General features: G+C 45.1%; 4 protein-coding genes across 10 annotated transcripts; 2 read left to right on the top strand and 2 right to left on the bottom strand.

The window, feature by feature from the left end:
* Nucleotides 1-34,137: 34,137 nt before the first annotated feature.
* On the bottom strand, nt 34,138-42,308 carry CHCHD4 (coiled-coil-helix-coiled-coil-helix domain containing 4). Its single transcript, XM_022562559.3, has 3 exons — nt 42,126-42,308; nt 35,996-36,094; nt 34,138-35,185 (listed from the first exon to the last, which is right to left on the bottom strand). The coding sequence occupies exons 1-3, from the start codon at nt 42,145-42,147 to the stop codon at nt 34,920-34,922; spliced, it is 387 nt and encodes a 128-aa protein (XP_022418267.1). The 5' UTR covers nt 42,148-42,308; the 3' UTR covers nt 34,138-34,919.
* A 165-nt stretch (nt 42,309-42,473) lies between these two features.
* Nucleotides 42,474-77,856, top strand: TMEM43 (transmembrane protein 43). Of its 4 annotated transcripts, none has more exons than XM_030759426.2 (14): nt 42,475-42,667; nt 54,569-54,718; nt 55,488-55,622; nt 56,206-56,300; nt 57,089-57,138; nt 57,393-57,462; nt 58,184-58,254; nt 59,239-59,360; nt 59,624-59,698; nt 60,185-60,286; nt 61,651-61,768; nt 64,473-64,723; nt 66,896-74,689; nt 74,773-77,856. In XM_030759426.2, the coding sequence occupies exons 1-12, from the start codon at nt 42,656-42,658 to the stop codon at nt 64,673-64,675; spliced, it is 1,203 nt and encodes a 400-aa protein (XP_030615286.1). In that variant the 5' UTR covers nt 42,475-42,655; the 3' UTR covers nt 64,676-64,723; nt 66,896-74,689; nt 74,773-77,856. The 4 variants fall into 4 exon arrangements, with proteins under 4 accessions (XP_089775916.1, XP_089775917.1, XP_030615286.1 ...); XM_089919789.1 differs by having other exon boundaries at nt 66,896-75,184; nt 77,281-77,856; XM_089919790.1 differs by lacking the exons at nt 64,473-64,723; nt 74,773-77,856 and having other exon boundaries at nt 42,474-42,667; nt 66,896-66,907; nt 67,613-68,973.
* XPC (XPC complex subunit, DNA damage recognition and repair factor) lies at nt 67,417-102,901 on the bottom strand. Of its 4 annotated transcripts, XM_022562606.2 has the most exons (16): nt 102,725-102,900; nt 95,655-95,850; nt 93,568-93,686; nt 91,180-91,303; nt 90,180-90,264; nt 88,498-88,655; nt 88,101-88,221; nt 77,538-77,627; nt 75,817-76,713; nt 74,450-74,610; nt 71,634-71,715; nt 70,529-70,663; nt 70,247-70,416; nt 69,386-69,479; nt 68,803-68,892; nt 67,417-68,065 (listed from the first exon to the last, which is right to left on the bottom strand). In XM_022562606.2, exons 1-16 carry the CDS (start codon nt 102,870-102,872, stop codon nt 67,856-67,858), a joined length of 2,880 nt encoding a protein of 959 aa, XP_022418314.1. In that variant the 5' UTR covers nt 102,873-102,900; the 3' UTR covers nt 67,417-67,855. The 4 variants fall into 4 exon arrangements, 2 of the variants coding, with proteins under 2 accessions (XP_022418314.1, XP_089775913.1); XR_016394771.1 differs by having other exon boundaries at nt 68,032-68,065; nt 68,803-69,479; nt 102,725-102,901; XR_016394772.1 differs by lacking the exon at nt 102,725-102,900 and adding an exon at nt 100,698-102,184 and having other exon boundaries at nt 68,032-68,065; nt 68,803-69,479.
* A 244-nt stretch (nt 102,902-103,145) lies between these two features.
* Nucleotides 103,146-112,925, top strand: LSM3 (LSM3 homolog, U6 small nuclear RNA and mRNA degradation associated). Its single transcript, XM_022562547.3, has 4 exons — nt 103,146-103,234; nt 105,448-105,558; nt 107,786-107,881; nt 112,520-112,925. The coding sequence occupies exons 1-4, from the start codon at nt 103,214-103,216 to the stop codon at nt 112,598-112,600; spliced, it is 309 nt and encodes a 102-aa protein (XP_022418255.1). The 5' UTR covers nt 103,146-103,213; the 3' UTR covers nt 112,601-112,925.
* The last annotated feature ends 30,123 nt before the right edge of the window (nt 112,926-143,048 follow it).

Raw genomic sequence — 143,048 nt, 5'->3', positions numbered from 1 at the left:
CCCCCTAGGGACAGCTCATTCTCCAGATTTTACTTTTTAAAGGTTTTTGGTTAGCTTGTTTTTTACCCTGTTATCACCATCTCAGCTAGCTCAATTGCTGCTGATTTTTTTTGACAGATGCACCTGGAGAAAATGCTTTTCACAGTGGGTGATTCTGAGTAAGGTAAAATAAGAGAAGGCCCTTGAGTGGGGTTATCTCGGGAACTTCCAGACAGGTGAAATAATAACAGTTCTCTTGGAACGGGGCTTTGAATGTGTTCCAGCCCAGTCCTTCCCCTTCAGTGGCTGCTGGACTGTAGATTTTCACCCTGATTGCTGGCTCTTGATTTTCAAAGATACCCACAGGTGGAGTAAAGGGAGTATAAATAGAGCTATTTATTTATTTATTTGTTTTTATTTTTGGCTGCGTTGGGTCTTCGTTGCTGCGCGCGGGCTTTCTCTAGTTGCTGCGAGTGGGGGCTACTCTGTTGCGGTGTACGGGCTTCTCATTGCGGTGGCTTCTCTTGTTGCAAAGCACAGCCTCTAGGCGTGTGGGCTTCAGTAGTTGTGGCACACAAGCTCAGTAGTTGTGGCTCGCGGGCTCTAGAGCGCAGGCTCAGTAGTTGTGGCTCACGGGCTTAGTTGCTCCGTGACGTGTGGGATCTTCCCGGACCAGGGCTCGAACCCATGTCTCCTGCATTGGCAGGTGTATTCTTTTGTTTTGCGGTACGCGGGCCTCTCCCTGTTGTGGCCTCTCCCGTTGCGGAGCACAGGCTCCGGACGCGCAGGCTCAGCGGCCATGGCTCACGGGCCCAGCCGCTCCGCGGCATGTGGGATCTTCCCGAACCGGGGCACGAACCCGTGTCCCCTGCATCGGCAGGCGGACTCTCAACCACGGCGCCACCAGGGAAGCCCTGGCAGGTGTATTCTTAACCACTGCGCCACCAGGGAAGCCCTAGAGCAATTTAAATGCCACAGAGCTGGCTGTTCTTACCTTTCTTGAATAAATGCTCTCCTGATTGTTACAAGCCTTGTTAATGTCAAGAGTTCTGAAAGAGTTGATTTTGACTGTTTTTGCTGGTGTTGGCATCACTTTTATGAAGCAGCGTATGTTGGGGGCACTTACTGTGCCATCCCCCTGATGTCTTCCTGGCTCCTTAGTTTCTAGCAGCTCTCCAATCTGTGCATTTTCTCTTTTGCTCTTTTCTGCTTACTTCTTGTGTGTACTTTATGGGTTTTCTGCATAATATAAGTTCATTTGTGAAGTAATTCATATGTTCTCCTCCCCAAATTGTCCAAAAATTTTTTGTACCGATTGTCTTTTGTCAGGTATTTTTTCAGATAGGGAAGGGATTATTTGCACTTGAGCTTTCTTTGGTTCTGGAAAAGTAGACATGAAACCAGACTGTCATACACACAACAGGACACTTCTGACCAAGGATACACCTAGGTAGATTATAAGAATATTCACAAAGAATAGTTATTTGTGTTATTTATTTAAAAAGGAGATCTCAACCAGTTACATTCATTTTCAGTAAAGCATTGCCTGTGGTGGAGGAAGGAAACGAATGTAGTGAAATTGGAAGCCAATTTCATGTAAGCTCAGAGTTTATTCCTCTAAGAAAAATATCCCACAGTTTTTTGAGGGCATTTCTAATGTAGTTTAGGCAAAGTTGAGAGAAACTGTGCTAGCGTGAACTCCCATGGACATAATGAGTGAGGGAAAGTATTCTACAATAGCTGAACATGGGCAGCAGGAAAACTTTTGGGATGTAATCAGTGTGGGAAAACCTTCAGTCATAACAAACCTCGTAAGACCTCAAGAGATTAATAGTGGAAAGAATCCTATAAGTGTAATAAATGTAGGGAGGCCTTCACCCATTTTTGCCCCCCCCCCCCGCTTGCTTCAGGTAATCACCAATCTGTTCTCTGTATCTGTAAGCTGAGGTCTTGGTTTCTGTTTGTTTGTTTTGTTGTTCTTTTTTTTTTAGATTCCACATACAAGTGAGATCATATAGTAATTTTTAAAATTAATTAATTTTTTATTTTTGGCTGCATTGGGTCTTCATTGCTGCGCACGGGCTTTCTCTAGTTGCAGCGAGCGGGGGCCACTCTTCGTTGCGGTGTGCGGGCTTCTCATTGCCGTGGCTTCTCTTGTTGCGGAGCATGGGCTCTAGGCGCGCAGGCTTCAGTAGTTGTGGGACACGGGCTCAGTAGTTGTGGCTCGCAGGCTCTAGAGTGCAGATTCAGAAGTTGTGGCGCACGGGCTTAGTTGCTCCACGGCATGTGGGATCTTCCTGGACAAGGGCTCGAACCCGTGTCCCCTGCATTGGCAGGAGGATTCTCAACCGCTGCACCACCAGGGAAGCCCAAGATCATATAGTATTTTTATAGTCCTTCTCTGTCTTATTTCACTTAGCATAATGTTGTCAACGTCCATCCATGTCACAAATGACAAGACTTCGTTCCTTTTTGTGGCTGAATAATATTTCATTATATATATATTTCATATATATATATCACATTTTAAAAATCCATTCATCCATTGATGGATACAGGTTTTTTCCATATCTTGGCTATTGTAAATAATGCTGCAGTGGACAGAGGGGTACAGATGTCTTTTCAAATTAGTGTTTTTGTTTTCTTTGGATGAATACCCAGAAGTGGAATTGCTGGATCATCTGGTAGTTCTATTTTTAATTTTTTGAGGAACCTCCATACTGTTTTTCATAGTGGCTGCACCAATTTACACTGCTCTTACTAATGTAATAAATTCATCAGAATGTGTGAAAGTTCCTAAGTTCCTTACCATGCAAGAACTCATACACGTGAATAAAAAATACGTGAGACACACGTAGGTGGAAAACCAATCTGGGAAAATCATCTGGAAATGAAACCTCTTTGTACATCACTAAATTTTTCTTGAAAGCAAACCCAATTGTTTTATTAATTTGGAAAATGTGAAACTCATATAAACATATTCAAAAATTGATATTATTTGATACCAAACTAAAGATAAAAACTTATAAGACCATAAGTTTTCAGTATGAGTTTGTAATTTTTTCCGTGTTAAATAATTCAGGTAGCAGAGTAAAAATTCCATACATTCGAATGGAATAGGAATATAATAGGATATAACTAACAGCTACTATTTTCTTAATATCTTACTTTTCTTTTAAACAACAAATTAAGAAAGACATTTTTATGAGGGTCATGCACCACATATTATCAAATCAGAATTGCTACAAATTATAAAATGTAACACTATTTTATGTACCACTAAGACTTTTTAAAAAAACTTCCCAATTAAACTATGTCATTTCAATGATTATAAAATGTATCATGATACAAAGATGTTGAGATATGGGTCATAAGTGCATTGTAGAGTCTCCCACCTACATGGTAATTCAGTAATATTTCATTAGGTATAGAGAGAAGGAGCATTGAATTTGAGCCCTAATTCACAAAATGAAGTCTTTCTCCCTCTACCAAAAATCTTGTGCTGAAATCGTGAATTGGACTTCTTTCTGTGATTTTGTGCTTTTCATTAAATCCATTTTTGAAGTCTGACCTGATAACAAATGTCTAATATTTTCAACATCTGTATGGTATAGGTTTGGTATCTGTTGATGATGTTTATCCCTTAAAATTGGTCACATTTTCCTGATTCTTTGTATATTGAGTTATTTTTAATTATATTTAAACTTTTTGAATGTTATGTTCTCAGTCCTGTTCCCTACCTCTTTTTTTTTTTTTTTTTTTTTTTTTCTGTTCCCTACCTCTTGAGGTTTTGTTTTGCTGTAGAAAGCAATCAGCCTGGTTTGGTTCAGCCTGTGTGTCTAGTTCAGCTTCTGTGTGTTGGATCAAACAGCTCTGTTGCTTCGGGTGTGAGCCATATGTGTTCAGAGATTAGGCTGAGACACCTGCAGGGACATAGATGGATTAGGACCCCTTTGCAGGTTTTCCCCTCTGGAATTCCCTCCCACACTCTCTGGCCCTCAAAGGCACCTCTTCTGTATCCTCCGGCCAGATGGATATGGTTTCTGTTACTACTGCCAGGCCAATTCATGGGTGAAAAAAATCCATGAGAGAAAAGAAATGGAAACCTTGTCCTCATACATATATATCTGGTTTATTATTAAAGTCTTTAGATCTTTGCTTATGTTTTAATTCCCATATTTATTTCTTTAATGTTTTTCACGCTTATCTTACATATGTGGTAATTACAGGATCTGGACTTTTGGAGTTCTTTCCTCTTTAATTTCAACGGAAATTTGATTTTTCAATGTATTGAAAATTTAGATTTTTCACTCATATATAGCTGATTTTACTCTGGAGAATATTTTACGAATGGATTGTTATTTGCTTCTTTCTTGCTCTTGAGGACTAACAACTAGAGAACGTATATTCTTTATCACACACATTTGTTAATTTGAAGTCCAAACTAACAAGAAGGAAAACTTTCCTCACTATCAGATCCATATGAAAATTCTAGAAGTAAAATGAAAAATTAAAAAATTGAAATGAAAATACAATGGAAAAGTTTCAATTCTGCTATGGCAAAACCCATTGCTCTTGCCAATTACACATAAAATCTTTGGGCAAAATATAAAAGACAGCTATCTGAGGGCTCTGAAAAGTAAACAAAAGCAGGCCAGTTGTGGAGGGAGCCCATTGGAGATGCATCCTGCATGAGGTGGGTTTCCCGTTTCTTTTCTCTCTTGAAGTAATAACAGAAACCATGTTGTTCTGGCAAAGAGGGAAAAAGAGAAGGGGCCTCTGAGAGTCAGAAGGGAATTCTGAATCATGAGGATAAGCCTTGAGGACAGTGTGCTCAGTGAAATCAGCCAGTCACAAAATGACAAATACTGAATGATTCCTCTTATATGAGGTCCTAATGTAGTGAGATTCATAGAGACAGAAGGTAGGTGGTGGTTGCCAGGGGCTGGAGGAGAGGATTGGGGAGTTGTGTTTAACGGGGACAGAGCTTCAATTATTTAAAGTGCAAAGAGTTCTGGAGCTGCATGGTGCTTATGGTTGCCCAACAGTGTGAATGTACTTAATGCCTCTATGCTGTACCTTTTAAAATGGTGGAGATGTTAAATTTTTTTTTATGTGTTGTATCCCAGTCTTTAAAAAGTAAATGCTTTGACTCTATGTCTATATTACCTGACATTAAAAAGAGACTTCTTGTGCTCATTCTTTACATGGCATCTCTCTCACTCTGTATGTAAAGTGTTCTGGGACTTCCCTGGCAGTCCAGTGGTTGGGACTTCGCCTTCCAGTGTAGGGGGTGCAGGTTCGATCTCTGGTCGGGAAGCTGAGATCCCACATGCCTCACGGCAAAAAAAACAAGACATAAAACATAAGCAATATTGTAACAAATTAAATAAAGACTTTAAAATTGGTCCACATAAAAAAAAAACCCTTTAAATAAAATAATCTGTTCCTATTTTAGCATACATATAATATGGACTTTCAAAAATCATTCTCCATCTTTGCATGAATTTGGATGCTTTAGATTATTAACATTTTATATACTTATGGATACAGTTGGATTGAGATCTATCATTTTCTTACGTGTTTTCTATTTGTCTCCTCTGGGGTTTTTTGGGGTTTTTTTGTTTTTTTTTTTGCGGTACGCGGGCCTCTCACTGTTGTGGCCTCTCCCGTTGCAGAGCACAGGCTCCAGACGCGCAGGCCCAGCGGCCCTGGCTCACGGGCCCGGCCGCTCCGCGGCATGTGGGATCCTCCCAGACCGGGGCATGAACCCGCGTCCCCTGCATCGGCAGGCGGACTCTCAACCACTGCGCCACCAGGGAAGCCCCATGCATTCACTTCTTAAAGGACCTTTGTGTTGTTTCAATTGTTGTCTACCCATGAATGCACAAGTCTTTTTTGTGGATGTGTTTCCATTTTTCTGGGGTAGATACATATGTGGAATTGCTGAGCAAAAGGGTAGCTGTATGTTTGACTCAATAAGAAACTGCCACAACCTTCCAAAGTCATTGTATCATTTTACACTCCCACCAGCGATATGTAAGACTTCTAGCAGATTAACATCCTTGCCACATTTTTGTTGTTTGGTCTGTAATTTCATATATTCTACTGAATGTGTAATAGGGTATTATTATCTTACCTTGTTTCTGATCTTAGGAGGAAGACGTCTAGTTTCTCACCTTTAAGTATGATGTTAGAGGTGCATGTTTTGTAGCTGTTCTTTACTATGATGAGGAAGTCCCCCTGTAGTGTTAGTTTGTTTTTTGTTTTTATGATGAATGGGTGTTGAGTTTTGTCAAATGATTTTTCTGCATCTATTGATATAATTATATGATGTTTTCTTTTTCCCTGTTGATATGATGGGTTATGTTCATTGATTTTCAAATGTTGAGCCACCTTTACACACCTGGAACGAATCCCACTTGGTCCTGCTGTTTATATCTTTTTATGCATTGTTGGATTTGATTTGCTAATATTTTGTTGAGGATTTTTGTATCGATATTCTATAAGAGATATTGTTCTGTAGTTTTCCTTTCTTGTAATGTCTTCATCTGGTTTTGATATTAGGGTAATTCTGCCTCTTGGAATGAGTTAGAAAGTTTTCCCTCTGCTTTTATTTTCTGGGAGATATTGTAAAGAATTGGTATAATTTCTTTCTTAAATGTTTAGTAGAATTCACCAGTGAAACCATCTGGGCTTGTTGCTTCTTTTTTGTGGAACATTTTAATTATTGATTTAATGTCTTTAATAGATGTAGGCCCATTCAGATTATCTGTTCCTCTTTGTGTGAGTATTGATAGTTTGTGTCTTTTAAGGAATTAGTCCATTTTATGTACGTTATCAAATTTATGGGTTTAGGGTTATTCATAATATTCTTTTATTATGCTTTGCATGTCCGTAGGATCAGTAGTGTTTACTTCTCTTTCATTTCTGGTAAGAGTTTTATCAATTCGAAGAACCAGACTTTGGTTTTATTAATTTTCTCTATTGATTTTGTGTTTCATTGATTTAAGTTTTTATTTTTATTATTTTTTTATTTCTGCTTACCTTAGATTTAATTTGATCTTTGTTTTCTAATTTCCTAAAGTGGAAGCTTAGATTATCTATTTTAGATATTTCTTCTTTTCCAATATATGCACTGAATGTTGTAAATTTCCCTGTAGGCTCTGATTTCAGTACATACCACAATTTTTGACAAGTTGTATTTTCATTTTTAGTTAGTTCTAAATAGTTATAATTTTCCTGAGATTTATGTTTGACCCATGTGTTATTTAGAGGTATATTGTTAATCTCCAAGTATTTGGGAATTTTCTAACTTTTTGCTGTTGGAAAAAGTTTAATTCCATTGGCGCTCTGGAGCATATATTGTATGATTTCTCTTGTTGAAAATTCGTTGAGATGTGTTACTTGGCCCAGGATGTGGTCTATTTTAGTAAATGTTCCATGTGAACTTGAGAAGAATATAATTCTGCCCTTGTTGGATAAAGTAGTCTATAGATATCAATTAGATCTAGATGAATGGCTGGTGAGTTCAGCTGTGTTCTGACTCATTTTCTACCTGCTGGATTTGCACATTAGTGATTGAGGGGGATTGAAGTCTCCAATTATAATCGTGGATGGATCAGTTTCTCCTTGCAGTTCTGTCAGTTTTGGATCATGTATATTGATGCTCCGTTACTAGGCACATATATATCAAAGATCTTTATGTCCTCTTGGAGTGTTTTATAACTCTCAGTCAAGTCAAGGTGATTAATGTGTCTTTCAAAACTTTGCTCTCTTTACTGTTTTTTGCTTGTTTGTTTGATCATTCTATCATTTGGGGACTTTTAAAATCTATGATCGTGGATTTGTCAATTTCTTCCCTTTATATTGTCATTTTCTTCCCTTTGAATTGTCATTTTTTCTATATGTGTTCTAAAGTTCTGTAAGTAGTTGTACACACAGTTAGTATTACTATGTCCTCTTGAATAATTTTAACCTTTTGTTATTATGAAATACCCCCATTTTATCTGTTATCAGAATAGACATCCCAGATGTATTATGCTTACTATTTGTAAAGTGTTTCTTTTCTATCTTGCAACTAATCTTTAAAGGACTACCACTCATTGCGTTTTGATGCAGTTTCAAAAGCAATGTACACTATAATGAAAAGGCTGTGAAAATACTCCTCCATTTCCCAATTACATATCCATGTGAGATCAGATTTTCTCCATATGCTTTAGCCATGATACTATTTCACAAATATTGCATAGAGTGATATATATAGGAATCCAGCTCTTTTCTCTTAAGTCAGACATTAAAGAGCATTTTAAAAATGTGAAGCATTAAAATAAAGACTATTAGAAGAGACAAAGAAGGACACTACATAATGATCAAGGGATCGATCCAAGAAGAAGATATAACAATTGTAAATATTTATGCACCCAACGTAGGAGCACCTCAATACATAAGGCAAATACTAACAGCCATAAAAGGGGAAATCGACAGTAACACATTTATAGTAGGGAACTTTAACACCCCACTTTCACCAATGGACAGATCATCCAAAATGAAAATAAATAAGGAAACACAAGCTTTAAATGATACATTAAACAAGAGGGACTTAATTGATATTTATAGGACATTCCATCCAAAAACAACAGAATACACATTTTTCTCAAGTGCTCATGGAACATTCTCCAGGATAGGTCATATCTTGGGTCACAAATCAAGCCTTGGTAAATTTAATAAAATTGAAATTGTATCAAGTATCTTTTCCAACCACAGCGCTATGAGACTAGATATCAGCTACAGGAAAAGATTTGTAAAAAATACAAACACATGGAGGCTAAACAATACACTACTTAATAAAGAAGTGATCACTGAAGAAATCAAAGAGGAAATCAAAAAATACCTAGAAACAAATGACAGTGGAGACACGATGACCCAAAACCTATGGGATGCAGCAAAAGCAGTTCTAAGAGGGAAGTTTATAGCAATACAATCCTACCTTAAGAACAGGAAACATCTCAAATAAACAACCTAACCTTGCACCTAAGGCAATTAGAGAAAGAAGAACAAAAACCCCCAAAGTTAGCAGAAGGAAAGAAATCATAAAGATCAGATCAGAAATAAATGAAAAAGAAATGAAGGAAACGATAGCAAAGATCAATAAAACTAAAAGCTGGTTCTTTGAGAAGATAAACAAAATTGATAAACCATTAGCCAGACTCATCAAGAAAAAAAGGGAGAAGACTCAAATCAATAGAATTAGAAATGAAAAAGGAGAAGTAACAACTGACACTGCAGAAATACAAAAGATCATGAGAGATTACTACAAGCAACTCTATGCCAATAAAATGGACAACCTGGAAGAAATGGACAAATTCTTAGAAATGCACAACCTGCCAAGACTGAATCAGGGAGAAAGAGAAAATATGAACAGATCAATCACAAGCACTGAAATTGAAACTGTGATTAAAAATCTTCCAACAAACAAAAGCTCAGTACCAGATGGCTTCACAGGCAAATTCTATCAAACATTTAGAGAAGAGCTAACACCTATCCTTCTCAAACTCTTCCAAAATATACCAGAGGGAGGAACACTCCCAAACTCATTCTACGAGTCCACCATCACCTTGATACCAAAACCAGACAAGGATGTCACAAAGAAAGAAAACTACAGGCCAATATCACTGATGAACACAGATGCAAAAATCCTCAACAAAATACTAGCAAACAGAATCCAACAGCACATTAAAAGGATCATACACCATGATCAAGTGGGGTTTATTCCAGGAATGCAAGGATTCTTCAGTATACGCAAATCAATCAACGTGATACACCATATCAACAAATTGAAGGAGAAAAACCATATGATCATCTCAATAGACGCAGAGAAAGCTTTCGACAAAATTCAACACCCATTTATGATAAAAACCCTGCAGAATGTAGGCATAGAGGGAACTTTCCTCAACATAATAAAGGCCATATATGACAAACCCACAGCCAACATCGTCCTCAATGGTGAAAAACTGAAAGCATTTCCACTAAGATCAGGAACAAGACAAGGTTGCCCACTCTCACCACTCCTATTCAACATAGTTTTGGAAGTTTTAGCCACAGCAGTCAGAGAAGAAAAGGAAATAAAAGGAATCCAAATCAGAAAAGAAGAAGTAAAGCTGTCACTGTTTGCAGATGACATGATACTCTACATAGAGAATCCTAAAGATGTTACCAGAAAACTACTAGAGCTAATCAATGAATTTGGTAAAGTAGCAGGATACAAAATTAATGCACAGAAATCTCTGGCATTCCTATACACTAATGATGAAAAATCTGAAAGTGAAATCAAGAAAACACTCCCATTTACCATTGCAACAAAAAGAATAAAATATCTAGGAATAAACCTACCTAAGGAGACAAAAGACCTGTATGCAGAAAATTATAAGACACTGATGAAAGAAATTAAAGATGATACAAATAGATGGAGAGATATACCATGTTCTTGGATTGGAAGAATCAACATTGTGAAAATGACTCTACTACCCAAAGCAATCTACAGATTCAATGCACTCCCTATCAAACTACCACTGGCATTTTTCGCAGAACTAGAATGAAAAATTTCACAATTTGTATGGAAACACAAAAGACCCCGAATAGCCAAAACAATCTTGAGAACGAAAAACGGAGCTGGAGGAATCAGGCTCCCTGACTTCAGACTATACTACAAAGCTACAGTAATCAAGACAGTATGGTACTGACACAAAAACAGAAATATAGATCAATGGAACAGGATAGAAAGCCCAGAGATAAACCCACACACATATGGTCACCTTATCTTTGATAAAGGAGGCAGGAATGTACAGTGGAGAAAGGACAGCCTCTTCAATAAGTGGTGCTGGGAAAACTGGACAGCTACATGTAAAAGTATGAGATTAGATCACTCCCTAACACCATACACAAAAATAAGCTCAAAATGGATTAAAATAAGCTCAAAATGGATTAAAGACCTAAATGTAAGGCCAGAAACTATCAAACTCTTAGAAGAAAACATAGGCAGAACACTCTATGACATAAATCACAGCAAGATCCTTTTTCACCCACCTCCTAGAGAAATGGAAATAAAACCAAAAATAAACAAATGGGACCTAATGAAACTTCAAAGCTTTTGCACAGCAAAGGAAACCATAAACAAGACCAAAAGACAACCCTCAGGGGCTTCCTTGGTGGCACAGTGGTTGAGAGTCCGCCTGCCGATGCAGGGGACACGGGTTTGTGCCCCGGTTCGGGCAGATCCCACATGCCGCGGAGCGGCTAGGCCCGTGAGCCATGGCCACTGAGCCTGCGCATCCAGAGCCTGTGCTCTGCAACGGGAGAGGCCACAACAGTGAGAGGCCCGCATACCCCCCCCCAAAAAAAAAAGACAACCCTCAGAATGGGAGAAAATATTTGCAAATGAAGCAACTGACAAAGGATTAATCTCCAAAATTTACAAGCAGCTCATGCAGCTCAATAACAAAAAAACAAACAACCCAATCCAAAAATGGGCAGAAGACCTAAATAGACATTTCTCCAAAGAAGATATACAGATTGCCAACAAACACATGAAAGAATGCTCAACATCATTAATCATTAGAGAAAGGCAGATCTAAACTACAATGAGATATCATCTCACACCAGTCAGAATGGCCATCATCAAAAAATCTAGAAACAATAAATGCTGGAGAGGGTGTGGGGAAAAGGGAACACTCTTGCTCTGCTGGTGGGAATGTGAATTGGTACAGCTACTATGGAGAACAGTATGGAGGTTCCTTAAAAAACTACAAATAGAACTACCATATGACCCAGCAATCCCACTACTGGGCATATACCCTGAGAAAACCATAATTCAAAAAGAGTCATGTACCAAAATGTTCATTGCAGCTCTATTTACAATAGCCAGGAGATGGAAACAACCTAAGTGTCCATCATCGGATGAATGGATAAAGAAGATGTGGCACATATATACAATGGAATATTACTCAGCCATAAAAAGAAACGAAATTGAGCTATTTGTAATGAGGTGGATAGACCTAGAGTCTGTCATACAGAGTGAAGTAAGTCAGAAAGAGAAAGACAAATACCGTATCCTAACACATATATATGGAATCTAAGAAAAAAAGTGTCATGAAGAACCTAGGGGTAAGACAGGAATAAAGACACAGACCTACTGGAGAATGGACTTGAGGATATGGGGAGGTGGAGGGGTAAGCTGTGACAAAGCGAGGGAGTGGCATGGACATATATACACTACCAAACGTAAGGTAGATAGCTAGTGGGAGGCAGCCGCATAGCACAGGGAGATCAGCTCGGTGCTTTGTGACCACCTAGAGGGGTGGGATAGGGAGGGTGGGAGGGAGGGAGATGCAAGAGGGAAGAGATATGGGAACATATGTATATGTATAACTGATTCACTTTGTTATAAAGCAGAAACTAACACACCATTGTAAAGCAATTATACTCCAATAAAGATGTAAGAAAAAAAAATTACTCAGGAAAGACAGAACCAGGAAAATGTGACCAATACTAAGGTATAATAAATACATAGAAGCCAAACCTAGACTCCAAGAAGCTGTTATAAGTTATAAATATAACATATGTTATATATTTATTTATATTGTAAATATTTATATATTTCTAATATAGAATGTAAATGTGATCCATAAGTCAAGAAAAATACTCTAAAAATGAATGAAAAGATAGGATATCTCAGTAGAGAAATAGAAATTATAAAAAAACAACCAAATGGAAAATTTAGAACTGAAATATTTTACAACCAAATTAAAATCTTCCTTGATAGTCTCAATAGTGAATGGAGATGACAGAGAAAATCATCAACAAACTTGATGAAAGACCAATAGAGAAAAAGAGAAAATGGACTGAAAGAAATGGACAGAGCTTCGAGGTCCTAGCAGACAATATCTAAAGGTCTAAGGTGTATGTAATTGGTGTTATGATAATAGAGAAGGAAAAGGGAAAAATATTTGGAAAAAAAGAATAGCCAGAACACTACCCAAATGTGACAAGTGACATAGATTTATCAACCTGGAAGCTCAGCAAACCCCAAACAGGGTAAATTCAAAGAAAACCAAGCCTAGATCCATCACAATAAAACTGCTAACGCCCAAAGATGTAAATATCTTGGAAGCATCCAGAGGTAGAGGATACATTAAAAGTGGGAAAACAATGATTGGAATGACCATGGGTTTTTCATCAGTAACAATGGATGTCAGAATGCAGTGAAAATATCTTTAAAGTGCTATAAGGAAACAAAACAAAACAAAAAAACCTGTTAACCCAGAACATTATACGCAGCAAAAGTATCCTCAACTGAAGTAGAACTTAAAGAAGTATTTACAAGCATATCTGCTCTACAAGATATGCTAAATAAAGTACTTCATTCTGAAGGATGAGGGAAACTTGGATCTTTAGGACTTAAAGGATAGCACAGAAATGGTAAATGTATGGGTAACAAGAAAACACTACTTTTATTCCTTCTTAGATTTTCTTTAAAATACACATGACTGTTTAAAGCAAAATTTCTAACACTTGGACTGGGGATTTTCTGTGTGCAAATGTACTACCTATAACAATGATGGTGGTGTAAATGAACCTATATGCTATTAAAAATTTGGTGGTTTATATGAATTGGTACTATTATTAATTCTAGGTAGATCATGAAAAGTTAGATATATACATTAATTTTCCTAGGGTAATAATGAAGTAAATAATTCAAAGACATACCACCAAAATTCCAATTGATAAATTAGAATACTGTTATTATTCAAATAATTCAAAAGCAAGCAGGAAGAGAAGAAGGGGAAGGAGAAGAAGAAGAACTGCAGCAGGAGCAGCAACAACACCCATAGGGGACAAACAGAAACGAAGAAAAATGATAGATCTCAGTCCACCCATGCTAATAATTACATAAAATGTTGATAATCTAGACTGTCAGATTAAAAGGCAAAGATGGACACGGTGGATAAAAAACAAGTCCCTATTATATGTTTTCTAAAATAGGAATATTAAATATGGAGTAAAAGAGATGCACCATTTAAAGAGTAAGCATAAGAAATCTCAGGTTGCTTTTTTTTTTTTTTGCGGTACGCAGGCCTCTCGCTGTTGTGGCCTCTCCCGTTGCGGAGCACAGGCCCCGGACGCACAGGCTCAGCGGCCATAGCTCACGAGACCAGCCGCTCCGCAGCATGTGGGACCCTCCGGGACCGGGGCACAAACCCGTGTCCCCTGCATCAGCAGAAGGACTCGCAACCACTGCACCACCAGGGAAGCCCTCAAGTTGCTATTTTAATACCAGATAAAGTAAACATAAAGATGAAGCATTTACGATAACAAGAGAGATATTTCCCAGTGATAAAGGCAAAACTTTATCAGGAAGGCATAACAAATGTAAACGTGTCTTCACCTATGCATATGACCTCAAATGCATGATGCAAAAATTGAGAGAAATCAAGAGAGATAAATACAGTCATGGTGGGAGATTTTAACACCCCTCTGTCAGAAATTAATAGTAGAAAAATTCAGAAAAGACATAGTAGTTTGAACAACACTATCAATGACCTTGCTCTAATTATCGAATACGGAGACCTACATCCCAAAACTATAGAATATTTTTTTCATGCTCATGGTACACCAAGATAAGTCATATGCTGGGACATAAAACAAGCCTCAGGAAATTTAAGAGAAACAAAACTATACAGAGTTGTTTTCTCTTACCACAAGCAACTTGACTAGAAATCTATAAAAACAATATACCTAGGAAAGAAAGAAAAATAATCTGACAATTATAGAAAAAATTAATGACGCTAAAAGCTGTTTTCCAAGATCAAAAATTACAAATTCTTAGCTACGTTGATCCAACAAAAAAGAAAAAACAAATCACCGGTATTAGGATTTTAAAATGGTTTAACAAAATGAATGGATAAACAAGATGTGGTATATATACAGAATGGAATACCACTCAGCCATTAAAAAAAGTCTGAAAATTTTGCCATTTGCAACAACATGGATGGACTTGGAGAGTATTATGATAATTGAAATAAATCAGAGAAAGAGAAATACTGTATGATATCACTTATATGTGGAACCTAAAAACATACGACAAACTAGTGAATGTAACAAAAAAGAAGCAGACTAACAGATATTGAGAACAAACTAGTGGTTACCAGTGGGGAGAGGGAAGGGGGTAGAAGCCATATAGGGGTAGGGGACTTAGAGGTACAAACTTATGTATAAAATAAGCTACAAGGATATATTGTACAACACAGGTAATATAGCCAATATGTTACAGTAACTATAAATGGTGTATAACCTTTAAAAATTGTGAATCACTATATTGTACACCTGAAACATATAATATTGTACATCAACTATACTTCTTTTAAAACAAATGGGTTTATGGGACTTCCAGTTTCTGGTTCTGCATGTAAGGAGCTTGGAAGTCGCCGCTCCATTCTAACAAATAAATGGCTCAACAGATTGAAAAAGCATTAACTCATCTTGGATCCAATTGAGAAGGGAAGACACAGGGTAAACCACAGCCCCCAAGGTTGGAGAGACAGGCAAATACAGGAAGACGTGGATTAATAAAGCAGAGGCTCACAAGTGGAAATTGCTGCAAGAACCAGTGCCAGGGTAGGAAGACCTGAACTGTAATTAAAGGATTGCTGGAGATTCAGTGTGGACAACTCAGAGAGTTAAAAACTCCAGGGGGACTCAGTCCTTGGTGGTGGTGGTGGAGAGACACTATATTGGGAGATTTACCTTCAGGAGCTCCACTGTATTCCCACAGTTAATATCAAAGAAAAATCCCCTCTGGCTTCCTGGAGGGGGAGAGGGAAATGAACCATTTAAAAATAAACTAGAGCACTCTGTTCTTCTTTACAAACCCTGCCCTCAGAGGAGCCTGGTTAACCCGTGGCTAAACTGGGGTATTATCAGAGCCTAACTGACCCAGGTAAGGGGAATACCCAACTGCAGCTCTCTCTAGCCATTCTGTCCCACCTTAACGGGCAGAAAAAAACTGAGAAACAATTGTGAAGTTCACAGCCCAGAGGCATGGGCCCGCTGAAAGACTGCGACCTAATCATAGAAATAGAGAATGCTTCCCCTCCTCTCATACCTCGCAACCACATTTCTAGTGGAGTCACACATTTGATGACTATAATACAATATTGTTGTCTGTCTTCACCGTACTGTGCATTAGATCCCTAAAGTTTATTTACTACTCATTCTAACTGTGTACCCTTAAACATCTGTCCTGTCCACCCACCCCCGTCTCCTGTTAACCATCATTTTACTGTTTTTATGAGTCTGGCTTTCTTAGATTTCATATATAAGTGGTATCATTCAGTACTCTACCTTCTGACTTATCTCACTTAGCATAATGTGCTTAACACGTCATGCTAAGTGAGATAAGTCAGACAGAAACAAATTGTAAACAAATTTATATAAATAAAAATAAAGATAAAATAAATTTTTAAAGAATATTGGAAAGATCTATCTTATTTGTGTTCAAGGAAATAGAAGGGAATTTGAGCATCTTACTCTGAGAAATATTTGGTACAGAGTGCTTGGTTACAAGATCAGGGAAAGGAAATGTAAAAATAGATGGAAACTGACAATAGAAATTCTTTATTAGGAAGGAAAAGAAAGTGAAATGAACACCTTGAACAAAAAAGCAGGTGAAAGGAAAATGAGGAAACAATAAAGTAAAGCAAGTAATAAACATGAAGGAAATGAAAAAATTAAACAAATACGTTGTCACAAATGGCAGGATGTCCTCCTTTCTCATGTCTGAGTAAAAAATGCTGCAAGAACATGGAGGTGCATATAGCTCTTTGAAATCCTGTTTTCATTTCCTTCGGGTATTTACCTAGAAGTGGAATTGCTAGATCATGTAGTAGCTCTATTTTGAACTTTCTGAGGAAACTCTATATTGTTTCTCATAGTGGTTGAACCAATTTGCATTCCTACCAACTTTGTACAATCTTCCACATCCTTGTCAGCACTTGTTATCTCTTTTCTCCTTGATGATAGCCATTCTAACAGCTGTAAGGTGATATCTCATTGTGATTTTAATTTGCATTTCCCTGATTAGTGATGTCCAGCGTCTTTTCAAGTACTTGTTGGCTGTTTGGATGTCTTTAGAAAAAAAGTCTATTTATTTAGTTCTGTGCATTTTTCAATTGGATTTGTCGTTGTTGTTGTTATGCATTCTTTATATATTTTAAATATTCACTCCTTATCTGTTACAGTCTTCCCTCAGTATCAATGAAAGATTGGTTCCAGGACCCCCCATGGATACCAAAATCCACAGATGTTCAAGTCCCTTATATAAAATGGTGTAGTATTGGGCTTCCCTGGTGGCGCAGTGGTTGAGAGTCCGCCTGCTGATGCAGGGGACACGGGTTCGTGCCCCGGTCCGGGAAGATCCCACATGCCGCGGAGCGGCTGGGCCCGTGAGCCATGGCCGCTGAGCCTGCGTGTCCAGAGCCTGTGCTCCGCAATGGGAGAGGCCACAACAGTGACAGGCCCACGAACTGCAAAAAAAAAAAAATGGTGTAGTATTTGTGTATAACCTACACACATATTCCCATATACTTTAAATCATCTCTAGATTACTTATAATACATCATACAATGTAAATGCCATGTAAGTAGTTGCCAGCATGTGACAAATTCGAGTTTTGTTTTTTGGAACTCTCTGGAATTTTTTCCAAAGATTTTTGATCTGAGGTTGGTTGAACCTGAAGATGCAGAACACACAGATATGGAGGACTGTGTATGGTGTGCAAACATTTTCTCCCATTCTGTAGGCTGCCTTTTCATTTTATTAATTTCATTAATTTTTTTTCTTTTCCTGTGAGGAAGCTTTTAAGTTGAACATAATCCCATTTTTAAAATTTTGCTTCTATTGTTTGTGCTTTTGGTGTCATTTCCAAAAAATTGCCAAGACCAATATTGAGGAGTTTCTTCCCTATGTTTTCTTCTAGACGTTTTACAGTATCAGTCTTACATTTCAGTCTCTGTCCATTTCAAGATAATTTTTGTGAGTGCTGTAAAACAAGGGTCCAATTTCATTGTTCTGCATGTGTTTATCCAGTTTTCCCAAAATCATTTTTTGGAGAGACTATCCTTTCCCCATTGAATGTTCTTGGTTCCCTTGTTGAATATTAGTTGACTGTATTAGCAGGAATTTAATTTAGTTCTGGGCTCTCTATTCTAGGCAATTGATCTGTGTCTTTTTTCCCCAGTACCGAACAGTTTTAATTACTATAGCTTTGAAGTATAGTTTGAAATCAGGAGTGTGTGTGATACCTCTGGCTTTGTTTTTTTTCCCCTCAGGATTGCTTTGGATATTTGAGGTCTTTTGTAGTTCAGTACAGATTTTAGGATTGTTTTTTCTGTGAAGAATGCCATTAAAATTTTGAGGGAAATTGCATTGAATCTACGGATGCTTTTCAATGTTATGGTCATTTTAACAATATTAATTCTTCTGATCCATGAACACAGGATGTCTTTCCATTTGTTTGTATCTTCTATTTCTTTCAACAAAGTAGTGAAAAAAAATGTAGTTTTCAATGTACAGACATTTCACTTCCTTGGTTAAATTCATTCGTAAGTATTTTATTGTTTTTCATGCTACTGGGAATGGGATAATTTTCTTTACTTCTTTTTCAGATATTTCATAGTTAGTGTACAGAAATGCAGCTCATTTCTATATGTTAATTTTATATCCTGCAACTTTTTTGAAATCATTGATTAGTTCCAACAGTTTTTGGTGGAGTCTTGGGATTTTCCATATACAAAATTATATTATCTGCAAATAGCAACAATTTTACTTCTTCCCTTCAGATTTTGATGCCTTTTATTTCTTTGTCTTGCCTAATTGCTCTAGCTAGGACTTCTAGTAGGACATTGAATAAGAGTGGTGAGAGTGGGTATCCTTGTCTTGTTCCTAATTTTAGAGGGAAAGCTTTCAATTTTTCTCCTTTGAGTATATAGTTAGTTGTGAGTTTGTCATAAATGGTCTGTATTATGTTGAGGTATGTTCCTTCTGTATCCAATCTTTGAGGGTTTTTTAAAGTGTATTTATTTATTTATGGCTGAGTTGGGTCTTTGTTGCTGTGCACAGGCTTTCTCTAGTTGCAGCGAGCGGGGGCTACTCTTCATTGCAGTGTGTGGGCTTCTCATTGTGGTGGCTGCTCTTGTTGCAGAGCGTGGGCTCTAGGTGTGCAGGCTTCAGTAGTAGTGGCTCTTGGGCTCTAGAGCGCAGGCTCAGTAGTTGTGGCACACAGGCTTAGTTGCTCCGCAGCATGTGGGATCTTCCCAGACCAGGGCTCGAACCCATGTCCCCTGCATTGGCAGGCAGATTCTTAACCACTGTGCCACCAGGGAAGCCCTCTTTGAGGGTTTTTAATCATGAAAGAAGTTGTATTTTGTCAGGTGCCTTATCTGCATCTATCAAGATGATTATGTGATTTTTATCTTTCATGTTATTAATGTGATATACTACATTTATTAATTTTCATATGTTGAAACATTCTTGCATCCCAGGGATAAATTCCATTTGGTCATGGTGTGTAACACTTTCAATGTAGTCTTCAATTCAGTTTGCTAATATTTTCTGAGAATTTTCGCATCTATATTCATCAGGGATATTGGTTTATAGTTTTTTTTCTTTTGTGTTATTATCTGGCTTTGATATCAGGATATTGCTGGCCTTGTAGAATGAGTTTGAAATTGTTCCCTCCCCCTCAAATTTTCAGAAGTTTTTGAAAAGATTTGGTGTTAATTCCTCTTTAAATGTTTTGTAGAATTAGCCAGTGAAGCCATCTGGTCCTGGGGTTCTTTGTGGGGAGGTTTTTGATTACTGAGTCAATGTCTTTACTCATTATAGATCTGTTCAGATTTTCTGTTTCTTCCTGATTCAGACTTGGTAGGTTGTGTGTTTCTAGAAATTTATCCATTTCCTCTAGGTTATCTAATTTATTGGCATATAATTGTTCATAGTAGTCTCTTATGACCCTATGTATTTCTACAGTATCAGTTGTAATGTCTCCTTTTTCATTTTTGATTTTATTTATTTGAGTCTTCTTTTTTATTTGGTGAGTCTAACTAAAGGTTTTCCAATTTTGTTTATCTTTTCAAAAAACCCACTCTTAGTTTTATTGGTCTTGTCTTTTTTTTCTGGTCTCTATTTCATTTATTTCCTTTATGATCTTTATTATTTCCTTCCTTTTGCTAACTTTGGGCTTAATTTGTTCTTCTTTTTCTATTGTTATAAGATGTGAAGTTAAGTTGTTTATTTGAGGTCTTTCGAATATATCAGTATATGCATTTATTTCTATAAACTTTCATCTCTAAACTGCTTTTGCTGTATCTTGTAAGTTTTGATATGTTGTGTTTCCATTTTCATTTGTTTCAAGATATTTTATTTTTCTCTTGATTTCTTTATTGACCCATTATTTGTTCAGAAGCGTGTTATTCATTTCCACATACTTGTAGATTTTCCAGCTTTTCTCTTGTTGTTGATTTCTAGTTTCATACCCATTGTGGTCAGAAAAGATAGTTGGTATGATTTCAGTCTTAAGTTTGCTAAGATTTATTTTGTGTCCTATCATATGCTCTATCCTGGAGAATGTTTCATGTGTACTTGAAAGGAATGTGTATGCTGCTGCTGTTGGATGGAATACTCTATATATATCTGTGAAGTCCAGTTGGTCTAAAACATGGTTCAATTCCAAGGTTTCCTTGTTGATTTTTTGTATGGATGATTCATCCATTGCTGACAGTAGGATATTGAAGTCCTCTACTGTTATTGTATTGTTGTTTATTTCTCCATCAAATCTGTTAGTATTTGCTTAATATATTTTGGTACTCTAATGTTGGGTGCATATATATTTATGGTTGATATATGTTCTTGATATATTGACCCTTTTATCATGATGTAATGACCTTCTTTGTCTCTTGTTACTACTATCAGTTTGAAGTCTATTTTGTCTGATATTACTATGGCTGTCCCCACTTTCTTTTGGTTCCCACTGGCTAGGATGTCTTCTTCCATTCTCTCACTTTGAGCCTATGTATGTCTTGACAGCTGTAATGAGTCTCCCGTAGACATCATATGGTGGGTTCTTATTTTTCTTATTCATTCAACCACTCCATGCCTTTTGATTGGTGAATTCAATCCATTTACACTTAAAGTGATTATTGGTATGTAAGGACTGACTTTTGCCATCTTATCATTTGACTTCTGGTTGTTTTGTGTCTCCACCATTCCTTTTCTCCTCTGTTTCTGCCTACCTTTGTAATTGGTGGTGTTTCGTGGTGATAGGCTCAGTCTCCCCTTTTTCTATGTTTTGTGAATCCACTCTAGATTTTTGCTTTGTGGTTACCATGAGGCTTACATTAAACTTTTCATTGATAAAACAGTCCCTTTTTTACTGATAGCAGCTTATCTTCATTCACCTATAAAGACTCCACCTTTTTACTCCTCTCCTTTTATTTTTGATGTCACAATTTACCTCTTTTTATGCTGTGAATTTTTAAAATTATAACTGTAATTATTTTCAGTGTTCTTTCTCTTTAAACTTTATACTATAATTAAGTGGTTAACACAGTATTCTAATAGAGTTACTTTCTCTAATACTAACTGTCTATTTTTCACCTTAACCAGCATGTTGTTTACATTCATATGTTTTGTGTCACTAGTTAACGTCTTTTCAAGACGTTAAAAGAGCTCCTTTTAGCATTTCTTGCAAGGCAGGTGTAGAGGTGGTGAACTCCCACAGCTTTTGTTTGTCTGGAAACCCTTTATTTATCCTTCATATCTGAAGGATAACTTTGTGAGATGAAGAAATTACTGATGGCAGTTTTTATCTTTCAACATTTTGAATTTGTCATTGCATTCTCTCGTGAACTGCAGAGCTTCTGCTGAGAAATTTGCTGATAGCCTCATGAGGGTTCCGTTGTAGGTTACTTTCTTTTTTCCCCTGGCTGCCTTTAAGATTCTTTATTTACCATTGATTTTTGACAGTTATACTATGTTATATTATGTCTTGGAGAAGATCTTTCTACATTGAAGTAATAGGGTATTCTGTTGGTTTTGTGGACTTGTATGTACCAGGTTGGGAAGTTCTCAGCTATTATTTCTTTTATATATATATATATTTTTTTTTTTTTTTAAATTTCTTTAGGTAAACTCTCTGCCTCCTTCTCCCTGTCTTCTCCTTTGGTACACCAATTATTCTTATGTTTTATTTTCTGATTGAAACTTTTTCATAAAATTTCTTCACTTTTTAAAAATCTTAGTTCTCTCTCCTCTTCCAACCAAATCATTTCTAAATTCCTATAAGTCACTTATTTTTTCTTCCATCTGTTCTGCATTACCTATGGTCTCTAATATATGCATCGTCTTGATCACTGAATTCTTCAGCTCCAGAATTTCTGCTTGGCTCCTTTTTTAAAATTTCAATCTCTTTAGTAGAGAACTCCTCTACTCATTGATTTTATTCCTGAGTTTATTGAATTCCTTTCTGAGTTTGCTTGTAGCTCAGTGAATTTCTTCATAATAGCTATTTTGAATTCTTTATCAGTTTCATTGCAGTACTCCATGCCTTTGAATTCAATGGTTGGAGAATTATCATTTTCTTTTTCGATGACGTATTACCCTGATTCTTCATAGTGTTTGAGGATATGCACCTCTGCTTTCACATTCGAAGTAGCAAACACTCTCCTTAGGCAAGGATTTGGGCTCTTTTAGCTGTTACAGTTCAACAGGCTGGCAATTAGAAACCTTTCTTTTGTATTTCAGAAGGTGGCACTATAGCTCAAGTTTTTGGTTTCTCTTACTGGCTCTGGCTTTCAGAGCAGTACTACTGACCATGCAAGAAGAGGTGGCAGCAGAGTGAAAGGAGGTGTGGCCTTAGCACCTGGGGCTGTGGGTGCCCTGGCTCTGTTGGGGGATCGAATGGGAGACTCTAGAGGTTCATAGGCAGACCTCCTGCTGAAATCCTGGAGCAGGCAGCAGGAAATGCATTCCTTCAATGCGCTTTGATATTCTTGTCTGCCTCCTTCCCTCTCCTCTCACTCCCCAACCCCCATCCCCGTCACAGAAGTCTCTCCTCAGCAATCCAGGTGCTGTTGTAGAGAAACGGGTCCCTTCAGCTGCAGTGTGTTCAGTCGGGCAGTGAGTCACTCACCGCTTTTGCATCCCACTCCTCTGCCAGGGAGGTCACGGCTGTTCCCGTTACCAGCAAAAAGCGCAGTACCTCACAGTGGCACCCTGGGGAGGGGGACCTGCTTGGTGAGTTCCTCTGTCTTCTCTTCCTCCAAACTCATCTCTATCCTGCTCTGATGGCACACCACTTTCTCCCATCGGGTTGGATGGACCTCCACAGATTCTCTATCTCCCATGAATGGCGCCCTGTGTTACACTCTCCAGGTTTTCCTTTTCTTGGTGTGAAAAGTGGGTGTGGGGCAGGCTCACCAACTCCCGTGGACCCACAGCCCCACTGAAGGCCTGTCTGCCGTGCTGGATGCACAGGTGGTAGAAACTCCTGGATGTCCTGGCGTAATGGGCAGAGGCACTTTGGTTTGGTTATGGACATCCAGTTAGTTGTAAATCGGGGGGAGAGAAAAAAAGGAAAAACTCACACTGCCAGAGATGCTGTTTTTCCTCCACAGCAGTTCCTTTTACCAGGTGCATCTAGTTCAGCTATCAGAGAAAAATTACATGGCATATCAAAACATAATTTGAAGGGACAAATCAAGCATCAGAAGCATACATGGCAGAGATGTTGGAATTAGATTGGGAATTTAAAACAACTACGACTAATATGCTAAGGGCTCTAGTGGATAAAGTAGACAATATGTAAGAACAGATGGGCAATGGAAGCAATAGATGTCAATTATATCCTGTTGATTGAATATTGATGGGTTTAACTGTGTCCCAACTGATTTTCTGCCTGCTGGATCTGTCTACTTCTGATAAGGGGGTGTTGAAGTCTCCAACTATTATGCAGGATTCATCTGTTTCTCCTTGCAGCCCTACCAGTTTTTGCTGCATGTAACTTGATGCTCCATTTTTAGGTATATGGCATTAAGAATTGTTGAGACTTCTTGGAGAAATGATCCCTTTATCATCATGTAATGCCTTCTTTATCCCTGATAACTTTCCTTGCTTTGAAGTTTGCTCTATCTGAAATTAATATAGCTAGTCCTGCTTTCTTTTGATTAGTGTTAGCATGGTATGTTTTTCTCCATCCATTTACTTTTTTTTTTAAATAAGTTTATTTATTTATTTATTTTCGGCTGTGTTGGGTCTTCGTTGCTGTGCGTGGGCCTTCTCTAGTTGCGGTGAGCAGGGGCTACTGTTCATTGCGGTGTGCGGGCGTCTCATTATGGTGGCTTCTCTTGTGGAGCGCGGGCTCTAGGCGCACGGGCTTAGTTGCTCCGCAGCATGTGGGATCTTCCCGGACCGGGGCACGAACCCGTGTCCCCTGCATCGGCAGGCGGACTCTCAACCACTGCGCCACCAGGGAGGCCCCCATTTACTTTTAATCTATATGTGTCTCTGTAATTATAGTAGGTTTCTTGTCAACAACATGTAATTAATTGGGTTTTGTTTTTTGATCCAATCACTGTCGTTTAACTCGTGTATTCAGACTATTAACATTCAAAGTGATTACTGACACTGTTGGATTAATATCTCCTGTATTCGTTACTGTTTTATATTTGTTGCCCTTGTTCTTTGTTTCTGTTTTTGTCTTCCACACTTCTTCTGCCAGTTTTTGGTTTTCATTGAGCATTTTATATGATTCTGTTTTCTCTCCTTTTTTAGCATATCAGTTACACTTCTTTACTTTTTTAATGGTTGCCCTAGAGTTTGCAATATACATTTACAACTAATCCAAGTCTACCTTTTTTTATTGAGGTATAATTGCCATATAACATTATATTAGTTTCAGGTATACAACTAAATGATTTGATATTTGTATCTTTTGTTAAATGATTACCACAATAAGTCCAGTTAACATCCATCACCACACATAGTTATAAAAGTTTTTTCTTGTGATGAGAACTTCTAAGACCTACTGTCTTAGCAGCTTTCAAATATGCAGCACAGAATTATTAGCTAGAGTCACCATGCTGTACCTCACATCCCCAGGACCTGTTTACCTTAAAACTGAAAGTCTGTCCCTTTTGACCCCTTGAGGCATTTTGCCCCCCCTCCACCCCCTGCCTCTGGCAACCACCAATCTGTTTGCCTTATCTATGTGCTTGTGTTTGTGTTTGTTTTTGTTTTAGATTCCACATATAAGTGACATCATACAGTGTTTGTCTTTCTCTGTCTGACTTATTTCACTTAGCATAATGCTCTCAAAGTCCATCCATGTAGTCAAAAATGGCAGCATTTCCTTCTTTTTTATGGATGAATAATATATATATAATATATGTTATATATATATATAATACATATAATATATATAGATTATGGAGATATATGACATTTATTTATCCATTCATCCGTGACTGGACACTTAGGTTGTTTCCATGTCTTGGCTATTGTAAACAATGCTGCAATGAACATGGAGATGCAAATATCCTTTTAAGTTAGTGTTTTCATTTCCTTCAGATAAATACCCAGAAGAGTAATTGCTAGATCATCCAGTAGTTCTACTTTTAATTTTTTGAGGAACCTCTATACTGTTTCCATAGTGGCTGTACCAATTTACCTTCCCACCAACAGTGCACAAAGGTTCCCTTTACTCCACGTCCTTGCCAACGTTTGTTATTTCTTGTCCTTTTGATAATAGCCATTCTAGTAAGTGTGAGATGATATCCCATGGTGGTTTTTTTTTTTAACATCTTTATTGGGGTATAATTGCTTTACAATGGTGTGTTAGTTTCTGCTTTATAACAAAGTGAATCAGTTATACATATACATATGTTCCCATATCTCTTCCCTCTTGCATCTCCCTCCCTCCCACCCTCCCGATCCCACCCCTCCAGGCGGTCACAAAGCACCGAGCTGATCTCCCTGTGCTATGCGGCTGCTTCCCACTAGCTATCTACCTTACGTTTGGTAGTGTACATATGTCCATGCCTCTCTCTCGCTTTGTCACAGCTTACCCTTCCCCCTCCCCATATCCTCAAGTCCGTTCTCTAGTAGGTCTGTGTCTTTATTCCTGTCTTACCCCTAGGTTCTTCATGACATATTTTTTCTTAAATTCCATATATATGTGTTAGCATACGGTATTTGTCTTTCTCTTTCTGACTTACTTCACTCTGTATGACAGACTCTAGGTCTATCCATCTCATTACAAATAGCTCAATTTCGTTTCTTTTTATGGCTGAGTAATATTCCATTATATATATGTGCCACATCTTCTTTATCCATTCATCCGATGATGGACACTTAGGTTGTTTCCATCTCCTGGCTATTGTAAATAGAGCTGCAATGAACATTTTGGTACATGACTCTTTTTGAATTATGGTTTTCTCAGGGTATATGCCCAGTAGTGGGATTGCTGGGTCATATGGTAGTTCTATTTGTAGTTTTTTAAGGAACCTCCATACTGTTCTCCATAGTGGCTGTACCAATTCACATTCCCACCAGCAGTGGAAGAGTGTTCCCTTTTCTCCACACCCTCTCCAGCATTTATTGTTTCTAGATTTTTTGATGATGGTCATTCTGACTGGTGTGAGATGATATCTCATTGTAGTTTAGATTTGCCTTTCTCTAATGATTAATGATGTTGAGCATTCTTTCATGTGTTTGTTGGCAGTCTGTATATCTTCTTTGGAGAAATGTCTATTTAGGTCTTCTGCCCATTTTTTTTTTTTTAAACATCTTTATTGGGGTATAATTTCTTTACAATGGTGTGTTAGTTTCTGCTTTATAACAAAGTGAATTAGTTATACATATACATATGTTCCCATATGTCTTCCCTCTTGCGTCTCCCTCCCTCCCACTCTCCCTATCCCACCCCTCCAGGCTGTCACAAAGCACCGAGCTAATATCCCTGTGCCTTGCGGCTGCTTCCCCCTAGCTATCTACCTTACTACGTTTGTTAGTGTGTATATGTCCATGACTCTCTCTCGCCCTGTCAAAGCTCACCCTTCCCCCTCCCCATATCCTCAAGTCCGTTCTCCAGTAGGTCTGCGTCTTTATTCCTGTCTTACCCCTAGGTTCTTCATGACATTTTTTTTCCCCTTAAATTCCATATATATGTGTTAGCATACGGTATTTGTCTTTTTCTTTCTGACTTACTTCACTCTGTATGACAGACTCTAGGTCTATCCATCTCATTACAAATAGCTCAATTTCATTTCTTTTTAAGGCTGAGTAATATTCCATTGTATATATGTGCCACATCTTCTTTATCCATTCATCCGATGATGGGCGCTTAGGTTGTTTCCATCTCCTGGCTATTGTAAATAGAGCTGCAATGAACATTTTGGTACATGACTCTTTTTGAATTTTGGTTTTCTCAGGGTATATGCCCAGTAGTGGGATTGCTGGGTCATATGGTAGTTCTATTTGTAGTTTTTTAAGGAACCTCCATACTGTTCTCCATAGTGGCTGAACCAATTCACATTCCCACCAGCAGTGCAAGAGTGTTCCCTTTTCTCCACACCCTCTCCAGCATTTATTGTTTCTAGATTTTTTGATGATGGCCATTCTGACTGGTGTGAGATGATATCTCATTGTAGTTTTGATTTGCATTTCTCTAATGATTAATGATGTTGAGCATTCTTTCATGTGTTTGTTGGCATTCTGTATATCTTCTTTGGAGAAATGTCTATTTAGGTCTTCTGCCCACTTTTGGATTGGGTTGTTTGTTTTTTTGTTATTGAGCTGCATGAGCTGCTTGTAAATTTTGGAGACTAACCCTTTGTCATTTGCTTCATTTGCAAATATTTTCTCCCATTCTGAGGGTTGTCTTTTGGTCTTGATTATGGTTTCCTTTGCTGTGCAAAAGCTTTGAAGTTTCATTAGGTCCCATTTGTTTATTTTTGTTTTTATTTCCATTACTCTAGGAGGTGGGTCAGAAAGGATCTTGCTGTGATTTATGTCATAGAGTGTTCTGCCTATGTTTTCCTCTAAGAATTTGATAGTTTCTGGCCTTACATTTAGGTCTTTAATCCATTTTGAGCTTATTTTTGTGTATGGTGTTAGGGAGTGATCTAATCTCATACTTTTACATGTACCTGTCCAGTTTTCCCAGCACCATTTATTGAAGAGGCTGTCCTTTCTCCACTGTACATTCCTGCCACCTTTATCAAAGATAAGGTGTCCATATGTGCGTGGGTTTATCTCTGGGCTTTCTATCCTGTTCCATTGATCTATCTTTCTGTTTTTGTGCCAGTACCATATTGTCTTGATTACTGTAGCTTTGTAGTATAGTCTGAAGTCAGGGAGCCTGATTCCTCCAGCTCCTTTTTTCGTTCTCAAGATTGCTTTGGCTATTCGGGGTCTTTTGTGTTTCCATACAAATTGTGAAATTTTTCATTCTAGTTCTGTGAAAAATACCAGTGGTAGTTTGATAGGGATTGCATTGAATCTGTAGATTGCTTTGGGTAGTAGAGTCATTTTCACAATGTTGATTCTTCCCATCCAAGAACATGGTATATCTCTCCATCTATTTGTATCATCTTTAATTTCTTTCATCAGTGTCTTATAATTTTCTGCATACAGGTCTTTTGTCTCCTTAGGTAGGTTTATTCCTAGATATTTTATTCTTTTTGTTGCAATGGTAAATGGGAGTGTTTTCTTGATTTCACTTTCAGATTTTTCATCATTAGTGTATAGGAATGCCAGAGATTTCTGTGCATTAACTTTGTATCCTGCTACTTTACCAAATTCATTGATTAGCTCTAGTAGTTTTCTGGTAGCATCTTTAGGATTCTCTATGTATAGTATCATGTCATCTGCAAACAGTGACAGCTTTACTTCTTCTTTTCCGATTTGGATTCCTTTTATTTCCTTTTCTTCTCTGATTGCTGTGGCTAAAACTTCCAAAACTATGTTGAATAGGAGTGGTGAGAGTGGGCAACCTTGTCTTGTTCCTGATCTTAGTGGAAATGCTTTAAGTTTTTCACCATTGAGGATGATGTTTGCTGTGGGCTTGTCATATATGGCTTTTATTATGTTGAGGAAAGTTCCCTCTATGCCTACATTCTGCAGGGTTTTTATCATAAATGGGTGTTGAATTTTGTCGAAAGCTTTCTCTGCGTCTATTGAGATGATCATATGGTTTTTCTCCTTCAATTTGTTGATATGGTGTATCACGTTGATTGATTTGCGTATACTGAAGAATCCTTGCATTCCTGGAATAAACCCCACTTGATCATGGTGTATGATCCTTTTAATGTGCTGTTGGATTCTGTTTGCTAGTATTTTGTTGAGGATTTTTGCATCTGTGTTCATCAGTGATATTGGCCTGTAGTTTTCTTTCTTTGTGACATCCTTGTCTGGTTTTGGTATCAAGGTGATGGTGGACTCGTAGAATGAGTTTGGGAGTGTTCCTCCCTCTGGTGTATTTTGGAAGAGTTTGAGAAGGATAGGTGTTAGCTCTTCTCTAAATGTTTGATAGAATTTGCCTGTGAAGCCATCTGGTACTGAGCTTTTGTTTGTTGGAAGATTTTTAATCACAGTTTCAATTTCAGTGCTTGTGATTGATCTGTTCATATTTTCTCTTTCTCCCTGATTCAGTCTTGGCAGGTTGTGCATTTCTAAGAATTTGTCCGTTTCTTCCAGGTTGTCCATTTTACTGGCATAGAGTTGCTTGTAGTAATCTCTCATGATCTTTTGTATTTCTGCCGTGTCAGTTGTTACTTCTCCTTTTTCATTTCTAATTCTATTGATTTGAGTCTTCTCCCTTTTTTTCTTGATGAGTCTGGCTAATGGTTTATCAATTTTGTTTATCTTCTCAAAGAACCAGCTTTTAGTTTTATTGATCTTTGCTATCGTTTCCTTCATTTCTTTTTCATTTATTTCTGATCTGATCTTTATGATTTCTTTCCTTCTGCTAACTTTAGGGGTTTTTTGTTCTTCTTTCTCTAATTGCCTTAGGTGCAAGGTTAGGTTGTTTATTTGAGATGTTTCCTGTTTCTTAAGGTGGGCTTGTATTGCTATAAACTTCCCTCTTAGAACTGCTTTTGCTGCATCCCATAGGTTTTGGGTCATCGTGTCTCCATTGTCATTTGTTTCTAGGTACTTTTTGATTTCCTCTTTGATTTCTTCAGTGATCACTTCTTTATTAAGTAGTGTATTGTTTAGCCTCCATGTGTTTATATTTTTTACAGATCTTTTCCTGTAATTGATATCTAGTCTTATAGTGTTGTGGTCGGAAAAGATACTTGATACAGTTTCAATTTTATTAAATTTACCAAGGCTTGATTTGTGACCCAAGATATGATCTCTCCTGGAGAATGTTCCATGAGCACGTGAGAAAAATGTGTATTCTGTTGTTTTTGGATGTAATGGCCTATAAATATCAATTAAGTCCTTCTTGTTTAATGTATCATTTAAAGCTTGTGTTTCCTTATTTATTTTCATTTTGGATGATCTGTCCATTGGTGAAAGTGGGGTGTTAAAGTCCCCTACTATGAATGTGTTACTGTCGATTTCCCCTTTTATGGCTGTTAGTATTTGCCTTATGTATTGAGGTGCTCCTATGTTGGGTGCATAAATATTTACAATTGTTATAATTGGATTCCTCATTATGTAGTGTCCTTCTTTGTGTATTGTAACAGTCTTTATTTTAAAGTCTATTTGTCTGATATGAGTATTGCTACTCCTGCTTTCTCTTGATTTTCATTCGCATGGAATACATTTTTTTTTTTTTTTTTTGCGGTACGCGGGCTTCCCACTGCTGCGGCTTCCCCCGTTGTGGAGCACAGTCCCTGGACACGCATGCTCAGTGGCCATGGCTCAGCACATGGAATCTTCCTGGACCAGGGCATGAACCCGCGTCCCCTGCATCGGCAGGTGGACTCCCAACCACTGCACCACCAGGGAAGCCCTGGAATACATTTCTCCACGCTCTCACTTCCAGTCTGTATGTGTCCCTAGATCTGAAGTGGGTCTCTTGTGAACAACATATATATGGGTCTTGTTTTTGTATCCATTCAGCCATTCTATGTCTTTTGGTTGGAGCATTTAATCCATTTACATTTGAGCTAATTACCAATATGTGTATTCTTACTGCCATTTTGTTAACTGTTTTGGATTTGTTTTTGTAGGTCTTTTTTCTTCCCTTCCTCTTTTGTTCTCTTCTCCTGTGATTTGACGACTATCTTTAGTGTTGTGTTTGGATTCCTTTTTCTTTTTTGTCTATCTATTGTAGACTTTTGGTTTGCAGTTATCATGAGGTTTTGATATAGCAGTCTCTATATATTCAAGATTAAGTTGATGGTCTCTTCATTTCAAATGCATTTCCAATATCTTACATTTGTACTCTCCTGCTGGTTTTGATATCATATTTGTGTGTGGATGATTTCCTACCTTTACTGTATGTTTGCCTTTACCAGTGAGCTTTCCCATTCGTAATTTTCTTGTTTCTAGTTGTAGGCTTTTCTTTTCTGCCTATAGAAGTTCCTTTAGCATTTGTTGTAAAGCTGATTTGGTGGTGCTGAGTTCTCTTAGCTTTTCCTTGTCTGTAAAGCTTTTGATTTATTCATCAAATTTGAATGAGAGCCTTGCTGGGTAGAGTATTCTTGGTTGTAGGTTTTTACCTTTCATCACTTTAAATATATTGTGCCACTCCCTTCTGGCCTGCAGAGTTTCTGCTGAAAAATCAGCTGATAACAATATGGGGATTCCCTTGTATGTTATTTGTTGCATTTCCCTTCTTGCTTATAATATTTTGTTTGTCTTTAAATTTTGTCCGTTTGATTAATATGTGCCTCAGCATGTTCTTTGGGTTTATCCTGTATGGGTCTCTGTGCTTCCTGGATTTGGGTGACTTTTTCCTTTCCAGGTTAGGTAAGTTTACAGCTATTATCTCTTCAAATATTTTCTCAGGCCCTTTCTCTCTCTATTCTCCTTATGGGACCCTTATAATGTGAATGTTGGTATATTTAATGTTGTCCCAGAGGTCTCTTAAACAGTCCTCATTTCTTTTCATTCTTTCTTTATTCTCTTTCGTGACAGTGATTTCCACCATTCTGTCTTCCAGCTCGCTTCCATTCTTCTGCTTCATTTATTCTGCTATCGATTCCTTCTAGTGTATTTTTTCATTTCAGTTATTTTACTGTTCAACTTTGTTTGTTTTTTATGTCTTCTAGCTCTTTGTTAAACATTTCTTCTATCTTCTCAGTCTGTGCCTCCATTCTTTTTCCATGATTTTGGATCATCTTTACTATCATTACTCTGAATTCTTTTTTGGGTAGGTTGCCTATCTCCACTTCACTTAGTTGTTCTTCTGGGGGGTTATCTTGTTATTTCCTCTGGAACAATATTCCTCTGCTGCCTCTTTTTGTCTCACTTTCTGTGTTTGCGGTCCCACAGGCTTCAGGATTGTAGTTCCTCTTGCTTCTGGTGTCTATCCCCTGGTGGGTGATGCTGGTCTTTGAGGCTTGTGCAGGATCCCTGGTGGGAGGGACTGGTGCCTGCCCACTGGTGGGTGGAGCTGGGTCTTTTGCCTGTGGTCGGCAGGGCCATATCAAGGGGTGTGTTTAGAGGTGGCTCCAGGCTCAGGAAGGCTTTAAGCAGCCTGGCTGCTGATGGGTGGGGCTATGCTCCCACCCTGTTGGTTGTTTGGCCTGAGGCATCCCAGCACTGGAGCGAAAGGGCTGATGGTTGGGGCCAGGTCTCAGTGCCAAAATGGTGACCTCCAGGACAGCTCACGACAATGAGTACACCCCAGAACGTCCGCCACCAGTGTCCTTGTCCCCAAGTGAGTTACAGTGAGCTACAGCTGCCTCCCACCTCCCCAGGAGACCCTCCAAGACCAGCAGGTAGGTCTGGTCCAGGATCCTATGAAGTCACTGCTTTTTCCCCTGGGTCCTGGTGCACACAAGACCTTGTATCCTCTAAGAGTGGCATTTCTGTTACCCCCAGTCCTGTGGAGTTCCTGCGATCAAGCCCCGCTGGCCTTCAAAGCCAAATGCTCTGGGGTCTCCTCCTCCTGATGCCAGACCCCCAGACTGGGGAGCCTGACTTGGGGCTCAGAACTCTCACTCCTGTGGGAGAACCTCTGCAATATAATTATTTTCCAACTTGTGGGTTGCCTACCTGGTGGATATGGGGTTTGATTTTATCACGAATGCGCCCCTCCTACCCTCTCGTTGTGGCTTCTTCTTTGGAAGTAGAATATCTTTTTTAGTAGGTTCTAGTCCTTTTTTGTCTATGATTGTTCAGCAGTTAGTTGTGATTTTGGCATTTTCGTGAGAGGAGGTGAGCTCAGGTCCTTCTACTCTGCCATCCTGTCCTTGCACCTGGAATCTGCTTTTCTGATTCTTCTTGCTTTCTAGTAAATGCTGACCCCTGGCTGGACTGTAGCTTCATACAAGCAGAGGCCAGATAAGTCACCTCCCTGTGTCCCTAGGACATGGACGGTAGAGGTTCCCTGAATGTATCAAATGAATGGGATCCAGGACTAGTCACAGGTGACATCTTGATCAAAACGTTTCCTGAAAAAGTATGTTTATTAAACATGCAAGGCTCTGCCTGCAGCTCAAAGAAGTCCCAAAGCTCCTCCAGGCTGCACGGCTTCCAAAGCTGGTGGCTCCGGCTTCCTGACGCCAGACTTAGAACCGCACTCCTCACCCTGAGCCGGGCCTCCAGGCTTCAGAGAGCCAACAGCTCACTCTCTGGGGTGGAAGGCAGCCTCCTGTGCTCATGCTTCATGTCCCCTGGGCAGTGTGGGCTGGGACTCATTTCTAACAAATACAACACGTTAATGTTGACAGCGACGCCTGTGTGAAGGCATCTGCTCACAGAATCAGTGAGCTCCGTATGGACGCAACACAGAAAATTTTAACAGATTCAAAGTGATCTACCAGTATCTTCAAAGGAGAATTTCAATTGAATTTTTCATAATTTATATTTCCTTATATCATCACAACATTTTTAATTAGGAAAAGCAAATTAAAACCCACTCAAAAATCACGTAAAAATCACGTTTTCCTTTTAATTGACACTGTTTCCTCTCTCAGGTGCTACTTTGGTAATGATTAGGTCCCCACCTCTCAAGAACATTGCATCTGAACAGGCTGAGACAGAGCCAGTGTACAGGCTGAGACAGAGCCAGTGTGAACACAGACCCCAAAGCAGGGCTTTTGGGATAACAAAAAGAGAAAAAAACAGCCTTTCTCTTCACTTACAAAGGGAGTCAGTCACTCAGAGGGTCCAAAGCTCTGTTTTCCAAACGTAGAAAACGTGGAGCTCAATGCAAACTAGAACCCAAAATATATCAGAAGTGAAGCATAGTGCTTCGTCAAATCCTCCAGGTCTGATCATCCCGCCTCTTCTATAAGGAATGCCCCCCTCCAGCATTTTTAAAGGAAGATGTTTGTTTCTATTTCACTTTCCAACTGGGTATAAAATCTACTAAAAGGGATACAATGAATCAGAATAAATCATCTCACTCACAAGACACACCCAGATAAAGATTTTTGGTTGCTGAGATTATTCAGCACATTATTTCAAAATGGCAAAATTCAGGACAATCTGAGAATTCAAAAGTGGCAGCTACATTCGCTGACAGGTTATATGAGACACACATACATACAACCCATGTTTCAGTGTACATGTCAAGGGGCCAAGACCCCTGATCAGCTCAATAAGTTATTTTGTACATTACAGTGCACAGAACAACAGAGGGAGAGACACTTTCTTGGAGAGGTTCATCCTCTCTGAAGGAGGCTGGAGACCAGGGCCCTCATTAGCTAGACCTCTTCTTTGGTTGTGGCAGCCTCAGAGACAGCCGTTTCCTCTAATCGATCCTCCTCCTCCTGGGGATAGAGGTCCGGGTACTTCTGCATGCACTCCTGCATGGCCCGGAACTGGTCTACACAGTCCGACCCCTTGACATCCTCTGTGCTGTAGTGGAAGCAGGAAAAGGCCGCCTTGAACTGTTCCCCACACGGGCCGCTGGCCATGCCCCCCAGGCACGGGCAGTTCCAGTTGATGTCTCCGTTGGGCAGGATCAGTCCTGGGACAGGAAGATGAGCAAGCAAGTGTGAGAGGTGCTGCCTGAGGTTTCAGAAAAAGCAAAACCAAGACCAGCCCTCATAGGCATAACGGTAACATGAACCACTGCCTGGCCGGCACTCACCAGTGGACCTGCTGCTCCCTCGGGATGGGGTTCAAATGCCCGGCACAAACCCAGCATTCCCGGCTCAGTCGGAAAGGTCACCATCAGCGACTCTCTCCGTGTGCAGCACTGCTCTGTGTCCTAAGCCGCCTCCCAGTGCTGTGGCCGTGCCTGTGCTCCAAGAACTACACCGGGAAACCATTTAATCCAAAGCGGAAGTAACCACTTGGATGGTTACTGAGAAGCTTTGAAAGCCCAAACACTGGAAGGAGTCAAGGTGCTGGTCTCCTCCTTTCACACAGATGGTCAGGAGCCCCTGCGCCCCGGACCTTCTCCTCAAGCCCCTCCCGCTCCTCAGCTGCTGTCAGCTCAGCACAGTGTGAGGACTGGTAAAAGCGAGGCTGGAAGATGTCCAAGGCATGGTGGGCAGGAAAAAGCGAGTGACGTGCCAGAGCACTGCGCTCCATTCTTATAAAAATGGAAAACCATTCAAAAAATCAAAAGAAAGAGAGGCGGAAGAAAGAAGAAACTCCTAGGTTCAGCCTGATGGCCAGGGAAGCGCGTGCGAACGAGGGCTGGAAAGCACACAGCCCCTCACACCTGATGGAGATGCACTCAGTGTCCCAGGAGCAGTGGTGGCCAAGGTAGACACCTGGAAACCCAGCCGCGGCCAGGGATGTTGGACTCCCACCCCCGCCCAGCACTCACCGTGCTCCTCGTAAGGATCATTGGGGTCGTCGGCCACCAGCTCCGCGTTGCTTGGAGTTTCATGGTCTTCTTTGGTCACAAATATGATTCGATCCTTCCCTAGTGTTTGGAGAACAGAGGGAGAAATGTTTCACCCAGGAGCTGTGAATCAGCCCTAAACCCAAGCAGCCACGAAAACCTTGTTTGAAGACTGTCCCATTTGAAACCCCGAAGTGAGTTCAGTGGTGCTCCCCAGGCTGGGGACTCGCTCACTGCTGACTCTGGGGGAAGGTCTAGCAGCCGCTCCTGCATCACGTGCCTGTGACCGGACTGGGGAGGAGGAAGATGGCTCCTGCTGGTGCCATGTGCATCCTCGAGTGGGAGACGAGATGCCCCAAGCCATCAAATGCAGCTGTTTTCAGTCCCCAAGTTTGCTGACATCTAACAAACGGGTCTTCTTCCTCTGCTCAGAACTCCCATGAGCTCTGACGGCTCTGTCACTTCCCGTCCCTGTGAGCACCTGGTCCACTTGCTCCAGGCCCCTCAGGACCTGCCAGCAGGTGCCTTCAGATAACATTTCACCAATCGGGCTCCTCCGGAAGAGGCTTGGGAAAAGCACGAGGTTGACAGTAAACACCAGAGAGACGTGCCAGTGAGGACAGCAGAGGGGACAGAGGGAAGGTACTTGGTGTTTACACCCTCCCCACACCTGTACAGGGTCTCCCAGGAGGGGTGACAGTAATGGCAGCTGACCCTCGGCACGCTCAGGACCACGGCCTGCTCAGAACACCTGAGGGTTCTCTCCAACACCTCCCATTCTATCTCAGAGAAGGTGGCTTGTCCCAAGTGGCCTGGGAAAGGATTGGGGCCGGGCAGCCAGGGCATGTTGAAGAACCTGAAGACCTTGGTAATTCTGGCCAGTGTTCAGAACACTTGAAAGCAGCCTGCAAAAGTGCTGCGTGCTAAGCAAAATAAATAAGCTGACACAATTGCTCAGCTCAGCTCTGACAGTTTTGTTTACCAAGGTCTCAGCCGGGCCCAGCCGAATGGGGAGGCCGGTCTCAGGCCAAGGCAAGGCGTCCAAGCCTGCTCAGCACGGGAGGCACCTGTGGGGCTTATGAGGCCCAGAGGCCCAGCCTCACAGAACAGAAGCTGAATCAAGCTCTCTGCACGTCCACACCACTGACGGGCTCCCAAGTGATTGATGCACAACCCCACCCAGAATGTTCCAGGTTCCTCCCACAGGCCGAGTCCTCCCAGGCACCTTTCTGGACATCCCCCAGAGAGATCGGTTATGCTGGATCGAAGGATGTGATACTGTCATTTAGAATAAGAAATATATATTTCACCTTTGACCCCATTCTTAGCACAGAGCTCCTAAAATTTCAGTTTCCCAAGTGATGAGAGCATAAAGATCTCTTTGTTATGTTAATAGGATGACTTGGGGGAGCCTGAGGATGGGGGCTGGTTGCCAGGAGAAACAGCCCTGGGATTAGAGGGTTGGAGCTTTCAGTCCCAACGCACCCCCCCCCCCACCCCGCATCCCACCCTGGGGAAGGGAGAGGAGCTGGAGGCTGAATCAGCTGCCAGAGGCCGATGATTTAATCAATCATGCCTATGTAATGAAGCCTCCGCAAAAGCCCAAGCGGACAGGTGAACACGTGGAGGTTTGGGAAGAGAAGGCATGGAGGCTCCGCCCCTTCCCCACACCTTGCCTTGTGCGTCTCTTCCATCCAGCTGTTCCTGAGTTATATCTGTTAATATAATATTCTATCCTTTTATAATAATCCAGCGATCTAGTAAGTAAACTGTTTCTCTGAGTTCTGTGAGCTGCTCTAGCAAATTAATCCAACGCTAGGAGGAGGTCGTGGGAACCTCTAATCTACAGCCAGTGGTTAAGAAGAACAGATGACAACCTGGACTTGTGACTGGCACCTGCAGTTGGGGCGGCGGAGAGGGGTGTTGCAGACCTGAGCCCTTAAACTGTGGGATCTGACACCATCTCCAGGTAAACAGTGACAGATTGAGCTGAATTGGAGGACATACTGCTGGTGTCAGAGAATTGCTTGATGTGGGGGAAATACCCACACACTGGAACTGGAATCAGAATTGTTAACGGCAGAACATAACTGCATCTTTTACACGCTTGGGCCCTACTCAGTGAGTTTCCCCACCCGTCAGCTCACTTAATCCTTACACCAACACTGTGAGGTGGGTATTACTAATCTCCTTTTTACAGAGAGAGGAAACGGAGGCCCAGAGAAGGTAGGAAACCAGCCCGAAGGCACATAGTACGTGAAGGCAGAGCAGGAACACAAACTCTGGTCTGAAAGATTGCGAGTGTGTCACCCTGTCCACTGCATGTCTGTCCCAGCAGGAATGTCTGAGAGTGCACACAGGACTGACAAAAGGACAGTGCTCACCGATCCCCGAGTCCCAACTGTGAAAAGAGAACTCATCATGACTGCCAACTAGTGGGGTAACCAGCTAGACTGGAAGTCTCATTACATTTCTCTGGAGAAAATATAAAAATGCTTGTTTTCACTTCCAAGATAACCTTAAAAAGTTGATACAAGCATATTCAGAAGGACGTGGATAACCACCTTATGCCCTCTCAGAGTTCCAAGTCAAGATTTTCATGATCACGGCCGATGGGAGAAAAGGCCTGGGGTGGACTTAACTCCCAGCCAAGGAGGGCCAGCGACTTCCTGGTCTCCACAGCAAAGGCTCCTCGGTCAGAGATTGGCCTTGGATGACCTTGGCCATCAGACAGTGGCACAGGGACAGTAACCTCAAGGACCCACCACTGGCACAGAAGCACATTCTCCATGCAAGGGGCAATTCAGTGAAATATCATCTACGAGACTGAATTAATGTTGTAAACTGAATGCTGTGAGAATTCAATCCACTCATCTGTCCAGTTTTAGAGTCACTGAAGCCCACGGGCACATGTTATAAGAGCAGGTTCCTGAGACGTTTACATGACAGTAATAAAAGAAAAATTTAAAAATCAACACAAAAATGTATCTCTCCAATTCAGGAAGCAGGGACCCCTGATGCTGTACTCACTGTAGCAGAATCAACCTTTTAAGCGGCCTAATAAGGGCCCCACCCTCATGACTCGAGCTCCTCTCAAAGGCCCCACCCACTAATACCACTCACCCTGGGGTTTGGATTTCAGCATGTGAATTCTGGGGGGGACACATTCATATCGTAGCAATGGGAAAATAAGGAGCACATTCAGATACCCTCACAGCCTCCCTCTCCCTGACTTCATACCTCCTGCTCAGATGCCATCTTCCTTCATCACTCCCCATCACCCTTAACCTGCTTTTTCTCACCTAACAATTATGTATTTGTTTTTGGTTTTTTTTTGCGGTACGCGGGCCTCTCACTGTTGTGGCCTCTCCCGTTGCGGAGCACAGGCTCCGGACGCGCAGGCTCAGCGGCCATGGCTCACGGACCCAGCCGCTCCGCGGCATGGGGATCTTCCCGGACCGGGGCACGAACCCGTGTCCCCTGCATCGGCAGGCGCACTCTCAACCACTGCGCCACCAGGGAAGCCCCAATTATGTATTTGTTTACCACCTGTCTCCCCCACTGAAATGTCAGCTCCTCAGGGGCAAGGATTTGTCTATTCCATTCAGTGCAGTATCCTCGGAGCCCAGAACAGTGCCCAAGACATAGTGGGTAATCAGTATTTGTTGAAAAAGTGAACGGAGGAATGAACTCTGAATTCAGACATGAAGACCCCCAGACCCAGCAGAGGGCAGAAGACAGAACGGCTATCACTATGAAGTAGGTTAGAGAAAAAAAAAACCTTGGATGGGTGGTCTCATTCCCCCTAGAACATGCGTGGGTCTTTACACAGCAGAATCTCTGGTACATCCAACCCAGAAGGGGCGCCCGCCACCTCCACCATGCCACGAAGGCAGCCCACCTGTGCCCACTGCCATGTGATCAGTGGCTGGCACATCACAGGTACTCAATAAACGTTTGTTGACGCAACAGGAGAGAACACAGTCAGCATTAGAAAAGGAAGAACGATGACAGGAACAGTGTGGCCCTGGGCCAGGGAGCGAGCCTGAGTCCACGCTGCCCAACACCTTGAACGCCCTGCTAAGGCCTTTAACCCCAAGGCTTGGGGGTGGACCCCTGAAGTAAATGTGCACAGGCAAGTGGCTGACTCAGAACAGAGGGCAGCCGTGTGTATGGGTTCACTGGGTAAAGGTGCCGGGGATATGGCCCATCTAATGCTCTCGGTTTGCTGCAAGAACATAGGAAGGAAGATGACAAAAATAAACCAGGTAATTTCAAAGAGTTTAGGATGTGAAAGACACAAAAACCCAGAGAAGATCTCACTGAGGTGACATATGAGCTGAATCTTAAAGGATGAGGAGGTAGCCATGGGAAGAGCTGGAAGAAGGGTGCACCAGCCAAAGGGAAGGGCCAGAGGCCAGTGTGGCTGGTCAGTGATGGGTGGTTAGAGGCTAGCAGGAGCCGGATCAGGCAAGGGGCTCGCTCACATCAGCCTTAATCTGGAAGGAGTTTGGGATCGTTTCTTTAAGTCCCATGGGAAGCATAAAGAATCGGTGGGTAGAAAAACAAGAAGTTGGGGACTTAGGGGACAGTGGCATGGATAAGATAAAAACTAGGGAAGGCCTAAAGTGAGTGCTTTTAATTCTCATCCCCAAACTAAGAGAGCGAGCTTTGATCCAGGAAAACATAGGGATCTAAACACCTGCCTCTGCTTCCCAGAGAAACTGCAACCCCTAGAAACCCTCAAGAATGAGGATTATAGCTTCATTATACCCAAAAGGTTAAAAAAAATTTGCTAAATGAAGAAGTAAATTAGACTTAGAAGAAGGAAATTAAAAACAAAAGACTTGCTGTCTAACAAAGTGGTGAGGGCAGAGGACTTTTGCTCATGGCAAAGTTAAATATCAATCAATGGAAACTACTCATTAGAGACATCAGTGAGTATTATGGCTTTATGACCCAGGGAAGGAAGATTCCAGGAGCAGAATGGGGTACTGGGAAAAGGCTTAGCATTTTAGACTGAGCTGTTCTCCTAACTGAAGCATGACCTTGGGTGGGTCACTTCCATCTCTGGGCTTAAGATTCCCTTAATTAACTGAGGGAGCTGGACTATTCGCTAAAGGATTTCTGGGTGAGTTCCAACTCTCTCTGGAACTTTATAGTCTCAGGTGTCCACCAATCCCCTCACCTGGCACCGAGAAGGTGCTTCATGAATATGCGTGGAATAAATGAAGATCAACTTCTCATTTTACAAGACTGGACACTAGGCCCTGGAGGAGTTGGGTGGCAGCTCAGGGACAGAGCCGGTTAGTGGTTGTGCAGGAAGACCCTTGGACCCGGCTTGGAGACTTCTGAGGTCCCGGGTAGAGGTAACAAGCAGACAGACAGTAGGCGGGCACCAACTTTGTTTTATTTTGTTTTGTTTTCTGCGCAGGGTGTCTTCTGAGCGGAAGGCTCCCTGGAGTCCACTGGGCACCAGACTGGGCAGTTCTGGAATCAGACCGCGGGCCTCCAACCCCAGCTTTGCGACTTGCCGGCCGTGTGGCTTACCCAAGTCACTTCTGGGTCTTGGTTTACTCTCCGGATAAAAGCAGGGCCTGACTTAGGAAGGTCGTCGCGAGATAGGCCACACAAAATTCCTGGACCAGGGTCTGACCCGTCCCAGCGGGCGGCACTCCCACCCGCAGCGCAGCGCCCACCGAGGGGCAACTTTCCGGGACAGTTGAAGGCAGTGCAAACGGGAACACGTGGTGTGTGGTGAGCGCCATAGTAACATTATAATTAGAATCAATAAATTCCCAGTTACCAGCCGCAGGCAGGGCGCTCGCACAGCCCTGACCCCCGGGCCTAGTTTACGAGCTCCCCCATGCGCTGTTCCCTCCGAGGTCCGGGTTCGAGCCTCACGGTGACCTCGGCCGGCCTCGCTCCTACCCGGGCCTCGGTTTTCTCATCTGAAAACCGGGAATAGCGACTCCGCCGCCGGGCCCAACCCGAGGGTCCCGAGGACTGTCCTCCGCGTCTGCAGTGGGGGCGCGGGGGTCCGGCGGGCTGCACAGACCGCGTGTCCCCTGCAGGCCCTCGTAGGCCGTCTCCACGCAGCCCCATCTCCTACCTTCCTGCCGGCAGTAGGCCATGGTGCAGCCCGGCGCTCCGACCTCGCGGCGACTGTGGCGGCGGCCTCACGCCGTGACCTCTCCGCTGCAGGGCTGGCGGCTTGGAGGCCCGCGCGGGCCCGCCCCCTCCAGGCCTGCCCGCCGCGCGCCTGCCTCGGCGCGTCTAGCCCGGCCCTCTCAGCCGGGAACTACATTTCCCAGCAGGCCGCACGCGGCCCGGCCGCTCCCCCAGGCAATAGGAACTACATCTCCCAGAATTGCTTGCAGTGCGCAGGCGCATCAGTGAGGAAGGGAGGTTGCAACTTTTGGAGCGTGCACCCGACCCTGGACTACGTTTCCCAGGAGGCGGCGCGGCGCGGCGCGGCGAGCGAGAGCCGAAAAGCTCGTGTCCGCGGGGCGGTAACTGTGGCGCGTCCCGGGCTCTGGGATTCGGCTGGTTGTTTACCGCTCTCCGGCAGGCGAGAAGCATCGGGACTCCGCGCTGCGGCCGTAAGCACCTCTCGGAGCTGAGCCGAGCGAGGCGGGCGGCATGGCCGCGAACGTGAGTGTCTTCTGGTTCGCCGGCCACACCCAGGGCTCCCCGTCTCCCGGGCCCCTCTCCCCGCGGGCGCGCCGCGGCCCCCTGCCCGGTGAACCCCTCCCTCTCCCGTATCCGGGCCTTCTGGCAGCCGAGTCGTCTGTCCGTTTCTCCCAGCTCGGCCGGACTCCTTGGGGCGCGCGGTGGCGGGGACCGGGCGTCGGGACGTGTGGCTTCGGCTCCCCGCAGCTTCTCCTTTCGTTCCCAGTTCTCGCCTGGGCCCTCGGATTTCTCCCATGTAAGGATCTTGAGGGCTGGACTGGGCCGCAGAGAAGGGGCCAGTCCACTGGGGCGGTGGCGAAGCCGATCCGCGAAGCACTGTCCGGGCGGGCGGTGAGCTCCCCGCCCCAGGGGGGTATGTAAACCCTGGCTGTGATGCTGCAAAGGGGCGTGGGCTGGTTTGGGAGCCGAGGAGTTAGGACGACGGAGAGAAGGGGTCATTTCCCTACGGCCGGGCCGTCTGCCTCCTAGCATGTATTTGGTTGCAGACGCCCTGGCCGAAGGTGGTGCCCCTGGAACGGCTGCTGGCTGCTTTTTCCTGCAGCCAGCCTTATTTCAGGAATCTTTCTATTTAAGCCCAACATTCATTCAACAAACAGAGGGGCACCTCCCGCCAGGGTGCAGGGCATGGGAGGAGCTGGTGATTCACACTCGCCTTCTCTCTGAAAGTGTGTGTGGAGCCAGCTCGCAGCCCTGCCAGCCCAGGCACTCCCTCCCTCCTGCTGTGGTGGAGTGTCCAGCCACTCTCCCCTGGTCTGTTACCTGCTCTTTTCAGGCCCCTCCTCTGTCCCCAAGCGCCCTCTCTGCCTCCCACACCCCCTGAGAAGCCAGGGCTGTGTCTCCCACAGCCTGGATTAGAGTTGTCTGGGAGGCCGAGAAACCTTAAATGGCGCACCTAGAGGTGGTCCGTGAGACGCAGGGTCCGCTGCCGGGAGAGACCCAAGCTGTTAGGACACGGGCCTGCCCCCATACCGCCACCACCATATGTTACAGATGGGGAACTTCCCCGGCAGGGGAAGGCACTTGCCCAGGGTCTCACAGCCAGTTTGGCAGGTCGTGGGAAGGTGTGGGGCAGGTTTTGGAGTCAGGCTGACCTGGGGGAAAATGCAGATTCTTCCTCAGTAGCTGTGTGGCCTTAATCTCTTGGGATTTTTGTTTCCTCATGGGAGCAGTTACTGTGAAGTTTAAGGGAGACTGTATTTAGCATAGTGTCTGGGGCATAGTAGGTACTTAATACGTAAAAAATAAAAGTTTGTCTTCAGTCTTGGTGGGCAGAGACCTTGGATACATTGGGTCCTGACCTTTGCCAAAGAATGGAGACGAATTAGGGTTCCCTCTGCTGCCAAACCTTTGTTGATTCACCCAGCAGTGGGGTGCACATTTACAGGGGCCACCAGACCCCGTGAGGAAGAAAGATCTGAAGATGATGGGGCGGAGCAAGGAGGCCACAGGATTATTAATCACTGTAAAATCTGTCCAGTGATGGAGTTACTGTTACCATCGCCACTTTATAAATGAGTAAACAGGATCAGAGAGGTAGAGCAGCTTACTCAGTGTTACACAGCAAGTGATTTTCAGGGCCTGTATGTTGACCCTTGTTCCTACCACTCACTGCTCATTGATTCGAAGCCTGGAGTAGGGGAGTGGGCAGGGAGGAAATCTCCACAAACATCAATGTTTACTGGGCATTTGGTCCAGAATGTAGGCTGGGTGTGTCAAGCCACTCTGCACGCTCGCCAGCCTGAGGGGCACCTTCTTCTCCTAAGGCCATCTTTGAGCCCCTTATCTTGATGTTGGCTCCTAGCTGTGTGCTGAGGGGAGTGCCAGGAGGAAGCCAGGCCTTCCAGCCACCGACTTGGGGACTGCACTGGCTGTAGCGAGACTGGCTTCTTTTCCTGTCTTGCCTGCCTGCCTGCAGCGAGCTCCCAAGGAGTGAGGAACGCAGTCCAGAGCAGAGTGGTAGGAGAGTGGCCTCCAGTCTGCCCATATTTGAATCCTAAGTTCATCTCTTAGAGGTTGTGTGATCTGGACTGGTGGTATAACTGCTGAGCCTCTGTGTTCCTGCCTGCGAAATGGGGTCGTGATAGCGTCCACCTCTTTGGGCTTGTCCGTGTCTGGCCTGTGATAGACTGGAGTGTTAGTCATTGTCATCATGATGATGGTTGATGGTCACCTACCTGCCTGCAGCAAATTGCTCCACTAATGTTTCCAAATGACCTGGAAAGTCAAGACCATTTCTGAACGCAATGGACATCTGGGCCCTGGCAGGCCTGGACTGGTGGCATTCAGCGACAGTCAGAGAACATGGCACCAGCTTCGTTTAAGCAGAGACTGCCTTGATTCTCCTCTGACTCCCCAGTGCCAGGATGGGCTAGCTTACCCTGCATGCTCATCCGGGAACCGCTTACACCTTTGTGGCTTTTGTCAGCTCAGCCTAGCCCAGCCTTGGTATCAGTGATAGAGAAAGCTGACTGCATTCCTACCAGCCAGCACCGGCATGGGGCTCCCTGTGCCCTGGGCACTGAGCATCCAATAATTATGTCCTCTGGTTCTTACCACAACCCTATGTACTGGATTATTATCCCCATTTTACCCATGAGGAAGTGCCGGGCACAGAGGGGTTAAATCGCTTGCCCAAGGTCTCATAGCTGCTGTGTAGCAGAGCCTGCATTCAAACCCAGCCTTCTGGCTCCAGAGTCCTGCTTTGGATGATGACGCTCTGGGTCAGCAGCGGACACGCTGAACTGTGCTTTATTACTGGCTGGACAATCCTGACCCACTGACTCTGGAGTTTGCAGCCTACCATGACCCACCTAGAGCCGCCTAGCTGCCCTCCTCTCCTCCCCATGCCCTCCACAACCCAGCCAGAGCAGAGAGGCCGCTGTTCCCCCTGCTAGGGGTGCCCTCACCCCAGGGTCCGCCTCTGAGAGCCCACTCAAAATGCCCCCTCCTTCAGGGGGCCTGCTTTGACCCTCCCAGCTGGAAGGGGTCACTCCTTTAACACTGGATCTGCCCCTCTCACCAGGCACTCAGCAAGGCCTGGCACTGTTTGTCACCCTGACTCAATGGCCCCAAAGCCTCTCACCCCTACATTCTTACCCCTGTGAGGCCTGGCACTGCCCTAAGGAAACTCAGCCACTATTCATTGAACTGAATAAGAAATATATCTCTAATAAACTGTTTGTAAAACAATTTGCTAATTTCTTAAAAAACATACATCTTCCCTATGATCCATCAGTTCCACTCCTAGGTATGTACCTAATACCCAGGGGAAATGAAAACACATGTTTTCCTGAAGACTGTGACAAAAATTCAATTAACAGTCAAGTTAAGAGGAAAAAAAGTTAATTCTCTTTGAGCCAAACAGGATTATAACCCAGGAGATAGACTCTCAGAAGCTCTTGAGAACTGTTCCACATGTTAGAAGTCAAAGGCACACACCGCAATGAGAAGCCCATGCACTGCAACGAAGAGTAGCCCCCGCTCGCCGCAACTAGAGAAAGCTCGCACGTCGCAATGAAGACCCATCACAGCCAAAAAAAAAAAAAAAAGTCAGCCTCCTCCCAAGGCTGTGTATACTGACTGAAGTCTCAAGTGCCATCCCCAGTCCACTCCACTTTCCACCCCCGTCATTTTATCCCATTATCCTGTAGTATGTTCTTCGTTGCACTTATCATTATATAAATGTATCTTACATATTTAAAAAAAAAAGAAGTCAAAGGCACAGTCGTGTACATTTTCAAATCAAAGGATCAAACATCAAAATGACATACTGATATTTTCTATGAAGTTCATCAAAGACACGTTGTCCAGTAGGCACATACAAAGGAGCAGTAAATCACCATGACTGCCTGCAGAGCTGGGAAAGAACGCTATTCTTTTGAGAAGTTGCATTGCTTGCATCAGAAGAAAGGGAAAAAAAATAATCTTTACAGTCGAGCAGGTGCTCCTGTCTTTGAGAAGGTCTGGTGAGTGTAATGCAGATGCAGACTGCACGTTAGGGAGGGAGAGAAGAGGCCCAAATGCACACAGAATTTTAGGCTTAAATTTTCATGTCCTGCCTTAAAATATAAATTTCATTTCATCTTTTTCCCCCTTTTGATCATTAATCTTTTGGTAGAATACATTAGGTGATCAAATATTTGGTCCCTCGATGGGGTTGGTGGTTGCTTACCTGCCCTGCATCCTCTCCCTTGATGACAGATCTTAATAGCCTGGTTCTTTCTTTCTTTTTAGAGGGTTAGGCTAGTAAACTGCTTGGCAAGGACTGATGGTCAATTGTCCAATAGGACTTATGCCAGTTTTACCCTGCATATGCATTGTGCATACCTATTATCTTATATAGAACTACAGGTATGATCAATAGTGTCAAATTGTTAGACATTGTTATTTTAGTTGGAGTTTTTTTTTTTTTTTGGCTGTGTTGGGTCTTCGTTGCTGCGCGTGGGCTTTCTCTAGTTGTGGCGAGTGGGGGCTACTCTTGGTTGCGGTGGGCGGGCTTCACATTGTGGTGGCTTCTCATTGCGGAGCACGGGCTCTAGGCGTGCGGGCTTCAGTAGTTGCAGCACGTGGGCTCAGTTGGTGTGGCACGTGTGCCCTAGAGCACAGGCTCAGCAGTTGTGGCGCATGGGTTTAGTTGCTCTGTGGCATGTGGGATCTTCCCAGACCAGGGATTGAACCTGTGTCCCCTGCATTGGCAGGTGGATTCTCAACCACTGCGCCACCAGGGAAGTCCCTGGAGTTTTGAATATACAAGAGGCACAAGAGATTATTACTCTGTAAATGAAATCAATAAAGCCAACGACAATAACAAAGTCACAAGCAGAGCTTTAAGCCATGAATCCACAGAGTTGAGCCATTTCCCTGAGATTTCACCTGGACTAGGAAGGGGATCCTTCAGTACGGAAATTGTGCTTGGTATGTGAGCTGTTAAATGAGTTGTATTAGAGGACTCATCCTATATGGAAACGCAACATTTAGTCTGGGTTACAGCACAAGCTTCTCCTTGCAAGGTGGTGTTAAAAATCAAGAGCTATTCGATTTTGCAACATCACTTTCCCATCGTAGAAACTTCAGAATTGAGTAAATTAATCCTATAGAGTAAACAAAGAGGTGTATGCTGATGGGGAAACATTTTATAGTTATACGTTTTCTAAGGTAGCACTGTTATCTAATACTACATGAGCTACAGATCTTAGGGATGTCTGTTGGGCTGCAGTGCTGCTTGCAGTCTCTTTGGCTGTTTGACCAATGGTGCCTGATAGATTTCTGAGCATATCTCTGTTTACATATATTCCTGCCCTAGGACTCAAGATTCCCAAAAGACTTTGCCACCAGATATCTTGATATCCTGCTAACATGGATATCTTGACTGTCATGGAGAGAGAAAGGAGGTTCATCTGCCTCATTGTATAGACAGTGGGGTAACATAATGCCCAACAAACAAAAAGCCTTTTACCTGCCAGCTGTTAAGACATTTATGTGCCCATCCTTGGGTAGGTGTGTCAATTCCAATACCATAGAAGAAGATAAAACCTAGGGATGCAAGTGTTCCCTCCCAGAGAGCTCTCATGAATAGCCGCATCGATTGGAAGTTTTGCTAACACGGTATTAAACCATGGTCATTCTTGCAGGCTTTCTGAAAGCTGTCTGTATGGTATTTGACATGGGGGAGTTGTGGGCACAAGTTCCTTGTGTTTTTCTCTTCAAGACATTTGTAAGTTAAGTAAGAGATGGAGCTCGGGGTGGGGCGGGGCTGGGGTGTGGGTACTAGCGTAAGTTGTGTCTGGTCCCTAAGGACTGAGGGTAGTGTAGTGTCAGACAAGGCATGGACACATTAGTACATTAGAAAATTTGGACCTGAAAGGTTAGGCCAGAGGGAGGTTGATCTAAGTAAGTGGTAACATTGGGAACATCTGAAAAGTCAATGACAGGAGTTATGAGGGCCTGTGTCGGCCTTGTATTGTCTGAAGAGTTGGATGACAGATCCAGCGATCGGTTAAATTTGCCTCCAGTAGCTATACTCTGCAACAGCTGTAGTAAGGAATTTTCCTTCCATCTTAAACCCTGGGGCAAAAGCATAGCTAGAAGTAAAACAGTAGCTGTCAGTTTTGACAGACATTTGGTAAATAGTACAATTGAACTGGTAGGATGGGTCTTGCAGGCCTGGTCTGGACTCTTGGGGCAGCTGTCTGCTGCTGTTGTCCCCTTGTCCTGGCTTGGTGGTACTCGTCTTAGTTGAAACAGGGTGTTAGAAACGGTTCGAAGTCCATTTAGGTGGAGGGGCCTTTTTAAAATGAGAGGCGTGAATCCATGAATTAATGTCTTTCGGTTTGGCTGAGCATGGATTAGTTAACAATAACAGATAAGGTTCTTCCCCTTGTGGCTGCAAAGAATCATTTATTTGATGTCCTTTCCAATAAACAAAGTCACTAGGTTATAATCCATGATCTGTAGGGTTTTCTGGGAGCTCGCTGTAAAAAGAGTTAGTTACCGATTGTTTTCTAAGTGCCTCAGTGAGACCCTGACAATAATGTAATGTTTCCCTTGAACCACCGTGGAGGCAAGTTTCCAAGAATACTGTTTTCCCCAGAAACCTTTTTCTCAGGCGCACAGTGAGTTAAAGGGGGTGCGTGCTGGAGTGATGGCAGTTGTGCTCCAGACACTAGGTGTTTTTTTTTCAATCAGGCCTAAACCATATATCTGTGGTGGGGTCAGAATTCCCCTTTTTGTGGCCATATTTGTTTCTCTTCTTTAGTGGCAATTTCTTGAGCCTGTAGAAGGAAATCTTTTACTGGGTTAGCAGGGTTAACTGAGAGCAGTGGCCGTTCTGGAGGCTGGATAGGATGAGTGTTTAAAGCTGCCTCATGGGCGGGAGCGTCACCGAGCTGATTTCCTCTAGTTTACGTACTGTCAGATTTGGAATGCCGGGCGTAGGTGAAAACTGAAGATTATTGAAAATTACGGTTTCTATAATTGCTAACCGTATCGGCAGTCGTATAACAACAACTCTGCAACCTGTTTTCCATTTTTTTATTAGGTTTTCCTGAAGAGCTTAAAAACCTCATTGTTTCCGTAACATTCCAAAGTCGTGTGTCACTCCAGAGGCATGGTGACTGTCAGTATAAATATGTGTTAACTGGTCTTTAGCTAGAGTTAAGGCAGTTAATTCAGCTTGTGCTGACTTTGTTCCTGGTAAGTAAAAGTTTTCGATTATGTCTGCTGTGGGCGTTACTGCATATCCAGCTCGGTAATGTCCGTGCTCATCCCTTAAGTAGGACCATCTATAAATTAAATTAGATCAGCATTACCGATACGGGCTTCCTGGAAGCAAGAAGATAATTGGTTAACAAAACGCAGTCATGGTTGTTTTCTTCCTGTGGTGCTGGAAGCAGAGTTGCAGGGTTAAGGTTATTACATGGAACCAAGGTAGCATAAAGCAACGATACTTCATAGGAAGCTAGCTGGATTATAGAATAGTGCTGAGGGTGGCGAGAGTTTAGAAGAAAGTCACCCGAGTGTGGGACATAAATAGTTAAAGGAGACCCCATTACTATTTCTTCAGTGGCTTTATGTGAGAGCCGTGGCTGAAATAGCCCTCGTACAAGGAGGAGGTCCTTTTGCTACCGAGTCTAATTTAATTTGGGAGCATAACAGCAAGTCATCTACAAACATTTCTGTAAAAGCATCAGTTATTGTATAGGCATAACTGTGTATAAGTGACAGAAGACTTAAAAGCATGGTTAAAGACCTGATTACAGTGTGGTTATCAAGGAAATGTGGCTATTTCTGTGGCATACAACATTTTAAGATACTGTAAATCATGACTGACAACATACCAGGGCATTTCAAATGTTAGGAACTTCATATAATTTCTAGAATGTTTATAGTAATATATTTAGCCATATAATACAGCCTAACAAGATTTATCATTACTCATTTGACAATGTTTCCCATGTAATTTAACATACCAAATGAGCCTAATTAGTTTAAATATTTCTCTTTGAGCTGTTTAGGGGCCTTCTGAAGCTTCCCAAAGGTAGCTGGAGGCCAAAAGAACATTTAGAATTTGATTTGAGGAAGTTTGTGAACGATATCAAGAGGTTTTAAATGTTTGGCTAAGTAGAATCATAAGTCACTGGGAAACAATATTTATTCACTTAACCAAAGTGCTAGTAAAAGATTTCAAAAGCAAATACAGAAAGTTACAGAAGATTACTTAAGAGGTAAAGAAACTTTACAGTCTGTTATCAAAAGCAGATCAATACTTCAAGAGAACTTTGTCCTCTTAACAGAAAAAAACAAACTCTAGTTTTCACCATTTCACCTTTAATATTAAATTTCATTCATTTAATTAAATTCAGTCTGATCTTACTAAGTCCTGGCCATGCATAAAACTCTTTTCTCAGGGTTCCCTTTTTAAAATTAATTTTTAGAAATGTATGCCACTTTATATTGTCTTCCAACAAAGCACAGAATATATTTACTAATAGTCTCAAACATGTTTAATCTCTCTGTAATAAGAGATCAAAGTAGGTAAACATAGACTTCTTTAGCAATTAATGTTTCAGTATTTCTTATTAAGAAAATGATCTAGACATTCAGTGAATTCCATCATTTGACTTAATTTAGCAGAACGCTGAAGTTTCAAGTCACCAAAAATCTGGAGAAACTGTTTTTAGGCAGACATACCATAAAACAAAATTATTCTTAAAGAGTTCACCCCAAAACTTATTTATTACTTATGAAAATATTATCATACCAAGTTAATTTTCTTGTTGACAAATTTTATAACAGAGATAACATGAGCTTATTAACTTTCAGTAAACCTAGGTACAGTTAAAGTATTACACTTAACGTTTGACTCTAAAGACATGTCTATTAATTAAACCATCAATTCTGACTCATTTTCATTCATTAAAGATTAAGCCTAGATTATGTGATCCTTTAAAAATTCGGGCTAGTGTAATTACATTTAGAAATATTTGATTTGTATGCATTTACTTTTAAGTCAATTAAGTAAACCTCTTTTACCAATTAATGTTGATAATACCATTTGGAGTTAGAGACGGATCATACATACATGCAGACATGCACATATCCAGCCAGACACGGACAGAAGTCTCCTGGTTTTCCTGCTTGAGTTTCACAATGGCCTCCTCTTTGCACACACTGTGCGCCCCCCACCCCCGCGCCCCCCTTTTTTTCCCACAGTTTTAGAGTCTATTAAGCCAAGGTTGTAGACTCAGGCGATGTGGGCTGTGTTTACATTTCAGGGACATGATAAGAGTTGTAATTTCAGGCTTTCTCCTAGGAATACTTTTGTTCTCTCAGGGTCAGAGTTTTGAAAAGATGTTTTATCAAGCCAGCTTTCTCTACAGTGTTGGAATGTTAGAAGAGCTCCATCCTGGCCATTAAAGAGTTAAGATAAGTGTTTGCAAAAGCATGATAAGTGTTTGCAAAAGCATCGGTTCTTCATGAAGCCAGCCAGAGTGGCTGCCCATCAGGGGGCTGTTTGGCCTTTGAGCACGGTTTCCCATTATTAATTTGGCAGCCGAATTCAGATAGGATCTGAACAACTTTCTGAGGGCGGTGTGATGGATCGAATGTGTGTCTGTCTCCCTAAGGGCTTCCCCTTGGGTCAGCTTGACTCTCACGCGTCTTGGCTTCTCCCTCCGACAGTCTAAAACCACCGTGGATGCTCAGAGCGCAGGGTGATCAGCCTTTATGATGCGCACCTGGCGAGCAGAACTTACTCAGTGGTTGTGGTGGGACTCCCTGTGCGACCGATGCATGTTAAGAGACTTGATCCTCAGACACTTCCCCCAGTCGCCTGAGAACGGCTGGTGGCTGGAAGGAGCAAGTGTCCCTTTACTTCGGAGCTGAACATGCTCAGTCTCTCATTTCACTAGCAGTTTGTTCAGACCGTATATACATAATCTTTCCAATTTAAGTCAGTTTTTAAAAGAGACCAGTGAACCCCGTTCACTCCAAAGCTCCTCCGAGGTCCCTGCCTAGGATATGTTCCAGTACCCCCTTAGGACTCCAAGTCCCAAGAAAAACAGCTCAAGTAAAACTCAGGATGTCATTTAAAGCAGTGCTGTCCAGGCACCAGGAGAACCCACCAAAGTGCCTGAGGAATACGGAGGAGTGGAGCTCCAAGGGCCTGTGCTGGTACCAAGCACCCGTTCGGGGTGGACTCCAGGTGTCCTCTGCTGTCTGTCTCTGATATCCCGCCACCTACGCCAAGCAGATGTCCACGAAAATTCAACTAACAACCAAGTGACAAAGAAAAAAGGGCATTTTATTTGAGCCAAACAGGGTTATGACCCAGGACTTCTGAGACCCAGACTCTCAGAAGCTCTGAGAACTGTTTCGCCTGCTAGAGGTCGAAGGCATAGTCATGTACATTTTTGGGACAAAGGATGGTAAATGAAAATGACATACTGATCTACATAAAGTTCACCAAGGATACATAGTCCAAGTAGGTATGTGTACAAAGCGAGCAGCAAGTCATCATGACCCCCTGCAGGGCTGGGAAAGAACGCTGTTGTTTTAAGAAGTTACATTGCTAGCATCAGAAGAAAGGGAAAAAAAAAGGGCTTTATGGTCAAGCAGGCGCTCCTGTCTTTGAGAAGGTCTGGTGAGTGTAATGCAGATGCAGACTGCATGTTAGGGAGGAAGAGAAGAGGCCCAAATGGACACAGAATTTTATGTTTAAATTTTCGTGTCCTGCCTTAAAATATAAACGTTATTTCACCAACTTGTACATGAGTGTTCACAGAAGCGTTGTTCATAATAGCTAGGAACTGGAAACAACCAGGGTATCCATCTACTGGTGAGTGAATCAACAGAAGTGATATGCTCGTGGGTAGAATTCTACTTGGCCATAAAAAGAAACAAATTACTGATACCGTGACATAGATGACCCTCAAAAGCGTTACGCTGAGTTAAAGAATCTGGACAGAAGGAGTTGATGCTGTGTGGTGATTCCATTCATACCAGGTTCTAGAAGACGCAAAACTAATCCGTAGTGATACGGATTCAAATCGTTGTTACCTCTGGGCGGTGGGGAGAGGGAGTAGTGTCAGGAAAGGGGCACAAGGAGCCTTCTGGGTGATAGACATGTTCTGTGTCTTGACACATGGGGTATGCACTTGTCAAAACCAAACACTTGGTATGTGCATTTTTTTTTTTTTTTTTTTTTTTTGCGGTACGCGGGCCTCTCACTGCCGTGGCCTCTCCCGTTGCGGAGCGCAGGCTCCGGACGCACAGGCTCCGCGGCCATGGCTCACGGGCCCAGCCGCTCCGCGGCATGTGGGATCTTCCCGGACCAGGGCACGAGCCCGTGTCCCCTGCATTGGTAGGCGGACTCTCAACCTCTGTGCCACCAGGGAAGCCTGGTCTGTGCATTTTTAACATATAGAATTAAAACTCAATAAAAACAGTATAAATAGGACTTCCTGGTGGCCCAGTGGTTAAGAATCTACCTGCCAGTGCAGGGGACATGGGTTCGAGCCCTGGTCCAGGAAGATCCCACATGCCGTGGAGCAACTAAGCCGGTGCGCCACAACTAGTGAGCCTGTGCTCTACAGCCCGCAAGCCACAACTACTGAGACCACGAGCCACAACTACTGAAGCCCGCGCACCTAGAGCCCATGCTCCGCAACAAGAGAAGCCACTGCAATGAGAAGCCTGCGCACCACAACAAAGAGTAGCCCCCACTTGCCACAACTAGAGAAGGCCTGCGCACAGTAACGAAGACCCAACGCAGCCAAAAAAAAAAAGTCTAAATAAATAGCAAAATTCAGTTTATTTTTTGAAAACCAATTTTCTTTCTTTTTTTTTTTTTATGTCTTTTTTCAGTATTCCAGTACGAGTAACAGGAAAGAACATGTCAGAATTACAACCAAGTCCCAGCCAGGCTTCCTGGAGCGGCTGAGTGAGACCTCGGGTGGAATGTTTGTGGGGCTCATGACCTTCCTGCTCTCCTTCTACTTAATTTTTACCAATGAGGTACGATGTTCGGGGTCCCTCTGTGCAGATTGAGGGTCCCTGCAGTATCAGGGAGCAAAGACTGTGAATTCGGAGGCTGGATATGGTAATAAGGGTCTAGATTTTATGGGGGCAGGAGCTGAATTAATCAGAGTTCTTTCTTTTGTGACCCACCTCACGACTGATGTAAGCAGGAGGGGGAATGGATCTGTTCACACACCTGCAATCCTGGGTAGCATCAGTTTCAGGCATGGTTGCATCCAGGCGTTCATGCTGGGTCACTAGGAATCTCCATTTCTCCATCTCTTGCCCATTTTTCTCTGTTGTGGATGTTTCTCTGGCAGTCTCTTCCTTTGTGGTGGCAAAGGTGGCCCCGTAACTCCAGGGTCACATCCAAGCAGCTTAGCAACCCCAGGGAAAAGAGGAACCATCTCTTTCTAAATCAGTTTAGCAGAAGTCGCAGGGGGATCCCTCAGTGGCCTCAGTCCTCTCTCTGAACCGCTGCCTGTGGCCGGTGGACACAGGATGTGACTGCCGAGGCCTGGGTCACATGATTTGAACAGGTGTGCGATCGCCCCAAGTGAAGCAGGAGGGAAGGGGCGGAGAAGGCAGAGGAAGATGGGGGAGGGGTGCAGGGCAGAAGATGCAGCAGCTCTTCCTGGCGCGGGCGGTGCTGAGCTGGGTGCCGGGTGGCCTTCGTGGGAGAGCGCGCGTCCTGGGCTCCTCTTGCCCAAGGCAGAGGGCGCAGCTGTGCCCAGTGGTTGAAATCCTCACTGGCCGCTGTGCACAGGGCCGCACGGTGAAGATGGCGACCTTGCTGGCTGAGGGACTCTCGCTCGTGGTGACCCCCGACAGCATCCACAGTGTGGCTCCGGAGAATGAGGGGAGGCTGGTGCACATCCCTGGGGCCCTGCGGACGTCTAAGGTAGGCTTGGCGGTGGTTGCTGACCCGCGGAGGCCGGGACACGTCGCAGGACATTGTCTGGTGGAGGATTTGAAAGCATGGGCCTTGGAGACGGGGACACCTGGTGTGACTCCCGCTGTATCTCTCAGCAGCCGTGTGGACCCATCTTTCCTGAGTCCCAGTGTCTTCCTCTGTCAAATGGGGAGAATAATTGTAACAGACCAGGGCCCGGTTCTGAAGATTGGGTGGGATTCAGTAGCTACCCTCCCGGCACAGACTCTGGCCCGAAGCAAGAGCCTCACAAAGAGGCGCTTTAACAGTGATGATGGATTTGTGTGTCTGGTGCCAGGTCTTCTGTCTGAATACCCGACACGCTGCGTGGCTACCGCGCACTTGGGCCGAGCAGCCTGAGCTGTGCACGCGGCTTGTGTCACAGGCTTGCAGGTTCAGCACTCGGGACGGGCAGCTTCCCTCGTCTCCCCATGCGAGCAGCCGCGGAGTTCTCTGTGCTCTTCTGCCCTCTGGACCTGTTTCTCCTCCAGCCCAGCTTCCCCCGAGCTGGGCATTCTTGTCCTTTATTTTTCTTGTTTGATTCTATCTGAAGCTCTTGTCTGATCCAAACTACGGGGTCTACCTCCCGGCTGTGAAGCTGCGGCGGCACGTGGAGATGTACCAATGGGTGGAAACCGAGGAGTCCAGGTGAGGGGCCAGCGGGTGAAGAGTTGACTGGGGCTGAAGGAGGCGTGGGGATTAGGGTGACGTGCAGGTGGCGCTCACTTTGACATTTCTGAAATTTAAAGTATAAAATCTTCCTATCAGAGAAATGTCGAGTTATCCCCCAATTACTGGCTGATGGTCTTGTTTGGAGGTGGCAGGAATCTCCTGCAGAGGGGCTAGGAGGAGAAAGTGGGCTTGGTTAGCTCCCTTCCGGGGAAGTTGTCTAGGGCTGCCCCAGCTTAGGCTCAGACGGACCTGTGCCAAGTTGTGTCCCATCTTCTCTTCCATGGTGTGCGGGGCGGTGGGGGGTGGGGGTGGGGGTCCTGGGTCATGTGCTATCGGATCTAACAGGAGCCCCAGGCAGGCTCTCATCGACCACACGTACTAAGACTGAGGGTGGAGAGGGGACTCGGGGAGCCCAGGTGGCTCAGTCTGGGGCAGGGCAGCCTCAGGGGCCTCCACAGGGCTGTCGCAGAGCAGAGGGTGCAGGCAGATCGCTGAGCCCACGGGGCAGGGCTGGGACACAAGCTAGGGGAGGCCGGTTTCAGCTCAGGATGAGAAAGCTCTTTTCTCTAGTGAGCGCCTTTGAGGCCTGGAGCTGGCTGTTTGCCAGGGAGCACCCTGTTTCTGGGCTGGTGTGGACCAAGCCTGCTCCATCTGGGGAGTCTGACCTGGGAGCCCCGAGGTTGCTTCCAGCCGGAGATGCTTAGAGATGGGGATGCCTCGGGAGTGATGGGCTGACTCTGGTGCTGCCTGTGCTTTCCCTGCAGGGAATACACCGAGGACGGGCAGGTGAAGACAGAGAGGAGGTACTCCTACAGTGAGTACCGGGCCCCAGGCCTGCGGGCGGACAGAGCACCTCCCTGCACACCTGTGGGCTCTGTCCTCACCAAGCATCAGGCTCCTTGGGTGCTGGTCCTCAGAGCCCTGCTCTCCCATCCATCCAGCGAGGCTCCAGTAGCCACCCCTTTGGCTCCCGAGTGGTCGCAGGCTTGGATAAGAGGACGTGCGGCCAGTGGGCCTCAAACCTGAGGTTTACCGTGGTTTCTGCATTTTTCCCTCTGCCTGAAACAGACACTGAATGGAGATCGGAAATCGTCAACAGCAGAAACTTTGACCGAGAGATTGGCCACAAAAACCCCAGGTGAGAGCTAGGTCCCCAGGCCTGAGCGTAGCCTTGTCAGCCACTAGCAGGTGCCCAGCCTCAGCCTCCTCAACTGAGTAATGGAATTGAGTTGCTTCTGTCTCGTGAGCTGATGAAAATGTGGGACAGGTTTCCGAGGCCAGGTCCTGTGCTGGGCACCAGGAACAGAGGTGAGACCTGACACCCCTGGCCCCAGGCGACCTCCCCTCAAACAGGTCACGGGTGTAAGGCCGGACTGAGTGCCTGGAGGGGTCACCAGCGGTTGGCGTGGGTGGGAGGACAGTCAGCAGGGGCTTTCAGGAGGCAGCAGCGTTTGACCCGGCCCTGCTCAGGGGCAGGATGGGGGTGGCGAGACAAGCGTGACACTGGGCTGGGCCAGGGAGGGCCTTGAATGTGCACAGTAGGGTTTGGGTGTTAGCCCGGCTGGGAAGGGTCACGAGGGTGTGAAGTCCGTGGAAGGGCCATCTGAAGGCTGGGGGACAGGATGGGACATGCTGGTAGGGGTCCAGGCAAGAGGGTAGGAAGCTCTGGGGGACAGGAGGCCGGAAGAGCCTGCTCCTCCCGGGCAGAGGCTGAGGCAGGGGGGGAAAGACCAGACTGTGGGGCTGGGCTGGACATGCAGGAGCCCTCTGGGTTGGGACCCTGCCCAGCACAACCCACAGGGACCCAAGCAGCGCCTGCCCAGCACCCTCCTTCACCAGAAGCTCCCCCTCTCCCACAGTGCGATGGCCGTGGAGTCATTCACCGCAACAGCCCCCTTCGTCCAAATCGGCAGGTTTTTCCTCTCGGCGGGTGAGTCTCAGGCCCCTTTAGATGAGCCAGCATTGACCCGGGGCCCTGCACTTTCACCTGGCCGCCTCCCAGGAGCCGGGGCCCTAGCACTCAGCCCTCAGATGCTTAAAGGGGTCCCCTGCTGTCCTGGGCATGGGGTCAGCCGGAGCTTTTCCAGCATCATACTCTGGGCCGAGGCCAGAGGGCAGGTGTGTCCCCAGGAGGTGGGGAACCATGTAGAAGCCCTCCTGAAACCCATACCGGGGAGCAGCTGCTAGGTGCTGCGTCCTTATTGGGCTGACGAGGCAGCCCTGGAGCCGGCAGCGCAGAGAAGGCCCCAGGACTCCACTTCTGAGCCCCACTGGCACCCAGCCCTGTGCCCAGGGTCGTCCGGTTCATCACAGGCCCCGAAGGGACTCTAAAGAGAGGCTTGCAAGGGACAGGGTGGCACCAGTGGCCGCAGAAACTCCTGGGGCTCTGTCCCTGGGTCTCAGTCCCTGGGCCTGACCCAGGAAGGAGGGAGAGAAGACACTTAGGTGGCAGATAGCCAGGGGGACGGGGGAGAGACTGCATGAGCCAGGGCCTGGCTTGTCTGCTGTCTGCTCTGGTGCTCAGCTGGTGCCAGCCATGCCAGCCAGCCCCAGCCTCGTGCTGTTGCTGCAGCAGGGAAGCCAGGCCTGGGCACAGATGACCAGACCCAAGGTGGAGTGGCTGCCAGGCTAAGGCCCTTGCAGAGCTGATGGGGAAGAGGGGACAGGGAAGGCTTCCTGGAGGAGCTGAAGACTGAAGGGGGCTGGCATTGCGGAAGAATGGAGTCGGAGGGGGACTCCGGGTGGGAGACGGCGTGTGTGGACGCCCCGGGTGTGTGGGGTCCCCAGGGGGCGAGGCAGGAGGTGGCTGCATGGCTGGGCTTGTGAGGGTGCTTGGAAAGGCCGTCAGGCTGAGGGTCTGCAGCCAGGAGCTGCAGTGGACTCAGTGCTGTTTCTAACTGCCTGCCTCTCTCAGGCCTCATCGACAAAGTGGACAACTTTAAGCCACTGAGTCTGTCCAAGCTGGAGGACCCACACGTGGACATCATTCGCCGGGGGGACTATTTCTACCACAGTGAAAACCCCAAGTACCCCGAGGTACCCAGCGGGCTTGGGCGCTCAGATGGCAGAGGTCAGGGCCCCAGAGTCCCGCCCCCGACAGCGCGTGGGACTCAGAGCGCAGCTTCAGACTCTGGTCCGGTTCCGGTGAATCACAGCTACACTCGGCCAGGGAAATTGGAGGGGAGAGGCTTTCCGGGTGATGGGGCCACCTGGGCAAGGGCAGAGGTCATGGGAGTGGGGCACACCGTGGGCCCAGCTGACAGCTCCCGCCTCCCTCACTTGCTTCTCTTCCACCCCAGGTCGGAGACCTGCGCGTCTCGTTTTCCTACGCAGGGCTGAGCGGCGATGACCCCAACCTGGGCCCAGCTCACGTGGTAATCAGCTCCGCGGGCCGACTCAGGGGGGCCTTCCTGGGCACAGATGCTGGGGCCCAAGCAAAGGCTGTGGGCGCCCCCCCCCCACCGTGTGCACACGTGCCCTGTGCACGTCCATGGGCCCCAGGCTGAGGGCGCGGCGCTGGGGGTCGCGCAGCTGGGCCCGATGAGGTTCTTTCAATCACGTGCAGTCCCTCTGCCCCTAACCCCGGCTTCTGCTCTGTAGAGACTCGGTCCCGCGTTCCTGACCCCATCACCCAGGCCCCAGCCCCTGCTCAGCCCTGAAACGCGCTTCTGCCCGGGGTCCTCCCTGGAGCTTCGGATGGAGCAGCAAAACGGGAGCCACCGTCCCCCGGGCCGACGTGGGGGCAGAGGCTCGGGGTGGCGTGGGTGTTCCCGCTCGCTGCCTCGTTGGCACACGGTGAGGAGGGGTGCTGGGCCTGTGGGTGGTTGCCCCGCAGCTCTAAGCCTGAATTCTCTGACCAGGTCACCGTGATTGCCCGGCAGCGGGGCGACCAGCTGGTCCCGTACTCCACCAAGTCCGGGGACACCTTGCTGCTTCTGCACCACGGGGACATCTCAGCAGAGGTGAGTGGCCACTGTGCACCTGTGCTCTGCCCTCCAGTGGCATGTCACAGACTGCCACCACAGAGGCAGACCCAGGCCCCGAGGCGAGAGAAAGCTGTAGAAGGGGTTAGGTCTCCCTGTGTGTGCAGCCCACGTCCCCGAAGTGGGGAGCAGTGGGCAGGGCCCCTGCAGCCTGGTGTGAGGGGCAGACGCTGAGCTCACAGACATGGAGACAGCAATCTCCTGTGGCAGTGGGCAGCAGGGGACATTTTTGCTGAGTCCCAAGTGAAGAGAAGGGGCCAGCCAGTCGCGCTAGCAGGCCAGGGCCCTCCTTGTCGGGGCCAGGACGCCGGGTGGCCCTACCCAGGGAGGGGCGGGCAGAGGCCCGTGAACTGGGGTGAAGGGGTTGAGCTACGTGGCCCCAGGACCAGGCGAGTGAGGGCGGGCACCTCCAGAGAGACCAGGGCACCCACCCCATCCGTAAAACGGGGTCATGCCTCACCCAAGCCCCGAGGAGAAGGGGTGCAAAGATGTGCCATTAGTTCAGTGCCTGCCTTAGAAGTTAGCCTGTCCTGTCCAGGCAGGACATCCTTCTCGTAGCAGAAAAGGCGCTTGTGTGTTGAGCACAGCGTATCCGTGGAGGCTGTTCTGAACCTGCCCTCTCAACCCATAAGGGTTTGGAAGGTTAAGGTAGTGGGCAGGCAGCAGGGCTTAGCTGTGACCTTTTGACCCGCTTATTGGGCCTTCAGCTGTCGTCCCCTCCCTTCGGCCCCCAGTCCAGGAGGCGCTGGGCTGTGCCTTCTTCTTGAGCTTGGGACGAGGGTGTGGTCAGGCTGCGGCCCAGTAGCCAGTTACCAACCTCAAGGCAGGGCTGGCCCCTCCCAGCCTGGCGACTGTGAGTCACCCTTTCTCAGGCAGCTTTCAGGGCCCCAGGGAGTTTCTAGAATTAGGAGGCCCAGCCCAGGCCTCTGTCCCGGGGCTCCGCCTCCCGCAGGTGGGGCCCCAGCCTCCCGCAGGTGGGGCCCCGGTCTCAGAGCTGCCCCCCAGAGAGGAGTGCTGGGGCTCGTGGCTTGACGCCGCGTGAGGACAGGTGACCCCTGGAAGGCGCTGCTGCGGCAGGAGGGTCAGGTTTATTCGGTGAGACGGTGGGCTGGTGGCTCTTGGAGGAGGCGGGCTGTGAATCTGAGGGCCCAAGCCTGCCTGCTCTGTGCTGCCAGGTGGGCGAGGCACGTAGGCCTGGGTAGTGCCCTTTCCGCCCTCTGGTCTGTCCAGAAACGCAGTGGCTCCTGGGTCAGCCCGGGCCCCTTGGCTCTGGCCCTGCCGACTGGGTAGGCTGGTGACCCCCGGAGCTGAGACGTGACGGCCCCTCCCCGCTTGTCCTCCAGGAGGTGTTTCGTCGGGAACAGAAGAGCAACTCCCTGAAGACGTGGGGCCTGCGGGCGGCCGGCTGGGTAGCCATGTTTGTGGGCCTCAACCTCATGACGCGGATCCTCTACACTCTGGGTAGGTGGGGAGAGACAGGGCCTCCTTGGCTTCTCCCACCGCCGCTCTCCCTTCCAGCCTGGTGGGGGGCACTCAGCCCATCCTGTGCCCCCAAGGCTTTGGGACGAGAGAGCAGGGGAAGCAGGATGTGGGTCAGGATGCTTCCAGCGTAAGACCGGGCGGATGCTGACCCCCGAGGCTGCGGGTTTCCCCGCTCCGTCCACCCGCCCATCCCCTCAGCCCTTCACCCCTTCACCCCTTCATCGCACAACCAAATAGCCGTGCTGAGGAGGCTGGCCGGCCCGTGCCAGGCCTGAACAGAGCTCTGGATTCCTTTCCTGGCCTGGCTTTGGTTTCCTCACACCTAATTTGCAGAGTTCTGTGAAATGTTTTGCAAATAGGAAACACTCAGGAACTGTTACGCTTCACCCCCACCCCAAATCCTGGGCTAGACTTGGCACGGCCGCTGGCAAGTCTGGTGCGCAAGGGAGAGCGTGCCGGGCTGCCCAGGGCCCGGGGTTGGCCCGCTTGAGCCCCAGAGCTGCCCAAGCAGCCCAGCCTGGCTCAGGAGGACCAAGTGCCTGGGGTGACTGAGTGCTGGGCCTTGGCCGCTCTCCGGGAGGATGGGGCTTCTCGGGGGACGCCCTGTCCAGTGAGATGGTTCTGTCCACCGTCTCTGGGCCCGGAAACCCGTCCCCCGCTTACCCTCTCCAGCTGGGGAGAGTCTGGCTGCAGTAGACACAGACTGTCAGATCATTTTATAGCTGGGAAAACTGAGGTGAAGGGAAAGGAAGGCTGTTTCCCCTGGACAGCTGAACTGTGCTCAGAAAGGCAACCGCGTCTTGGGCACAATCGCTAAGTCCATCGTGGCTGTGACCTTGGACAGGCTGTTTCCCTCTCAGAGCCCAGTTCCACCATCAAGTTTGTCTCATAGGGCCCTCCTTTGACTCTCCGACTGGTTCTCTCCACACTGGAAGGCTGATCCTCTAGAGTCAGAACAGACATGAGCGCACAGAGGGACAGTGCAGGGGAGGGACTCAGGAATCTGCAGCGCAGGGCACCCGTTCACACCTCCACTCCTGTGATGAGCACTTTCCGAGTGCCTGCTGTGCGGAGGACGCTGCTCCAGGCCCCGGAGGCCACGCAGCCAACAGTACGGACAAGGTCGCTGTCCTCTCCGGGCTTAGCACAGAGACTGAGACCTGAGGCTCTGCACTCAGACAGTCTTTTTTTTTTAATTTTTTTTTTGGCTGCATTGGGTCTTCGTTGCTGTGCACAGGCTTTCTCTAGTTGCTGCAAGCGGGGGCTACTCTTCACTGCAATGCATGGGCTTCTCATTGCGGTGTTTTCTCTTGTTGCAGAGCACAGGCTCTAGGTGCACAGGCTTCAGTAGTTGTGGCACGCGAGCTCAGTAGTTGTGGCTCACGGACTCTAGAGCACAGGCTCAGTAGTTGTGGCTCACGGGCTTAGTTGCTCCGCGGCATGTGGGATCTTCCCGGACCAGGGCTCGAACCCTTGTCCCCTGCATTGGCAGGCGGATTCTTAACCGCTGCGCCACCAGGGAAGTCCCACTCGGACAGTCTTAAGTTTAAATCCTGGTTATGCCACCTTCTAGCTGTAAGTTTAACTCCCAGGCCTCAGTGATCTTGTGGGTGAACTGAGGTCGAGAGCAGTACCGGCCTATGCTGCGGAGCAACTAAGCCCGTGCGCCACAACTACTGAGCCTGCGCTCTAGAGCCCATGTGCCACAGCTGCTGAGCCCGCGTGCCACAACTACTGAAGCCTGTGTGCCTAGAGCCCGTGCTCCACAACAAGAGCAGCCACCACAGTGAGAAGCCCGCGAAGCCCGCGCACTGCAACGAAGAGTAGCCCCCGCTCGCCGCAACTAGAGAAAGCCTGTGCGCAGCAACGAAGACCCAACGCAGCTAAAAATTAATTAATTAAAAAAAAAAAAGAAAGAAATGTGTAAAAAAAAAGATCAGTACCGGCCTTACAGGGTGGGCGTGGTGTGGTGCAACACATGGTCCCATGGTCAGTGCTCAAATGTGACGTGTGCTTGTGGGGGCCGAGTGGGGGCCCTGCCGTCGTGGCAGACACCCAGGCCGGCCGTGCAGACCCAGCGGCACCAGGCCTCTGGCCCATGGGAACTGAGTGCAGATCCCCCCAGTGGATGATGGCTATGGAACGCCTGCCTGCAGAGGCCAGGAGGCCAAGGACGGCTAATTCCACAAGGGATGACGGATCCGAGACTGTATCACGTTGGGCGGTAGACTGCAGGGTCCTCGAGGTGGGCGGCTGGGGCCTGTTGAGTTCCCCTCAGCCCCTCCATGGAGCTGGGTGCACAGGTAACTGGTAACGGCTTGGGTGACCGAATAGGTCCCTCCAGGAAGGGCTGAGGGGCCCAAATAAGCCCCCCAGGGGGTTTGGCCCAGCCTGCTTTGTGAGGGGCAGCAGCCAGGTGCTTGCCACCATCCCCGGAGAGTCTCCGTTCTGCCTTCAGCGCACGAGGTCTCCGAGCACGACCACGCGCCCTCCCTGGGGCTGGGACGGGCTGCAGTCAGGAGCAGGGCTCCTCCTCGTGTGACCTCCCAGCTCCCTCAGGCCACATGCCCCCCCCCCACTTCCTCTTCCTCCCCACCTGGTCCAGAGACAGTGGCTGGCGGGGCGGGGAGAACAGCAGAGCACGGGGGCCTGGGAAGCCTCACTACCTCTCTCTTGCCCACAGTGGACTGGTTCCCCATCTTCCGAGACCTGGTCAACATTGGCCTGAAGGCCTTTGCCTTATGCGTGGCCACCTCGCTGACCTTGCTGACCGTGGCCGCTGGCTGGCTTTTCCACCGGCCCCTGTGGGCGCTTGTCATCAGTTGCCTGGCGCTGGTGCCCATCATCGTTGCGCGGACACGGGTACCGGCCAAAAAGCTGGAGTGAGCCGGGGCTCCGGCACCCACCGGACACTGCCTGTGCCTCGGGACCCAGGTCATCCCCTCCCCCAAACCCACGTCGGCCTTGGATTCCGCACGCGCCCCACTCAGGTGGCAGCCTTAGCAGTGTGCATGGGTGTCGGGTTGGCGTCCATCACTTAGCACTTCGCACCCCTTCTTGCCAGCGGGCAGCTTTGGTGGCAGGAGGTGGCTCCTGTCTGGCAGCGTGACACACGCCCTCCTGCTTGTTTCCTTTCCTTCTCTTGGGGCCGTGCGGCCACTTGCGTGTTTCACTTAGCTGATGTCTGCCGCGGTGGTGACACCCAGACCTGGGGACGGTGTCAGGCTCCACCACAGCCACCGCCGTGCCCGCCTCCCAGGACAGGGCAGCAGGGGCGCCGCAAACCCACTCTGCGCATGGAGCTTGATTCGGTACTTGAGAGAACCGGGGGGTGTGGTGATGAGGAAGGTGGACGTTTGTTGGGCTTTGCACGCACATTACCATTTGGCAGAATCTTTGTGGCGTGTAGGACCCCCACAGGCCTGGTTGTTTCTTGCTACTTCATTTCTCTGCACACAGCTCCCCGACCTGCCCTAAGAGGGGGCAGTTTCAAGTCAGATCTAGAAAACAAACACCTCTGGAATGATGTACATGTCAGACTGTTACAGAAAAAAACCCTTTCATCTGTCAGTCAGTTGAAGGTAGTTCAGAGCACAGAAAGTTCAGTGGGGCTGTTACTTACCTGGTTGAGAAAGTTAACCTGTCGGTGTTCTGGGTCCCTGAGAAGCTTTTCAAAGCTTCAGGTGCTTTGAAACGTGTTAGCAAAAGGCTCGTTTTCCCTCTGGGAGGAGATGGGCGTCTCTATCCGGGAGAGAAAGGCATTTCCTTCCATCCTCCGGCATCAAAACCCAGATTTTCTTGAAGATGATTTTGAGTTTTTAGTCAGTTATCCTAAGTGGGCTCCTTCGTGGTGACACCCCACCCACCAACCAAAATCAGGCGTCAGAGGCTGCAGATCTGAAAGCTCTCTGGCCTGGCTCTGTTCATCACAGGTGTGCTTTTGACATTAGCATCTGGGTCTCAAGTGGCTGCTTCTGGGTGATTTATGTGTCCAGTGTCCACAGCTTTATTCCTAAATCAAATCTCCCCATGCTTATTTAATTCACAGTTTAAGTTTCCCAACTCCTCTCAACACCCTTTGAAAGATCAAGTGTGTTGTAACACTGATGTCTTAAAAGACTTGTGTGTCCTTTATCTTTTAACTATTTGGAAATTGTTGTGTTTTGCTGGGAGTGGCTGCTTTAATGGAGTAAGTATTTGGCAGCTGAATAGGGCTTAGAACTTCTGAAACACAAGAGCTAATAATCTCTCTCGTTGTCCTGGGGCATTTGCGGTATAAACTGAGATTTTTCATGTTCAAAACAGCCAGCCCCAGCGATGAGTTATCTGGGTTTAAGGACTGAAATAGTGTTGTTCACTGTTGCTTGTTAAATGAACAGTTTCTTCGATCTCTCAACTCTTAAAGATGCTTTTGGAAGGCACAGTGACGAGATGATGGCTAAATACAAAATCCTTGATATTTGGTTTGTGTAATATTTTTCTGGCACAGATTTTAAATTACTGCCAATTTCAAGTGTTCTTAAAGACCAAAATCATGTTAAGAAATATTTCAGGCCTTCGGGAAATCATGACGAAACTTGTATTATCTTTGTATTTTTGATAAAAATTCAAAATAAATTTCGAAATATCTTTTGATACAGGAACTTGCCATTATCCCTTTTTTTTTTGCATTGTCTGAAATTTCTGTCTGAAAGAATTCAGCAATAGAATTTATTAAGAACCCTATGAATTTTTGGAACTTAGGTTCTAAATTGCTTTCAGTGGTTAAAATTGGTTTCAGTTTTTGAGAAGGCACCTCAGTATCTCTAGCACTTAGAAACCTGCTCTGGTTTGTGTGGACTTACGCGGCTCCCACCTTTGCCGGTCTTCAGATCGCTCTCAGAGGTGGGAGGGAGCCGGCGGGACCCGGCACGAAAGGCATCCCGCATGTGCCGCTGACGAGCTGTGTGACGCTAGGCATGGCAGTGACCTGAGCCTCAGCTTCCTCGTTTGTGACACGGGGACAGTGCCTCTCTATGGAGTGAGATAAAGCCCACGAGCGCCTGAAGAAGTGGGCGGCCGCGAAGTGTCCACCCTGCAATTTGAACTTCTTTCCCCTTGTTACAGGATTTGAAGCAGGTGAGTGGTAACTTTTCAAAACCTGAGGTTTCACTCCATTTCCAAGATGCATCCTAGGAGCTGCCATCTGCCTGAAGAACTAGTTATTCCTGCAGAGACGGGGCAGTGCTCTTGACTCAACTCCCAGAAAACACGGTGCTCACTTCCAGGAGGGTGAGAGCCAGCTCTGGTGCACACAGTGCCAGACCAGGCGGTTTCCATGGCAACCCCCATGTGTTTCACAACAGGAGCCTGCCTGCCAGTTCTTGCTGCATGAGTCACACCCCAAGTGTTTTGCTTGTTTCCCTTGGATAAAACTGACTCAAATTTTTAATGGCTCCTGTCAAAGATTAAATCATATATCCTGGATTAAACATAGAAATAAAAAAATTCCATGTGTGTAATGGTAAGTTCCCAGCCTGTGGGAAAACAAGATCTGATCTTTAATGTAGTCACGACCTGTATACAGTCACTGTCATCCAAGTGTTCTTATCTGATGTAAAATCTGAAAGAAAACGTGGAGTCACGTCTTTCTAGAGAAATGCTTTATTTTTTTCCTCAAAATGTTATAAAAGTGATTTCTCCTAAATATCTACAGCGCATAAGGCTTTATAAATGTATCCAGTAATGAATAAAATCTCCTTTAACAGTGATCCACCCTTCCTGACATTTCTCTAATTCTCATCGTTTGTCCTTTCCTTGCCTGACTTTCGCTCTTTGTTCTAGTCTTCTGCCACCGCGAAGTGTTACCTGGGAATGTAGGTCCAGCCATGTCACCCTGAGACGGCCTGCACTGACCTGCTCTCCCCCCACGGCGTCAGGCGGCTTCAGGGACCTGACTGAGGGCAACGAGGGGCCTGCAGAGAAGGGGCCCGAGTCTGCAACAGCACACGTGTCAGACGCAGGAGGGATCTATCCGGGAGCAAGGTCTGGGGCACGGCTGAGCCACCGAGGAGGTGACCACTCACATCACAGCTTCTCAAACGGGAACAGGTGGGAAGCTGCCTCCTTCTCCTCCCTCCTGCTCTTCCGGGGGCACTTCCGCTTCTCCTCTACCTCTCGGTTTTGGGGCCAGGAGGCTGCCAGGATCCTGGCCACTTCCGCTGGAGAGCTGGTCCCCTCCTCCTCGTCTGAAGAGAGTCCTCCTCCTGCGTCTGCGTGGGGAGCGGCTTCCTCACTCTGGGGGGGACAGTGGAGGAAGCCCCGTCAAGAGGCAGTGACGCCCCAGCAGCGCTGAGCCGTGACCCAGAGGACAGGGCTCAGCCCGGCAGGTCCTAGAGCGCTTGCTGTGCACACAGGGCTAGGGCCACAAAACTGCCCTTGGGGAGCTACAAGCAATCCAGGAGGAGGTAACTCCGTTTTCTTCCTCGCTTCTAAACAGAACAAGTGCACGAATGCACAGCATCAGCGCTCAGTGCCCACTGCTGCGAGGACGGGCTGGGGAGGGCAGGGGGAGCCGTGCGTGGGGTCGCAGCTGCCCCCAGAGCGTGTCTGTGCGTCTCTGACCACTCCACGTGACTGTGTCCGGGGGGCCTCTGTGCCCCCATGGGAGCCCGCAGGGGCTGTGAGAGGGGCCTGAATGAGCACCTGTGGGCCTGAGGGGTGGTCACAGCCCCAGGGGCAGCACAAGGCCAGGAGATGCAGACACCTGTCCCCCCGCCCCGAGTGGGCTCAGCACCAGATCCAACCCATAGCAGGCACCCTCTCGTGCAGACAGGGCGGGGCTGGCAGAGCAGCCGAAGCCTGACTCCAGGACACCTTGGACACCTTTCTCAACGTGGACAGGACGCAGGGCCTGGGAGACACAGGTCTGTGGCACCGGAACAGAACTGACTTGATCTTTGAGCAGAATCGGCCCCTGGTTCCCTAACTCCCCCCCCTCCAAACCTGGCGTGTCCTCCAAGGACCACCCTGACCTGAGCCCCGTAGCGAAGCCTCAGCCGCTCCCGGATGAGCAGCCCTTTGACCAGCAGCTTCCAGTTCCCCAGAGCCCGCTTCTCCCTTTTCTGCAAAAGCAAACAGAATGGAAAACACTGTGCACTGCCGTTTCAGGAACATAAAGATACAGGTAACGCTTCAGGTTAAAATAGTTTCTCAACCGTACCAGGTGTGATTCATAAAGTGCCACACGTGAAAGGCACCAAAACCAAACACCTCTTTATTGTTACCAACTCTAAAGTGTTTAGTGGAGGAGGGGGTCCGGGACCTGGACCACGGGCAGCTCCCTTTAACAGAGGTGGGTGTCGGCAGCAGGGGTAGCGGGCCCCGGAGCCCGGATCCAGGCAGACAGTGGACACAGACAGGGTTCTGAGGGGCAGGCAGGTCATTGCTCAGTGCTGCCTTCCAGGAAGAAAGAGCCAGAAAGAGGGCTGAACCCGGGCTCTCCCCTTCTCTTACACGTGGAGTGAGGGAGGCTGGAGGGAACACCCGCTCCGCTGTGTGTGCTTCCCCACCTTTCTGCTTCCCCGTCTCGGCCCCTCCCAGGCCCTGCCTGCTCACCTCCTTCTCCTTCTTCTCAATGAGCGCCTGCTCGTTCTCCCAGGCGGCCAGGAGCACATCTTTATATTCCTCACAGACTATGTAGCCATCGGTTCTGTGGGGATCAACACAGATGGTCTCTCTCGAGTCTGGGCCTGCTCTGGCCTCTCCACTCCCCTCCGTGGGGGACAGTCGGCTGCTCCTAAGCACTTGGGGCCCTGAAGTACTTCCAGGGACAGGAGTCCACAGTCCCGGCCACAGCTGCTGGCTGACACCACCCACGCAGAAGGCAGGCCCGTGGACCCCAGGCTGTCTCCTCTTCCCCAGCCCCTCCCCACCCCCACTGCAGGGCAGGACAGAGGTCACCAACCAGGAAGGATGCTGACCCTATTCAGTCACCCTGACCACCCCCAGAACAGTGTGTTGATCCACATCGTTAGGATGCTGGTTTCGCAGCTTTCACTGGTTTTGCAGCCTCTGGTTGGAAGCCAGAGTAAAAGTATAAAACATCGAGGGTTAAGGCTGATTTTGCAAATCCAGAGTAAAACCTTAGGGCTTCCCTGGTGGCGCAGTGGTTGAGAGTCCGCCTGCCGATGCAGGGGACACGGGTTCGTGCCCCGGTCTGGGAAGATCCCACATGCCGCGGAGCGGCTGGGCCCGTGAGCCATGGCCGCTGAGCCTGCGCGTCCGGAGCCTGTGCTCCGCAACGGGAGAGACCACAACAGTGAGAGGCCCGCGTACCGCAAAAAAAAAAAAAACAAAAAAAAACTTAAAGTAAGAGCCACTGGGCCTCAACCCCTGCCAGCCCCACACCAACCTCCGGCCCCTTCTCCATAACTTCCCCCCACCCCTTCTGGCCTCCACGGGAGGCCCCTCACGCACATGGGATGGGAGTAGCCTTTGTGGAAATCGAAGCCCGTAACAGCCTGGGCACAGTCAATGTTCAGCTTTCGGGCCACGCGGTGCAAGTTGGGCAGGTTCAGCTGGACGCAGCCGACAGGCATCATGCCGGGCAGGAAGAGGTACACGTTGCCAAATTCGTTCCGGGGGACCTGCGGAGGGTGGCACACTGGGTCCGGCGGCCCCAGAGGGAGGTGGCCTGGTACCAACTGAGCGTGGCCCTTACCTACCAGGTGGCCTGGTACCACTGAGCGCGGCCCTTACCTTCCCGTCCACAGCCACCGGCGGCTGGTACTCCTCGGTCTGCCACTTGCCAAACAGGCCCAGGTCATTGTAGTCCTGCAGTTGCGGCTCAGCCAGGCGGGCTCTCCGGGCCCGGTTGGAATAGCCTTTTACAACCTACATCCGAGGGGACAGCCACAGTTTATAACAAAGGCAACCACTTCCTGAGCATTCACTGTACACCGGGCACTGTTCTCAGTGCTTCTGTGTATTGATTAATCTTTTCAACAAACCCAGGAAGTAGAATCTATTATCACCTCCATCTTATAGCAGCCTAGGAGGTGTAAACAATTCACCTACAGTCACACAGCTTGTAGAGCGTGTGTCTTGAACAGCTATGCTGTGTTTGGTGTCCATCACTGAAGGGGAGATTGGGACTCAGAGATGTTCCTGTGGCCGGTGAGTGACGGGGCCTGCTTTTGGCAGTGACCGGCTCCCCGTGCCTCAGCCCCTTCCCACCAACCAGAGGCCCCTGCACCCCGGCCCAGCTCCCTGGGTCTCACAATGCGAAGGGCTCCTCCCAGGGATCTGACAAAGAAAAGCGACTGTGTCTCATGACTGGCCACCGTCCTCTGCCGGCTGAAGCGGGCCCTATGTCCCGTGACAGCCTGTGCGGTCTGCGCTGAATTCATGCGTCTGTGGGCAGCTGACCGGCCAGAGAGGGAATGAGGCATTGGGGCTGCACGCTGCCATCTCACTAGCTCAGGCCTTGGACAGGTTTCCCTTTCTGAGCTCCTGTTTTTTCATCTGTACAACGGGCATCCTGATGCTAACTCCTGTGAGACTCAGCAAAGATCACATACATGCAAAATGAAGGGACAGTGAGGGCGGGTGGGCCTGTCCACGCCAGGCAGGGCTCTGGCCTCTCAGAACAAATGGGTGACATGGTTCTGACCCACAAGGCTAAGGTTCTGACCCACAACACCGGGGCTTGGAGGGCTGCTTGCTGGCCTAGATTTCCTGTGTGCTCGGGAAGGCCCATCTCTTACAAGGTCCTCAGTAAAGATGCTCTTCTCCTCTGATCCTCTCAAGCCAGAACAGTCTGTCCCCACGCGTGCGCGGCAGCCCACAGTCCTGGGGCTGTTACCTTGTAGGGCACTTCTCCAAGCCTCACCACTCGGGCCTGTTTCAGCCACGTGTCCCTGGAGTGCAGGGTGTGCACGCAGTCCCTAAGGAGCCAACGGGAGACAAGACAGGGTTCACGCCCACTGAAGCACCCCGTGCCCAGTAGCCCGCAGGGCCCGGCTGCCTCCTCTGGCCCCCCAGGAGAAGGGGGAGCTCGGCCCTGGAGCGTCTCCCGGGGCACCAGGGGCCTGCGTCAGGCCCACGGTTAACAGGCACCTGCTGTCTCGCGGGGGGATGCATCCACTCACAAATCCCAAACTAAATGGCTTCCCGTGGTGCCTTCCCCCTCCTCCTGCCGGAAGGGCCCAGCAGCCGGGGGCGGGGAAAAGCCCAGCAGCACAGGTGCAAGCCCTCACCCAGGGTCTGGTCTGCTCCTGAATACCAGAGACGGGGAGGGAGGGACGAGTGTCCAGAGAAGGGGTGGGGAAGCCAGAAGACGACAACACGGAGACTACCGTAAACTGACAAAGGACACAGGTTAGGATGAATGCACCCAGAACAATCGGTTCCACCTGGCTCTGGCTTGGCTCTCCTTCCAGAGCTTAGAGCCACACCCTGCCTCACATTCCAGCTGCTTCCTGCTGAGCCTTCAGCAAGGCCCGCCCTTCAGTAGGGCTCCAAGGAGCAGGGGCACTAAGCTCCCTCTGGTGCAGACATCCGGCCCTTCGCCTGCCCCCGGGCTGAGGCTGACGTCCAGCACAATGCACCGGACAGGGTCACACCTCCTCTGTGCCCCTTCCTAGCGGGGTGACCCCCGATCCATCAGGAACAGTGAGTGCTGCCTCCCTGCCTCACAAGCTGCTGGCGGGACCAGAGCCAAGGGCTCCACACGCGTGCCCACCGCAGGGGCACATCTCTGCCTGAAAGAGTGACTGTCACGGTCGTGGTCTTCCGGGACGAGCGGAGAAGGGGCAAGCAGGTGGGCATCGTCTGGACATTCACAAGGATAGCAGAGGGAAGTGGGTACAGACAGCCCGTTCAGAATAAATCTCAGCGTCTAACCACTTTACATCTATTGGGACACTACTCAAGAAACAGAAAACAAGAACTGGCGAGAATGCAGAGACAGTGCGACCTTCATGCTCTGCTGGGGGATGTAAAATGATGCAGCCACTGCAGAAAACAGTGTGGAGGTTCTTTACAAAGTTAAACAACCATCACGTGATGCAGAAATCCTACTTCTGGGCATATACATCCCAAAGGACTGAGAGCAGGGTCTCAAGAGATGTCTGTGCACCCATGTTCATAGCAGCACTAAACGCAACAGCCAAAAGGGGAAGCAACACAAGTGTCCATCAACGGATGCCAGTCACAAAAGGACAAATGCTGTAGGAGCCACTTCTATGAGGTGCCTGGAGGAGTCAGATTCATGGAGACAAAGTAGAGGGTGGTTACCAGGGCCTGGGAGGCGGGAGGGGGCTTAGTGTTGATGGGGACAGTTTGGGAAGACAGAAAAGTTCTGGAATGGCGGTGATTCACAACAATGTGAATGTACTTAGTGCTACTGGACTCTTAAAGCGGTTACGTGGTAAATTTCGTTCTGTATATTTTATTACATTAAAAACAGAAAAAGTCTGCCCCGAAAGCTTTCTCCAGGCAGGCACCCCCTTCCCACCAGATGTCCCCTGCACGTGAGGACACCTGTGCTGTATCCTCCATTGAGGTCGCCAGGCCCTGGACGCTGACTGTCGGCAGCTGGGCCCCTGACCAGCCAGGGGACAGAAAGCTCCCACAGTGACCCTAACCGGAGGGTCAGGGATGACTCCCCTCGGGGCTGTGCTGCAGGAAGTAGCTCTCAGGCAGAGGACTTGAGCCACCTACTCCTGTGAGTTTCCCTAAGTTTCCTTTTCTGTCTTTCTTTTCCCGTTTATTAAGAACATCCTCTATTTTGTGGTCTTGCATCTTGGTCTTGGTCTTTTAGAGTTTCTAAAAATCACTTATTTTCTTTCTATTAACATTTCTTAAATTTCTGCCATTATTAATTCTGACTCACCTTAAGTTTATTACATTTTTTCTCAGTTTTAACTTTGTATATATTTTGTTTTCTATGCTGTTCCCTTCCCCCCCTTCTTTGGCAATTTCTTTTTACTGTGGGAAAAAACACACATAAGATAAAATTTACCCTCTGAACCATTTTCCGAGTCTACAGCTCAGTGGCATCAAGTACATTCATACTGTTATGTAACCGTCACCACCATCATCTCCAGAACTTCCTCCTCTTCCCAAACTGAAACTCTGTCCCCATTAAAATACCTGCTCATTTTAAGGTTCATTATCAAATCCTTTATTCCTTCCTTTTGCATGTTTTTTGACTTCTGTTTTGGGGGGTGTTTTCTTATTACCCCATATAATCCTTATCTGTCCTACGTATCTTTCCCCCCATAGCTTTTCTCCCCCTGCTGATCTTTTTTTTAAAATTTTATTTATTTATTTTTTGCGGCACGCGGGCCTCTCAGTGTTGTGGCCTCTCCCGTTGTGGAGCACAGGCTCCGGACGCGCAGGCTCAGCGGCCATGGCTCACGGGCCCAGCCGCTCCGCGGCACGTGGGATCCTCCCGGACCGGGGCACGAACCCGTGTCCCCTGCATCGGCAGGCGGACTCTCAACCTCTGTGCCACCAGGGAAGCCCCCTGCTGATCTTGTAATCCCCGTGGTTTTCATTTCCAGGCCGCAACCTCTCTGCCATGCCCCCCGCCCACAAACGGCATGCGCACACCGTGAAGCTCGAACCCCAGCCCGGCGAAGGCTGCTAATCCCAGGCCGCCGGGCGTCTCCTCACCTGGAGTAGACAGCCTCTCCACGGCAGTACCCGAGGATGGCGGCCGTCTCGGGGTAGATGGCCTCGTACTTGAGGAGGTGCCTCTTGAGGGCGTACAGAGGGTGGTTCTTGTACATGCCTATGACGGTGGGCAGAGGCTGGTCCAGGTGCCTCGCCTGAAACTGCAGAGGCCGAGAGACGACGTTGGGCATGGTGCTCGGAGAGGGAGGGAGATTGGCGGCGACCCCCGAACTTGCCCAGGTAACTGACGGTGCCGTGGGGCTTTCGGGGCCCCAGGGCCGCCGCACCACGCTGTGACCTGGCATTCTGTCCCACGGGTTTAGGTGCCTCGGAAGCTCCGCAGGGGCCGGTAATCCTGCAGCTCGCAGCAACAGAAAAGTCAGCCCTACCCTCTGACACCTCGGCCGGCCCGAGCAGAGCCTTCCTCGGGAGGAGGCCTCACCTCAAGTGACACCACAATTCTGTGACATGGGTTCAGCGGCTTGGCTCCCCCGGAAACCAGAATGAGCACTCACACCTTCTCCGTCCACTACGATCAACACCTGTTCTCCCCGCTGCCTCAAGGAGCCTGGCTCTTCGCAGGCAACCCCACTGCTCTCACCTGCATCCCACTCACCAGGTCTCCTGCATTTCCCCGCAGCATCTCTTCAAACCCCGACAGACAAGGGAGGAGCGGCAAGTGGGGAGCAGGAGGGACCCCGCTTGGCCAGCTTGCATGACAAGCCCTTGAACCAGGTCAGTCACAACACGCTCTGCACGACTCCCACGGCCCTGTCACCTCTGAGCCACACCCTGAGCGATGCAGTGCAGAGGGACGACTCCCTGCCCCGGGGAACTGGGAATAACTCTCTAGCAAGTCTGCCCACCCTGCGCTGTGGGCAGCCCTGCACAAGCCCCGGGCCCTCTTCCGGGCCCACGGCTGTCCCACGACTCAGGGACGCGCTGCTGCTCCAGAAGCCACCCCCCAGGGTGCCCCTCAACAGACAAGCCATCTCCTCAGCCCTCCTCCTGGGAGCTGAGTGTTCCGGGTCGGGGCAGGGGTGCTGGCGTGCACACCTCTGCGCGTGTGCACGCTGAGAAGGGGACCAATTATATTACTGCGTGTTTTCCTCTTTCACTCAGGACTACTTACCTGACGTAAAGCTCCAAATTTATAACTGGGCAATAACTGAAAGTACACAGGCTTTGAAGCCAGAGCAACCTGGGTTCAAATACCAGGTTGGCTCATCTCTCAGATTCTAAACGTTTAGCTGGTAAAATTAAGGCTACGATAACCCCAGCTTTGTACTGTTGCTGTGACAATTAATTGAGGTAAAAACACAACACGGGGCTGGGCATCCAGCAGGTGCGCGTGCGCAAGGCCTCACCTCCTGGTCCTCCTTCTGCTCCCTCTCCACCAGCGGGCTCCGGTAGGGTCGCAGGGTCTCGGCCCACCACGCGGCATCAACCCGGCACTTTCGGGTCACCGTCATCCAGGCAGGGTCGTACCTCTGTGTGACATCGCGCAACCAGCCGTCGCTGTCGATGCCCACGATGTAGGTCACAGGCTTGGTGGCGTACTGGTAGCAGGTCAGGGGCTGGCCCACTACACCGTGCACACAGTCCACGCACACCCATTTCTCCTCCTGCTCAGAGAATACCTCCAGCCACTGGTCCACACCAGCTGCTCTCCGGCCGTCTGCCTCCTCACCATCCACGGGCATCTTACGCTTGCCTCTCTTACGCTTACTGCCGGAAGCGCTTACAGATGCTTCTGGAAAGCCAGGGGGCTGACGGTCGCTTCCACGCTGGGACCTGGACTCCCTCTTGGACCCCACCTTCATCCTCTGAGGGGCAGCGGCCCTCCTCTGCCTTGGAAGGCCTGGCTCAGAATCCTCGTCGGATGGGCGATGGCTGTCCGAGCTGGAGAGCTCAAAGTCAGAGCTGCTGCTGGCCTTGTCACTCCCGCTCTCCTCTTTGTAAGACACCCTGGCGGCCGCCTGCCGCTCCCGGCCCCGCAAACGCCTCTGAGTCCCCTCCGTCTGCCCCCCGGCCTTGCCCTCTTCTTTCCTGCTGGAGGAGGGCTCTCTCCGCTTCTTCCTGGTGGCAGCCGCCTTGCTCCCCTTCGCTTTGTCAGGTGCACTGCCAGTGCCCTCAGAAGACATGTCCTCTTGTCTGCTTCCTCTGCTGGTCTCTGGTTTGCTTGGCTTTCCAGGAACTTGGCTGGAAGTTTCTGAGGAGCCTCCAGGACCCTCTGTGGATCTCTCCTTGGAAGGTTTCTTTCCCTTAAACAGAATAGGAAATTTTTGCGTTTTCTTTTTTTGCTAGTGATGCAATAAAGACTCTGGCATCTAATGGGGCTAAGTCACAATGGAACACCAGCGTACACAAGACATTCCCAGCTCAGACAGTGACAGGCTGGCTACCCTCCAGGATTGTAAGGAAGCAGTCACTAAATTCTGCAGCACCTTAAATAAGGCCACACTCTAATTCTTTTCAATACAAAGTGTAGCACAGGGAAAAGAGCACAGGATGTGGAAACAAACCCGGGTTCAAACTCCACTTCTGCTTTCTCATTTTTTACGTGATTCAGATAAATTATGTAACCTCTGAGTCTCAGTTTCCTCAGCAATAGTACTCACCTTGCACATAAGGCATTTTGCAAACAAAGTCACAGCATTAAGAATTCAGAAATTATTAAACTTGACGCCTGGACCGAATTTCGGACAATGCCAGCACCCCAAGGAGCACAGTGTTCAGCCTCCTTGGATGATGGCAGAGCTCTGAGTCCTCACCGTCCTCTCTCCACACTGCTGAGGATGACCAATACCTTTTTATTCCACCATTTACAGAACAGAAACCAGAGCACGAAGGAGCCCAGGCTCTCGCAGGCCCCTCTACGCACGCAAAGCCCGGCTGCTAGACACCCACCCAGGCGCCCAGTCTTCCCAGCACAGGGCCTGTGCCAGGCAGGCTCAGAGGAACCCTGCTCCACGAAGACTGATTTTTAAAAATCGTCTAATGAGCAGATCTGTTTGCTCTAAGTCTCATAATTTCTCACTCCTCCCTGACCAACTACTCTTTTCTCTGGAAGCCCCGGGAACCTCACCTTCGCTGCTGATAACTTCAGAGGAATTGGCTGTAGAGACAATACGAGTCGGGTAGGGAGATGTAGGGCCCGGAGAATCAGTAAAAATATCTATGATGAAAAAGAACAACGTGCTTATCCTCAGGAAAGAATTAAGCATTTGCATAATTCCATGCTGTTTGTTGTGGTGCCGATTTATAAAAGGGAAACAACCAAATTGTCTAACAGTAGAAGCCCGGAACCCTCAACACTATTAAAATGATGCTGTAGAGATTTATCTTTGTAGAAAAATGGGGAAAGGTAACCGTATATTAAAGGAAAATAAATGTTTGCTTTTTAATGAGTTATGTTAATTTTTGTAAGAAAAAATCGTGTCCAGACATAAACATGTATGTGTATTTGGAAAAGCATCCATATTGGGTTATGGGTGTTTATAGGTGTTTGTTTTTTTTCCGGCTCACCTATCTTCTGATTGTTCTGTTTTCAACATGTGTTGTGTTTGTGATAAAACAATAAAGCAAAACACCACTTCGAGAGAAAAGGCATCATCGTCATCAGGTCCGAGAACCCCTCCCGTGCACTCAACCTCCCCAGAGCGAATATTTCAACCAGAGGCTGCAGCTCTAAAAATTCTGTGAACTTGGAAGGATGGGAGCCTCCTCATGGGAATTAACCTCCAAAACAACAACAGTGGGACAGCACGTGAGCAAGATCTTCCCACACAGACCTCAGGGTCCTGGCGTCCTCATGAATCACTAGTCATCTTCCCTCCTCAGAAAGCAAGAGCAAAAGTCAGAAACAGGAAGGCAGGTTTTCTGTGAAAAGCCAGTTATATTGAAAAAAATAACTACTTTTGCCTTGTTTCTTCTGGAGTTAAAAACGGCGGATGAGAAAACATCAAAGAAACCCAAATTGAGGAACTCTACAAAATTCCTAAAAAGCACTCCTCAGGAGTGTCCAGGAGGACTGGGACACTGTCACGGCCTGGAGGGGATGGGGCGCTGGGGTGACAAGATCACTAATGCCTGGACTGCATCCTGGGACAGGAAAAGGGCATCAGTGGGAAAACGTGGAAAACAGAACTCACCCCTCCAGTGTGGCTGACAACACGCTCTTAACTGGCACAGTGCACACCATACGAGTGTTGGTTGGCTCCTCTCTTTCTCAGTGTGTGGGTGGTGCAGGGGCACGGGTGTAAAAGCCAGGGAAACTGAGCACCAGCAGGCGGCTGAATGATGGTTTAAACCTAGAACCTCCATCCGGAACATCCCCACCTCGTCCTCCTCACAAGACCACAGGGAAGACTGAATAAGGTCAGGTACACGACAGCGCTCTGGAAGCGATCTTGTGCCTCGCAAAGACGCGTGGTCACCACCTTTCACAAGTACGTCACTGAAGAAAAAATTTAAGTTACAAAACTGTATGATCCCTACACTAAATACAAGGTGAGCCAAGTGAAAAGGCCGAATCCTAGAAACATACAAATTACCAAAACTAACTCAAGAGAAAACAGAGACTCTGAAGAGACCTATAACGAGAGACTGAGTCAAAAATCAAGCCCTCCCAATAGAGGGGGATCAAGACAGCAGAGTATGAGGACGTGGAGCTCACCTCCCCCCACAAACACACCAAAAACACATCTACACGAGCAATAACTCCCACAGAAAACTAACTGGAAACTCACAGAAGATCTCCCATAACCAAAGCTGCAAGAAAGATCTCCATGTAATCGGGTAGGATGCAAAAAAGAAAGGTACCAGGTTGGGACCGGCACTCCTGGGAGGGATCTGTCAGGAAGAGAAGGTGTCCGCTTGCCCTGGGGAGTCCCCTTCCTGCTGGGAAGCCCACTGAGACAGACAGAAGGGCTGGAGAAGCCTAGACTCTACTCAAGAGGAGCATGCGGGCTGGCTTGCTAACAACCAGGACAGAGAGACCTGCCCTGGTGGTGGCCGCCTCCCCGCACTTCCCAATTCACAGGGGCGAATGCCCTGGCCCCGCTCACTCCACACCACGGCCTGGCGTGAGATCAGTGCAGAGACTGGGTCTAGCTGCGCAGAGGCAGACGGGGTGCCTGGGATGTGATCCAGGCGGGACTGTGAAGACTCCCGTCAGTGCACACACAGGGGCGACGGGGCATGCTGGGAAGACAGTGTCAGCGCATGCCACACGTGGCACCTCAACAAGGTGCAGCAGCTAAGCAGTGAATTTCACGCAGAACCTACAAGATGCTGCCACGAGCAACTCGCTTCATGGCGAAAGACGCGCACAGACTGAAAGCGAAGTATGAAAAATATTTCATGCAAATGGAAACAACAAGCAAGCGGGCACAGCAATACTTAACAAAAGACAAAGCAGACTTCAAAACAAAGACCATAAAGAAAGACAAAGAAGGATATTACATAACAATAAAGGCATCAGTACAACAGCGTATTACACTTGTTAACATATACGTTTCCAATACAGGAGCACCTAAATATATAAAACAAATATTAACAGACGTAAAAGGAGAAATTCACAGGAATACAATAACAATAGAGGACTATAACATCCCACCGACATCAATGAACAGATCATCCAGACAGAAAATCAGTATGGCAAGAGAGGTCCTAAATGACACAATGGACCAACTGTACTTAATAGATATCTACAGGACACTAAATAAGAAAAACACCAAATATACATTCTTTTCAAGCCAGCAAGGAACATTCTCACGGATAGACACATACTTGGTCACAAAACAAGCCTCAACAAGTTTAAGAGGACAGAAATATTTTCAAGCATCTTTTCTCACCACAACGGTAAGAAACTAGAAATCAACCACAGAAAGGAAAACAGGAAAAGAACAAACACATGGAGACTAAACAACATGTTACTAAAAAGCAAATGGGTTGATGATGAAATCAAAGAGGAGATCAGAAATATCTTGAGACAAATGAAAATAGAAACACAATCTTACAAAATCTATGGGATGCAGCAAAAGCAGTTCTAAGAGGGAAGCACATAGCAATACAGGCCTTCCACAAAAACAAGAAAAATCTCAAACAAGATAACCTACCACCTAAAAGAATGAGAAAAAGAAGGACAAACAAAACCCAAAGTCAGCAGAAGGAAGAAATAATAAAGATCAGAGAGGAAATAAAAGACATCAAAAAAGCAATAGAAAAGATCAATAAAACCAAGAGCTGTTTTTGTTTTTAAGATAAACCAAATTGATAAACCTCTAGCGAGGCTCACCAACAAGAAGAGAGAGAGGACCCAAATAAACAAAATAAGAAATAAAAGAGGAGAAACAACTGAAACCACAGAAAAACAAAAAATCATGAAAGAATACAAACAGTTATATGCCAACAAATTGGACAACCTAGAACAAGTGAACAAGTTTCTAGAAACATACAGCCTGCCAAAACTGAGTCAAGAAGAAACAATTTGAACAGACCATTCACTAGAAGTGAAATACAACCTATAATTTAAAAAACTCCCTGCAAACAAAAGTCCACTACCAGAGAGCTTCACTAGGGAATTCTACCAAACATACAAAAAGACAAAAACAAAAACTTAAATCTATCCTTCTCAAACTATTCCAAAAAAATGAAGAGGAGGGAACACTCCGAAATTCATACTATGAAACCACCATTACCCTGATACCAAAACCAGACAAAGACACTTACAACCCCAAATCTTTGATGAATACAGATGCAAAAATCCTCAACAAAGTATTAGCAAACTGAATCCAACAATACATACTAAGGATACCATGCTCAAGTTGGATTCACTCCAGGGTTGCAAGGATGGTTCAAAATATGTAAATCAATCAATGTGATACACCACATTAACAAAAGAATAGATAAAAATCACATGATCATCTCAATAAATGCAGAAAAAGCATCTGACAAAATTCAACAACGATTCATGATAAAAATTCTCACCAAAGTGGGTACAGAGGGGACATAACTCAACATGATAAAAGCCGACCATGTCAAATCCACAGCCAACATAATACGCAACAGTGAAAAACTGAAGGCTTTCCCAATAAATTCAGGAACTAGACAGGGATGTCCACCCTTCCTGCTTCTGTTTAACATAATATTGTAAGTCCTAGCTACAAGAAAAAGAAATAAAAGGCATCCAAATTGGAAGGGAAAAGGTAAAACTATCACTATTTGCAGATGACATGATATTCTATATAGAGAACTCTAAAGTTTCCACATAAAAACTATTAGAACTAATAAATGAATTCAGCAAGGCAGCAGGATGTAAGATTAATATACGGAAATTTACTGTGTTTCTATACACTAACAATGAAATATCAGACAGAGGAAGTAAAAAAAGCAATCCTGTTTATTAAAATTGCATCCCCCCCCAAAAAAAAACACAAAACACAAAACCTAGGAATAAACTTAACCAAGGAAGTAGAAAGATCTATATGCTAAAACCATAAAACACTGATTAAGGGAACTGAAGATGATTCAAAGAAATGGAAAGATATCCCATGCTCTTGGATTGGAAGAATTAATATTGTTAACATGAACATACTACCCAAAGCAACCTACAGATTTAATGCAATCCCTATCAAAATACCCATGACATTTTTCACAGAACTAGAATAAATAATCCTAAAACTTATATGGAACCACAAAAGACCCAGAACTGCCAAAGCAATCCTGAGGAAAAAGAACAAAGCTGGAGGCATAACCTTTCCAGACTTTATACTATACTACACAGCTATAGTAAACAAAACAGTGTGGTGTTGGCATAGAAACAGACATATAAATCAAAGGAACAGAATAAAGAGCCCAGAAATAAACCCACACACTTATGGTCAACTAATCTATGACACAGGAGGCAAGAGTATACAATGGAGAAAAGACAGTTTCTTCAACAAGTGTTGCTGGGAAAACTGGACAGCTACATGTAAAACAATGAGATTAGAACATTCCCTCACACCACATACAAGAATAAATTCAAAATGGCTTAAAGACCTAAATGTAAGATCTGAAACCATAAAACTCCTAGAAGAGGGCTTCCCTGGTGGCGCAGTGGTTGAGAATCTGCCTGCCAATGCAGGGGACACAGGTTCGAGCCCGGGTCTGGGAAGATCCCACATGCCGCGGAGCAACTAGGCCCGTGAGCCACAACTACTGAGCCTGCGCGTCTGGAGCTTGTGCTCCGCAACAAGAGAGGCCGCGACAGTGAGAGGCCCGCGCACCGCGATGAAGAGCGGCCCCCCCTCGCCGCAACTAGAGAAAGCCCACGCACAGAAACGAAGGCCCAACACAGCCATAAATAAATAAATAAATAAATAAATAAAATTAAAAAAAAAAAACAACTCCTAGAAGAGAACATAGGTGGAACACTCTTTGAAATAAATTGTAGCAATATTTTCTTGAATCAGTCTTCTAAGGCAAAATAAATAAAAGCAAAAATAAACAAATGGGACCTAATTAAACTTAAAAGGCTTTACACAACAAAGGAAACCGTTAACAAAATGAAAAGACAACCTACTGAATGGGAGAAAATGTTTGCAAACGATGAGACTGACAAGGGTTAATATCCAAAATATACAAACAGCTCATACAGCTCAATAACAAAAAAAAAACAAACAACCCGGGCTTCCCTGGTGGCGCAGTGGTTGAGAGTCCGCCTGCCGATGCAGGGGACACGGTTTCGTGCCCCGGTCCAGGAAGATCCCACATGCCGTGGAACGGCTGGGCCCGTAAGCCATGGCCGCTGAGCCTGCACGTCCGGAGCCTGTGCTCCGCAACGGGAGAGGCCACAACAGTGAGAGGCCCGCGTACCGCAAAACAAAAACAAAAACAAACAAACAACCCAATCAAACAATGGGCAGAAGACATACGGATGGCTAACAGGCACATGAAAAGATACTCTACATTGCTAATTATTAGAGAAATGCAAATCAAAACCACAATCAGCTATCACCTCACACCTGTCAGAATGGCTATCATCAAAAAGCCTACAAATAACAAATGCTGGAGAGGATGTGGAGAAAAGGGAATCCCCGAACACTGGTGGTAAGAATTTACATTGGTGCAGCCATTATGGAAAACAGTATGAAAGTTACTTAAAAAACTAAAAACGGAACTATCATATGACCCAGCAATTCCACTCCTGGGTGTATCTGGAAAAACCCTCTAATCCAAAAAGATAACATGCACCCCAGTGAACACAGCAGCACTATTTACAATACTCAAGACATGGAAGGAACCCCAGTACCCATCAACAGATGACTGGATTAAGAAGATGTGGTATATACATACAATGGAACATTACTCAACCACAAAAAACAATAAAATACTTTGCTTTGCAGCAACATGGATGAACCTAGAGAATATCATGCTTCATGAAATAAGTCAGACAGAGAAAGACAAATATGGTAATGATATTGCTTATACGTAGAACCAAAAAAAAAAAAATACAAATGACAGTGTATGCAAAGCAGAAACAGAGTCACAGATATAGAGAACAAACTTGTGGTTACCAAGGGGGAGTGAGAAGAGAAAAGGGACAAATTAGGGTATGGAATTAACAGATACAAACTACTATACATAAAATAGATAAGCGGATTTGCTGTATAGCACAGGGAATTATACCCATTATCTTGTAATAAGCTATAATGGAATATAATCTGCAAAAAACACTAAATCACTATGCTGTAATCTGAAACTAACACAATATTGTAAATCAACTATACTTCAATCAATCAATCGACAGAAAATCCATGAATGCAGTGCACTACGTTAGTAGAATGAAGGGGAGAAAAATCACAAAATCATCTCATTTGACACAGAAAAAGCATCTGACAGAATTCAAAGCACTTTCATGATTAAAACACATTCAGAAAACTAGAAATACGGTTCTTCAACATGATAAAGAATGTATATGAAAATCCACAACGACCAAGATACTCAGTCATGAAAGAGTGAAAAGCTTTCCCTCCCAATATCAAGAACCAGACAAGATGCCTGCTTTTGTCACTGCTATTCTACACTGTGCTGGAAGTTCTAGCCAGAGCAACTGGACAAGAACAAGAAACAAAAGGCATTCAAACCGGAAAAGAAGAAGTAAAACTAACTCTGTTCACAGAGGTCAAGATCTTATATATAGAAAATCCCAAAGAATGCACAAGAAACTGTTAAATGAACTCAGCAAAGCCGCAAGGTATAAGATCAACACAATCAGCCATTTTTTAAATACACCTTCACTGAACAATCTGAGAAGGAAATTAAGAAAACAATACCATTTACAACAGCATCGAAAAGAATAACATACCTAGAAAAAGTTTAACCAAGAAGATGAAAGACAGGTACACTGAAAACTACAAAATACAACTAAAAGAAATTTAAAAAGCAAATAAAAGGGAAAAGCCATGTTTACAGACTTAATATTGACTAGATAGCAATGCTGCCCTAATCAATGTACAGAATCAATGCAAACCCTATCAATACTCCAATGGCCTTTTTTTTTTTTCTTTTCGCGGTACGCGGGCCTCTCACTGTTGTGGCCTCTCCCATTGCAGAGCACAGGCGTCGGACGCGCAGACTCAGCGGCCCAGCCGCTCCACGGCATGTGGGATCTTCCCGGACCGGGGCATGAACTCACGTCCCCTGCATTGGCAGGCGGACTCTCAACCACTTGCGCCACCAGGGAAGCCCCTCCAATGGCCTTTTTTGCAGAAATGGAAAAGCAGACCATCAATTTCACATGAAACTGCACAGGGCCCCACATAGCCAAAATAGCATTATGAGGTTGTACTCATACTTCCGATTTCAAAACTTACTACAGATTCACAGTAATCAAAACAGTGTGGCACTGGCATAAGGACAGACATGTAGACCAATGGAATACAACAGACAGCCCAGAAATTAACCCAAGTGTCTATGGCCAATTGATTTCTGATACGTGTGCCAAGACCATTCATCCCCATTGAAAAACTTCCAATAAATAGTGAAAATAATACAACAAATACAATGAATAGTTGAAAGACTAGTCACTAGTCTCTTCAAGAAATGGTGCTGGGACCACTGGATATCCACTTGCAAAAATAATGAAGTTGAACACCTACCTTACATCATATAAAAACATTAACTCAAAATGGATGAAAGATCTAAATGTAAGAGCTAAAACTGTAAAACTCTTAGAAGGAAATACAGGAGGAAATCTTCATGATCTGGGATTTGGCAATGAATTCTTGATATGACACCAAAAGTACAAGAAACAAAAGAGGACTTCCCTGGTGGCACAGTGGTTAAGAATCTGCCTGCCAGTGCAGGGGACACGGGTTCGAGCCCAGGTCTGGGAAGATCCCACATGCCGCGGAGCAACTAAGTATGTGTGCCACAACTACTGAAGCCCGCACGCCTACAGCCCGTGCTCCGCAACAAGAGAAGCCACCGCATTAAGAAACCCGCGCACCGCAACGAAGAGTAGCCCCCACTCGCCGCAACTAGAGAAAGCTCACGCACAGCAACCAAGACCCAATGCAGCCAAACATAAAATAATTTTAAAAAAAAAAGAAAAATAGAAAATTGGACTTTGTCAGAATTAAAACTTTTGTGCATCAAAGGACTTCATGAAGAAAGTAAAAAGACAACCTACAGAATGGGAGAAAATATTTGCAAAGCATATATCTGATAGGCGTCTAGTAACCGAAATATATAAAGGACTCTTACAACTCAGTAACAAAGACAAAGAACCCAATTTTAAATGGGCAAAGGACCTGAACAGACATTTCTCCAAAGAAGATAAACAAATGGCCGATACGCATATGAAAAGACATTAACCCATCATTAATCATCGGGAAAATGCAGACCAAAGCCACAGTGAGTACCACTTCACACCTGTAAGGATGACTATAATCCAAAAAATGGAAAATAACAAGTGTTCGTGATGATTTGGAGAAACTGGAATCCTTGTACTTTGCTGGTGAGAAGGTAAGATGGTGCAGCTGCTATGTAAAACAGTTTGGCATACAATTACCATATGACCCAGCAACTCTACTTCTAGGTATATACCCAAAAGAACTGAAAACAAGTACCCAAATAAATGTATGTACACACAGTGTTTATAGCAGTACTCTTCATAACAGCCAAAAGATGGAAAACAACCTAAGCGCCCATCAGTTGATGAATGGATAAGTGAAATGTGGTCTATCCATACAATGGAATATTATTCACCATAAAAAGGAATGAGGTTGATACATGTTACAAACGTGAATGAACCTTGAAAGCATGCTAAGTGAAAGAAGCCAGACACAAAAGGTCAGATATAGTCGTCCCTCGGTTATCTGTGGGGACTGGTTCCAGGCCCCCGCCGGACGCCAAAATCCGCAATGCTTAAGTCCCTTCTACAAAACGCCAGAGCACAGCTGGTGCTGCCTCCATCCCTGGGTTCTGCATCTGCAGGTTCAACCAGGTGCAGATATGAATCCAACTGGCAGCCGGCTGAATCCGTGAGTGTGGAGCCTGCAGACAGGGAGTGCCGACTGTACTGTGATTTCTTTTATGTGGAATATCCCCAGTACGCAAACCCATAGAGAGAGAGTGCGAACTGGTGGCTGCCAGACACTTGGGGAGGCGGGAAAAGGGGCAAGAATGGGAGTGACTGTCCTAGGTACAGGGTCTCCTTCCGGGATAGGAAGAGTGTCTTGGAAATAGACAGACGTGGTGGATGCACAACACTGAAAATGCACCGAGTATCACTGAATTGTTTACTTCTTTAAAAAAAACTATTTCTTTGCTTAATAAAACTACACAAACAAAACAAATATGTATGTGCACAAATATACGTGGGAACAAAGTCTGGGAGGATGACACTGAAATACGAGTGTTTTTCTCTGGGTGGTGATATCACCGCACAATTACTGTCCAGATACCTCACACTTTTTCAAGCCAAATTGGAAGAGAAGTAAGGTGCCAGTCATTTGGTCTCTAAAGATACAAAAAGTCTCTTTCCCTAAACAGAATCTGAAGCTCAGACACAAGTATATGCATCAACAGAAATCTTCCAGAGATAAAACCACATTTCTACCTATTTTTGTTTTATTGAGACAGAGCCTCACCTAAGGGTATTTTAAGCATGCGACAAAGCCCGTCTACACACAAACTCTTCGCCAAGACTCCTTTTGGACAGAACCCTACTCACTGCACGGCCACCTGCCAGCATCTTCACCCAGCTTGGAAGGTAAGGAAACACTTTCTTAAGGATTTCAGCAGCCAATTTGAAAAAACATTTCCTTGGGACTTTTAAACACGATTTTTGAATACTGTAAACAATTCGAGGGCAGCTGACCAAAAATTAAGTGCTTTAATACACCAGGACACCAAGTAAGAGACAGGAGAGAGGGCAGCTTTCAACTCACACATGGGCCCAATCCTGTCTCCAATGCTTACCAACCGAATGACCCTAAGAAAGTGATTTAGCCTCTCTGAGCTTCAGTACCTGTTTTTATTTTATGAGAACTGAGCAAGGAAATATATGTAAAACAGCTGGAATGGGTATGTGGCACATGACTGCCATATTCCCCAGCTAACAGACCTAATGAAAACAGTGCTGCCAGGAGTCACTCACGTGGACCAACTCTTCACTGTCTCTCGCAGAGTAAATAGCAAACCTTCTCTCCAGCGTCGTCTGCAGGCCATCCTGCTCATTGCTTGAAAGGTCTGCATTAACTGTAAATGTTCCAATGAACCTGGAGAGAAATCGGGCATTCCTTTGCATCAGACGTCAGGGCAAAGAGGAACTCTGTTCTTCTACAGCCGAAACACAGAGCGGGGTGTCTTGGGAGCCCCGCCTGCCAGTGCCCCTCTTCCCAGCCTGTCTGGCCAACTCCTGAAGACCCAACTCACACCCTCCCCCTGGGGAGCCTTCCCAGCCCCTCAAGGAGGGTCTGTGGAACTGACCTGCACCCAGCCTCTGAGACACAAATCCTACACTACGCTCTGGAGCACAGGCCTGAAGGCCCTACCATTTCGCCAGGTTTGACAGGTAGCTGACGTCCACGTCTTGAGGTGGCACTTTGGTAAAGCGAGTTGGGACGATGGAGAGGCCGATGGCGCGCAGATCTGGCTGGCTGCAGATGCTATTTCGATAGAAGCCATTTGCCAGCAGACACAGAAGGTGAACCTGGGGAGAGGGAAAAGGGAAGGCTGAAAACCAGTGGGATTTTTGCTGCCAAATTCAAAGACGTTTTGCGGACAGGAAATATTTGTTGTCATTTCTACATACAAGAAAGTAAAAATACTAACACTGCCATCTCCCAAGACTCTGTCTTTCATCCCCTCTTCTCTCTAGGTACTCCTTCCCTCAAAGAAACAATCACATCTCAAAGCTGCAAAATACAAACTTCCTTTTTCTCAAGAGGTCTTATCTTCTAGAGGTACTGATACATCCTGAAGGATTTGTGGATGAAATGTTACAAAGTCTGGTGTTTGCTCCAAAAAGATCAGGAGGAAACGGAATGGGGGAGAGCCGCTGTCGCAGCTGGGATGGGACAGGCCGTGTGCACCTCAACCCCACCCCGGTGTGTGTAATGCCTCTGCCGCAGACCCACACGTGTCCCCAGGCCTGCGCGCCACCCCAGCCTTCCCCAGCCTCCGGAAACGACCACGCGGCTGTCTGCTCCTCCTCCCACTCAGCTTTGCATCATTTCCCCTCAAGGCAGTCCCCCTTCTTCCTGCCTACAGCCGGCCTGCTGCAGCCCATGCTCCGCCCTTCTCCCCTCACTTAAGCTTCACATCTTGGAGTCATAGTCATCATCGCCTTTCTTTCACCTCCAACACCAAGGGGTAAAAGAAACCCAGCCACCCGGCTCGGCGCCCAGGCCTGTGAGGGCGCCACGCCAGCTCTCCCCTCGTCTCTCCACCCTGACTCTGTGCTCTTTGCACCTCTCGGCTTCTGCAGCTGCTGCAGGCAGTGCCCCTTCCGCCCTCCGCATCACTACACTCTCCCTAGCTGCCTGCTGCCGGTCAGAGGAAAACCAAAGTCTGCCCTTGCCTCACTCTCCATGGGCCTCCAGCGCATGCTGCCTCCTAGATGCAGGCCCCCTGGCTGTCCCACCAGCCCGGCCACCACTCGGCCTTTCTGCGTCTCCCTGTGCCATCCTTCCTCCTGACCCGCCCCATCCTCTCTCCTAAATGAGGCCTTCCTCGGCTACTGAGGCCCACACTGATCTCTTTCCTTGTTCTATGTCTCGAGTCTCCCTGTTTTGATGTCTTTCCTGTTCCCTGTGTGAGATCAGAAACTCCTGAATGGTAGGAAACAAGCTTCGTACAAGTCTCTCTCCCCACAATGCCAAGCACCTTGCTAAGCACCTTGCTAATGGTGTATGTTCAGGAAGTACCCGCTGAAGCCAGAAGCCACAGCAACTTTAGCTGAGATCAGAACCAACGTTATTAAACAGCTGAGAGAAGGGATGGGAGGACAGTGCCTGGTATTAGCCCCTGCTGCCCGCCCGGCACTGAGCTACGTGCTTTCCACGTGCTATCTGCTTACTCCTCACGCCCATCCCCCCAGGCAGACACTGTTATCACCCCCACTTCAGGAGCGAGTCAGAAACTCACCAGGTCACACAGTGAGTGGAAGCCCAGAGGCAGGGCTGATGGAAAGCCCAGTTCCCCTGCGTACCACCCTCCTCCTTCCCTGCCGTACCTTGTGTGTGTCCTCACGGACTTCCTTATTGAAACGTTTCATCATCCTCCGAAGATATGTCTCAAACTCCGTTTTTATCTTTTCGCTGCAATGCACATTGAAAACTCGGAGGATGAAGGGTGAAGGCCGACCCCACGCTCCCGTCGACGCCTTTCAGCTGCGATGACTGAGGCTGTGCTACTCAACAGACCTGCAGGCTGGCTGTTCCCACTCCTCCTTACCCGCGAGCCCTGGCCCAGGACGTTCCCCCCCCTTGCTCGACCTGCGCCCACCCGCCATCCAAGCATGCTTCAGAGCCCGCCCTCCAGGACGTCCCCTCTGACTGTCCCGCCCCCAGGACTGACCGGCTCCTCAGCACACACTGCCTTACGTCAGGTTAGCGCACGCTCGTTTGTGCGATGCTGTTCTGCTGTAAAATCTCTCTCATGTCTGTGTCCCAAGCATCCTGAGGAAAACCTGAGGCTTCCTGACTGCTATTGTCTCCCTCCTTCAGGCCTCATAACGTGCCCATCGCACGGGGGCCTCAGGAACCAATTAACTACCAGGAGACGCGCTCCATATGGCCGGGCTGCCAGGGGCTGCCGAGGGCCTGGGGACCCTGGAGAGGAGTGGGGGCCCCTAGCCGCAGCAGGCACTGCCGCAGGCCCTGCAGTGACATGGGGAGACGAACAGCAACGCCGGGTCAGCCTGAGGGACGCAGATCGTGGCGCATCCACTCACAGCAGCAATGTTACTTAACCTGAGTCTCCGGCTCCTCATTCGCACGCTGTCCTAAAGACGGAGTAAGATGACGGGCAACCTGCAGAGCCCCTGGCACACCTCCTGCCCTAGCCAGGACACAAAGGTGTCTCCTTCAGTCCTAAAGGTGAGCCCAGGGCTCTCTCACCTAGCGCTCCTGACAGCTCTGACACTCAGCCCGGGTCTCCTATGTGTTTTTCATTGAGGAGCAGCTGCCAGTGATGATACGTGACAGAAACTAGAAGCAAGTGCTTAATCGTACCTTCTTTCTCTTGCCTTCACCTGCTCCGGTGTTTCAATTTCTATCTCCACGGGCTTCACGGGCAGAGCGGATGTAGAGAAGGCTGCGCTTTCCCCCACGTCACCCGGCACGGACTCACTAACTTCTATAAACAGTAATTTTTAAAATCAATAATAATAATTATCGTTATAATAGATACTGTACCAAACAAAATCGAGGTTCTGCTGGGACAGAGCAAGTGAGGAATGGGTGTGAGGTAGGAAACCGTAGAGACCATGTTCTGAGTTCCTAGGAAATGCCAGGCCCTGTGCTCTTACAATCTAACTGTCTCATTAACCTGCACAAGAACCCAGAGAAACAGCCCTCAGAGGAAGAACCTTAGGCACAGAGATAGTTAGGTGAACTAGATACAGACCCCTGGTTTCATGGAGCTAATGCTCATCTGTGTGTGTTTTAGAAGAGACTTAGGGAGCAATTTCCTATTCTCTGTATCACTATGGTAACGCTCACAAAAATTTGCTTTGTAGACAGGCATGACTTCCCCATTCAACTGTAAACTTGTACTGAATACACGGCAAGGCATGCATCTTCATCTCTTTCTCTGCTACACTGCTTATAAACACCAGCTGAAATAAATTAAATTTGCTGAACTGTGAACTTCATTAGCAAAGTTCCTTTCAAAGCAGCTCTGGGCCTAGAAGCAATGACACCCCACTGGCAATGACAATACCCAGTGCCAAGACCTTGGTTTCTATGTACCTGTTCCTACTAAAATGAACCAGGGCTTCTTAGAGGAAAAAAAAGGCCAATACCAGGTGTGCAGCAAGGAGAGTACAGAGAGATCCTGGAACATCTTATTGTGCCAAAGAACAAAAACATTCTCAGAAACTAATGAAGCCATGTCAAAAGGACTCTGTAGGGTAGCTAGCTCACAGGGGCTCCTGCTCGCCAAACGTGGGACAATCCAAAGATCAGAAGATGTAATGATGATAACTGATAACATTGAATTTTTAAGTCCATAGTGATACCCAAAATAAATAAATACAATTCTTAAAAGGCAGAGCTCTTCTTTACAGATCAAAGTCAGCTAATAAATATACATGAGATGACAGAATCAAAATATTTGCAGTGCTCAATATAATAATCTTTGATTCAGTCAAGATCATTGACGCTTGCTAAAACCATTAAGTAGAAAGTGACTGGGGAACAGGATATTCACACAGAATCAGAGTCCCACTAGAGATGGTAAATTACAAAAGGAAAATGTACCTTTACATTGGCACAATCAGGCAGTACCACAGACATGACCAAACTTAGCATCGGCAGCGGTACAACCTGACATTAGATGCCTCTGAATGGATGCACCGTGAAGTACAAAGCTCTGAAGTGTTCCTGCCAAAAAATGTTTAATCTAAATATAACTAAGTCTTTGGCCTCACCTTACAGTTTGTAAGAAATCCAGGGGGCATTCAAACAAGTTTCCCACCATCACGAACCACAATATGAGACATTCTACGAAACAAGAGGCCAGGACTCCACCAACACAAAACAAAACGAAACAAAAACCCAGTGCTATGAAAAGCAAAAAAAAAAAAAAAAGAGAGGAAAAACAGTTATAAAGGATAGTTTTATAACAATTAGGGACTTAATTTAGGTATGATAATGGTATTTCACCATGCAGGAGAATGTCTTACTCTTAGGAAATGCATGCTGAAGCATTTACAAGTGAAGAGTCAGGATGTCTGCGACTTACTTTCACGTGGTTCCACAATGCCGATTTACAGAAGGAAAGATGCTGGTACATTCAAACGGCACAATGGTAAAGTTAGTGAGTCTAGGTGAACAGTGTATGGGCTACATGTTCAATTTTTTTGTAGGTTTGAACGCTTTCAAAATAAAAAGCTGGGAAAGAAAAGTCACGCTAAGGATGGTGACATTAGGGGCTATGTATTTTGAGTATGTGATGCACCAGGCCCATCACATTTTCCCACAACAACCCTGGAGCCTAGACTGTGCCCAGCTCACAGTAAGTGTTCGGTGTTTACCAACTGTCACCAGTGGAAAAACTCAGCTCGGACAGCTGGAGTTACTCACTCACCCAGCTGCACAAGTGGCACAGCTGGCCTCTGAGCCAGGTATGAGCACCCGCAAAGCCCGGGCTCTATGAGACGATGCGTCTTCTCTATCTCATGATCCCCTCCATGGAGCACCACCAGAGGAAGAGAATATACAACGTTCTTTGCTAACCTGGTCATGACTTTTTCCTTACATCAAAAGCAAGTCCCCGACTGCAACTTTGTTTTTATTAGTTTCAAAAGAAAAGGACAGGATTGCAGTGACATGACTCCAAACAGAATCAAACAGAAAAACAGCATCAAACAGTTCTGAGAACAGAGGAAGACACTTTACCTTCTACCTCTTCCCAGTCCTCCTCACTCTCTTCCTCGTCGCCCCCTTCACCCCCACCTTTGTCCGCAGCAGCCTCTTTCTCTGGACGGTGCACCTTCTTGAGGGCACTCGGGAAGTCCCTGTGTAGAGATCACAGGAGGGAAGATGAAGAAAAGCTCAGACATCCTAGGGCTATGTTTAAACTAAACTCAACTTTAAGGACTCCTTCTATTTACTGAGAAACTGTTGCAATTAGTTGATGATTTGTGAGCTCTGAGCCTCACTTCCTCCATTAGCCCGGGTCTCAAGTTCCCATCAAGATGTGCTCTGGTCACAGGTCGCACACTAGATGTGCTGTCAAAACAGGAGGAACATGATGAACCTACAATCTAGAGCTGTGTGAAGGGAAACAGCTGTGTCTGTAAATGATACAGGGAAAGTTAGAAAAAAACCACAAAAATAATGTGAGTCCCAGAAGTAAAAGCTGCGATGTCTGTGTGCACACACGTGCAGCCAGACGCCAGAAAGAAGAGGAGAGAAGTCACATTTGCGGATCCTACCATGAGCCAACTCAGAAGATTGTTTCCCCACCTCTGGGAAATAAGACGAAAGGAGACTGAGGTTGGTAGAATTTTAACTTCTAAGTAAATGGGGATGTAACTGAACACAGGTGTGTCATAAGGAACACAGACGACTGGAAGCGTAAGGAGAGAACTACGTAGATACAGAGCTGGCTAAATACTGGCTCAAGAGTCAACGGTTGCTAATATGCAATAAAATTCTGCAAATTCACACATAAAATATGTTCAGGGAATTGAGTTACTTACAGCTTTTGTAAGACTGGACACATGGTATCCAGTGAGAATATGACCCAAGATTTTAGCACAGACATTTAAAATAACAAGCCTCAGGCTTCAGCTCTAAAAAGACAAACACTCCCTTTTTAGCCTGCCACTTCCTCTCAACACCACAGCAACAAAAATGTCCCCTTAGAGTAAAAGTGGCAGAAATGGCAACTCTTAACTGAGACGGAAAGGGGGACCAGAGCTTTCCCTGGCAACATCCTGGTCTATCTGTTTGTGAATTTCTATGCAGAAAGAATTCAACAAGTGGGGAGAGGCAACTGGGAAGCAGTAAGCTCAGAGGCATTCGCAGGAAAAGTCTTAGGGAAAAGAAGAACGATGGTGGAAAATCCACATGCTTCCTTGTGCTCCTTCCCACAGCTGCCCTGTCCTGGCCTACTTTCTGAGCCAGGACTGGAGGTTGCTGGAAAAGCTGACACTAAGAGTGAGGGTTTATTTCTGAAACGAAGAAGAAACTACTGCCTCTCTGTTTGTCCTCTTCCTCCCCCTCCCCAATTTCCCTAGGAGGCAGACGATCAAGTGTTGATTGTTCACCACATATTAATATGTTCATTCACGTCAAAGGCCCCGCCCTAGACACCACGGGGCATAAACAAATGAACCAGTGTGGGTCCAGCTGTCTGAGCTCACAGTGGTATATGGCACGGAAACAAGTAGTGTAACACAAGGCGGATCAGTTACACTCTTACGAGATGCAGCAAGAAGTCCGAGGAGGAAAAGGGGGAGGAATCAATTAAGACTGTGGAGGGGATGACTTCTGCTCTGCATCTTGAAGGTGGAAGAAACCGTTCCAGGCAGAAGGAAGAGCGTGAGCACGTGTCAAGTGAAGGAGGGAAGTCCAGCTGGGCAGGGGCGGAGCGCACCCGAGGAGAGCAGGACAGGACACGGCCAGACGTCAGGGAAATGCCTCGTGTATGAAACGTCTTCGTGTGGTATAAAGAGCACTGGACCAGGAGTCAGAAGACCGAGGTCTCATCCTGGTTTTAGCCACCATCTAGCTGTGTAACCACGAACAAATCACTTTCTGAAAGCTGTCGTCCTCATCTGAAAAGTTTGGGAGGTAAACTATATAATTGCCAAGACTCTTCCCAGCTCTTACTAGTGGTCTGAGCTCTACCTAGAAGAGTTTCAAGATCCCACCTTTTCCACAGATCCCAGTGACAAGCAAAAAGAGGAGGTTTTCTTAGTCACACTTCCCTGATGGGAACAATCAAGACCTGCTCAAGAGGTTTTCAGCCATCTCACCTGAAATCTTCCCCATCACTGAGGGCTTCATCCTTAATAACCTGAGGGTTTTCGGATTTAACAGTCACTTTGGCCGCTTTCTTTCTTGCTGGACCATCTGCTGGGCCCCCAGAATCACCGAAGCCTCTCTTCCTCTTTCCTCGTGAAACTTTTGAGAGAACACTCTTCTTTGGAGCTTTCTCATCTTCGAAGACATCTAGATGACCACACAGAACATGAGATAAGGGACAATAGGAAAGGTGGAGACACTGTAGCTTCACGGGCAGGGTCATGAGAAGTCCTCTCTGGTAACCTCCCTCTAAACCTCCGTCACCATCCCATGTTGGGTCAGCAACCAGCTTTCAGCCTCTTCCCACCTCCAGCTGGTCTACACTCTACACTCTTCCTTATCAGCACTGTATTCTACTCCTCCTAAGACTACAGACACACCACCACGTGACCCATACAACCTAAACTGCAAACCTTAAATTTCAGCTAATATCCAGCAAGGAAAATTCATCAATCCATTAATTAACACCTTGCTTATTTACTACCTGCCAAGACTAATTATTTATTTTAGGGATAATCCACTCCTATTAAGTGAAATGTTTCAAGTTCATAAACATGTCCGAGTGTCCAGTTTTACCACAACCGATTTCTCCTAATCTAAGTTCCTGTCATCTTTCAAACCCAAACACTACTCAGAACACATACATTATGAAATCTTTGCAGTCTCGCCTCAGTGCCGCTCTCAGCAAACTTAGGGTTGGAATGAGTTAGCCGTAACTCAAAAATAACTTTATTTTCTCAAAATAATTATTGTTTCTTTTTTTTGTTAAAGGGAAATATAAAAAATGCATAAACTGTTGGTTTTAGTTCAACTAGGGTATCTAAAAGCATGGTCTGCTTGTTAACATATATTACTGTTATATATATTTATAATATGTATTAATATGACAGGGAAATATTTTCTATTTTATTATAAATATATTCATGCAAATTATCTTGAATCTGAAAGAAATCACCTTCTTTTGCTGCTGCAGAACTCTGCTTCAATTAACTGTGGAAAACAAAAATACCCTAGCCTTCACCGAGGTTCCAAAAGTAGCTGCAATATTAACCTAAAATATCAAATTAATTCACTCCTTTCATCTATGGTTTGTCCTGCTGACTCTCTGGATAGGTATTTATATTCCCCAAGAATACAATTTTGCATGGGGGAAAAAGACTCTCCCTTTTGATCTGAACAAAATCATAACTTAATTTTAATAAATTTCACCTTATAACAGCATTTGTTTTAATGCTGGTTAAAATCACTGATTCAGTTCTGTTTCTTTAAAATGTTTTATAAAAGAAGAAATGTATGCATTCCCAGGTTTTAAACATTTTAATGGAAACAAAATATTTCAAAATTAGTTATTTATAATCTGGAAACAGATTTCTTATTTCAAGGCCAGAATTTGCTTAAAAGCTTATTTATGACTTGACAGTTTGGTAGGGCACCCTTAAAATCAGGATTTCTAGATCTTACAGTGGTTTTTAGCCCTTTGTTAATAAGCAAAGATGTTAAATACTCCACTTTACTAATCTAAAGATGCAGGTGAGAGGTTGCTCCAGAAGCACTATTTCTTCCTCACCAAAATCACTTGGTTGGTTAAAAGGCACAGCTGTGTATTTTTGTGTTTTGAAGAGAGAGGTTGAGGAGTTAAAAGCGAGAACAAGGGAAATAAACTGTGAATCAAAAAACTGTTCATAGTATCATTATTCATAATATCCAAAATTTTTAAAATCTGAATGTCTATCCATTAGATAAGCATCAATTATGGTACAGTCACACAATGATATGTAATTCAGTCATCTTTTAAGACAAAGGAAAACGATATATGATAAAATGCTAAGAATGCAAAATTATTTTAATAGTATACTTTCTACTTCACACAAAAAAATACACAGACTAGAAGGAAATACACTATTATTTAGTGGTGGCTGTTTCTGGATGGTAGACATACGGATGACATTTTTTTCTTTATTCTTTGCTGGTTTTTCTTTTTGTTTTTGGCGCCACAGTATCAAGAGGCTATTATCCAGATATTCCATGCAAATGGAAACAAAAAGATAGCTGGGGTAGCAAGACTTGTATCAGACAAGACAGACTATAAAACAAAGTGTATAATAAAAGACAAAGGACATTATACAATGATAAAGAGGTCAATACAAGAAGATATCATTCATAAATATATATGAACCTAACATAGGAGCACCTGAATATATACAGCAAATATTAAAAGAAATAAAGGGAGAAACTGACAGCAGTACAATAGTGGGAGACCTTAACACCCCCACTTACATCAACGGACAGATCGTTCAGACAGAAAATCGATAAGGAAACAGTGACCCTGCGACTTCCCTGGTGGCGCAGTGGTTAAGAATCTGCCTGCCAATGCAGGGGACACAGGTTTGAGCCCTGTTCTGGGAAGATCCCACATGCCACGGAGCAACTAAGCCTGTGTACTACAACTACTGAGCCTGTGCTCTAGGGCCCGTGTGCCACAACTACTGAAGCCCGCACGTCTAGAGCCCGTGCTCCGCAACAAGAGAAGCCACTGCGATGAGAAGCCCACACACTGCAATGAAGAGCAGCCCCCCACTCGCCACAACTAGAGAAAGCCCGTGCACAGCAACGAAGACTCAACACAGCCATAAATAAATAAATAAATAAATGGGGAAAAAAAGGAAACACTGACCTTAAATGACGCATTAGACCAGATGGACTTAATAGATATCTGCAGGACATTCTGTCCCAAAACAGTAGAATACACATTCTTTTCAAGTGCACGTGGAACATTCTCCAGGATAGATCACATGCTAGCCCCAAAACAAGTCCCAACAAATTCAAGAAGACTGAAAATGTATCAAGCATCTTTTCCAATGATAACAGTATGAAACTAGAAATCAGTGACGGGAAGAAAAAAGAAAAAAATACAAACACATGGAGACTAAACAAGATGCTACTAAAAAACAAAAACAAAAAAAACCAATGGATGAATCATGAAATCAAAGAGGAAATCAGAAAATACCTTAAGACAGCGAAAATAAAAACACAATTTTACAAAATCCACAGGATGCAGCAAAAGCTTCCTTCTAAGAGGGAAGCTTACAGCAATACAGGCCCACCTCAAGAAACAGGAAAAAATCTCAAACCACCTAACCTACCATCTAAAGGAATTAGAGATATTACTCAGCCATAGAAAGAATGCAATTTTGCCATTTGCAACAACATGGAGGGTATTATGCTTGGTGAAATAAGACAGAGAAAGACAAATACTGTGTTTTCGCTTATATGTGGAATCTAAAAAATAAAACAAATGAACAAATATAACAAAACAGAAACAGACTCAGATACAGAGAACAAATTAGTGGCTACCAGTGGGGAAAGGGGTGGGGGGAGAGGCAAGATAGGGGAAGAGGATTAAGAGGTACAAAGGACTAGGTATAAAAGCAGTAAGTTACAAGGATGCAATGTATAGCACAGGGAATATAGCCAATATTTTATAATAACTTTATAGGGAGTAGAGTCCAATATCAAATATCAGATCACTATTGTACATCTGAACTAATATTGTAAGTCAACTATAATTAAAAAAAAAAAAAAAGAGGCCATTTTCCAGGACTCTCCAAGATCTAGAGCTGTCTACTACAGTCAGCCCTCCATATCCCCCTGGTTCTGAATCCACAGATTCAACCAACCTCGGACTGAACTTTGGTTGAATCTGCAGATGTGGAACCCGAGGATACGGAGGGCTGACTGTACTACACTGTTACGTAAAGGATTTGAGCATCCGCACATCTTAGTATACATGGAGGTTCTGAAACCAATTCTCTGCAGATACCGAGGGACAACTGTCTAACCAGCCTCCTTGACCTTAACCAAGTAATTTCAGCAGGGCATGAATTAACCACTGGGGCTTGATTGGCCAGCCACTGATTTACTAAAATAAAACACCTGCTTAGAACTGCCAGCAGCACCTCATAGCACTAAGAATAAAATGCAAACTCCTTACTTTGGTCTCCAACCTAAGGGTCCTACTCACGTCTCTCACCTCAATTCCAAAACATTCCCTCCTATGGGCCTTTAAACTTACTGATTCCTCTGTCCAGAGCTCTCTTCCCCCACAATGTCCTACAAAAGGCTCCTTCATTACAGTCAGTAATTGGCTCAAAGTGCCACGTCTTCACACAGGAGTTCCTTGACCACTAATTCTGACAGCCGCTTCCTCCCTGTCCCCATGTCAGCTTTATTACAGCAACCTGTCCTACCTTCTTCATAGCTCTTATCACCATGTGAATTTATTTTTTAACTTACTTGTCCTACCTACCCTTCCCCAAAGATTACAGGCATCATGAGAGCAGGAACCTTGCCTATCCTGTTCACCACTATAATTCCAGTGCCTAGCACAGGGCCTGAAAATAGCAAGTGCTCAGTAAATATCTGTTGAAGGAGTTAATGAACTACATCGATGAAGAATTTAACATTGAGATTAAATATGGAGAAACCAGAGGTGCCCTAATGGAAACAAAGATATACGTGGAAGACTATTTACTTTGTCCCCAGCTGTTGGAAGCAGCCAAGTGTCACGTTCATGTGCATGCACTGAGGTTCTGGTAAAACCCACACTATGGTGCTGTTAAGACAGTACACTGGAGAGTCACCAAATCAGTGTCACCTGTGGCCAAAACCACAACCAAATTGCTCCTCTACCCAACCACATCAAAGCTGATAACTCTTCCCGGAAGCTACATTGGAAACTTACTGCAGCTCCACTGGCTCGCAGAGCGTGAGCGAAGCTTAAGTGCATCCTTGCCTACGTGTAGACTGAATTGATGTGAGCTAACCCATCTGATTTCTTCACCTGGACCATACCAGGAGCCTTACGGGATGAAAATTCACAGCCACCCAGCAGGTTAGAATTAAGTTTCACAGACGAGGTCCAGAGAGGCTAAATTATTTGCCTCTCATATATAACCCAAACACATATAACTACTAAATGTTGGAGCTATACCAACTTGGTGCCAAGGTGAAGTGTTTAGCTGGGAGGAATGCTACGCAGGCTGGTGGCATTTCCAATACCTTTTGATTTCAAAAAAAATTTTTAATTGCCATGTATTCAGAATACATTCCCTCTGACTAGAATGACAACCCCTTTTCATAGCTGTTTGCTGAAATATTACCTATTCTTCAAGTTGCAGACCAAACATAACTTCTTCAGAGAGCATTTCCCAATTTCTCCCGATTATTCCTTCAGAAGTCAGAAAGCCTTATACCTTATCCCATGAAACCACACGCTGTCTTGGATATTTTTTTGGTAAATGTGAACACCACCCTACTCTAATCTCCAAGAAACGTCTATCTCCCGTGTCACCTAGCTCGTGTGCAGCAGACATTCGGTACTCAAAAAATGTTATAGGAATGAGTCAATGAGTAAAATGGAACTTGTAGTATTAACTGTGAGGTAAATCACCTTTTAAGTTTAGAAATGGTTACCATTTGACTATTTCCTAATGAATGATGGCCTTAAAATATGTACAGAATCACAGAATTACTGAATCTATGTCACAGGAGCCCTTGATGGTGACCTAGGCTAATCGTCTACCCAGTTATATCAGGTACCCCAGAAATCCGTTCTACAGCATGCATTATGCAATTATTTATAATATTTATTGAGCACTTAGTATACGCAGAGAAGGGGGGAGGACAAGATAGGATACAGCAAAAAAATAAGACATGTTTTCATAAGCTTAAATTCTGGTAAGGCAGGTTAAAAAGGAAGCAAATAAATGAACAAGATCATTACAGATGTGGCATAGGCTGTCAGAGCCTCTGTCACGAGGGGTACCTGGGAGAGACCACCTTAGGCAGGATACTCGAGGAGTGCCTGGGTTGAGACCTGGAGGAACAGAAGTGAGCCACGGCAAAAGCCACGGAAGAACATTCTAGGGAGAAGGAACATCAAAGGCAAAGGCTCAGATGAAAAATAACAGCGTATCTGAGGAACCAAACGGAGGCCAACAAGGAGGGTATCTGGCAAAGAAGACAGTGGTAGCAGACAAGAGAAGAAGCAGGAGCCATATCACGTAGGATCTTGTAGGCCATGGTGAGGAATCTGGATTTTATGCCAAGAGCAATGGGAAGCCACAGAGGATCTGAAGTAGGAGCATGGCAAGATCTGATTTTTTTTTTTAAGATCACTTGTGCCGCTGCATAGAGAACTCTTGCCGTGGTGAGGGATGAAAAGAAGTAAGGAGGCCAGTGAAGAGGCAATCGCAGTCGCGCAACTGAAAAGTGAGGGTGGCTTGGGCAGGGGGTGCGGCCACGGGAATAAAGAGAAGTGGAGAGATTGGAGATATGGTTCTGAGGTTGAACTAACAGGCCTTGCTGAAGGACTGGAGCTGTGCGTGTAAGGAAGAGGAGGGGTCTGCTTAAAGAAGTGAAGGGATCAATTACTGAGAAGGGGAAAAGTGGGGAAGGGACAGGTTTAACTGGGGAAAATCAAGAGTTTTGCTTTGCCCAGGGCAAATATAAGAAGCCTATTCGATATGCACGTGAAGAAGTCAGGTGGGATCCGAAGCTGGGGCTCTGAGGTGAGATTTGGCTGAAGGTACTATTCAGGAGATCAGCACACTCCAGCACTCTAAGTCCTGGTCCGTTCGTCTTGTGGGGACACAAAACAACCGCAGTGCCTCTTGCCTATGCACCCTCTGCATCTACCAGGAGGCCGGACTTGATCCTGCGGGTGACGCGGAGCAAGGAGAGGCTGAGCAGGGGAGCTCTTGGTCCGGCCGGGCTCCGCGGAACCGCTCAGGGCGCATCGCTCCCGGCACGGAGGGCAAAGGCGCAGCGACGTCGGGGAGGCCCGGGGCAGCCGCATGACGCCTGCCTCCCGCGGTCACCGGAACGCCGTCTCGCTGGCCCAGGTGGGCGCGGGGCTGCCTCGCCCGCACCTGCAGGAGGCCGGCGTCGCCCTCCCCCACCCGGCCTACCTCCCGCCCTCCTCCAGCCTCTCCCCCTAAGCCCGGCTCGGCCTCGCTCTCACCCGCCTCCTTCTCCTCGCGCCTGGCTTTGCTCTCGCCCTTGGCCGTCTGGCTGCGTGACTCACGTCCCCGCGGCCCCCTGCCCGCGGCCATTTGGCCGCGCAACTCGCTTCCCCGCGGCTCCCCGCCCGCCGTGCGCTTCCGAGCCATCTTTGCCTGGGCAGGACTGGCGGACGCTGGACGCACCTCGCCGCCAGGGGACGCAGCCCGCGCGCTGGCTCCGCCCCCAGGCGGGGCGAGGCGCGGCCACGCCCCCTCACTGGGACACCAGGTACCCAATTCCCCCCGCCCCAACGTCGGCGCCCCTGATAAAGCTCCGCCCCAGCCCCAAAGGACCAATGCCAACTGCAGGAAGCAAGCAGCAGCAAAACCGATTATTTCTACTTCCGGTGCATTGCGTCCTCGCCTTTCCAGAGACCGGAGGGGGGGGGGGGGGGGGGGGGGGTTCTCGTGCTCTCGCGAGAGGCGGGAAAGAGCGCAGGGTTTGAAAGATGGCGGACGACGTGGACCAGGTGAGTGTCTTCTGAAGAACTCGCTTCGGCGCGGCTTTCCCACGCCCAGGCCTGGCTCTGCCCCACTTTGCCTGTCAGGGTTGCTTTCTCCAAGCTCACGGCAAGGTGGCCAATTACGCCGCCTCTTTCTGGGTCTTCACGGCCTTAATCTGCCTCTTGGTTAACCGCGCCTCCTCCCAATTTTGCCTCAGGCCCTGAGATTTTTTTTCTGTTCGAAGTCCGCTGGAAACTAGTTATTCCTCACTCTCGTCGCTTCCTTTCTCTTGAGTCTCACCTTTTTCCGTAGGGGGGGGGAATAATTATCCTTGCCTGCCTCACGGACCTGTCGGGATTCTGATAGAAAGCCTGATAGTACAGTTAAGGAGTTGTTATCGTTACTGAGCGCAGCAGTTGTTGCACAGTCAACAAACACCTAGTGAGCATCGTCTTTGTGTGGCTGGACACCGTTCTGAGCACCAGGGACACTGGCATTGACGTACGTGGTCCCTGGCCCCACTTGAAGTTTATATTCGGGGAAGGACGGGTAAAAAGTAAACATAAGTGTGCGCGATATGCGGGGCTGTGATGTGGTATGAAGGCAACAAGCAAGGAACTGGTATTCAGAATAACTGATGGTCCTGCAGGCTTTCTCTCCCGCTCTCCTTTCTTTCCAAAATGCTCTTCCTCAGATGTCTTTGTGGATCAGGTTACAGCTTGTTCAGCTTTCCACTGAAATCTCATCTCCTCAAAGAGGACTTCTCTGGCCACCTGGCATCAAACGGCGCTCTCCAGTCTGCTTTATTTTTCTTCCTAGCATGTTATTGGTTCATATTAAGTATATGCTTCTTTATTTAATGCCTGTATCCCCCAACTGGAATGTGAGTGCCTTAAGAGCAAGAGTTTTGTTCACTGTTCTGCCCTCGGGGTTTAGAACGGTGCTGGAAACACTCAACAGATATTTATTGAGTGACTAGATCGAATGATCAGGGAGTCCGCTTTGAAAAGGCAGTGTTTAAAACTACGGGATGAAGAGGGTGGACAGTGGGTAGTAGGGCACAGCCACGTATATATCCTTACAGTGTTATGATTACTTATTTATATGCCTCTCCCCACTAGAATGAACTTGAGGGCAGGGACTGACTTCTGTATCATTGTAATCTAGTATTTGGTTAGCTGGTCCTTAACAAACACCTCTTGAACTGGGGATGGGGACTACGTGAGTCAGTATTTTTTCTTCTTTTTTTTTTCCCCTTTTACTCTATGTTAGGGCTGTAGAGCCTGTAACATTCAGTCACCTTCCTCCACTGGGCTTATGTACTTACTGAAGCAGCTCTCCTTGAATAATCTTATCAGCTCTCCTGGCTTCAAGCATCCCTTCCATATGGACCCCGGTCATCCTAGCCTTGGTCTCTTTGAGACTTGTTTCCAACAGTTCTTTAATAGTAATAAAAAGAACCATTTATAAGTACTTTTCTGTTTGCCAGATACTATTTAAAATATATCAGATACTTCAGTTAAATACATTAGCTCTAATCCTCACAAGAATTATGAAGGGAAGATTGTGGATTCCTCATTTTGTAAACAAGGAAACTGAGAATTAGAGATGGCATGATTTTTTTAATCCCAATTCGTAAGTGTCAGAGTCAGGAATTGAACCCACATTGCCTGACTCCAAAGCCAATGCTTTCAACCAGTATTCTATACTGCCTGCTAAATATATTCATCTTACTGACCAAATGGCACCCTAGACTCAACTTGCCCTGTACTGAACTCATAATCCTCCCTCAAACATTCATCTCTGCTTAGCATTCTGACTAGTATGTGGTAGTCATTAAATGTAAGTTCTTCAAATTGCTAAATGATATTTGAGATAAAGCTGAAGTCTCTGAGAGAGTGACTCCCTACACACTGAAATGGGGTCAGACAGTTTGGATTTTGAGGGAACAGAGTGCCGTCATGATTATTTTGTCATAGAACTCCTTTCTGTGTACGTATGTTTCAGCCCTCATTTATCTAGCACTTACTCCGTGTCAGGCACTGTTCGATGCCTTCAAATATGTCATTTAAGCCTCACAACAACAGTGTTAGGTAGGCACTGTCGTTACACACATTTTGCAGATTAGGAGACCGAGGCATAGAGGGGTTAAGTAATTTGCCCACAGTCATGCAGGGCACCGATGGTTCATACAGTTTACTCTCTAGTACTGTATTACTAAGCCTGTTTCTTTTATCAGCAACAAACTACCAACACTGTAGAAGAGCCTCTGGATCTCATCAGGCTCAGTCTAGATGAACGAATCTATGTGAAAATGAGAAATGACAGAGAGCTTCGAGGCAGGTTACATGTGAGTAAATTTACTAAATCACCTTGAAATCAGATTATTTCCTTACCGTTGCTCCCTTGTCCCACCCCTTTGAAATGTAAAAACTGTCCACTCTGGAAGAGTGTTTGGATGTAGACAAGGAGGAAGTGGAAAGTCAGCCATATTTCCAAAAGCCAAATGCAACTGTGTTTTATTCATATTGTTAACATTTATTTCTCTTAACGGAAATGGTGTGTTTATTAAAGAATATTTTCATTTCTTTCATTTTATCCTGTTTATTTGTAAATAACATTTATTTGTCCTCCATTCTCATTTAAGTGTTCTTTAAATTACTGACATATATATAAATTTGTGTTTTGCTGTGAAAAATTTTAGACAGCACAGACATACATAGAGTAAAAGGGAAAGTGCCATTTCTTCTTTTGAGTCTATAGTCTTTCAGGTCTTTTCTATATATCTACACATATATACAAGAATGTGTGTCTGTATGTATATATTTACACTATATACACCACCTCTAAAAAAAATAAATGGGATCTTGCTATACATTTTGGGGATACCTTTCTTTGTCACTTAATTGTTCTTGGAAATTATTGATCATGAGTGCATATAAATCTCCTATATTTTTTTAAATGACTATGTAGAATTCTGTATATGGTAGCAGTGATAATTAGGATTGTTTTCCATTTCTTACTACTATAAGCATTTTTATACATCGACCTTTGCGTATATCTGCAAATATCTCTATGGGATTGGTCCCTTGAGGTGGTCCCATTTATTCATGAAGAGAGTATACTAAAGGTTTTGCCTCCTCTTGATAACTCGTTACTTTCCTGAGTAAGTTGTTTTTATTACTACCATTCTACCCTAAAGTGATTAAAAATAGCTACTTTTTATTGAGCATTAATTATATGCCAGGTACTGTTACTCTAAGTGTTTTGCATGTCATATCTTATTTAATCTCTGTAACAACTCTATGAGGGTAGATACTCATTATCCCGTTTTACGTTTGAAGAAGCTCAGGCTCAGAAAGATGAAGTTACTTTGCTTAAGGTGACACAGCCAGTAAAAAGAGGGCCAGGCTAGGAACCTAGGCAGCCTGACTTCAACCCCCTCTTAAGTACTACGACTCTACCTAACATGAAACCTAAAGGTAAAGAACCTCCTGTGCTTGGAAAGGAAGTGGGGACCTAGTAGTCTTAAATTACAGAAAGAAGAACCCCGGGTAATGGAATAGTGGCAACTTCGCAGAGAAAAATAGAATTGAACTTAATCACATGGGCCAGTGGCAAGTAGACAAACACCCCAGGACAGACATGTTGCCTTAACTCTTGGAGGCTTCTTCAGTTCCCTGCCTATACTCAATTGTCTCTGTACTGAATGACCCCCAACCTTTTGTTTTCTGGCCCTTATCTGTAGATCTTTGCCCCCGTTTGTTGCTTTGCCTAGCAGTTCACCGTGTTGCTAATTGGCTATTTTTATTTTGATGTGACCTGGTGAACTATTTAACACTTGGCTAGAAGTAAGCATAATTGGGTTCTAAACAAGCCACTCCCTCCCTCCCACCCCCTGGAGCTTCACATTTTAGTAAAATGCATGAGCCTTAGAGCTTGGATTGAGGACATCCCTGAATATCTGAGTTGCAATATTTGTTGATCGAGCCCACAGGTGCCGAAAAGCTGGTGTTCTGGTGAGTTTTGGTGAGGCTATAACGTGCAGGGTGTTGCTCTACTTACTTTACTTTGTGGTGTTTAGTTTAGGACAGGGTGTGTTGAGTGACAGGGTCTTGTGCTTTTAGGAGACTGCATTGCCGTCATCTTAGCAGTTAAAGAATTTTATTTCCTTTACTGTATCTTTCTTGTCACGCTATTACAGATGGAATTGAAAGAAGTATACTGAAAGGTATATGAACTGGCTTTTTTTCATAATTAAATATTATAAATATTTATGTGACTGCCTTAGATAACAAATAGGGTGGGCACTTTAAAAATAATTTCAAATTATTTTGAGTAATTCAGTTTGGCCATAACAGTTTTATATTTGTATCAGGTCAATTAAGTTATCATGGAGATGATTGGCAGAGAAACAGTATATTAGCACAGCAGGATTATTTTTAATTTGCATGTAAAAGTTTGTGGTGTAAGTATTATGTGTTACTTGTAATTGAGTGATTTGCATATTATAAGCCCTGTTTATTATTTCCTAATTTGCTTATTACATTTCTTGGTCCCTCACCTTCCCACTTCAGGCTTATGATCAGCATTTAAATATGATATTGGGAGATGTGGAAGAAACTGTGACAACGATAGAAATTGATGAAGAAACATATGAAGAGATATATAAAGTAAGTCTTGCAGTTCCATTCATCGCTTTTAAAATGTCAGTTGTTCTCAGAATCCAACAGTTATTTATGGAAAGCCTGTCGTGTTTTGATACCTATTCATGGACTCAGTAGAGTGTAGCAGTTAAAAAAACCAAAGGCATTGGGGTTGGACAGACCTGGTTTCCAGTGCTGGCTTGGCCACTTCCTATCTGGGGTACATTGGACAAGGGAAGTACCTTTGCAGATGTAACTTCCTCACTGGTAAGCAGGAATACAGTCACTTCTGTCGTAGGGTTGCCAAGATTCGTTGAGATATGGCTGTGTAAGATGCCTCTGTGTGCTGGTGTATAACAGTAATACTGGACAGTGTTTTGTTTGATGTGGACTTACGTATCAATACTTACTAGAAACTAAAACTGAGAAATTTTTAAAATATTTAACTAATTAAAAATAACAAATCGATTACATTTTGACATAAGTAACATTTTTATGAATAATAGCTGTATTTTCTAAAACAAAATATTCAGTGAGACGTGTCTTTGTTTTATGTTTTGCAAATGCTTGGCTTAATAGACAACAGCTAGTTACTCACATCTTTGTTTCTGCATTTAATCTGTTGCGCTATATTGTGAATGTCACACAGATAGGTAGTTGGAAAGGGAGGAGTATTTCTTGTGGATACTTGCCTTTGATACTACACCCAAACTCAGCAAGCGGTAGTTTCTTAAAGGCTAGTTGTAGTGTAGAATCTGAAACTATATCAGTGAACTTTTCATTCTCTTGTTATACGCAAATTCATTGGTCTACCTTGCGCTTGGAATGGATTTTTTATACATGCATGATTTTGTAACATCAAGCTCTGGTCGTTTGGAAAATATTGGTTCACTGAATTATGCAGATCTTCCAGATATTGGCACATTTTGTTGTTCAGTCTTTTAAGTATTGAGAAGCCACTCTGGCCCTCAGGACCGCCTGGATTCACATCTTGACTCCCTTGCTTACCAGCTATATAATTGTACCAGTTACCCAACTTGTCTGTGACTAAGTTTCTGTATCTGTGAAATGGGGATGGTAATACGACTCACTTCATACAGCTATTGAGGATTCATTGAGAGATTCCGTGAAAAGCCTTCAGGTGGCGACAGGCACATAGTAAGTGTTCACATGTCAGCCTTTGTTGGGTTTTGTGGTTCTGCTTTATCCCGGCTTTCCTCCTCTTTTCAACCACTCCCGACTCCGTGGCTAGTTTTCTTTCTCCCTCTGAACGTGGGATTTTTTTTTAATCTGCTTTTTTTCCCCCCTCAGATGTCAATTAGTAATTACTGTTTGTTATAAGCCATCAATCTGTAATAATAGTACAGCATGAAAGCTTGAGCTCTGGCTTAACAGATCTCGGTTCAAATCCTGGCTGCTGGTGATTAGTTATGTGACCTTGGGCAAGTTCTAGAAATTTTTTAAGCCTCAGGGACCTCCTCTGTAAAATGCCAATACAATAATTGTGCCTTCCTCCCAGGATTACAGGTTGCAGTGAATTTGGTGCTTGTAAAGCTGGTGGCAAGTGGTGATTGGTGGCCATTATGATTATGGATAAATCTGTGTCTCCAGCTTTTTTGTTTTCTGAGCTTCACTCTCTCATTTCCAATATTCTTATTGAAAATATGTCCACGTTGGATGTTATCTCAAACTCAGTACATATAAAACTAAACTTCTGGTGTTCTTCACCTTCAAAATGAGCTCTTTCTCAATTCCCTGTTTCTGTTCATGATTTTCTCAGTTTTTTGGACGTTATATCTCAGAATTTTATATAACAAGTCAGCCGAAAACTTAGTGGCTTAAAAGTACACACGTTTATTAGCTCACAGTTTGTGTGGGTCAGGTGTCCAGGCTCAGCTGGGTCCTCTGCTTCAGGGTTTCTCACAAGGCTGCACAAGGGCTGGGTTCTCATCTGAAGGCTAAAGTGGGGAAGGTTCTGCTTCTAAGCTCACTTTCGTGGTTGTTGAGAGGATTCATTTCCTCGAGGGTTTTGGACTGAGAGCGCCTCAGTTCCTTGCTGCAGGGCCTCTACCTCACCTCTTGCTTCATCAAACCCAGCAAGAGAGCTGGCTAGCAAGGTGGAAGTAACTATCTTATGTAACCTAATCACGATAGTGACATCCCACTAACTTTGTAGATTCTACTAGTTAGAAGCAAGGCACAAATTTTACGCACACTCAGAAGGAGGGGGTTACACAAGCGGGTGAACACCAGGAGGCAGGGATCCTTGGGGGCGATCATAGAAGCTGCTTACTTGTATCTCCAGAAAACTATAATTAATAGAGAATCATTTCAGATGAAGTCGTTTCCATATGAAGGTAAGGTTGGAACTTTTTAGTTCAGAAGTATGACCACTGAGTGAGGGATTTGAGTAAAATATATCAGTTATTTTGATGAGCGCTGGCTCCTTCACTGAACTGGCTAGGGTAAGACTAGGTTGCCTTTTGCAACTAGAAGGAAACCAGAGGGCAGTGCTGCTTCCTAGTAGCAGACAGCAGACACGATCCTTGTTTCTCTGAGAGTGATTCTCAGAGAGTGTGTTCCTCGAACCAGGAGCATGTGCAGACCTGGAGTGTGTTAGAAATGCAGGTTCATGGGCCACACCCTGGCCTACTGAGTGAGGATCTCTGGGCATGGAGCCAGGAAACAGCCCTAAAGGTGATCTTATGCACATTGAAACTTGAGAACCACTGCCCTGAGAGTGTATTATCTGGGAAAGAGTTAGATACATTCATGGATGACACATAAGTGTACTTGATTTAGCATACTACATTTATAGGTACTACTTGAATTTACTGTTGGGGCTTCTCCTTTTATGTTAGTTCCAGTACCCAAGAAGCTCATAAAACCTGGTTCTTACATTTTTAAAAAGTTCTGAAGACATAGCTATTACCAATATTTTCTGCCTGGTGGAGAGAGAGTTCTTTGTCGGACCTACATGTGGTCAGTTGTGGTACAGATTCCTGTAAGCTAAAAAGGATAAATTAATTGTCATTGCCCCACCCACCTCCACTGTAGCACAGCAGGGACAGGATATCTGCTGCCATAAAAACTCCCTTTCAGAAAAGGAAAGGACGGGAACGTAGAGCAGTTACTGGTCCTTCGCACTGATGGATCCCCTGGGGAGGCAGTAGTAGAAGAAATCCCTTGGTTAGGTCATGTATGTCCTGTGTGATATTTGGGACATCCTAAAAAAAATTCTTTTTCATTTATCTATAATTCAAATTTAATTGGGCGACCTGTATTTTCATTTGCTAAATCTGGAGGCTGCAGAACGTTCACAGAAACGTCTCACTTATGCTGGAAGACTCAAATTGTCAAAGGCTTTTTTCAGCCAGGCTATGTATGGGTTCTTTGGCAATACCATTTCTTTAAAAACTTATGACTTCATATATTCCTGATCTGTTTATTTCCAATCACTTCTTTGGGCCAGTCACCTCAAAGTCTTTTTCTGTACAGAACTTGTAGACACCTTTATTTCTTTAGTTCCTCACCTCTAATTTGTGTAACTACCTCCCACAAATTAACGTTGACTACCGTGAGTCATTTGCTAAAGTAAATTTGGGTGGGAAAGGGACACCCTTAATCTGATCTTCCCCTCAGGGCTGAGCTTGTTTACCTGAGAAAATTTACAGGGCCGCTTTGTTCCTTAACGCATTTTTCCTGCTTATTGTCCACAGTTGGGAGTCTAAAAACAGTTGGCTTTTATAACATCATGAATGCTGTTTCTTGTAATCTCTGCTTGAAAACCAGCTAGTTCTCACCTAAGCTCATCTCTTCCTTACACTGCCCTGCCCAATGCATCAGGTTAACAGCAACACTACTAACGTTCGGCTTTTTCCAACCTCTTCCCCAGAACCTGTAGGTTTGGGACATCTTTTGGGCTTTTTCCACCCTCTTCCCCAGAACCTGTAGGTTTGGGACATCTTTTGGGCTACCTTTGGAGTCAACATTTACTTAACGTTTTGCCGAGGCATGAGAAAATTTCAGACCTTCCATATCTGTTTCCTTACAGCCTAAGGCTTGTTCCCTAGGCTAATGCAAAAGGTATCCATTCTGTATATGAGTGCAGCAGCACATAGAAGCAACACAGGAGGGCTTAGCACAGTAGGATTTTATTTGTACCCACACAACGGTCTTTAGTGAGGTTTTAGTTCGGTACAGTAGCTTTCTTCCAGGTGCTCAGTCAGGGACCCAGGCTTCCTGGCTCTGCCATCCCCAGGGTTCTCCATAATCTGACTGAGTCCATGGTCGCGGGAGAACACAGAGGCGCCTTTGTGGGAGGTTGCTCATCACTTCTGTTCACTTTCCATTGGTTAAAACCCAGTCCGTGGCACCATCTGGTTGGCAGGGAGCATGAGAAATGTGGTCTAGCCGTGTGCCAAGAAGAGGGGCAGAAGGGGCTGGGTGGATAGCGGACGCCTCTGCCCCAGTTGTGTTCCAGGAAAAGAAACAGTTAGTAGATGGTTCTTTGTGCCACAAAGGTAAGTGAACAGGTTTTTTAAGCAATTTGTTTGTGTTATGATGAATCTGTGGTTTTTTGTTTTCAAATTTCTTTCTCGAAAAATAAATAATACTACTACAAATTTGTATAAATGTGTTCTGTGTTCTTTTTTCCTCTTCCAGTCAACAAAACGGAATATTCCGATGCTCTTTGTCCGGGGAGACGGTGTTGTGCTAGTTGCCCCACCATTGAGAGTTGGTTGAAACAAAGAATTTATCCTGTGTGGAAAATAGGAGATTTTGTATGATTGCCTCTTTAAATGTAGAAGATACTCAAAAGAGAAACCGGCGTACGTTTTGATTTTAAGAAATAACCAAGAATTCTTCCACTTCTGAAATAAGTTGATTTGCAGATAACTCACAAATTCTTAAGCTAAATGGCATTTTTATTTTTGTCCAACCCTTCCAATAAATGTGATCACCAAGATGCAGAACTTTTTCAGGAGTTGATTTGCTCCATTGTTTTTTCGGACAATTTCTGGGTTTCTTTCTTTAAATTAAATTTGATGTTTCCTTTTTTGATTTTTAATGCAGTCTCCTGTCTTGTGAATTCTTTCAAATAAGCACATGTGTTCCATTCACTTTATTTGTACACTTTTGTGTTGCATCTACTGTGTTTGCGGCACCAAGTTGAGTCCTGGGAACGACAGTTTTGTCCATTTGCTTCCCTTCCTGGAGTCTTCTGGAAAGGCAGTTGTTGAAGCCAGTAACTGCAGGACAGTGAGGTCAGGGCTGATGGCGTCATGCAGGTATGGGATGCCGTGAGAGCACAGAGAAGAGCACCATGGGTGGGCGGTCGTGGTGGTGGGGCTCTCGTTGTAAACACTGGCACTGCAGTGAAACATGGGAGGCTGGTTCTCTTTTCTCTGGCCGGATTATTTCTAAGGCCAGGCTTCAGTGGTTGTTAATCCGTTATCTAGCACAATATGCTTAACATATGCACAATATTTTAAGCCACGTGCAAGGAAGATGCTTTCTTTAAGACGTGTAATGAGGTTTCATTTTATTTCTTGTGCCTGTTCCTGCAAGTTAGTGGAGAAGAAAAAAACAAGTGTGGGCAAGCTGACAGATGCCTTACCTTACGTGAGTAGACAGGAGAGAACCACTCACTTCTGCCAGCCCGCACTTTGTCCACAGGCTTCAGTAGTACCAGGACGCAACCTGTTTACAGCAGCCTGTTCACTGTGGAAGGAATGGGACTGTGGTTCTGATGGTAGCAAGTGGTTGATCCTTTAGATCACCCTTTCTGAGTAGAATGCTTGCCTAAGTGCTGATGATGGTGATACATGTAATAATTGTCACCTTTTGTCGAACAGAGTACACCAGGCAAAGGCATTTTGTGTGCGCCTTCCTATTTAATCCCCGCAGCAGCTCTCCTGCAGGATGTTACGAGAAACTGAAGCTCCATGAGCTTTCGTTGCTTGTCTGTGGGTCAGAGGAAGTACCTGTGTGAGTGAGTGGGCCAGGCGTGTGGTGCAGCTCTGGCTCCTAATGTCCACCACAGCCATGACGGCCACTCTGCGGTTCTCTCCACGTTGCATTTATTTTTAGTGGCATCTGATATCCGTGCCTAATTCCTGAATACTTCTTCTACTCCGTTCTTGGTCATCTTTCTCTTTTTTCTCCTAAAATTGATAGGTTACAGCAGAACTTTTTTTGGCTGTGAGGACTTGTGTACATGCACACGTTTCTGAAAACCATGAACCTTACAGTCGGACACAGTTGCCATCGCGTGCACATAAAACTCAGCAGCCCCGTACAAATGTCCACTTACTCCTGTCTGCTAAGATACAGGGAGGGGGCAACAAGAGATTTAACCGCAGGATAACCATCTGCGTGTTACCAGATGGGGTTTTTGCGAGCCCTTTTGAAGCTCACGCTACCTGCCTGGAGGGTTGGAGCTGGGACCCAGTCCACAGCAGGGGTCGCTCAAGCAGCGTCCTGCCACAGATCCCCATCAAGCCTTTCTCTCCAGGTCTGCAGGGGCGCTGCCCTCTGATAGGGCCCCCGGAGCCATACCTTGGACTTCTGGTGCCACATAGCACACCGAGCTCTGGCCAGCTGGACGGCCCGTTGTCGTTGGAGCCGGTGACTGGTGGTTTCTGCAACGCGGTGTCACGTAACTCAAGGGGAGCCTTCTACCCATTTTTCCTTTGGAAACCTCTCAAGCAGATGCCATACCTGGATCCCCGCGTTGGTGGATTCCTGAAAGAGACTGTCGTGAATTGTCACGGTTTCCCACAAAGAAAGATGGACAGACAGAACGTGGAACTACACACTCAGCTTTGAGATGAAATGTGCCCAAATTGAAATCTGAGTAACTTGAGTATCGCAAGTAAGACTAAAAGCATTAGCTACAAGTGGGCAATTTTCACACATTTTAAGTAGTGGTTTTTGTAGATCTGCCCAAAACTAGGCTGTTTTCACACTTCCTTTTATTACATATACAGGCAGACCGCGGGGCTATTGCAGGTTTGGTTCCAGACCACTGCAGTAAAGCGAGTCACAGGTTTTTTGTTTTCCCAGGGCATGTCAAAGTTATGTTTACACTATACTGTAGTCTATTAAGTGTGCAATAGCATTAGGTCTAAACAATGTACATGCCTTAATTAAAAAATACTTCATTGCTAAAACATGCTAACCATCCTCTGAGCCTTCAGCCAGTCTAAATCTTTTTGCAACAGTAACATCAAAGATCACTGATCACAGATCACCATAGCAAATATAACAATGAAAAAGTTGGAAATATTGCAGGAATTACTAAAATGTGACACAGAGACATGAACTGAGCAAATGCTGTTGGAAAAAATGGCGCCAGTAAACTTAATGCAGGGTTGCCACGAACAATTTGTAAAAAAAAAACGCAATAAAGTGAAGCACAATAAACAAGAAATGCCTGTAATATATACCTACATTGATATTAGCCTGTAGTCAGAGGGGAGGAATGTTCCATTGTGTGAACAGTTGCCAGCTGTGAGCAATGCTCACCTGCACTGGACAGGGAGAGTCACTGAAAATTCCAGGAGTCATCCTGGCAGGAACCAGAGGCTCATTGATGTTTTTGTCCCTCAGCTCTGCTGAGCTATGTGGATTTCATTCTTGGGCAAGCCCTGCCCGGTAGCAGATCCAGGCTTACAACCTACCTGCTTGCCAGCTGCAGTGATCTCATTCTCGATTGGCTCACGTGCTGGTCCATGACTAGTCATCGTGGCCAAGAGAATACAGGGTTCTGATTGGAACTAAGAGTCAGATTATCCCTGCCTGGGCCATGTGGTCTGAGGGTGGAGAGGGGTAACTTCTCTAAAGGGAACCAAGGCAAAGAGTGGATGGGAGCTGGAGACAAAGAATGCCTGCTACGTAAGAATAACCTGTAGTCTCCTCTAACTTCTACAAAAATAAGCCATTTTGATGCTTGATTATTAGTAACAAATTTCTTGGAACACACCTCATAGCAGACATTATGATTTGAAGCCATCACTCTGGAATCTAGTAGGAGGCCCTCGAGCACCCTGAGCGGGGTCGGTCAGTGTGTAAGGAGCTTAGATGTGTTCCATGACTGGGCCTGATAGTAACGAGTCCTCTTGGGGGGCCAAGGTGGGGACCTGCAATGCAAGAGGGTATTCGGCTTAGAGTAGGTATTGGAGTCCTCAGAGCTCTGAGGAGGGTGGGATACTTGCATGATATGAGTGAGAAACAGCGATCCCCACCCAACAAGTGGCCTTTTGTGAGCAGGGACCATTGTCACAACCCCAGCCCATAAACCATAAGAAAGCCAGTGACAACACTATGGGTGGAAAGGCTAAATGGTACTCTTTTTTTCAGCTTTATTGAGGCATAATTGACAAAATTGTAAGATATTTAAAGTGGACATTGTGGTGATTTGATATAAGTATACGTTGTCAAAGGATTCCCACCATCTGGTTAATACATCCATCACCTCATATTCATCTTTTGTGTGTATGTCTGTGTGATGAGAACTTTAAGTTCTCCTCTCGGCAAATTTAGATTATGTAATACAGTGTTGTCAACTTAGTCACCATGGTTTACATTAAATTGTCAGATATTACTCATACCTGAAAGTCTGTATGTTTATACCAACCTCTCCCTGTTTCTCCCACCCTCCAGCCTTTGAAAACAATTTTTCTATGAGTTTGACTTTTTCCTTTTTTTTTTAAATTCCACATATGATACATGCAGTGTTTGTCTTTGTTTGGCTTATTTCACTTAGCATAATGCCCTCAAGGTCTATCTACATTGTTGTAAATGGCAGGATTTCTTCTTTTCTCGTGGCTGAATAATATTCCATCATTTAAATATATATGTATGTGTGTGTGTATATATATATATATATATATATATATATATATATATATATAGCAACTTCTTTATCCATTCAGGGCAAATGGTACTTTCAAAGTACCATTGCACATTGTTTTCCAGATACTTGTGATGTCCTGCCCACAACTGGACACTTTTTGCCCTTCTAGCCATCTTGCCCCCATTACCATTTACCTGAGAATAGCAGTATATGCCAACAGTAGATACCTAACTATTTATCAATTTACATGGAAAACTAACACCAGAAAATAAGAAAGCCAAGTGTTTTATTTTTTTAAATTAATTTATTTTTGGCTGAGTTGGATCTTCATTGCTGCACGTGGGCTTTCTCTAGTTGTGGCGAGCAGGGGCTACTCTTCATTGCAGTGTGCAGGCTTCTTATTGTGGTGGCTTCTCTGCGGAGCATGGGCTCTAGGCGTGCGGGCTCAGTAGTTGTGGCACTCGGGCTCTAGAGCGTGGGCTCAGTATTTGTGCCGCATGGGCTTAGTTGCTCCGCGGCATATGGGATCTTCCCGGACCAGGGCTCAAACCCGTGTCCTCTGCCTTGGCAGGTGGATTCTTAACCACTGAGCCACGAGGGAAGTCCACCAAGTGTTTTAATTCCTTTTAGATCCATTGCTCAATTTTAATACCTGGAGCACGTAGGTTCTTATTTTCTTGCCTGCTTCTAGAAGTTTCCTGGATGTAGAAGTAGCATGCCCCAGCGCAGGTTCTGATATTGATTACAACAGAGGAATTTTTTCTTGGCAGTCATCCTACCTACCTACAGTGCTATGGGAATCTGGGCTCTAGGTGTTGACAGGACTCCCGGAGTTGCCCTTGGTGGGTTGGAAGACTGACCACAGAGTCTGGAGATGTGGTCAAGTCTGATAAACCTGGCTACAAATCGCAGCTGTGCCACGGGCCAGCTGGGCAAATTACTTATGCCCTAAGGTCAGCCTGTAAGGGTTGGAAAGCTTTTCTATAAGAAGCCCAGGACGGAGCCAGGAACGTTGCAGACACATCACAGACCCCCGGTTCAGAAGTCACAGAGAAGGAGGCAGTACTGGGAGGCCTGTTCAGTTTGCTCTGGTCACTTACTCATCTTACTTCAACTATCCCCACTCTTTCTCCCCAGATAGATTCCAGGAGGACCATGAATGTGAAATAATTTAATTCAGTCAATTAAAATTTATTCTCAAATGTCTTCTCTGTGCCAGGCTCTGTCCATGGAGGACTGAAAACACAAACAGTGCACAGTGCTAGTGCTGTGAGGCACGTGGAGGGTCAGGTGTTGAGCACACAGCGCGACTCAGTGGAAGGTGGTCTAAGTAGGTAATGTTTGAACAGACATCTGAGCAGCAGGAAGGAGCATTAGTCCAGGCCCCTGGGAGCCGTGCAGAAGCTCTGAGGCGAGAGCAGTGTTGCCTGGTCAGGGGTCTGCAGGGAGACCAGCAGCAGGAGGGGGAAGACCTGAGGGCCCACACACAGCCCCTGGCGTTGCGTGATGTGTAGTCCGCACGGTCCCTCCTGATCACACACTAACACTTCACTTCCTTTTCCTTCCTCCCTCCCTCCCTCCCTCCCTTTCTGTCTGTCTGTCTGTCTCTCTCTCTTCTTTTTTAATTCAAAACTCGTTTATTGGTATGGTTTCCCACTCAACTTGGTTCAGAGTGCTTTTAGTGCTGTCTGTGTCTGTAAGCTCTGCTTTTCCTCCTGTGGCCTGGTGAGGACAGTGGAGCAGCCAATGTGCAAAGCTGCCATGTGCGTGGCTCCAGTGGGTGATTTCGTGGCTCACTGGGCACCTCACACCCATGAAGCAGGACCTGGGGCTGTGCACCAGGCACTTCTCCTTGTGTTTCCTCTTCTCTTCTGGAGAGAGGTGGAGGGCCTGAGCCAGAGGCATGTTCCCTCTCGTGGGAGGTGTTACCCCCAGTAAGGGCCTTCCCTTCTCAAAGGGAGGGGTCTTCCTCCTTGAGGCAGGGGACAGCTGGGAGTCTGTTCCCTTGAGGGGAAATGACTGCTCTCCCCTCAGGTGGCCTGGTGGGAAGGACAAAGGTGGAAATAGCTCTCTTATCCGTGTTTTGTGAATTTTGGCAAGACTCGCACCCTTTCTGGCCTCACATGAGGGAAATGCAGGGAGAATTTGACCACCTGGCCATGGGCTTGTGCTCCTAATGCAGCGCCCAGCTCAGAGCGTGCCTACACTGCCATCTCAGGTGTCAGCAGCAGGTGGCGCTGTGCTCTCTGCTTCTCTGCCTCCACGTCTCTTGGTTTGCAGTCAGCGCTGATTCGTGCTGGCCAGCAAAGCCTGCGCCACTTATTTCCTTAAATAAGTGGAGCTCTAACCCAACAATATCTGTTGCTGCCAGGATCAAAGAAGGAAAGAAAACAGCGTGCTGTTAGGCCCCAGGGACTAAGTTGTAGGGTGAAATGTCCCTCGTGCCCACATCTTACTGAATTAAAATGAGATTGTTGACAAGACCACATCCCAAACAACATGCCTTTTGTCAGCACTCTGTCCTGTGTGTGCATGTGGTCGACAGGTGGTCGGAGAGAGCTCTTGTCAGGGTTTGAGTCCAGATGCTGCTGCTGTTGAGCAGATCCTCTTACCTGCTCGCTGCGATCATTCTGTTACTGATTAAAAGAGCCTCAGTTTGGAGCTCTTGAAAAACTCTTGGTTATAGTATTCGAAAGCCAACAGTTGTGTGCTAGGTGAATGGTACAGATCTGGAGTCAAGAAGCCTTGCATTCATTTCCCCATACCACTGCTTACTAGGTGAACAACAGGTCTGGCCTCTGCTCTTCAGTTTCTTCCTCCATAAACCGAGGATGGTAGCCGTGCCCACCTCATGAAGAGGCTAAGCATTCACTGGCATCCACCCAGGGCCTGGCTCAGGGCCTGCATGCAGTAGCAGCCCAGAATATCTTTGTTTTCCTTAATTAAGCCAGCGGCTCCAAGTACCGTTCTTGTCTCCTCCTGTCTGCATTTCAGGCCTCTGTGGTTGGTCCATAGTACAAAAGACCAGTCGTAAATATTTCTCTGTCTTATAATAAGGATCAAAGCTGTTCTTTATGAGTTCATAGTTTCTGCCTGGCTGAGTCTACTACAGCATTAAAAAAATAATAATCTCATTGATCTCTTTTTGCATTGTTTTTCCTTAAAGGCTTTTCCAGGCTGAGGACTGCTAGAAAGTGGGTCGGATAAAAGCTAATCATGAAAAGGATTTGGAAATCAGATGAGAGGTCAAGGGGTCTTCCCTTGTGCAGAGTCTCGACCCTCTCCCTCCTTGATTCTCAGCAGTGTTTTTCTCAGTTCAATATTAGGGTACAAGAGAAATGAGTGGAACCAGGTCTGTGAACAAGGTCACCCAGCAGCATCACGAGACGATGACATCACTGTCAGCTCTTGCCCAGGAAAAACCCAGGGCTCAAATAACCGAGGGAAAGGACAGGTCATCTTCATGGCAGGTTGACAGAGCTGGTTGCAGGCCGCCATCAACTATCAGGCCCAGGAGTGTTGCTAAAAATTACCCGGGGCCACACCCACCTCTGCTCAATTTGCGCTGGGCAGCCTCCCTGCCCTCGCATGCTCAGGACATGAATATCACCAACAGGTGTTTTTTTTGTTGTTGTTCCATTTCCTAGAAGAAAGGTTACCAACTGCCAGAATCAAAATAGAATGTGAATTGTGTCCCAGGAATCCTGTCCCATCCAAGCACACTCACATTGTGCAATGACCTTGAGGGGATAGAGCAGATAAGCGAAATCTCAAAGTTATTTTCACTTTGTTGGAATTGCCATCACGGAAGGCCTCTCATCAGCTTCTGTCTCCAGGCTGCTTATGTTTCCGCAGCTGCTGCATGTCAAGTGAATCCTGTTTTTAGTGCCCTGGAGGGACACTGTTGCTTCGGTGAACCTGAGGCAAAATCCCTCACATGAAGAATCCTTTTGTTAAAGTGAGTGGTTGCTCTCAACTTTATCCATTTCCCAAATTCATGGTTTTATACATTTTTTTTTCTTGGCTTAAATTCTTCATTATTCTTAATGGTATGATAGAGTTTTCCATATGGTAGTGAAACACCTATGGTAACTTTCCTGAAGAACAAAAAAAAAGTTAAATTAGAGAATTCAGAGCTTTGTAGATTTGTCTTTCACATATATGATGAATATTATCCCTTTTTAATTGTAAAAAACTATAAAATTTATCATCTTAACCACTTTTAAGTGTACAGTTCAGTAACACTAAGTATGTTGACATTGTGCCACACACATTGTGTTTTCTTAAAGCAAAGCGCTCCTGGGTGTGTTGTGTTTTCTTAAAGCAAAGCGCTCCTGGGTGTGTTTATCAACAGAGATGTCCCCTATCTGCCAAGTGTTTCTTCCATGAGGTAATACCTTATTACTACGCCTACACTTACTTTTTCAGGATTTCAAAGCTCTGGAAAGTAATTCTGAACAAAATCCATGGGCAGTACTTAAAACATAGGGAACACTAAGAGAAGGCTGTGAAGATAATTCATCCTTTATTTGTCACAGGTCTAACTCATTTGGATAGAAAGCCTGTGGACCTGCATAAGGAGGGCTGGCCTCGGGACTGTCAGATGAGGGTCATGGTTAAGGCATTCACGTCATGTCGTCTGTGCTTAAAGTCTCCAGTGGCTTCCCATCTCACCAGAGTGACCTCTGCATACCTGACCCATCTCATCCCGCCCTGATCCTACCCCTGCCCACCTTTCTCACCTCACTTCCTCTGGCATTCACACTGGCCTCCTTGCTGACCCTTGAAAATGTCAAGCTCATTCCCTCTCAAAGGCCTTTGTATTTACTCCTACCTCCTTCTAGAACAATCTTCTCAACTTGTGCTGAGCAATAGAAACACTTATGCAAGTCATAGCATTCTCAGTGCCCAGGCCGCATCCTATATCAATTAAATCATCATCTCTGGGGCCTTAATGATCAGTATTTTTAAAAAACAAACTCACCAGGGGACTTCCCTGGCTGTCCAGTGGTTAGGACTCTACGCTTCAGCTGTAGGGGGCACAGGTTTCATCCCTGGTCAGGGAACTAAGATCCCGCATGCCACGCAGCCAAAAAAAAAGAACAACACGAAAAAAAACAAAACTCAGCAGGAATTCCAATATAGCCACGTTTGAGAGCCAATGTCCTGGATCAGTGGTTCTCAAAGTGTGGTCCCAGATCAGAAATAGTAGCATCACCTGGGAACCCCACTCTAAACTTACTGAATCAGAAACGTTAAAAGTAGAGCCTGGGAGTATGTATTTGAACAAACCCTGCAGGTTCTGTCGCGTGCCTAAGTTTGAGAACCATTGTCCTATATCCTCGGTGCTCAAGAGGTGGCTTGTGGGCCAGCAGCGTCAGCATCACTTGGAAGCTTGTTAGAAAAGCAGAACCTGACACCAGCTGGTAAATGCAACCAACTGAATCAGAATCTGCACTTTAGCAATATCCCAGTGCCTCCTGCACATTAACATTTGAGAAGCTTTCTAGCTCTGTCCCCTGCGAGAGCCTAAGAGCAATAATGCACTGGTAGCAGGAGCCTACCTGGCACCTAGAGCTTGGACTCTAAGTGTCTTTTAATACCAAAAGGCTTGTTGGAGAAAAGGCTTATTCCATGGCTCGTGCAGGGAAAGTGCAAGATGAGTCTTAAACATCTTGTGCCAGAAAGCAAGGAAATGCTTAAAGAATGATGGGGACACGTCAGAAAAACACAGGGGCTGGGATAAAGGGGCTCTCGTTGGCCAAATAGGAGACAAATCTGGCAGTAGTGGATTATAACCTGTTGAATAAAATAAAAGCCAATGGGTTTGTAGTGCTATAAGGAAATAAATTATTGTATAAATAAATGAAAGAGAAGGAAAAACTCTTCCTTGCAGTAGAATGCCAACTAATAAGCATAGAAGGAAAGATGGAGTAAGAAAATCAGCCACGAATGCTAAAACTGATGGGTGAAAGTTTGAGGAACAGAATATTTATATTCTAAAAGTACCTCCCCACAAATGATTTATTAATTACAAAGGGGACAATAGTAACTTTATAGTGGAGAAACCTGGTAGAGACCACCTTCACCCAGCAGTCAAAGTTAGCGTCACACCCCACCCCCCCCCCCACCCCCGGGACAGACCAGCACCACGTGCCTCCCGCTGTGCAGTGCTGAGGAGGGCAGAGTGTACATTCAGTGGCGTTCCTGCCAAAAAGGCATAACCGAATCTGCTCCTCAGGAAGCATCAGGAAACCCAAATAGAGCAACAGGTCACAAAGTAACTGACCTGCATGCTTAAGAAATGTCAAGGTCGAGAAAGACAAAGAATGGCTAGGGAAGTGTTCCGCATTAAAGGAGACTAAAGAGATGTAAGGACTAAATGCTGTATGAGATCCTGGACCCAGAAAAATATGTCATTTTAAAAGGTCATTGTAGGAGCAATCGACAAAATTTAAATACAGACTGTGGTTGTGTAAGAGGAGGTTCTTTTTTTTTAAGATTTATTTTTTTCTTTTGATGTGGACCATTTTTAAAGTCTTTATTGAGTTTGTTACAATATTGCTTCTGTTTTATGTTTTGGTTTTTTGGCGGCGAGGCATGTGGGATCTTAGCTCCCTAACCAGGGATCGAACCCACACCCCTGCATTGGAAGGTGAAGTCCTAACCACTGGACCTCCAGGGAAGTCCCGAGAATGTTCTTATTTTAGGAAATACACACTGAAGTATAGGGTAATGGGGCATTATGTTTGCAATATGTACTCTCAAATGGTCTGAAAAAAGTATGTGTGTGTGAGTGTGTATGTATATGTGTATAACATGTAATATGTTTAGAGAGAGAGAGAGTAAAGAGGGCAAAACATTAACAGTTGGTGAATCTAGAAGATGAGAGTTTCTTATTCTATTTCAGAACTTTTCTATAAATTAAAATTATATCAGAATAAGAGTCATATCCCCTCCCCTTGAAAAAAGACCTATGAGAACAAACACCAAAATAAACCAAGCAAGCAGCAGTGATCCAGAGCACTCTGGCTTCCGAGTTAAGTCTGACTGTCTCCTTCTGGTCATTCAGGTCTGTACTCCTCTGTCACCTCCTCAGAGAGGCCCCAGCTGGTCACCCCATCTAATGCAGCCCCCAGCCACCACTGTCAGACCCTCTCTATCATGTCACCTGCTTTCTTATTCTCATAGCACTTGGTTGGCATGTAAAGGTATTCTTGTTTATACACCTGTCTGCTCATTTACTGTCTCTTCCCACTCGGACATGAGCTTCATCATCATAGAGATTTTATCTGTCTTGGTATACCCCCAGTATGGTGCCTGACAGCTAGGAGGCACCTCACGTGTGTGTGTTAAATGAATGAGCAGACAGACCTCAGTTTCCTCATCCGCAGGACAAGGGGCTGCTCTACGATGCAACACCAGACTCCTTCCAGCCTAGACACTGATGGAAGGAGTCTGGCAATGTAGGAGCTACTGTTTAAAGAGCATCTAAAATGTCCTAGGCTTTTACTTACAATCTCTCATTTAATCTTCACAATGACCCTTTTCCATTCATTCATTTAGCAGACACTTAGCAAGTGCCTGTTATCCACTAGGCACTAAGAAAACACTGATTAACACAACAGACACAGCCCTTACCCCCACGGAGCTTCCCAGGTTAGCCAGAGCTGGCTGACAAAACTGAGACTCAGAGAGGTTGCCCAGCTTGCTGAAGTCACACAGCAGGCGCAATGCAGAGCTGGGAAGGTAACCATCATCTCAGTCCTGCTGCCTCTAAGGAGCTGCTGCTGTGAGTGGGTCCACTCTTCAGGGGGCTCCCTCAGAGCTGTCACAGCTCCTATGTCCCATGACCTCAACACTAACCCTCACTGTTCCCCTTTCCTCAGCAAATAAACAAAATGTGCTGTATCTCAGCCATTTCTGGTTATGTTTCCATGGCTTCTTGGTCCCATTTACTTCAGATAAGCAAGGCTCTGTTCTGCTTCACTGGGCAAAGGTTAAGTTCAGTTTAACCTAAGAAATAATCTAAGTGGGAGATGTAATCAAATAACCTTACCAGAAGAATAACTGAAAAAGCAAAAAGCAAGAAACAAAAACCCACTTCAAAAATGTTTAATGATGAGACCGAGCATGAAGAGTTAAAACTATGTAAGAGAGCAGGGAAACTTCCTAAAAGATGTTTGATTTTTTTTCAGCTCATTGATCCTTTCCCTCCTTGAAAGCTTTCTCTGCCAATTAATCACTCAACTTATTACCAGGCCCTGTTTCCCTGTTTATAATTTTGAGCCTCAAGAATCCCTCTGTAAAGACCACAATAAATTTCCCTAGTTAGCAAGACAAACATTTATCTTAGAGAACCAATTACTATGCCGGGAGGTCTTGGATTCCTGGGATTTAGTTCATACCTTTGCCCTTGATTTGTTGGGCGACCTTCACTTCTCTGCGCCTCGGTTTCTGAAGCTGCACAAGGAAAACAGTGTTGTGTTCTGAAATTGCTCTGGGTTCCCTGTTGGAAAATAGAAGAGGGTATTTGGCCAAGGATATGATTTATCTATGCCCATAAATGCCTCTCCTCCTCCTTCTGGAAGCTAGCTAATTATGTTTAGAGTTGAAATGCATTCTCTCTGGCCATCTAAAGTAGATTCCTTGTGGGAATGTCTAGCGGGTGGGTGAATAAAAGAGACACATTAACAGAGTTTTGTTATTCTAGAGAAAAATGTCATATCTCTATTTTTTGTGGCCACAAAGTTCAGAGTTAGGGAGGGGGGTGGACAAGAAAACAATATTGTTCTTCAGAACTACATTTCACAGATGACTTACCTGTGAGAGAAGCTTTTCTTTCACTGTTGATCGATGCTTTTTCAAGCAAGCCAGGCAGCTAACTGGCAACCGAGTAGGTGATGAAACGACCACCTTTGTGTTTAGTGACTTCCCCGTCATTGGAGGTAACCAAGGATAGGCTGAAGGACCCCTCAGCAGAGGGTGGAGTAGAGAAAGTTCAGGCACCAGAAGAGGGTTTCAACTAAGTACCATTCATCCCCCTCTAACCCTGAGATTCAGGAATTCTAGTCCCTTTTGGTGTCACGTGCTTTTCTGAACGGACAGTCCCAGGTATACAGCAGAGCATGGGACAAATGGCGGCGATGGGTGAGGTCATGGGAAAATTTGAGATTCAAATCTCTTAAAGAAAGGATGGCTTTATATCCACTACAAAGCATGAACCAGAATTAGGATCCCAGAAGAAGAGGCCAAGTAGGGTATTGTGTATTTGAGGGCACATCATATGTATCTGAGAACACACGTTTCAACAGGAAGTTCTGCATGGACCATGGACTCTGCAGCCTAGTTGCAGCCACTGAGACCCCTCTGCATGTAGCTTTCAGCCATAGAAGCCCCATCACTGATTAGAGGCAGGAGGAACCCCAGCCTCAGAGACCCAGAGAGGGTGAGCATGGTGGTGGAAATTGGGGACGGTATCAGCTTTTAATCAGGCACTTATTTTAGAGTAAATAACAACCACAATAATAATAAGAGCTGCCAATTATTGATCATCTACTATGTGCAAGTATGATGCATAGTTTGCCTCACTTCTACAATTCTTCAAGGTAGGTGCCATATGCCTATTTTGCAGATGAAGAAACAGAGGCTTCCAGAGAGCAGAAGTGACCTGACTTGCAAATAGTGACACCAATATTCAAACTCAAGTCTGTCCGATTCAAGATCCATGTTCTCTCCACCGTGTCAACAGTCTTGATTTAGAAGTAGGGATTATTAACCCCATTTTTACAGATAAAAAAACTGAGCTCCGAAAGTGCAAGTAATAATGGAAAAACTGAAGTTTGACTAATTCCAAATCTCTGCCAGGTATCCTGTGAGAGGAACCTTGTAGAACCCCAGAACTGGGGGACATCCGTAGGGCAGTCTGGACAAATCCCTTCAGTCTACAGAGGAGAACCTGACTCAGAGGGGGAGGCTAGCAGCTCAAGGACATGAGGCAAGACGGCGGCAGGCTGGGCAGGATGTGCGGGTGAACGGCCTTCAGGTGGAGTGGGACTGGATCTGTGCTGACCACCTCCTGGACGCCTTTGGGCTGGCAGTGAGGCTGCAGTGAGACCTGTGACCTTAGAGAGTATCCAAGGGGCTAGAGCAGTGAGGGCTGAACTTCTGTCAGGGAATCTGGTTGCCTGTGTGAGGACGTGGACCAGCAGACAGGCCCTGGGGTTAAGAGGTCACCAAGCCCAGCAGCTGCTCATGCTGGCAGACCTGGGAAAAGTGAGGGGATCGGTTGAAAGGCAGGGAACACAAGTGGGGCTTCTTTGGGGAGCTGAGCCATTATTCCCAGATGCCCCTGCTCATCCTGCACCTTCTTCAAAGGCTCTGCCTGCAGTGTGAGGCCTCCGTGGATCTATCTGAACTCCCTTCTCCCCCTCTGGCTGCAAGAGCCATTATCCTGACTGCCCTTTCTAGAAGACATTTAGGTGCCTGGCCCTAGGCTTGACACTCCATGTACAAAATCTGACATATAGCTTTCCCAACAATCCTGTGACCATGCTATAATGAGCTAAGGCTCAGAGATATTAAATGACTTGCCCAAGCTCACACAGCTGGTAAGTGACAGAGCCAGGATAGCAACTCTGTCAGGATAGGGATTTCTGGCTTCTTTGGTCACTGCTGTATTCCCAGTGCTTGGCACGTAGTGGCCACCCAGTACAGATTCATCGAGTAAATGTCTGACTCTAGTGCCGCGCCCGTTGCCCTACACCTAGCTGCCTCTTGAAAACCCCCATGATGGGAGAATTCAGTTTTGAGTGAAAATAGATTTAGAGGACTTCAGTCAAGAATGAATCCATGAAGTCCTTTTCTATGAGTACTTTTTATACTTATCAAAATAAGACAATGAAGAAAGCTCCCTGAATAGAATGTAAATTGCATTGTGCACGTTTTTACAATTAGTAATCAGGGCTGCTACAGAATTAATTTCTTCCCCAGGCAGGTTCAATGAGATGCTCGTTAGCTCATTGTGCTTCTTTGCTTTCCTACAGACAACATGCATGCTAACAGGTAGCTCTTTTTCCTTTCTGAAATGGTGCCTTTTTGAAGTGGTTCAAAGCCATTTTGATTTTACGACTCAGAGTCTCTAAGTCACTTTCCTCAAGCCATGAATTTGTGACTATATATTCCCAGACTCGGGGAGTACAGAAAGGGTAACCTGTATATCCTCGAATTTCCAAAATGGAAACTTGTAACGAGGTCAGCTTACAATATAGCTCCTTCTGTTGACTGGCATGGTCCAAGTTCATTGAATGTTTGGTTTATTGGATCGTAACCATCCATCCACTCATGGGTTCTCTCATTTTCAGCAACTGGAATTCTATAAATTACAACTGAACTCCATCTAAACTTTACTGACCATAATTATTTTTTTCTTTCATGATTCAGGACGTAGTTTAACATCTCACAGAGCCCTAGGCCAAAATAGTGAATTTTGAATTAAAACTTCTCAGAGCTAAAAGGGATCCTACAGATCCCCTAATCTAACTTTTCCTACATTCTGTTTCACAGAACAACTCCCCCGTAAGAGAGTGTACCTAGAAAAATTTCCTCTCTCAAGTAAGTTTGGGAACTGCTGTGTGCTCTGCCTTCCTGTCAGAGTCACAATGCATAAGAGCAGACTCAAGTTTCCAAGAAGTCCTGCAGTAAATATGGTGGTGTTTAACTTTGTCCCACCCAGTGTTCCCAAAATTACTGGACCGGAGGATGGGGGGGATTTTTTTTAACTTCTGAAAGATGCCTACTGGAAAACACTTTGGGAAATATCACTCTAGTCAGACCTCACACACACTTGCACACATACCCACCTTCCAATTTTACAGATGTGGAAAGTGATGTTCAGAGAGGGGAAGAAAGTGGCCTGAAGCTGTACATGTCTAATGGCAGAGCTAGGCCTGGAACCCACACATTTCTTAGCTCCTAGGTTCATAATTCATATCACCTACAATGCCCAGGTAAGATTGGTAGACGAGAGATAGCCAGGTAATAAAGTATGGATTGACCCAGCTTTTATTGTACCAAATAAACTGTTTATTTTATTTTATTTTATTGGAGTATAGTTGATTTACAATGTTGTGTTAGTTTCAAGCATACAGCACAGTGATTCAGTTAAGCTATACGTATATATATATTCACTCTTTTTCAGATTCTTTTCTCATATAGGTTATCACAGAATATTGAGTAGAGTTCCCTGTGCCATACAGTAGGTCCTTGTTGGTTCTCTATCTTATATATAGTAGTGTGTTTATGTTAATCCCAAGCTCCTGATTTATCCCTCCCCCTGCCACACTTCCCCTTTGGTAACCATAAGTTTGTTTTCAGTATCTTTAAGTCTGTTTCTGTTTTGTAAATAAGTTCATTTGTATAATTTTTTTTTTTTTTTTTTGCGGTACGCGGGCCTCTCACTGTTGTGGCCTCTCCCGTTGCGGAGCACAGGCTCCAGATGCGCAGGCTCAGCGGCCATGGCTCACAGGCCCAGCCGCTCTGCGGCATGTGGGATCTTCCCGGACCGGGGCACGAACCCATGTCCCCTGCATCGGCAGGCGGACTCTCAACCACTGCGCCACCAGGGAAGCCCCCATTTGTATAATTTTTAAAAAATTAGATCCCACATATGAGTGATATCATATGGTATTTGTCTCTGTCTGACTTATTTCACTTAGTATGATAATCTCTAGGTCCGTCCATGTTGCTGCAAATGGTATTTTTTCCTTCTTTTTATGGCTGAGTAATATTCCATTGTATATATATACCACATCTTCTTTGTCCATTCCTCTGTTGATGAACATTTAGGTTCTTTCCATGTCTTGGCTATTGTAAATAGTTGAACATTGGGGTGCACGTATCTTTTCAAATTCTGATTTTCTCCAGATATATGCCCAGGAAAACTGGTTTTTTGAAGCTTATTATATTGAAAAAGATAGCTATGGAACAAGCAAACTTTGTGTCTGCCTCAGGTGGCTTTCTCCATTCTGGAGTACAGGTCCTAACATGGCTACTTTACTTCTTATCCAGCTGTAGATTATTTCTTATAAAGCGAATTGGAGTAGTTGGAAGATGGGGTAGGGCCGGTGATCAGGCCATTATGTTGGAGTGACTGATTATCATTGTTAGTAACAACAGTCATAGCCACTTACTGAATAGGGACAGGATACTTCATTGTGGCAGTGAGCTTGGGAGCCACACACGCTGGGTTTGAATCCTGGCCCCATCACTGAATAACTGTGTGATTAATAGTACCTATATTTTCCTGGCACTGCAGTCTGAGAGGATTTGATGTCATGATTTCTTCATCGGGAACATTGGGTATCAAACACAATAGTTCCTGTCTTAGAACAAGGAGGTTTTCCAAAAGACGCACAGAGGCTCACCAGGCAGCTAGCTCATAAACCTGGGGGAGTTTGAGCAGATAGCCCAGGAGGGGCCTGTAGGTTGGCGCACAGCGGTAAGAGTGGGGCAGGGGTAGTGATTTGGGCAAAGATGAGTGAAGAGATGCTCAATCCACACAGAAGATGAGGCACATGTTTTTCAACAATAATTGAGGCAAAGAACAGCTCTGGAAGACAAATAGATTGCCTTAACCAGGATTTTTTTCATTGACAATTGACAAATAACTCCAACAGGCTTAGGAAAAAGAAAGGAGCCGCAGGAGGGGCTGACTAGACATGGCTGCATGCAGGGCTCGAGCCGTATCAGCAGGACTCTCTCTCGCTCTATCCCTTGGCTCTGCTTTAGTTGTGCTGACTCTGTTCTCAGCCAGGCGCTCCCTTCATGCTGGCAAGATGGCCACAGAAGCGCCAAGGGGACATTCTGCAACTTAGCCGTATTACCTCTTTCCCAAAATTTCAAACAGAGTTCCAGGATTCATTATGATGGGCCTGGCCCCAGGTCATGTGCTGCTTTCAGTTCCTGGGACTGATTGGCCAGGCCTGAGCCACTTGCTTCCTCCTAGAAATGAAGCAGACGTGGGGCCGGGACCCTCACCTCCTGCCTTTATTTCCTCCTGTTTCTTTCAGTTCCTGACCCTTGTCTCTGTCTTCAGTTGGCCCACTGCTTCCCGGGCTTCACAACCACACATCATTCTGGCCCCAGGTAAGAAGTGGCCACATCCTAGAGGGGTCTTCTGGATAGACCTAGGACTTTCTGTTGGCTCAAAAGTAGATTCAGGGGATGCCAGTTCAGATAGAAGGAGGCAGTGTGGTGTGTGATGCTAGGACAGTAGGGGAGTTTTCATCCTAAGTGCCAGTTTTTTAGAGTGGCTGTCTTGCAGAGGATGGTAAAGCTGAGTCCAGACTCAGAGGGAAAGGAAGCCATGATTGATTAGTAATATGTGCCAGGAGCACTGGATTAGGTGGTGGTAGCAGATGTGCCATGTATTTGCGAAACCTCATTAAAGAAACAGCATGGATCATGGAGTGTAACAGCCCTGTTCACCTCCACCTCCACCACTTAGTCCTGTGATCACATTGCAGTTACTTCGACTTATAGGCAACAGTTCCCACATTTGCACAGTGAGGACATTCATCCTGAAGAACTTCTAAAAGAATCAGTGGAGACAGTGTACATAGATAGGTGCTAACCATGTTGCATCATAAATGGAGCTTTGGTTTTTTTAGAAGTAGAAAGACATCTCACTTTTCCAGGGGTCCGCTGCCCACAGTGCTAGCATTGCCTAAGATACCTCAGGAAGATTTACATGGGTTTGAACTTCTGTTTTTCGGAAGAGTTTGAGAAGGATAGGTGTTAGCTCTCATCTAAATGCTTGATAGAATTTGCCTGTGAAGCCATCTGGTCCTGGACTTTTGTTTATTGGAAGATTTTTAATCACAGTTTCAATTTCATTACTTGTGATTGGTCTGTTCATATTTTCTATTTCTTCCTGGTTCAGTCTTGGAAGCTTGTACCTTCCTGAGAATTTGTCCATTTCTTCCAGGTTGTCCATTTTATTGGCATAGAGTTGCTTATAGTAGTCTCTTATGATCCTTTGTATTTCTGCAGTGTCAGTTGTAACTTCTCCTTTTTCATTTCTAATTTTATTGACTTGAGTCCTCTCCCTTTTTCTCTTGATGAGTCTAGCTAGAGGTTGATCAATTTTGTTTATCTTCTCAAAGAACCAACTTTTACTTTCATTGATCTTTGCTATTGTTTTCTTCGTTTCTATTTCATTTATTTCTGCTCTGATCTTCATGGTTTCTTTCCTTCTACTAACTTCGGGTTTTGTTTTTTCTTCTTTCTCTAGTTGCTTTAGGTGTAAGGTTAGGTAATTTATTTGAGATTTTTCTTGTTTCTTGAGGTAGGATTGTATTGCTGTAAACTTCCCTCTTAGAACTGCTTTTGCTGCATCCCATAGGTTTTGAGTCATTGTGTTTTCATTGACATTTGTTTTGAACTTCTGTTTTTGAAAGATGCACTGTTGGTTTCTCACCCTTATCCCATCAGGCCTTTACAGTGCATTGTATCCAGACCCAAATTCCGACAGCCAGCATCTGCTTCTCATTGCCTCTCCTGCCAACAGGGTGACAGCCAGCACCACCATCTGAGAACTTGCAAAGAGTCTGACTTATCTTCGTAAGATCCCACATTACCTTGTCTTATACCAAGGGACTCACTTAATGACAAAGGATGTACAGCAATGGGCACATGATCCCAGGACCCACTGATCGTCCCAGGGAATGTGTCACCAGAAGCTACTGTTGGCCCACTAGAATGTCGGAAGGGCCTCTTAGAAGCAAAGTTAAGATGCCAGCCTAGGAGTGATATTCTGCAGGATTGGGGTGCTGTGTTTTTTATTGAGGTAAAAGTCACATAACATAAAATTCACCATTTTAGCCTTTTTAAAGTTACAATTCAGTGACCTTAGTACATTCCTAATATTATGCGACCATCGGCACTATCTCATTCCAGAACATTTTCATACCCATTCAGCAGTCAATCCCCATTTCTTCCTTACCCCAGCCCCTGACAACTAATTTGCTTTTTGTCTCTGTGGATTCACCTATTCTGTATATTTTGTATAAGAGGAATAATACAAGATATGGCCTTTTGTATCTGGCTTCTTTCACTTGGCACAGTGTTTTCAAGGTTGATCCATGTTGAAGTATGGATCAGTGTTCATTCCTTTTTATGACCAAATAGCATTCCATTGTATGGATATAGAACATTTTGTTTATCCATTCATCCATCAGTGAATATTGGGTTGTTTCTGCCTTTTGGCTATTGTGAATAGTACTGTTATGAAATTCTTGTAGAAGTTTTATCTTGAACATCTGTTTTCAGTTCTTTTGTGTATATACCTAGAAGTGGATTGCTGGTTCACATGGTAATTCTGTGTTTAACTTTTTTTTCTTAATTTTTTTTTAAATTTATTCATTTATTTTTGGCTGCATTGGGTCTTCATTGCCGTGCGTGGGCTTTCTTTAGTTGCGGTGAGCAGGGGCTACTCTTCGTTGCAGTGCGCAGGCTTCTCATTGTGGTGGCTTCTCTTGTTGCGGAACACAGGCTCTAGGCTTGCGGGCTCAGTAGTTGTGGCTCGCGGGCTCTAGAGCGCAGGTTCAGTAGTTGTGGCGCACAGGCTTAGTTGCTCCACGGCATGTGGGATCTTCCCAGACCAGGGATCGAACCCGTGTTCCCTGCATTGGCAGGCGGATTCTTATCCGCTGTGCCACCAGGGAAGTCCCTGTGTTTAACTTTTAGAGGAACAGCCAAACTCTTTTTCCCAGCAGTTGCACCTTTTACATTCCCACCAGCAGTGTGTAATATGAGTTCCAATTTCTTGATATCTTCAGTAACATTTGTTATTTTTCATTTTTTAAAATCATAGGCATCCTAGTGGGTGTGAAGTGATATCATATTGTTGTTTTAATTAGCATTTCTCTAGTGATTAATGATGATGAGCATCTTTTCATGTACTTATTGTGCAGTTGTATGTCTTCTTTGAAGAACTGTCTATTCAAGTCCTTTGCCCATTTTTTTAACTGGGTTGTTTTGTTGTTGTTGAGTTGTAGGAGTTCTTTATATATTCTAGATATTAATTCTTTGTCAGATATATGGTCTGCAAATATTTTCTCCCATTCTATAGGTTGCCTTTTCACTTCCTTGATAGAACCCTTTCTTACACAAAAGTTTTAATTTTGATGAAGTCCCATTTATATATTTTTCTTTTGTTGCTTGTGCCTTGGTGCCATATCTAAGAATTTATTGCCATATTTAAGGTCATGAAGATTAACTCCTATGTTTACTTCTAAGAGTTTTATAGTTTTAGCTCTTATGTTTAGGTCTTTGATCTATTTTGAGTTCATTTTTAAATATTTTATTAGGTAAGGTTCTAACTTCCCTCCTTTGTGTGTGATTAGCATACTGCCTTGATTATCATAGCATTGTAGTAAGTCCTGGAATTGGAAAGTGTGAGTCCTCCAACTTTGTATTTTTTTCAAGATTGTTTTGGCTAATCAAGGTCCCTTGCAATTATATATGAATTTTAGGATCATTTCATCCACTTCTGCAAAATAGGCAGATGGAATTTTGATAAAGGTTGCACTGAATCTGTTGATCACTTTGGGAAGTCTTGCCATTTCTAGCTGTCTTTTTTTTTTACTAATTGCCCTAGGCAGGACTTCCTATACAATATTGGATAGAAATGATAAGAGTAGACAGCCTTGTATTGTTCATGGTCTTAGAAAAGCATTTAGTCTTTCACCATTAACTATGATGTTAGCTGTGGGTTTTTCATAGGTGACCTTTACCATGTTGAGGAATTTCCCTTTTATTCATAATTTGTTGAGCTTTTTTTTTTTTTTTTTTTTTTTTGCGGTACGTGGGCCTCTCACTGTGGTGGCCTCTCCCGCTGCAGAGCACAGGCTCCGGACGCGCAGGCTCAGCGACCATGGCTCACGGGACCAGCCGCTCCGCGGCACGTGGGATCCTCCCAGACCGGGGCACGAACCTGCGTCCCCTGCATCGATAGGCAGACTCTCAACCACTGCGCCACCAGGGAAGCCCTGTTGAGCATTTTTTATCATGAAAAGATGTTGGGTTTTGTAAACTCCTTTTTCTGCATAAACTGAGATGATCACAGTTGGGTTTTTTTCCCCTTCATTCTATTAATATTGTGTATTTGGTTGATTACTTTTTGTATGTTGAACCACTCTTGCATTCTTGGGATAAATTCAACTTGGTTATGTATATAATCTTCTTAATACGCTTCTAGAATCTGTTTGTTAGTATTATGTTGATGAATTTTTGCATCTATACTCATATTGGTATGTTGGTTTTTAGTTTTCTTTGATGTCAATGTCTGGCTTTGGTCAGAGTAATACTTGCTTCATAGAATGAGTTAAGAAGTGTTTCCTCTTCTGTTCTTTGGAAGAGTTGAGAAGGGTTGTTCTTGTTAATTCTTCTTTGAACACTGTAGAATTCACCAACGAAGCCATCTGGTTCTGAGATTTTCTTTGCTGGAAGATTTCAATTACTGATTTAATATCTTTATTTGTTGTAGGTCTGTAAAAGTTTGTTTCTTCTTGAGCCAGTTTTGGTAGTTTGTGTTTCTAGGAATTTGTCCATTTCATCTAGGTTATCTAATTTGTTGGCATGCAGTTGTTCATAGGCATCTTTTATAATCCTGTTTATTTCTGTAAGGTCATTAGGATGTCTACACTTTTATTTTTGCTTTTGGCAGTCTAGCTCCACAGTCCAAACTCTTAACCACTGTGCTATGTTGTTTCCACCATTCCTGCTTTTGGTAATTTGAGTCTTCTCTGTTTTTTTCTTAGTCATTCTAGCTAAAAGTTTGTCGGTTTTTGGTTTTTTTTTTATCTTTTCAAGGAACCAACTTTTGATTTCATTGATTCTCTGTATTGTGTTTTGATTCTCTATTTCATTTATCTCTGCTCTTACCTTCATTATTTTCTTCCTTTTGCTTGCTTTGGTTTAGTTTTTCTTCTTTTTCTATTTCCTTAAGGTGGAAAGTTGGATTATTTTAGATATTTCTTCTTCTTTAAAGCAGGCATTTGGATTGGTTCAAGATGACGGAGTAAAAGGACATGCTGTCACTCCCTCTTTTGGGAACACGGGAATCACAACTAACTGCTGAACAGTCATCGACAGGAAGACACTGGAACTCACCAAAAAAGATACCCCACATGCAAAGACAAAGGAGAAGCCGCCGCCGCAATGAGACAGTAGGAGGGGCGCTATCACAATAAAATCAAATCCCATAACTGCTGGGTGGGTGACTCACAAACTGGAGAACACTTATACCACAGAAGTCTACCCAGTGGAGTGAAGGTTCTGAGCCACACATCAGGCTTCCCAACCTGGGGGTCTGGCAACAGGAGGAGGAATTCCTAGAGAATCAGATTTTGAAGGCTAGCAGGATTTGATTGCAGGACTTCGGCAGGACTGGGGGAAAAAGAGACTCCACTCTTGGAGGGCCCACATAAAGTAGTGTGTGCATCGGGACCCAGGGGAAGGAGCAGTGACCCACATAGGAGACTTAACCAGACCTACCTGCTAGTGTTGGAGGGTCTCCTGTAGAAGCGAGGGGCAGCTGTGGCTCACCAAGGGACAAGGACACTGGCAGCAGAAGTTCTGGGAAGTACTCCTTGGCGTGAGCCCTCCCAGAGTCTGCCATTAGCCCCACCAAAGAGCCCGGGTAGGCTCCAGTGTTGGGTCGCCTCAGGCCAAACAACCAACAGGGAGGGAACCCAGCCCCACCCATCAGCAGACAAGTGGATTAAAGTTTTACTGAGCTCTGCCCACCAGAGCAACAGCCAGCTCTACCCACCACCAGTCCCTCCCATCAGGAAACTTCCACAAGCCTCTTAGATAGCTTCATCCACCAGAGGGCAGACAGCAGAAGCAAGAAGAACTACAATCCTGCAGCCTGTGGAACAAAAACCACATTCACAGAAAGATAGACAAGATGAAAAGGCAGAGGACCATGTACCAGATGAAGGAACAAGATAAAACCCCAGGAAAACAACAAAGTGAAATGGAGATAGGCAATCTTCCAGAAAAAGAATTCCGAATAATGATACTGAAGATGATCCAGGACCTTGGAAAAAGAATGGAGGCAAAGATCGAGCAGATGCAAGAAATGTTTAACAAGGATCTAGAATAATTAAAGAACAAACAAACAGAGATGAACAATACAATAAATGAAATGAAAACTACACTAGAAGCAATCAATAGCAGAATAACTGAGGCAGAAGAACAGATAAGTGACCTGGAAGACAGAATAGTGGAATTCACTGCTGCGGAACAGAATAAACCAAAAAGAATGAAAAGAAATGAAGACAGCCTAAGAGACCTCTGGGACAACATTAAACGCAACAACACTCGCATTATAGGCTTTCCAGAAGGAGAAGAGAGAGAGAAAGGACCAGAGAAAATATTTGAAGAGATTATAGTCGAAAACTTCCCTAACATGGGAAAGGAATTAGCCACCCAAGTCCAGGCAGTGCAGAGAGTCCCATACAGGATAAACCCAAGGAAAACACACTGAGACACATAGTAATCAAACTGGCAAAAATTAAAAACAAAGAAAATTATTGAAAGCAGCAAGGGAAAAACGACAAATAACATACAAGTGAACTCCCATAAGGTTAACAGCTGATTTCTCAGCAGAAACTCTAGAAGCCAGAAGGGCATGGCATGATATACTTAAAGTGATGAAAGGGAAGAAACTACAACCAAGATTACTCTACCCAGCAAGGATCTCATTCAGATTTGATGGAGAAATCAAAAGCTTTACAGATAAACAAAAGCTAAGAGAATTCAGCACCACCAAACCAGCTCTACAACAAATGCTAAAGGAACTTCTCTAAGTGGGAGACACAACAGAAGAAAGGGACCTACAAAAACAAACCCAAAACAACTAAGAAGATGGTCATAGGAACATGCATATCGATAATTACCTTAAACTTGAATGGATTAAGTGCTCCAACCAAAAGACACAGGCTTGCTGAATGGATACAAAAACAAGACCCATATATATGCTGTCTACAAGAGACCCACTTCAGACCTAGGGACACATACAGACTGAAAGTGAGGGGATGGGAAAAGATATTCCATGCAAATGGAAATCAAAAGAAAGCTGGAGTAGCAATACTTATATCAGGTAAAATAGACTTTCAAATAAAGAATGTTACAAGAGACAAGGAAGGACACTACGTAAGGATCAAGGGATCAATCCAAGAAGAAGATAAAACAATTATAAATATATATGCACCCAACATAGGAGCACCTGAATACATAAGGCAACTGCTAACAGCTATAAAAGAGGAAATCGACAGTAACACAATAATAGTGGGGGACTTTAACACCTCACTTACTCCAACGGACAGATCATCCAGGCAGAAAATTAATAAGGAAACACAAGCTTTAAGTAACACAATAGGCAAGATAGATTTAACTAATATTTATAGGACATTCCATCCAAAAACAGCAGATTACACTTTCTTCTCAAGTGCACACGGAACATTCTCCAGGATAGATCACATCTTGGGTCACAAATCAAGCCTCAGTAAATTTAAGAAAATTGAAATCATATCAAGCATCTTTTCTGACCACAACGCTATGAGATTAGAAGTCAATTACAGAGAAAAAAATGTAACAAACACATGGAGACTAAACAATACGTTACTAAATAACCAAGAGATCACTGAAGAAATGAAAGAGGAAATCAAAAAATACCTAGAGGGCTTCCCTGGTGGCACAGTGGTTGAGAGTCCGCCTGCCGATGCAGGGGACACGAGTTCGTGCCCCGGTCTGGGAAGATCCCACATTGCCGCGGAGCAGCTGGGCCCGTGAGCCATGGCCGCTGAGCCTGCACTTCCGGAGCTCCACAATGGGAGAGGCCACAACAGTGAGAGGCCTGCGTACTGCAAAAAAAAAAAAGAAAAAAAAAGAAAAAAAATACCTAGAGAAAAATGACAATAAAAACACAATGATCCAAAACCTATGGGATGCAGCAAAAGCAGTTCTAAGAGGGAAGTTTATAGCTGTACAAGCCTACCTCAAGAAACAAGAAAAATCTCAAATAAACAATCTAACATTACACCTAAAGGAACTAGAGAAAGAAGAACAAGCAAAATCCAAAGTTAGCAGAAGGAAAGAAATCATAAAGATCAGAGCAGAAATAAATGAAATAGAAACAAAGAAAACAATAGCAAAGATCAATAAAACTAAAAGCTGGTTCTTTGAGAAGATAAACAAAATTGATAAACCATTAGCCAGACTCATCAAGAAAAAGAGGGAGAGGACTCAAATCAATAAAATTAGAAATGAAAAAGGAGAAGTTACAACAGACATGGCAGAAATACAAAGGATTGTATTGTATTAGAGACTACTACAGGCAACTCTATGCCAGTGAAATGGACAACCTGGAAGAAATGGACAAATTCTTAGAAAGGTATAACCTTCCAAGACTGCACCAGGAAGAAATAGAAAATGTGAACAGACCAATCACAAGTAATGAAATTGAAACTGTGATTAAAAATCTTCCAACAAACTAAAGTCCAGGACCATATGACTTCACAGGTGAATTCTATCAAACATGTAGGGAAGAGTTAACACCCATCCTTCTCAAACTCTCCCAAAAATTTGCAGAGGAAGGAAAATTCCCAAACTCATTCTATGAGGCCACCATCACCCTGATACCAAAACCAGACAAAGATACTACAAAAAAAGAAAATTACAGACCAATATCACTGATGAATATAGATGCAAAAATCCTCAACAGAATACTAGCAAACAGAATCCAGCAACACATTAAAAGGATCATACACCATGATCAAGTGGGATTTATCCCAGAGATGCAAGGATTCTTCAATATACACAAATCAATCAATGTGATACACCATATTAACAAATTGAAGAATACAAACCATATGATCATCTCAATAGTTGCAGGAAAAGCTTTTGCCAAAATTCAATACCCATTTATGATAAAAACTCTCCAGAAAGTGGGCATAGAGGGAACCTACTTCAACATAATAAAGGCCTTATATGACAAACCCACAGCAAACATCATTCTCAATGGTGAAAAACTGAAAGCATTTCCTCTAAGATTAGGAACAAGACAAGGATGTCCACTCCACCACTATTATTCAACATAGTGTTGGAAGTCGTAGCAATGGCAATCAGAGAAGAAAAGGAAATAAAAGGAATACAAATTGGAAAGAACAAGTAAAACTGTCACTGTTTGCAGATGACATGCTACTATACATAGAGAATGCTAAAGATGCCACCAGAAAACTACTAGAGCTAATCAATGAATTTGGTAAACTTGCAGGATACAATATTAATGCACAGAAATCTCTTGCATTCCTATACACTAATGATGAAAAATCTGAAAGTGAAATTAAGGAAACACTCCCATTTACCATTTCAACAAAAAGAATAAAATACCTAGGAGTAAACCTACCTTGGGAGACAAAAGACCTGTATGCAGAAAACCATAAGACACTGATTGTAAGAAATTAAAGATGATACAAACAGATGGAGAGATATACCATGTTCTTGGATTGGAAGGATCAATATTGTGAAAATGACTATACTACCCAGAGCAATCTACAGATTCAATGCAATCCCTATCAAATTACCAATGGCATTTTTTACAGAACTAGAACAAAAACCTTAAAATTTGTATGGAGACACAAAAGACCCCTAATAGCCAAAGCAGTCTTGAGGGAAAAAAACGGAGCTGGAGGAATCAGACTCCCTGACTTCAGACTATACTACAAAGCAACAGTAATCAAGACAATATGATACTGGCACAAAAACAGAAATATAGATCAATGGAACGAGATAGAAAGCCCAGAGATAAACCCACGCACCTATGGTCAACTAATCTATGACAAAGGAGACAAGGATATACAATGGAGAAAAGACAGTTTCTTCAATCAGTGGTGCTGGGAAAACTGGACAGCTACATGTAAAAGAATGAAATTAGAACACTCCCTAATACCATACACAAAAATAAACTCAAAATGGATTAGAGCCCTAAATGTAAGACCGGGCACTATAAAACTCTTAGAGGAAAACATGGGAAGAGCACTCTTTGACATAAATCACGGCAAGATCTTTTTTGATCCACCTCCTAGAGTAATGGAAATAAAACAAAAATAAACAAATGGGACCTAATGAAACTTCAAAGCTTTTGCACAGCAGAGGAAACCATAAACAAGACGAAAAGACAACCCTCAGAATGGGAGAAGATATTTGCAAATGAATCATCAGACAAAGGATTAATCTCCAAAATATATAAACAGCTCATGCAGCTCAATATTAAAAAAACAAACAGCCCAGTCCAAAAATGGACAGAAGACCTAAATAGACATTTCTCTAGAGAAGACATTCAGATGGCCAAGAAGCACATGAAAAGCTGCTCAACATCACTAATTATTAGAGAAATGCAAATCAAAACTACAATGAGGTATCACTTCACACCAGTTAGACTGGGCATCATCAGAAAATGTACAAACAACAAATGCTGGAGAGGGTGTGGAGAAAAGGGAACCCTCTTGCACTGTTGGTGGGAATGTAAATTGATACAGCCACTTTGGAGAACAGTGTGGAGGTTCCTTAAAGAACTAAAAGTAGAATTACCATATGACCCAGCAATCCCCCTACTGGGCGTATACCTGGAGAAAACCATAATTCAAAAAGACACATGCACCCCAATGTTCACTGCAGCACCATTTACAATAGCCAGGTCATGGAAGCAACCTAAATGCCCATCGACAGATGAATGGATAAAGAAGATGTGGTACATATATACCATGGAATATTACTCAGCCATAAAAAGGAACGAAATTGGGTCATTTGTAGAGATGTGGATGCACCTAGAGACGGTCATACAGAGTGAAGTAAGTCAGAAAGAGAAAAACAAATATCGTATATTAAAACATATATGTGGAACCTAGAAAACAGTACAGATGAACCACTTTGCAGAGCAGAAATTGAGACACAGAAGGAGAGAAAAAATGTATGGACACCAAGGGGAGAAAGCGGCAGGGGGTGGGGGTTGTGGTGTGATGAATTGGGAGACTGAGATTGACATGTATACACTGATGTGTATAAAATGGATGACCAGTAAGAAAAAATAAATAAATAAAAAATAAACATAAAAAAATAAATAAAGTAGGCATTTACAGTTATAAATTTCCCTCTGAGCACTGCTTTTACTGCATCTGATAGGTTTTGGTTCTTCTTTGAGCCATTGGTTGTTTAAGCGCGTGTTGTTTAACCTCCATGTATTCATGAATTTTCCAGTTTTCCTTCTGTTATTAATTTCAAGTTTCATTCCATTGTGGTCATGGAATAAACATTTTATGACTCTGTTCTTTTGAAATGTATTGAGACTTTTTTTATGGCCTAACCTATGTTCTCTGCTGGAAGATGTGCTATGTGCACTTGAGAAGGATGTGTATTTTTCTGCTGTTTGGTGGAGTGTTTTGTTTGTGTTAGGTCTCATAGGTTTATAGTGTTGTTCAAGTCTTCTTTTTCTATGTTTATCTTTTCCCTAGTAGTTCTATCCTTTATTGAAAGTGAGGTGTTGAAATCGCCAACGATTTCTAAAAGAACAGTCTTTTCTCCCTTTAATTCTGTCCGTTTTTGCTTTGTAAATTTGGGGTTTTGTTATTAGGTTCTATATATTTATAATTATTATACTTCTTGGTAGATTGACTCTTTTATCTTTATTTAATGTCTTTCTTTCTTGTTACAATTTATGTCTTAAAGTCTATTTTGTCTGATATCAGTATAGTCACTCCAACTCTTTGAGTTACCATTTACATGAAGTACCTTTTTCCATCCTTTCACTTTCAGCCTATTTGTGTATTTGGATCCAAAGTGGGTCTCTTGTAGACAGCATATAGACATTTTTATTGTCACAAATTACATCTTTGTACATTGTGTGCCCATTAATATATTTTAAGAAATTTTTTAATGTAGTTGTCCTTTAAATTATACAGCAAGAAAAGAGGAGTTACAAACCACAAATGCCTTAATACTGACTTTTATATTTACTTATGAAATTACGTTTACTGGTGTTTTTTATTTCTTCTGTAGACTCAAGTTACAATTTAGTATTCTTTCAGTTAGCCTGAAGGATCTCCTTTAGCATTTCTTGTAGGGTAGGTCTACAAGCAATAAACTCTCTGTTTTTGTTTATCTAGAAAATCTTAATTTCTCTTTCATTTTTTTTTTTTTTTTTTTTTTTTTGCGGTACGCGGGCCTCTCACTGTTGTGGCCTCTCCCCCTGCGCAGCACAGGCTCCGG

The sequence above is a fragment of the Delphinapterus leucas genome, chromosome 10 (genome assembly GCF_059928025.1).
Source record: "Delphinapterus leucas isolate spDelLeu-1000000601 "Yukka" chromosome 10, BTC_Dleu_Yukka2, whole genome shotgun sequence".
Classification (NCBI taxonomy): Eukaryota; Metazoa; Chordata; class Mammalia; order Artiodactyla; family Monodontidae; genus Delphinapterus; species Delphinapterus leucas.
This window is presented reverse-complemented; position numbering and strand designations above follow the sequence as displayed.

Bases quoted from the DNA above. Each gene is read 5' to 3' on its own strand.
- CHCHD4 (XM_022562559.3), bottom strand. From the start codon at position 42,147: ATGGCCTACTGCCGGCAGGAAG. The intron at 36,095-42,125 runs GTAGGAGATGGG...TCCAAACACTAG, and splicing joins GGCCTACTGCCGGCAGGAAG to GGAAGGATCGAATCATATTT. The intron at 35,186-35,995 runs GTGAGTGCTGGG...TTCCTGTCCCAG, and splicing joins TGATCCTTACGAGGAGCACG to GACTGATCCTGCCCAACGGA.
- TMEM43 (XM_030759426.2), top strand. The intron at 58,255-59,238 runs GTGAGTCTCAGG...TGCCTCTCTCAG, and splicing joins CAGGTTTTTCCTCTCGGCGG to GCCTCATCGACAAAGTGGAC. The intron at 60,287-61,650 runs GTGAGTGGCCAC...CTTGTCCTCCAG, and splicing joins ACGGGGACATCTCAGCAGAG to GAGGTGTTTCGTCGGGAACA.
- XPC (XM_089919787.1), bottom strand. From the start codon at position 102,872: ATGGCTCGGAAGCGCACGGCGGGCGGGGAGCCGCGGGGAAGCGAGTTG. The intron at 88,656-90,179 runs GTACGGCAGGGA...CCCTCTCCCCAG, and splicing joins TCCGTGAGGACACACACAAG to GTTCACCTTCTGTGTCTGCT. The intron at 76,714-77,537 runs GTGAGGTTCCCG...ATTCTGTTTAAG, and splicing joins TGAAGTTATCAGCAGCGAAG to GGAAAGAAACCTTCCAAGGA.
- LSM3 (XM_022562547.3), top strand. From the start codon at position 103,214: ATGGCGGACGACGTGGACCAG. The intron at 103,235-105,447 runs GTGAGTGTCTTC...TTCTTTTATCAG, and splicing joins TGGCGGACGACGTGGACCAG to CAACAAACTACCAACACTGT. The intron at 105,559-107,785 runs GTGAGTAAATTT...TTCCCACTTCAG, and splicing joins AGCTTCGAGGCAGGTTACAT to GCTTATGATCAGCATTTAAA.